The sequence below is a fragment of the Eucyclogobius newberryi genome, unplaced genomic scaffold, assembly GCF_026437365.1.
Source record: "Eucyclogobius newberryi isolate DKJ021-1_F unplaced genomic scaffold, fEucNew1.0.hap1 SCAF_21, whole genome shotgun sequence".
NCBI lineage: Eukaryota > Metazoa > Chordata > Actinopteri > Gobiiformes > Gobiidae > Eucyclogobius > Eucyclogobius newberryi.
In genome coordinates, this window is record NW_027315846.1 from 6,232,030 (window position 1) to 6,376,208 (window position 144,179).

Here is a 144,179-nt window from a genome sequence, read left to right on the forward strand (position 1 = left end):
GCACATGAGTATGACAGTATTGCACATGATTATGACAGTATTGCTCATGAGTATGACAGTATAGCACATAAGTATGACAGTATTAGACATGATTATTTCAGAATTGCACGAGTATGACAGTATTGCACTTAATTATTTCAGCATTGCACACGAGTATGACAGTATTGCACATGATTACTTCATTGCACATGATTATGAAAGTATTGCACATGATTATGAAAGTATTGCACATGAGTATGACAGTATTGCACATGAGTATGACAGTATTGCACATGAGTATTTCAGTATTGCACATGAGTATGACAGTATTGCACATGATTATGAAAGTATTGCACATGAGTATGACAGTATTGCACATGAGTATGACAGTATTGCACATGAGTATTTCAGTATTGCACATGAGTATGACAGTATTGCACTTAATTATTTCAGCATTGCACATGAGTATGACAATATTACACATGATAATTACAGTATTGCACATGAGTTTGACAGTATTGCACATGAGTATGACAGTATTGCACATGATTATTTCAGTATTGCACATGATTATGACAGTATTGCACATGAGTATGACAGTATTGCACATGATTATGACAGTATTGCACATGATTATTTCAGTATTGCACATGATTATGTCAGTATTGCACATGCGTATGTCAGTATTGTACATGAGTATGACAGTATTGGACATGATTATGACAGTATTGCACATGATTATCTCAGTATTGCACATGATTATGAAAACTAGTCATTTGAGTTGTAATTTCAAGCTGACATATGATCACAAAGACGTACAACCGTAGCCATACTTTCCATGTTTTTTGCTTTGTTGTGTTGTGTCGAGCTCTGAACTCGCTTCTTCTTCTTCTGTCAGGCCACAAACCTTTCGCCGTTACTCAAACCTCTCCGACAATCACGTCTCCGCATTTAAAGACAATGAAACCTGGACACATCCTCCTCTCGTCTCCCCCTCTCGTCTCCACCCCCCCGTCTCCTCTCTTGATGTGCGCTAATGTTGCTCGCATCTTTTATTTTCCACCGCATCCACGCCGCGTTCTTTCTTGTGTCGTTTGTTACGTGCCGTTTGTCAGGAGGATGGCGGGGGGAAAAGGTAAAAAGATATCCGCCTTCATCTCTAATCCCGTCTCGAGAAACGGGGAGCGCACATCTGAGCCGAAATTCATCAGCGGATTCAAAGAGACGCGGAGAAACAAAAGAGGAGGCTGTCATGAGCCACGCCTCATCAAATCTCACAATAAAGCGGCTGCTCAGAAGAGGCAGGACACGCAAAGGTTTGGAGCTTTGTTTAAAAATGTGATCAGGTTATGTGCTTATGGACGTGTGTCCGTTATGTACGTCGGCGCGAGTGAACGGGCCTCGTGTCTCGAAGCGTCTTCTAATCTAGATGCTGCACAGGGTTAGTATTTAGGCTAGTCTCGTAGGTTCAGGGATGTCACGATTATGAGGCTAATCGATAATCGTGATTATTCAGGGCGCAATATAATCGTAAAGTAGCAAAACAATGATAATCGTGACCTTTTTAGAAGCTGAATTGAGTCTTTTTAGTTCAATCTATCGTCCAAACAATAGACTATTAGACTAATTTTACCTTTTTTCATAGTTTTGGCCGGGGTGCGACTTATACTTATATACTTATACTCCGGAGCGACTTATATGTGATATTTTTTGTTATTTTCACACTCCAGTGCGACTTATATATGTTTTTTTTCTTCTCTATTATGCATTTTTTGGCTGGTGCGACTTATACTCCAGTGCGACTTATAGTCCGGAAAATACGGTACATGTAAATAACTTTTTCTATCTGGCTGTTATTGTCACATTTAACTTTATTTTGTCTTTAAGATGGTTCATTTTCGTAAAGCCGGTCACAAAGTTGAGGAACAGTGACGTGTCGGACCAACGGGAATGAAAGTAAATGAAAGATTTCCCTGTGGTTTGGTCTCAATAATCGCGAATAATCGTTAAATTGTGATGTTTTTTCTCACAATAATCGTAACATTAACATTTTATATCGTGACATCCGTAATACTAACCCTATAATTTCACGTTTTGGTAGTGGAAAGCTCAGTTTTTAGGGTGAAATGTGCCGTTTAGCTGTCAGATTGCAATTTTTTATGATCTGGTTTATGGTTAATACCGCTGTGAGCCCGACTTACATGAAACAAAAACTGGCGCCAAGTGTGACGTCTTCTCTGTTGGCGTAAGAAAACGAGAGTGAACCAGCATTCTGACTGTGGTGCTGTTATTCCACCACAAACACATGACACATATCATGCAAAATCGAGTTTAAATCATACCTGCAGCTGTAATTAGCTTCAGTCGCACGTTCCTCTGAACTTTAGCAAAAACTCCATTTCAAATTACCCAGATTTGTGACGTCAAAGGTTGAGATCCGGTGCTTCCTGTGCGGTTTTTAAGTCCATCAATCAAACCGAGATGATTGCAAATGTGTGCTTGGATTAGCACGTTGGGGCAAGCTAGCTTTTGTGTATTTTCTCACGGTGATACACTTTGCTGCGAGTAGACGGAGTGCTAACACCAATCCGGATGAGGGAATGCCTTACAGGTTTTCTATATATTCAGCATTTTAGTAAGTAAGTACATTTTATTTGTATAGCACCTTTCACAGACAGAAGTCACAAAGTGCTTCACAAAAACACAGAATAAAACAATAAAAACACAAAAAACTTACAGTGAACAATACACATACAACAATAAACAGTCAAATCAGTCCCTAAGGCAACATTTTAAAGTTTTAATACATTAGATGCCAAAGTAAAGGTGCTCAAGAGCATGTTCAGGTCAATGCCAACACAAATAATACATACTACGTGTCCTTTAAAAGCCATAATATGCAAATGTCAAGTTTCCAAAGTCAACTTCACAAATAACAGTGAGCTTCACCATTTGCGCACCTCATTTCATATTTATTTCAAAAACACAGGGTTGTTTGGGCTCCTGCCGTCCGTCGAAAACGATGACATCCTGAAAGCTCAGAACGTGACCGTAACCCACAGCAATAAACCGCCGTCGTAAATCACCGCGGCCCATATGCTGTACCTGTTGTGTCTGGGCACGCACCGTGTAGGCCCCGCCCCCGCTCGCCCTTCCTCATTCACACGTCCCGCACAGTGTAAAGGTATGCACCCGCCGCACCGACTTCACAGGGATTCCAGGTTTGGCTTTAATTAGCCGTTGACGGGGTCTTGGCAGAAAGAGCGCGGGTTTCTCATAGAGCACCATAAATCTGCGGCGGAGAGGACAGGGCCGCACCCCGGGGCCCTGCAGATAGCGGGACGTCTCGAGAGCTGCACCTATCCCTGTGCATGAGGGCTGACAGGGGCGAGCCATGTTACCCAAACACATGCTTGTATTTACACGAGGGACATGAGGAAACGCTTGCTGAAAGACGGTTTTGAAATAGTGTTGCATCATCGTGATTAAATCTGGTATGTTTACAGTTTAGAATGTCCGTAGAAAATACTGCAGTTTCTCTTTATATAAAAGGCTTAAGGGTAGTATAAGGAGGATTTTGTTTAATGATTATAATTGGGTGCAAAGCCTCATTTGTCCAAGAGTGGTCCATGGAAGAAAAGCTTTTAAAGGTACAGTCATCCGAAAAAAAACTCACATTTATGTTATTTTCTTCAATTTGTCTTTGTGACGTCGTTTAGCCATGAGCGGTTTAGAGTGCGGTGATAAAAAGGTATAAATACTCCATATACCAACATATTTACAAAGTACTAAATGTGCTTCAGGAGGCGGCTTCTTCTTCTTCTTCTCCAGCAGTAGAACGCAAACTGATTAAATGAGGCGAAATGTACGTGAATTTACGCGGCGTTCGTCAAAAACAGACCGCAGTGCGCTGGCGTTAGCGTTACAGGCAATCTCCAAGTAACCCACGCAGGTCCTGAGTGTACACCCGGCGTATCTGGTTTGAGTGACGACTGCGGCTACACATTTATCCTCAGTGTTTATTCAATTCTCCTAAAACATCCCAAGCACAAACTAATAAAAATCCAACTATATACATAAAAACCCTAAAAAACAAACACCAGATAGAATTAAAACCCATAAACTTTTAAAACACCCATTCTGAACCCTGTACATTTTCCTGTCTCGGTCCGGAACATTAAGAGGGGAGCTTGTTTCACTGGGGACCACTTTGCCGCCCAGACACAAGAACAGGAAGTGAGTTCAATAGTTTAAACACATTCACACATGGAGTTATACACACACCTCGATTCTGGAGCCCAGAAACTAGACTTCCTGTCTCTGCGAACACTAACATTGCTATTGATCGTCATCATGGTAATTTGTTATTGAAATAAATGAAAAAAAATTATAATATTAAGCCCTAACCCTTAACCTTAACCCTATTTCGTCTGGTTAAAGCTAGTTTATGCCATGGATCAGCATGTATTAGCAAGAGTGTAGCTAACTCATCCCAAAACAGACTAGACTGTGCAATCTATAAGTTTAAAATGTTTAAACCCGAAAAAAAATTCATTGAGTCAAAGCGGGAGTCGAACTCAGGACTTCATACATCTGAATCTGTGTCTCTAACCGCTGGGCAAACACGTTTTGTACAGAATTCGCTGCAAGACAGAAAATCTCTCCAGAATTGGGATGACGGTCTGGGTAAAACCACATGTCACATTCACTAAAACACTTAAACTACACCATCACGCACCTCAACACTTTTCTTTAACAGATATTGTACCATAAATATTGCACAAACACATACATTTCACAGTGTTTTTCCTCCAAAATGATCAGCCGCTTCCAGTTCAAATCTCACTGTGACTTGGAGTTCAAAATGGTAAAAGGAAAGACTTCTTCATACTTCATACATACTAAAAAAACAGCCAGTGAGTGTGGAGTGAATGAATAATCCAAGTGCTTTTGTGGTCATGAAAGACACTATATAAATCCACCATATACAGAATGAACTCCTCCCTCTTTGTGTGAAATGAGATCGCAATCTGAGCTCACTTTTTTACAACTAATGCATCCTCTGTTTAGATTAAAGCCAGTTTGAACCAGTTGCAGCTCGTGTCATTGGGTGTCACGCTCAGGGACATAACGACCTGCTCCAAAGAACAAACTCTGACTTAAAAGGTCATTAATCCAATCAGAATCAGAATCAGAAAAGGTTTATTGTCATTGTCACTGAACACAAACAAAAGAACTTGACTCGGGTAATTATAAATTAATGCTGTAATAATAATAAATCAATATAAAATCCACTTTTACAAACTTTTAACAATGTTATGAGGGTTTTTCCTGACTCAGACTTGTCTTTCAAATGATTCATGCATGTTTTAGATTTGAGTCTTGTGTGCTATAATTCCTTGTTTTCACCTACCCCCTGTCCCCACCCATATCTCTGTACTTAGTTGTGATTATTTTAAAATTTAAGACTCGGAATCATGCATAGACTTTGAAAAATATCACTATGAAGACGCCGGGCCTTCTCAGCTCTGCAGTTGTGAACAGGAAGTCAATGGTTTCTATTGTTAAATCAATAACACAGTTTACACGTAATAACATGATGTACGTTATAGTTTAATTCTTAGCATAATACGTCTACTCAAAGCAAAACGTCTAGCTGCACGTCAAATATCAAATAAGGACAAAACTAAGCAGCTGGACGTGTATTGTACAGTCTCTATTAGGCGCCAGAACAATTGCTTTCTTTCATATAACATCAAATGGCTTTGTCCCACCTTTTAGGAGCTCTTTGAATCCAGGCCAAAATGGTCCTGGTGCATTTTATCAGACTCACTAAAACACATGTGGTGTGAAGATTTCTATTTAGTGCAGGCGCTTTGCCAACAAAAAACTACCGCTAATGCACCATTAACGATTGCAATATGTTTCCACCAGATATGATGTACTTTCTATTTAGTGTAACATTTATATCAAGGACTAAATTACAAGTCGCTGTCTGCCAAGCCAATTATTCAAAGTCAATTTCCAAATATTGTCAGATATGTGCCTTTTCATTTAATCTGTGAAAACATATGAAAATTGGCGCTAATGGAGCAGAAAGTGAGCCGCTCCAGGTTCAGATTTAACTTGTATCTGATTTATTTCCCTAATAGGCAAATAAGTGAGAGTTCGGCAGCGCGGAGGCATAAAAGCGGTTAGCACTCTGAAACGCGCACACGCTAATCCTTCAGCGAGCTACAGCGACTCAAGTACTGCTTAACCATATTGTGTAAGAGGTAACTAAAGTACTGCTCCTTCTAAGAGCTCACAGCGACTGGTTAACTCCAGCTGTCACTCACTCAGAGAGTGGCAGAGGGAGGGAAAAGTGTATTTAATTGAGATTAGAGTTGTATTTGCGCCGACAATTGAGGACTGGACTGATATTATGATCGACATGCGCAAAATGAATGAAAATTAGACTGGACATTGGACTACCGTATAATAATAGAGAAGAAAAAAACATTTCTTCTTCTTGTATATTATACAAGTCGCACTGGAGTATGAAATGCGGTTGCAAGTGTGAAATAACAAATAATATCACATATAAGTCGCTCCGGACTATAAGTATATAAGTATAAGTATAAAATCCAAAATAAAAGTTCCATTTACTGTATTTTCCAGACTATACAGTAAATGGAACGTTTATTTTGGATTTGATGTGACTTAACCTTCTTTTTTTGGATGCCTCCTCTTGCTTAGTTTCTATTTTTATTGTTTACTTGTTTTTTTCTTTCTGGTCTCGCCCTGTTTGTTTTGGTTGTTTAATTTTTTTTTTAAAAAGAAAAAAAGGAGAACGAAAAATGTAGTTTTTTCACTTAAAATGTTTTAATTAAATTAATAAATGGCTACAATTGTTTATTATACATTTATTTTCACCATTTACTTTTTTGTACTTTTCAAGTTAAAAGACATGAGGAAGACTATGTGTTCACTAATGTTCATAAAGTGATTATTTGTTGCACAAAAAATGGTTATGGTGTAATGGTATTTGAAAATCCTGCCAAATATCTTTCTAACTTTGCGCTTAGAAAAGGTTTTGGAAGTATTACATGAAAAATCTAAGTATGTGAACCTGAGAGAAGACTGTTGAGCTGCATTTTACTGTGAACTGTGTTAGGGATCTCAGAAGTCTCAAAAATCAGAGACTAATCAATCATAAAAAACATCATAAAAAATAAACAAAAAATAATGACATAAACAGGACAAAATCTAACCTTTCTTGAGCAGTTTTAGAAAGATCTCAAGCTTATTTATAACCAACTTTCTCAGATTTTGTGTTAAATATTTGTTTAATCTAAATTGGGATCAAGCACGAGCCCATTCCTTATTCTCAAAACCCAGTTTGACTTTTTATTTCAGTACCGTAACACTCGACCTGCACTCGCCCCGGACAACGTGTTCCAACCTCATTTACGACCCTTCGATTACGACACGGAGACGTCCCGGACCTTTTCCTGGCGGCATTTCAACCGGCTGCCTCGGCTTCTTTCCCCCCGTGACTTTCATGCGGCGTTGGAATAAGGCAAAGCTGATTGTCACATTTTTATAACACTTCATCAATATCACAAGACGTGTCCTGCGCTCTTTATTCTGGCTCAATTTCACTGTACACAGCTTGTCAAGAACTTGTCGCTTTTCTTTCAGTTCACTTGTCACGGATGTCAAAAATCTTTCCACCGCAACCTCAAACATTTATACCTGCCGTCTGGCCCGTGCGCATTGTGTAACGGCGGCAGTGGCTTTCATGGGAAGGGAAAATATGAAAATATCACTAACACAAAGTGACACTACAATAATAATGCACAGATGAGAGGATACATTCTTTTTTCAATCTGTTTTTGTCGCAGCCGTTCCAGTTTTTGTCCCATCGTGGCATCTATTATAGCAGACGTATCATCCATTAGTAACTTAGCATTCAGTAATAAACTATATGGAGATATTTTTTCACGTTTTGTTCATTAGTTCACAATTAGTGTAACTCATAATGGCATTTCAATACAATACAAGCAAGATTACCATTCACTTTTTCAACTTTTTTGAACTCTGTATGACCCAGAGTCTGAGTGTTTAGAATAATCCTGTATGCAGCGATGGGCGGAGATGGGGGATAGGGGGAAACAGACATTTTCCGAGCACCCTGGTCTCAAATGCAGGGCAATAATAACCAAGTAAAAGGAGGGAAAGAACATAATAAGCTCAGAAAAGTTGAATTTGGCGACAATATGTGTTTTTAGAACGTTCCACTTGGCCCGTGCGGTTACTTGTGTAGCCACAGCCGCCCTGGGATTGATCGACACACATGTGGCTGCTGAGCAATCGCCTAAACTCGCAGACCACATTCATGCAGGAGAAGTGGGTTAAATGTCTTGTATAAATATACCACGACAGTACTGCACTATTCAGAGCTGAGATCCATCATCCAGCCTTCTCCAACCTTCCACCTCTCAGACTGCAGCCTCTGGAGCCTCAATCCGTATTTTATTCATTTATTAACCTTTATTTACTTGTTAAATACCCAGTGAGATCAAAACCACACACATATAAAACGATTAACACGTTTAAACAAGAGACATTAAGAAACTATATTTAAAAGCACAAGCAATTTTCAAAGGATTCTTGCACTTTTTTTTATAGCATTTTTTAAATAAATAGTGATGAGACAAACAAATGAATAACTGCAGGATATTTCAGTTTAATGCCATACTATGAAACATTTCAAGCAATAATGTAGAAAACCAAACCACCAGAATAATGACCTAGTGCACCTCAGTTAGATATTTTAGATCAACCTTCTTGAGTTTGTTTCATTAAACTGCATTACATTTGTGGTCAGTAGTTGTATTTGCATATGTCATAACGACAAACATCTGGATGGCGACCTCTCATGTGCACAATGTCCACTTGTTTACAGCATCTCCTCGTGCGGCTGCTGCGTGTGCGTCTCTGTAGTGTGAGATCATCTGCCTTAGATCCCGATAATTGCATTAAAGGTCAGACAGAGGAGGCTGTGCCGAGCGGCCAAATGAACAGCACTGACACGGATCAATGTGGCTCCGTCTGAAGCCAGGGCAGCGCTTCGCCGACAGGGCGAGGCTTCGGCGACAGGGCACCGCTTCGGTGACAGGGTGAAGCTTCGGCGACAGGGCACCGCTTCGGCAGCAGGGCGACGCTTCGGCGACAGGGCGGTGCTTCGGCGACGGGGTAACGCCTCGGCGACAAGGCAACGCCTCGGCGACAGGTACAGGGCGGCGCTTTGGCGACAGGGCGGTGCTTCGGCAGCAGGGCGACGCTTCGGCGACAGGGCGGTGCTTCGGCGACAGGGCAACGCCTCGGCGACAGGGGGATGCTTAAGCGATATGGCGACTCTTCAGCGGCAGGGCAACGCTTCAGCCACAGGTACAGGGCGACGCTTAAGCGACAGGGCGACGCTTCAGCGACAATGCAACGCTTCAGCGACAGGGCGACTATTCAGCGACAGAGCGACAAAGCAACAGGGCGACGTTTCGGCGACAGGGCAACACTTCAGCAACAGGGGCTTGGACTGAGGAGCCCAGGAGTGAGGGATTTGTAACATTATTTATTCAGGGACTCAAAGTTCACAATAGTCTGTAGTTTGGAAAGTGAACCCTTGAATTTGCAGGAGTGATTTGTTTGTTATGAAGTCAAGAATTGCTATGCTAACCTTAAATCTGTTTTTTAACTTGCCTTATTTGACATATCTTGCTTTTATTATTGTTCATAGTTGTATGTTGGGGCTCGTTCTCTCTTTTTCTCTCTCTTTCTCTCTCCTTTTCCCCCCCTTTTTTATGGTGTGGCGTAAAAACACATACTCTGAAGAGGCACAACTACAGTAGGTGGCGGTAAATGCACCGTTTCAGTTGACTGCCAACCGCCATTAATAGCACCGAATCACCAAAGCAAGTTCCTACCCTGTGAGTTTTGTTCACTGACAATTCTGATTCTGAAGTACGCCATTTATTTATTAGCATTATCCTGTCTTTGGCTTGTTTGTTCTCCAAAAAATGTTAAGGTCGGGGTGAGTTATGTTAATTACTCTGAGGTCTGCTTCATCCGAGTACATCCACCTCAAAGAAACAATGGAGGTGGACAGTTTATTAATGACAGAGCAATTTAACCGGGAGCTTTTGAGGTTCAATCCCAACTCCAACCACTATTGGTCCGACCAAGTTCATTAGGTCTTTTCTTAAGGAGCAACAAATACCATTCTTAGATCAGGAAGGTCATCAAGATACGGAAATGCGCTCACCAGACTGTGAATTGGGACGAGGGGGCCGTACCAACTCTCTCACATCTGGGTTACAGTTCCGAAGAAGTCGTCCCACCGCTCAGAAAACGGCGCCGAAATCTCTTCACACCAGTGACACATCTGGGGAAGGCGGCCGAAGTCCAGCCGAAACATGTCAAGGTACGACTCTCAAATACAGGTCTGACTGTCCTGAACTCATGCCACGGTTGTAGTGCTCTTGGGCAGGACACTTCACTTCCCTTGCACTGTCGACATACGGTATTTCTGAGGACGTCTGTATAGCCGTGTTTGTCAAAATGTCCACTACCAAACAAACGGATGACAACAATAAAACTTGCGAATGTTTGTAGAGATCACAAAAGGTCAAAAGCAGTGCACCGTTACACCAGAGGAAACGTCGGTGGAATAGTATAAGAACAAGGTAGTGACGCATTGTCCATTTACTTTACTGTGCAAAAACGGCAAGTACATCACCCATCACACTGTGGCCAAAAGCACGTGCCCTTCGCCTCCATCACAACCGCCGCCATCATTCACCAAACGACTCCCCGACTTCAAAACGGGCGCCTCCCGACTCCATAAACCGCGCCACAAACCTTGCAATATCCCCGTGTATGTTTTCCAGTCGCCGTCACCATTTGATTTTGTTATCGCCTTAAATCAGCTCAACAAAGTGTCTTTAAGAAGGACAATATGGCAGTTAGAAGAAGAAAAAAAAAAAGAATACAAGTCAAGCGGAAGGCATCTTGACAGGGGCATGACAGATTTGGTCGCCCCGCCAAGGAGGGAGAAATGCTGTGAGCGAAGGCAAACCTCATAAAAGGAGTGGCATGCAAAGGGAGATGGGCTCTGTCGCCTGCGGGGGACTAATGGCAACCGAGGAGCAGCAAAGCCTGAAATAAGGAGATACTAAAATTTATGAAAAGAATCAGCCATCCAGCCTGATTACCACACGCACGCACGTACGGGACGGAGAGCGGGAGAGGGGCGGTGCCGGGCGGCGGCGGCGGTGGGTAACAGGCAAAGTGATTTTTTTTTTTTTTTGTTAAAGGAGAGGTGCTCAGAGGTGCATCAAACGCGTCAGATTTCACAGCGGGACGAGATGTTCCACGGCTCAGACGAGTGACTTGAGAACGGGCGAGATCTGAACGGAGTTGGGACAAAGTCGATGGTGGCTGAGTGGCTGGATCGCTCGCCTTTCATCGACAGAGTCCCCGGTTTGCACGAAGGGGCCGTCGTGTGCGGCGACTGGATGTAGGTAGGTTTTTTATCGCCGGGTTCGCTGGTTCCACCCACAAGACCCATAACGGACACAATAAGCGGTCGCCCATTGCTGCTGAACGGTTGCCCCAGAGTAATAAAAGTATGGGTCAAATGCAAAGAAAATTAATTTCCGTATAAATCATGCTTTAACTAATCTACTGTCTTGGGATAAAATTGCTCAGAATGCAGTTATCTGGACAAAGACGAGACATTTTTGATCTGAAACTTCAAACTTTTCCAAGATCTATTTTCTTGCTCTTTTAACTTCACCATTTCGCCACATCTGCTTTGTCTGTGTGTGATCACAGGCAGCCCGGACAACAGCTGTATGTCTTATCATTTGAATTATTTAAGTATTTATCACGTTAGCCTTTTTTTTCTTCATTGTATAACCTACTAAATAGTTGATGCACAAGCTCATTCTGAGGCCAGCAGGGGGACACAAGGACTCCGTTTGCTGTGAATAGTAAAGCTGTTTTAATCAGGCTAAAAATATATATATTATGTTGAAGAAGGGTAGCAACAAGTTTTGCAATGAATCCATAAAATACTATTAATACATTATGGCTGATATCTGATTACAAAAATGGTGTAATCAAGTAATGAAGATTATTAAAATTAACTTCAGCTTGTTAGCTTGAGTGGGGAAGTTGCTCGCGGATTTTACCTTTACTTCTATTTCTCTAAAGCACGTTCATTTCATCAATCCATTTTCTCCTTTTTAGGCGCTGATGCACAATTATCTCTATGAATAACAGTTTTTGTGATTTCATGTATAATTTAAACGATGTGATTACAATTTTACCGTTATTTATGTCATAATCGAGCAACAGAAGCAACGACAAAGGAAATTAAACAAGAAATCTTAAGGAAACAACATTGTAAAAGAGTCAAAACTGTTCAAACTGTTGCAACACGCCACTAAGAAAACACATTAAACCCACAGTATCTTTGCCACGCTTATTTATTTGCTACTTTAAGTGTATCCAAACATATACAGAAAGCCCCGGACAACATGGCACCCACTTAACAGGCCCGCGTATCGACTCCAGATAAAAAGATTTATTTCAATTGGACTTTGGGCACGCGGCGGCCCGAGCTGCCTATTTGAAATGCCACTACATGCTGTTTCCCCCATCAGTCCATTAGCTCTGAACTGCACGACTCTATTTATCAAGTGGCCAGGACTCGGCGCTCACCTTCCACTCCCTCTCCGGTCCTATCCTGGCACGCCGATCGGCTGTTTGGCACGACAGCCTCTATAAATAAAGACAGGCCGGGACAAAAGAATGTGTTAATCACTAATTAGAAAGAGAGCGAGCGAGAGGGAGGCTTTTGCTACCAGTGTGTTGTGTGTGTGTGTGTGTTGTGTATGCGTGTGTGTATGTGTGTGTGTGTGTGTGTGTGTGTACGTGGGGGCGTGCACAATCAAACGCCTGTACTATTTCCAGACGCACACTTACAGCGCCATCAGGGCCCAACACTTGAAGTCGGATGGAGGAATCAAGGAGACAATGAGCGCTAATTTGAAGGTGCAATGAATAAGATGGATGACCCTAATCTGCGTGTGGGTGTTATTAGAGAGCTTGACTCACTGATGACTCCAACAGATGCTTTTATGGCGTCTTAGTCGAGTATTGGACTTCAGAGAAAACAACAAAAATAGAATAAAGGGATTTTCTCCCAAGGGCTTCGGTCTTCCGGGTGTGTGTTAAAGGACACGTGGCATGATGCAAAATTGTTGTGTTTTTTGGAGCGATTTAACCGTGTTATAACTTTCCTTCATCGAAAATGTGTTTTTGCTTCATTCATTCACACATTCATTCATTCATCTCGCAAAAGTCTCACAAAAACACTTTAACGGTATTTGCTATTGTAGAAAAAGCTTCAGTTGTAGTCATCTGGACTCAGTTAGAAAAAATAGACGTTTCGACTCTCATCCAAGAGTCATTTTCTCGATCAAAATTCTTTTTTATGACAATGACTCTTGGATGAGAGTCGAAACGTCTATTTTTTCTAACTGAGTCTAGATGACTACAACTGAAGCTTTTTCTACTATGGAACACGCCTGGACGAATGAGGGATTACACCGACATATTTGCTATTGTGACATTGTATTATAGAAACCTGGAGGAGCATAAATCAGACTCGGTTACAAGTAAAAAGGCGTGTGTGCTGTACTTTATTTTAAGTTCTAAAATGTAAAATAGATACTAAAGGGCATGTTTCACCGCCAATAACGATACAAACAATACAATGTAATGTAACTTTTCTACTGAAGAGTTCTCCACGGAGATTGTGTGCTTTTTTAAGAAATGTCCTATTGTGTATGGCAGGAAAGGTGATGCCACAAGTCAGACCTTTGGAGAGGCGAGACTAAAAATGCATGCGTTTCCATTAATTTATTGATTAAAAAAAAAAAAAAAATGTCCCTATACTGTATTTTAAGTGGAGTGCTGTACTGCAACAAGCCAAAGCAATAAAATATCTCTTAAGAAAAGCATGTGACATCCTTCCATCTATTCATGGGTCTGAAGTGACGTGACACACTCGTTGCTACTGCCATCTAGAGGACAAAAGCCACATGTTGCTCTGTGGGCCATGCCAACAAAAAGTCTCTAAACATAGGTTTCCTCTTTTTTGACATCCTCAAAGACCACGGTTGTCCAGAAATGTATTACTGTGATCAGGAGGGACCAGTAGACTTACAGAAATCACTCCAGACTGAGGATGTTCGTTTCAGGTGGGGTCAGCCCTATGTTCCCCGGGACCTGCACCGTGGCTGGATATGCTGCTATATGTCATGCTGTAAAACCATACATTTATGCACAACTATTGGGATGAGGAACTGTAAATGTGGTTGAACCAGTAGCCTTTTCTATAATTTGAGGAGATTCGGGGCCTTTTTAAATATGAAGTACCATAGTTAACATAGGTACCGGGGAATATAGGTACGCACCCGTTTCAGGTAGTTAGCAGCACATATTATACATATTAGAGCGTGGCTATGCCAATAAACGTTGAGGGCGAGTCCGGTGCAGAGGGCGTTGACAGTTGAATTGAACTGTTTATTATTATTTAATCAATTTGTAAGAGGCCTGAACGTGACATTTATTTCTTCTAATACTTGAAAAACTTCTTTTACTCCATTCAGATTATAGTAAAATCAGCTGTTATAGGTCCTTTAACTTGACATTTGTTGAGTTCTTGAGTAGTCGGTTTAAAGGTTTAAAAGGCAATCAAAAGGTTCAAAAGACAATCATCTGGACAATGTTTTAAAAGTTTCCATCAAAATTCTCCATCCGAGTTTATCATTTTGAGAACTACCGACAAAATCGCCCAACACACTTCCTTGGCTGAAATAAAACTGCTTAGGTTGCATTTATGTTTGGTAATTACAGAACCCCTACAAACCCAACTTTTACCTCTTTATAAACAAATAAAATCCCACACACCCACCTCCGGTTCACCTGCACAACTTTCCCCACGACCAGTTAAAACGGAAAAATAAACTCCTCGACGCGGTAAATAAGCCCCCGCCACCCAGTTAACAGAGGAGGATATTAGTGTCACCGCGAAAGTGTCTCCGCTCCTGAGCTGCCATTATAACTGTGCCACGGAAATATTGCCAAAGCCTCGCCTTCATCTCGAAAGAATGTTTTCATAATATCAAATAATAATGCTCTGTTTTGCCGCTGCTGTCGCCGGCTTCGTAATGGGGAGCGCCGGAGTGAGGGAGGAGAGGGAGAATAAAACTTTAAGAAGACTGCATTGGGATTTTAGCTGTGTCTATTAAAACTCACGTATAAAAGGCATAAAAACGGGGGGAGGAGGGCGGAGGAAGAAGAGGGAGGACGGCGCGGAGAAGAAAACCGTTTTGAAATAATAGGTTTGTGTGGTTCTTTTGCTCTCGGTCGGTTGGGCTTGACGGAGTGCCATCCCTCCACTGAGGCCTCGTCATTAAAGATGGCAGCCGACGGGACCCTCGGAGTCACTTTTTTTGCAGCCGGTCTCCACGGATCCAAACCCCTCGCTTCCTCAGCCCTCCCCAGCCCCGCCCGCTCACTGATGTTAAAAGAAATCTTTATTGTCACTCACATTCCCCATTCACTTTGTTCACCTGCACTGACAAGCCTCGGCCGTGTGTGAGAGAAAGGTGTAGGTAGAGAGCTGCATGTTGTGTACCGCGCATCCTCGCCCGCCGTAACCCCTCCCATCGACTCCGCCATGTGGGCACACGGGGCTCTAAATGCTCCCTCATTAGCCGAAAATCTGTTTGAAAGCGCCGAGTGAGAGGCTGGTATATAACGAAGAGGCGCGTGCTCCATCCCTCCGTCTCGCGCTGGTGACAGGTGGGAGGACTGGGGGGGGGGGCTGTTTGATTTCAGAATGAGGAGGGGGGGGGCTGTGGGGGGGACAGAGCGGAGGAACCTGGGAGGATGTGGGAGGTGGACCTGGGTGATGTGAGGAGAGGAGGGTGTCACCAGCTTTAGCGCGTCTCTCCACCCCGGATAAGCCTTCATGTGTCGCCTGCTCCCGCGCCGCGCCTCAGCCATGACAAGGGCCCTAAATAATTCATGACGCTCGGTGGCTGAGTTTGCCCCGGCGTCATTATACCTGATTGGCTCCTTAATGGGGTGAAGCATTTGAAGGTGCCGGACCAGTTCCAAGGAATGGCCTCCTGAAGAAGACGCAGAGTTTCTGATCTTTTTCAGTGTAATGGGGAGAACAAGACTAAAGTCCAGACACTCTGACTTTGAAATGAGGCTGCTGGAGTGGCCACGGCTGAGTTTTAATGATGGAGCTGCTTTAGAGGCACAGATCCTGCTAACGCGCTGCTGACAGTAAAGTGAGATACAGTGCACAGCACATGGATACTTGTCAATTCATTAGCAGCAGCCGCTATGTAAATGAACTCTTTGAGTTGTGTTGCACCACTGTCAACAGTTTAAGGAAATTCCTCTCTGAATACATTTGCTTTGAAGGCTTCTTCATGGCTTCATATTAAGTTACTTTGCTCTTAAAATGTAGTGAGAACGCCTTTGAAAGGCAAGTGTCAACAAAATAGGAGTGAAATAATTGCAGTAAGCGCTCCAAACGGGAACTCATGGAGGAGCTGTGATTGGCAGGCCGTCAAGTCGCCAAACTTCACAGTAATTGCTTTACTCCAGGTGAGGCAGTTGGAGTCTACTTGTTTATGGAGATGAGAGTGAAATCCTCTGGGTGAGGAGCACAATCAGGCTGCTGTCTGCGACCCCCGACGCTGGGGCTGATAACACTGCTCACGTGCTCTTGAGCAACGCACAAATTCAAACTTCTGGCTCTTCCTCTTATCTGTGCTGTGCCTTCTCGCTCCACAGGGCCAGATAAGAGTCCATACATAAGGCCTGATTATCTCCCAAATAAACAAATACGGACAGCCATGTCGATCATGCCACAGGAAAACTTCTACCTCCACGACTTATGGATGTGTTTACCTCCGAGTCTGAGCTCTGACTGTTTGCACCAGTTTGACAACACCAGGAACTTTAAATTGAATCTGCCGTTTGAAACGCACACATTGTGCTGCAATCAGACACGTCAAATTACAAAGTGCATCAGCTTTATCTCGCTTCATTTAAAAAACTATTTGAAAATGAATGAGATTACGAGGTCAGAGCCATCTTAATTCCATAAAAAAGTCAGGTGACTCTCATTTGCTTTGGGTTAATATACCCATGGGGAAGACAATTATGGAATAATTAAAATCACATTAATGAAGTATACAGTCTCCACCTTTGCAAGAGTCAACTGCATTAAGCTCTTAGTCTTCTGAGCGCGAGACAACAGACCCAACACAAGCCTCGGAAAAAATAGGCAAATTAGCATCCAATTAAAATGAAGTTGCATGTTTTTTCTCTCTTAAAGTATGTTTATCTCCACAACTAAGAAGCGAGAGTTAAATGAACAAAGTTGATCGCGAGTGCGTCTCTCTCAGAAACTAGCTGATTTTCAATTAACCTAATGACACCAGGGCTCGATACCATCTATTCAGCGCGGTTAGCACGGGGAGCGCGACGGGTAGCGCTTACAAACAGATCCGACAAACAGGAAAAGCAACAATACAACAAACGGAAGGGCAAGCGACATTTTGAGTCATGACAAATTGAATGGAAGCTTAAAACGAGCTCTACCGAAGTCAGATGTATTGACAACAAATAAATTCTCCTAACTCTTTCATCGCTCTGTTATTAATGGTGAGAGAACTATTTTCTTTCAATCTTTATATATTTAAATAACCAAATTGATAGCTGGAAAATTGGTTTGATCTTATTCTGACCAGTGCAGTCCAGAGTCCTTGGACATTACCGTATTTTCCAGACTATTTTTTCATGGTTTTGGCCGGGGTGAGACTTATATGTGATATTATTTGTTATTTTTACACTGGCAACTGCATTTCACATGTTGAATATTTTCACACTGACAACCACAAGAGGGCGCTCTAGGCTCTAAGCGACGCAGAAGAAGAATCTGCACTTCCTCTACCTCTGGAGTTTGTGGAGTTGTTTAGAAGTGACACAGAGGAAGAAGAATTCAATGGATTTAGTGATTTGGGGTAAAACTGATGCTTTGGTAAACTTGTTAGCATGTTCTTTATGCTATAGTTATCTGAATAACTGTTAAAATGTTACGTTAACATACCAGACAGGAAAAAAATCATGATCGGGCTACCCCAAATAAAATGTCTGTTTGCTGTAACCCGAGTCAACATTTTTTAAGTGGGTCGGACGATAGGCAAATTCTTATTTTTTTTACTTTGAAGGCAAAAAAAAAGATCAAAATTTTGCAATTTTTTGACTCTGAGTGACCATCAGGGGTCAGGCTTCAACAGTCAATGACGGAAAACATCTCGATCAACCCGATCGGGAGACTAAATCTTACGATTTTAAGATATTTCAATCGACCTTTTGTACGCGCTATCCTTTATTTTGGTAGCGAAGGCGAGCGGGGGGAACATGCGGGGGACACGGGCGCCGCCATGTTTGTTGTGATGACGCTACTGGGCGTGTGTCAATCCCAGAATGCATTGCGTAAGACACCCTGACAGAGCCTGGCATGTCCTATGGATACTTAAGTGGCGCCGACAGAGGGCGCACTATCCCTTAAAAGGCAATTTGTCGTCACCAACTCATGGTCTGTTTCGTTACAGACTCAGTGGTGGAGTGACTATGAAGACGCACATGCGTTGCGCAATACGTTATCTTTGCTGTAAGGATTACAAGCGTGATAAAAATATTCAACGCGGTGGTTAAGGGAAGTCCGCCGGGTCGGTCGGGTTACGGCAAACAGACATTACTTTGCTCAGCCTCATCAATAACACTGAGACTACTTTATGACACTGTCACAATAACCGTGAAGCAGGATAATCTCAGGATAATTCTAAATTTTAAATATCATTAAAAAACACAAGTTGAAACATATAATAGCAAAAAGAAACATGTATATAATGTTCCTTATTCGCTTTAGTGGAAGAAGTCCTCAATGTAGTTACTTCAGTAAAAGTACAAATACAGGAGCAAAAAATACTCAAGTAAAAGTGTGAGCAGTAAGGTAGAGAATCTATTTCGATAAAAGTTTTGAAGTACCCGGTTAGAAAGTTTAAATATTTCTCACAGATTTTGAAAAGTGTTAAAGTGTTAAATGTGGTGATTTTAATAAACGAATTGTGCTAATTAATGATCAACAGCAGCAAGGCAAAGCGATTTCTTAATTTTTCTTGTGAGTTTTCATGTGTGAATGTATTTTCAACACCTCAAACCATAAGAAAAGCACCAGTTACTTCTCCGTCCAGTCACAAAAGTGAATGGATAGGTAAAATATGTATATAAATAATACTCAAACACTGTTTATTTGGCCTCTACAGCTCAAATCTTATCCACATATATATACAAAGAACAATATGAGTAATATTCTTGTCATAATTTATTGACCAACCTGCCTAGTGAGTAAATTAGTGGCATTAATCGCTGCAGTACAATTTAAAGGGTTCTTTGTAACTGTCTTACTGTGAGTGGGCTTGCTTCTCCACAGATCTCACCTGACCCTTTTTCCTGAAAAGTTGAAGGCGACAGGTCATTTTCCTCACTCAACTCTAATCTGCTACAAAATGTTTTATAATTTCATTTTTTCAACTTGCTTCCATAGATTTAAATGGGACTTTATATGGGAAGCGCATATATTTAATGCTAAGCTTGATTTTAAAGTGCCTCTGACAAGTTGGACGACTCATTGAACTAAAATGCTGTTAAGATAAATGTGTTTAGAATTTTGCAAAAAAATTATAAAGACCATTATCTCAGAATAGCACATTTTTCAGGTTTTATGATTTCACTTCCTGTTTGTAATTGATGACATCACACTGGGAGATTACCCAGCAAACACTGGTAAAAATCTCATCTAATGGCACAATTTTTTTTATTTGACGAATACAAATATAGTAGAGTGACTTTATTTTGTTGAATTAATATTTAGAATTCTAAAAAAGTTGTTTATTTGTATAAATTATGTATAAACTATGACTGGAATGAATGGAATTTCTGTCATTTTCTACAGATTTTTCATTGTTTTCTCCACAAATACTTACTCGATTGGTGTAAAACTATAAATTATATGTACAACAGGTACAAATACACCAAATGAAGTCTAAATTAGAAAATTGCAAACACCTGTCATGGGCACTTGAAGTATTTACTAAAGAAATTGAATTTGTACGCCCATTTTCACATTTTTACTAAGATCTACGGTATTTTCCTTTAATACTAAAAAAGACATTAAAAAATTTCCCAGACATTTTTTACATTTTAAAATATTTTTTGTTAAATTTTGTCAACAAAATGAAGCAGGAAAATTAAACCTAGATCCGTCAATATTTTTTAGATATGCATGCTCCATAAAACGCCAGTAAACTACAAAACAAGTTTCAATTAGATATAGATGTTTACTTATTATGATGATGATGGACTCAGACTTGAACTTTAATAGCGACGTCAAATCAATAACATCAGCAGCTTTTTACCATCTAAAAACATTGCCAAAATCAAAAATATAGTGTCAAAACCAGATTTAGAGAGACTTATCCATGCGTTTGTCTCCAGTAGATTAGACTACTGTAACGGCCTGCTCACTGGTCTCTCCAAACGAGCTGTAAAACAGCTGCAGTACATCCAGAACGCTGCTGCTCGGGTCCTGACTAGAACCAGGAAGTATGATCACATTAGTCCTGTTCTCAGGTCTCTGCACTGGCTCCTGTGGCTCAGAGAATAGACTTTAAAGCAGCTCTGCTTGTGTACAAGTCTCTCCATGGCCTAGCACCAAAGTACATCTTGGATATGTTACCATCTCGGACTCTGAGGACCTCAGGGACCAGCCTCCTGCTGGTGCCCAGAGTCAGGACTAAACATGGACCGGCCTCCTGCTGGTGCCCAGAGTCAGGACTAAACATGGGGAATCTGCGTTTCAGTTTTATGCAGCTAAAATCTGGAACAGTCTTCCTGAAGATGTGAGACAGGCTTCTACTCTGACAATGTTCAAATCTAAGCTAAAAACAGTTTTGTTTAGCTGCGCATATGACTGAAAGGATTTTTTCTTTGCACTCTTCTCTTTTGTTTGTGATTTTATTAGTTTAGAAAATCAGTTGGATTGATAATTTTTTTTAGTTAATTTTATTGTACTTCTGTTTCTGTAATTTCTTTGTGATTTGAATGCATTCTTCCTGCTGTGTGAAGCACTTTGAATTGCCTTGTGTATGAAATGTGCTCTACAAATAAACTTGCCTTGCCTATTACACCTTAAGCAACATCACTCGTAAGTATGCATCGGTTTGGCCTTTACTCCTTCAAACCGACCAACTTTGACTCCTCGGCCTTCTTCACGGCGTGGAACAAAGTACATTTTCCATTGACAGCGGACGTCTCACTCCTCTCGGACGCAGAAATAACCGAGCTAACCTGCCGTGTCTGGTCCTTTTCACGGCGTTTGGCAGCTTGACTGGCGCCGCGCCGGTCTCACCTCCGGAGAAACGCGACCCGCCGCTCCCGCTGACCTTTCGCGCCGTCGCCGGGCTCATTTTGTGCTTCAGTGACCAGCGGCAGTCGGGATGTGTCACTTAATTCAGCCCCGGAGCAGATACAGGTTTGCGCTGCTCCGCGGGCCATCGACATAAAGGTAATACCTGAGAACGGGGCTTAATTCAGCAAAGAAAGTGAAATGAGAACGAAGCGGTTGTGGGGTCGAAGCGGCATCCGGCACGTTTCGAAATCTGACCGTCTTTTCTGATTGGACGGGAAAGGGGACATTCACACGTGCGCAAACGCCACATTAATATTAGGAATAAATCAAGGAGTAAACATGGATGAGGCCACGACTACACCAGGCCCAAACCAGGACAAAATATAAAGAAATCTAGATAAAAATGTGACGTATAGTTCAGAAAGCAAAACAATTCTTCTCGACAACCTTTTTTTTGTCTATTTACATGCCTGTTTCTAATCACAAAACTAAAAAAACAAACAAGTACAAAATGTAAACACTCCCAAATAATGCAGATTCAGACCAGGAACTAAAATATTGTTTCATGTTACATTATTGTGAATATTGTGAACACACCAAGCATGATAATCCTGTCAAACTAATAAATCATTCTAACATTTTACTTCATATGTAGATGCAAATGTGCAAAAAACACAATATATTTGAAGAAAAGTATCTGTAAAACTCAAATGCGAGTTCAAAATTGCAGAAATGTCCCCGTTGGATTTGACCAACTAGTAAACTCTTCTTCAATCAATCAATTAAAGTTCATTTGTAGATTGTTCTTCACTTACTTAACTGTTTTGTAATATTTTCAAATTTTTGAAAATATATTTAACACCTAACTTGATTGCAAAGATATATACACACACACATCGTATTTTCTGGACTATGAGGTGCACTTAAAAGCCTTTGATTTTCTCAAAAAACAGTGTGTGCCTTATATATGTATTAATTAATATATATTCGCAACTACCAAAAGATTATGAAGAAAAGCTGGCCACTTTCCACACATACTGCATTAATAAAGTAATGACTTATCCGATTGTTTTGTTTGGCTTAATGCGCTTTATAGTCTGGGGCGCCTTGTATATGAAAAACTATAGAAAATAGACCATTCATTGACAATGCGCCTTATACTCCAGTGCGCCTTATAGTGCTGAAAATACAATATGTAAAAAAACCACACATTTGGAGCTGAATTGTACTGTAATTTTGACTTAACGTGATTGATCTGCTTTATAACGATCGTTTTAGAGACTCTGAGATCTGCTCCGAGATCTGTTGCGATCTGAACCACGATACTCTTCAAAAACTGCCAATCGTCCACGACCTGGCTCGTAAATGCTGACAAAAACACCGCTTTAAACTCACAAATAAACAAAATTGTCTTTTTTTCCCTTCTTGTTTTATTGGGACCCTTATAAAGCCTTTAAATGCGCTTATAAAGTGAAAGACGAGTCAAGATTACACAAAGAGACGAGAAAATTAATTATCTTGAAGACTGTACGCCGGCTCGTCTCTTTTAAAAGCGTAGCCACTCGTTTAAGCTGCAAATGTGTTTGTTTGAATGTATTGCACTAAAGGGTTGACTCTGCACTAGTAAAAGCTGCTTTAACTGCGGCTGGTGTTTGAGGCACGACTCTTCACAGTCTCGTTTTATTACTGTCACTCTACGTCCAAATAAAGTCTCCGAAATGAAGTGCTTCAACGGGCCAAATATTCAAGGCCGTTCTGAATTCGAAGACGTCAGGAAATTCTCATCCCGTTTTCAGTTTAAGTCATGAAATTCATATCAAAAATCACATACCGTATTTTCCGGAGTATAAGTCGCACTGGAGTATAAGTCGCACCACCAAAAAATGCATAAAAGAGAAGAAAAAACATATATAAGTCGCACTGGAGTATGAAATGCGGTTGCAAGTGTAAAACTAACAAATAATATCACATATAAGTCGCTCCAGAGTATAAGTATAAGTGGATAAGTATAAGTATAAGTTGCACCCCGGCCAAAACTATGAAAAAAGTTGCGACTCATAGTCCGGAAAATACGGTAATACTTTTGGTTTACAGTTACAATTATACAAACGTAATACTTGAATGTTTGAACTATTCGCTTTGCAGTATTGTTATTGGGGCTTAAAACCTTCGTCTCCCAAATGTTTGGCTGGGTTACACTGTCGGAGGAGTGTGAGGGTGCCGCTAACCATTGAGTTGCCGGTTCGAACCTCGCGCGCTTTTGCTGTTTGATGAGGCTGCGTATTCTATATACTGTGTATTCTACGTCAAAATCTGGTCCAAACCGCGACTAAACCAAGACTAGAAGAGTAAATGCACCAGTTCTACATCACGATTGAACTAGTAAACCAGGGTAAGTGCCAGGGGTGAGTAATGTGTATGTTACAGAGGCAAAAACACAACTAAACAGATATATTTAAGGTAAAGCGCCCCCTACAGGTCGGACGACTCATTGAACTGAAATGCAGTTAAAAATGTTATCACAGAATAGCACATTATTTAGGTTTATAGTTTCACGTCCTGTTTGTAATTGATGACATCACGCTAGGAAATTACCCAGCAAACACTGGACAAAAAGTCATCTATTGTCACAATTTTTAAAAAAATTGACGAATAAAATTATATACGAACGCGACTTTGTTTTTGTTGAAATAATGTTTAGAGGGTGAAAAAAGTTGTTTCTTTATGTAAATTATGCATACACTTTGACTGGAATGTGTGTGATGTAATTTTCTACCGATCTTTCAACGTTTTCTCCACAAATACCCTCTCGATTGGTGTAAAACTATCATTTGTATGTACAACAGGTACGATTAGAAAAGTAAAAGACTGTCATAGGCACTTCAAATCTACTTTTAAGTTTGTGATTTATGAAAAGACAACGTGCATTTAATGTATATTTTTTTTTATGACAGATGCAAATATGCCAGCGATTATTTAGTGTGATGTCACTTCCTGATGTCATTTACTACCAATTTTTAAACGTTTTCTCCACAAATACCCTCTCGATTGGCGTCAAACTATACTTCATATGCACAACATGTACAAATACACCAAATAAAGTCAAAATTAGAACATTGCAAAAACCTGCCACGCATCAAACTCAAATCTGTCTGGTAAAGTGTCAGTTGTATGTGTTTGTTCAATGTCACAATTTTTTTTATTTGACAAATGAAAATATATGAGAGTGACTTTATTTTGTTGAATTCGTGTTTAGAACGTCTAAAAAGTAGTTTCTTTGTATGTAATTTATGCATAAACTTAGTCTGGAATGAGCGTCCCTAGTGTGATGTCACTTCCTGCTGTCATTTTCTACAGATTTTTCCGACTTTTCTCCACAAATACCGACTCAATTGATGTAAAACTATCATTCTTATGCAATAAAGTCAAAATTAGACAATCGCAAAAACCCGCCACGCGTCACTTTAACAAACAAACCTCTTCCGTCTCTTTAACCGTCCTCCGTCGCCACGTTCGCAACGGAGCCAGAGTTCAGGTGAGCAGGAGGTGGACAAACTTTTCCCTCTCTCTTCCCTGTGATGTTCAGACGCTCGGCAGAAGACCAGACTCGTAATGTGGCAAAGTGCTGCTCGCTGGGATTTGTCAAGGAACTTTACTTTGATTGTGTCCCCCTTTCTTCCTCTCCTTTCCTTCCTTCCTTACTCCTTCCTTCCTTCCTCACCTTCAAGCGCAATGGCAATCCCTCCTTCTCGCCCTCCCTTCTGCCCCACCCCTTTCCGCCTGCGCCTGCTGCCCTGTTTATGCTATCCCCCTTGTTTTGAAGTGACAGGCCGGGGATAGATATGCAATATTAAATAGCGGCCTTATGAATTTTTGACATCTAATTAGTTGCTTCCCCGTTAACATATCTTGGCTCGCGGGGGCATGGAGCGCTCCGCCGGGGCCTCTCTGAAGTACAGGGGCCCGCTGCCACCTCTAATGTATTCCCCTCTAATGTAAGTAGTAATCATAGCACTAAGGTTAATTAATGGTCCTCCAAAGCTTTGCCGTCCATAGAAAATCGAGACCGGAGCAGGAGCGGAACGCCAATTAGGCGCGTTTTTTCTCCCTGCCCGGCTCCGCTTCAAATGTTAATGGTCGGTTTTTGAGGGCCTCACAGAGACGCCGAAGAGGTGAAACTGTCGTAACGTTTTATGGACGGCACGCGGGACGGTGACAAATAATGCGGGAATCGTCGGAGGGGGCACAAAAAGCTCCGAAAGGTGAGTTAGGGAGGAATTGTGCCGAGCGAAATGATCATAATTTATCAGTGGGGGGGCCTGACGAGGGGTTGTCGATTGATGACATTGACGCGGGCAATTTTGAGGTCAGTGTGGGACCCGTGGAAAAATAATCGTGTTTTGGTTCGATTCTTTTACGGGCTGTCAGTCAGACGCCGCCGCCATTGTCCAAAATGTGGCAAACTTGGGAAATAGGTACGCTCACCCTCGATTTAGGGGTTTATAACGGATTTCCTGAACCGCTGAAACTTCAACATTACGTTCTATTGACTTGTGCCTCACGTACTCCTATAAACAAGTACTCGACTGCAGTTTTGGTGTTTGTCTTTTGCTCCTCTCTTGCTCTTTTTAAATCGAACAAACATGTCGCGCAAAGCTTCATAAACGAGATCTCGTTCTCTTCCACATGCTTAGGGCGCACGCAATCATTTATTCAGATATTGTTTCTCCACAACTCGCTTGGTTTAGTTCAAATGAGACGATTAAATCCAGATATATTGCCGTGTCTCGTAAAGAAGGATGACATCTTCTACAACGTGACGAACCCAGAACTTCCGAACAAACATGTCTGTCTTCGGAAATCCCAACGCACAGAACTGACACTGAAAGCATCCAGGAATCAATAAAAAGCAAACGTAAGAAACGACATCAGTTCCACTTTATAAGTCGTTTTTAGGAATGATTCAGGATTAGAAACTACCGATGGCGTGGCCCAGTGGCAGAGTAGCTAGCACTTAACGCTTCAGAGCAAGAAGGTTGAGGGTTGGACGGACTCGCGGAGTTTGGTTGAGTTTCGTCTCGATCACGGTGAAAATCCTCTACGTTCCAAAGCAATTTGAGGTCTGTAGATGTGTTTCAGAGCGCTCTCAAACCGAAAGGGTCAAATACAGAGAATTCATTTCCCTCATGAGGGATTAACGAACCTTAATTGAAGAGTTAGGATTGCAGTTCTAAAGCCTCGATCACTCTTAGCAAGCAATTTGTTCACGATGAAGCAAACCTTTGTGCCAAGGCTAATAAAAGTGTAGCTATCGCAAAGTGTCACCTCTACATTGCGGTAACGGCAATTCACCAACTCCAGCGGAAGTCGATATCGCGTTCCAAACACCCGTGCGCCCGCCCGCTTCCCTGTCACTCCTTTGCCAACATCCCTAAATATCCCACAATTCCCTCACTTGTCCTCGCACTGCCACCGCCGCCGCCGCCGCCGCGCCGGGCCCTCCGCCGCACGTCCAAGTGTGTTATTTTCCCCCCTCAACTGTGTCAACTTTCGCTGGGTAAATAAAGGTTAAAAGAAGCGCGCGGGAGCCTCTCGCTGTCACTCACCCGCCTCCCCCCTGTCCACATAATGATGCGGTGACCAAAGCCCGGGGTACTATGTTTCCGCGCGTGTGAAACCCAGGCAGTACTTTGAACTATAGATGTCACCGACTCCCTTCTCCCCCATTGAAGCCCCGTCCCTCCCCTCGCCTCCCCCCGTGCGCTCGCTCGCCTCCCCCGTCTCCCGTCCTTTGTTCGCCTTCGATTCCCCCGTAGGTGCGACGCCGCCGTACAATGGGGCAACCACCGAAACGGCCCAGGGTTTTTTTCTTTTAATAGTCAAACATATGTAAAAGGGACAGAGCGCGGCCGGGAAGTCATTGTCGCGGCGGGGGGAAACGAGGCGAAAGGGGGAAGGTGTCGTTTTGATGACAAAAGTACAAAAAAAACGTCCTGATGAGATAAAATTACGACACCATTCTTATATTTTTTTCTTTTATCTTCTATCGCGAGCTCCAAACTGCTCTAAATGTCAGCACGTAACATAGAGACGTGTCGGCGGAGGCGAAGCGCGCGTGTAAAAACGATTGTACACACGGTCATATGATTTAGATTGACAGGATTAGAATCAATAACGACCTTTGCCACCAGTCGGTTGCATGTCGATTACTACTACACAGAGTTACTCGTAAATAACATGGCTTTGCAGTATTGTGACTTATACACGTAGAGCGAGACCAGTTTACCTTTGAACTTGGGGTTTGAGTCGACTCAATAGATGTCGGGTCTGGCTCTCTTGCGCTCTCATTCTTGTATCTTGTAAGGATATAATGATATGGTGGGAAAAAAAAAAAATCATATACCCTGTATTTTCCGGACTATAAGTCGCACCAGCCAGAAAATGCATAATAGAGAAGAAAAAAACATATATAGGTTGCACTGGAGTATGAAATGCAGTTGCAAGTGTGAAAATAACAAATAATATCACATATAAGTTGCTCTGGAGTATAAGTATATAAGTATAAATATGAGTAAAAGTCGCACCCCGGGCAAAACTATGAAAAAAGGTGCGACTTATAGTCCAGAAAATACGGTATGTTTACTCCAAAAATAAGTCATGGATGTAGGATTTTTTTTTTTATATCTATATAGCTTTACACACCACATAGTTATTTAAGAGTTCATTTGCAGAAACAGATTAGTTCAACAACAATTTTTATTTTTCATTTAAATGCTTACAAATTACTCTTAGCAGTGTTTTCAAAAGTCAGAAAATCTACTCGATAATGTGTTTTTTCTCTCTCTCATGTGTTTTTGTCATTATTGGTCACTGTACGGATAGAAATACTGTAAACAACAGTAAACTATCCTCACGGCACATGAGCTTTGCCCCTCACAGTCCATTTCCTGGTTATTGCTTGTCGTGGCTCCTGATTGGTTGATCACAAAGGCCATTAATCACCACTATCTGAGCCGATCAGCGCATACATATCCTGCTTTCACTCAAAGCCCACTCCAGCTCTCCATAAGAGACACAGCACAATTTATTCAGTTGTTTAATATTGTATAATTGAGTTAAGCAGAAATATTAGGTTGATTTTATTTATTTATTCATTTATATTTTTTGGGTTCCTTGACATTCTTTCCATGCTTTTTTTCAGTATTTGTTTGTAAAATTGAGTTCCAAAAGCAGTTTTTTTGTAATGAATTCCTTTGCTTATAGTAGTAATATTATGATTGCAGGCAAATCAAATAATTGGTTTTATTTTTAAGGAGTTGAACGTTGTGTTTTTATGATTGATACACATTTGTAAGAAGAAAAAAAGGAAAAATAAACATTCATAGTCATTGTCAGAGAAAAAAAATTATCACAAACTTGCTTCAACAACATAAAACAATGAATATATTATAATCTATGCTAAAAAAAGAAGAGACATGTGCATCGAACAAGGTGTTGCAATAAATAGACTTAAATACAAAATATATGCAATACTGACAGAAGAATGTTAAATCATAAGTAATTATATAATTGATATATATATATATATATATATATATATATATATATATATATAACAGAAATGTAGTATTCTTGCTCTTTCCATTCCACATCGATACAATTACGCTGAATCCAAAGCCGCTCTCTTACATCACATCCATCGCAACCAAGTGGGCGGGGCCTTTTCGCGCGCCGTCCTCCAATCGCCACCTGTTTCCTGATCCCTCACCTCCTTCCCCGTCTCTTCGCCTTCTTCCTTCGCTCATGCGCCCTTTTTTTTTTTTTTTTGTCATCCTCCTCTCACTCTCCGTCTCTCTCTTTTTCAATTAGACTCAATTGACCTGACAGAATTGCCGGCAATTAAGTGATTTTTGTAATGGTCCTGGCTAATTTGGCTTGGCTTGTCAGCTGTATTTTATGTCGCCAACCCCCCACCTCGCGTGCTCTCGCTGGCACATAATAGCTTATAATTTCAAAATCTTTACCCTCCACTTCCCTTCTCAATAAATCGCAATTACAGGAAGTTGTTAGAGATGCCTAAACCGCTTCCCTCCTCCAACCCCACATCGTTTTACTTTGTGATATTTTTTTATATATTTTCGCACGCGTTTGACGGCGAGTGGGAGCGAGCGGAGCGACGGAAGGAATCTATTTGTTTGTAGAGCCTTAATGTAATCAGGCTTCATGTGTGTACACTGCCAGTCCAACTCCACTGGGCTGCAGCACTCGCAGAAGTTTACTCTCCACATATTCTCATTAAGAGGCTGATTCTCTGGCAGCTGGTCTTTGGACTGTTTTATTTTGTCTTGAATTGAGGATTTAAAGGATTTTTTTTTTTTTTTCCCTCCCCTCCTCATTGAAGGAGAGAGGAAGCAGCGATTTCGGCGGCTGTAGTTAGCGCACTTGAACGCAACATTATGCAACTTTTTTTTTGGAGTTACCTATAAGACCGAGTCCGTTCCAAGTTTGCGTTCGGCGGCTTTTTGAGTTAGCAAGCGGCGTCTTTCGCAAAGAAAGTGTTGGTCGGGCAAACTTTCTGAACAAGGATTTGGTAAACAGTTGGAAGATGTATGTTCAGTGATTCAGTCTGAACAAAGTGTATTCAGACGCCAAAACAGGAGGAATACAAAAACACAAACAAGAAGACAACAAGATTCTATTGTTGGTCCTCTAACTGCACCAAGTCACTTTTCTGGTGGAGGGTCCATCACCTGCCTGTTGTTTTGTATGAAATAATTACCATGGTATTAAACTTATTCATCTTGCATTTATTCAGTGTGTTTGTATTGCTCCTTGCTGTGAGCGAGCTTGTCTTTCCACAGATCTGGGGTCTGATTTAGTTTTTTAAATGCATGTAAAACTCTGGATTTTGTCCACACGTACTCCTTAAGTTAAACTTCACCTACATAGAAAAAATATTCATCTTAAAAAACCCTCTGTACGCACTCCAGCAGGTCATATTCTCCTCACAGATCACACCTGGAGCACAAATCTGCTCCTCCACTCCTCCATTTCATCATGTAAGGACAATGCAAAGTGATTATGAATGAGATTTACCTAAACATTAGCATAATGATGCCAGCTGCGGTTCGGGTGTGGCCCGGGTAACAGTGACAGTAACAGTGCCCAATGTACCATGTTGCACTGACCGCTGAGCACTGCAGCCGCAGGTCTGAGAGCAGCGGGTCTGTGGAAAGAATCTGCAAGAAGTCTCATCTTTACCGGAGCCTGCAGGGGCCTGGTGCGGCCTCCTGGTCATTTCTGTAAGTAACCTGCACAGGTCCTGAACTGATAGATACTTGCTTTGGATTAATTTCATCTCCAGCTTCTGCATTCCTGTGCATGTGCGTGCGGATGAGTTTGAAATGACAAAACATAATCATGAATACAAAACACCCTCCTAATTCCCCTCACAAGCTGATTACACGAGTAGTAAAGGGATCTAAATGCACTAGGGCTGGGTACTGCCAAGACCCTCGCGATATGGTACGTATCCCGATACAGGGGTCACGATACGATACGTATCCCGATACTTGTATATTCCGATACAATTTCCTCATTACGACACATAACCCGTTACATTTTTGACAAAAGGGTCTTAAAAATGTATCAAATGGGTCATGTTTTTCTCTGAATAAGAAAATGTATAAAATGTCATGTTTATCCACAAAGCACTTATTTATAAATCCATTCTGCTCTAATAACTTCATACAACCAACTGATCCAAATAGAAATATAAGGAACACATTCTAGTAAAGTATTGCATGTTTCTTGCCAAACAATTGGCCTGGTCTGAGCATGCTGCAGCAGCATCTTCTGCACCGATCAGCTTCTGATCAGGTCCACAGCTCCTTCTCACCTCGACCGAGAGGAGCAGCACAAACAGCATAATAAAATAACTATTCCACCTCGTTTAAAGCCTACGGGCCACAAAACAAAAACAAACAAAAAAAACGCAGCACAATGCCATGTCAAGATGTCTTTTTATAAATCACTTAATTATATTTGCAGTATGCACAATGTCACTACTTTCATTTTTAACCATCAAAACAATTGAATACATATTTAATTTTCTACTCCACACAGGTAACCACCTCAAAACTTTGGTAAAACTCTACTCTATAAAACATACAACAGTAAGACAATCCATCTATTTGACAACTTGCACCTTGATTTACAACAAACAGCTGTATCAGTGTCTCCACAGATCAGACTGGTACAGTGTGGCATCCAGTTTGACATTTATCCTGCTGATTTATTTAGTACAGTAGAGTTTTCTATGTCAATCTCCCATTTTATTCACTGTACATGATATCAATGAAAACCTGGAACATTCTCTTTTTTCTATATTAATAATTCCTTGTCAATATTGCATTATCGTTTGTACCTGCACTTCATTAACACGTAAATATGTCCACTCTGAGATCAGTCATGTTTAATCCGTAGTTATAGTTATATAGTCGTATAACTAGACGTACCTTTTCTGTAGTGAGTTCTATTTCGGTTTGACATCTGAACATAATTGTGGTGGCACGTCTCCAGAAAGCCGCTCCTGGGCACCTTCAATATTGGTGTTCTGCGTATTGCTTCATCAAACAAAAGGTCAGGCGACGAGTCTGAGGGGTCACGACTTGAACCTTTGCCAAACGCATTAGCAAACTGGCACCTACCCATCCCTCCACCTCCCCTCTCCATCCGTCAACCCTCTGCCATGCTTCAAGTCTCCTAATAAAATATGCAAATGGACTCCAAATGAAATACAATTTTTTTTGTTCCCCCTCCCTCTCCTTCTCTTCATTTTCAGCTTGAAGACCCTCCATCCATTCATCCGTTGACTGGATTTCCCTACAAGCAACCCTACTCCCTAGCCCCCGCTACCTCTCCAGCACTAATCATCTTTGTATGCAATAACTCTTAGCGTAGCATCTGCTAGCCTGCACAACACTTCGCTGATCTGCCCTCTTTGCCTGTCGCCGCCTCCATCTTGCGTGCACGCCTCCCCCCCACCACTGAACACAATCTACATGTATTAGGTGGTAATGACTTGGTGGTTAAAAGCAAATAGATGCCAAGGGACACAGCCGCTTTCCCTCCCCAATAATCCATGCGTACACCACCGCGCTATACGTACTCGCAACAACTCTGGCTACTCAAGATAAATGGCGCACAGTGAGTGAAGAAGTGAGCCCTATCAATCACGTTAAGCGCCCGGCATCTTTGTTGTCGCGGGAGTGTATGGTTGTCTTATGCAAAGCCCGTGGGACATGGTATGGGGAAGGAGGGAGGGAGGGTAAAAAGTAGCTGTCGACAAGAAGTGCCGATGCCAGAAGGGTGGAGGGGGGGGGGCTAGCTAACAAGAGAACGCGACAATAGACTGGAGTGTGCGCGGCGCTTATTAGCAAGATCACACACCCTTGGCACGGCGTCGACTGCTGGTGTATTGTTGTTTTTTTGTTGCAAAAGATTAAATAAAGAAAGTAAACTCAGGTGCTAACGCTAACCCAACTTTCCCCCCGTTTCAAACTTGGGAAAATTAATGTTGTTTTAGTCGAGTGCGGCATCAAGCGAAGCAAGTGATCGATGGGTATTTTGCCTCCTGATAATTCTATTTCCACTGCACAATCTCATTCCAGTAAGCATAGCAATGCAGGGCCCTAATGGCGGCGCGTGCTGTGCTTAACACAGTTTGAAATGAATAACCCGCTAACAGTCTCGTCGCCATTACAAGCAGGACTTAAATGATCATTTGGGAGGATGAAACCGCTGATAGTGTTTTTGAAATTATCGTAATATAATTTTCAGCGGGCCTAAATCATTCTAATGAGATGTGCCACTTAGCGACCGCGCCGGAGCTGGGGAAGACGCGGCGCGCTTCGGCGGTGTCAAACGGCCCGGCTGCAGAAATATGGACGCCCACTGCTGGAGTAAGTAGCCTTAATATGAGAACCTATGCATGAGGCTCTAAATAGCAAATCATTTAGTTGTTGTTGTTGTTGATTGAGGCATTTTATTTTCTACAGATTTGCATTTCGTGAGCTGCTTTAGCCAGTAAGCATATAATATAGGAAGAGAAAGGGACATTGCGTATATAACTTGTGTCTCAGTTGGTTCGGGCAGTTTTTTGCTTTCTTTTATACCAGAAGCTTGATGGTTTATATCAAAGTGAATCGATATTCCTTGGACTGGAGGCACTGCTCAGTCTGAAGCTCTGTTACTCCAAGTCGGACTTTGATCCTCGCTTTGTTTTAACACAATAACGAACTAACTTAGGAGGAACTGCACTACAAGAGCTGATTTGTGCTTAAACAAGTCTAAAATGAAAATCGCGATCAAGCTATAGCTGACATTTTATTCCAATAGTCTCCGTTTTGGTCGATAATCAAACACGCACAGGTATTGATCACAGGTTCCTGAAAATACGTTGTTTGAATCAATCGTGTCTTTTTTTTTCTTGTGTTTTTGGTCCAAATAAAAACAGATATAGATGCTATGCGCTTTCTCGTTTTAGCTTCTCACGTTCGAAAATACAGCGGGAAGTTTGTAGATGCTTGTTGATGACATCACGTGAAGGGTATCAATGCACAATCAACAGGAATGTGCGTACTTATGGGGACAAAAATTAGGTTGCCATGATGTAAATCCTTGATCATGACACCAACAACATGGTTTGAAGCTATGGTAGTGGTTAAATAACTTAAGGTCAGGCAAGTAACTATGGTTAAGGTTCGACGTCAATGCAACGTCCCCCAAAATCATCAACAAATGCGAGAACAGTTCCCCTCTTTCTCCACAACGGTGGATCGTTTTGTCCTCGCTGTTGATGGAAGCATTTTATTTTCTAAGGATCCCCTCACACGGCGCAAAACGGGCTCCGGGGAATGGCGGCGCTCGATGAAACGCGTTACATTCGGGCGCGTCAACAGATAAATAATTCACTGGGAAATGACAGCAGATGTTCCGGAGGCCGCGATTCAGTGGTGGTCTTCTGTGCAACTTTTGATCAGGAATTCAAAAAACAGGCCCACAGTGGCCGGCCGACAGAAGGCTGCATCTCACCCTCCGTCGTCGTTGTCGGCGGCGGCAGCAGCAGTGGCATCACACACTTTTCTGAGGACATATGTGTGCATGGGGGACACTTTGAGGAAAGAGGAGGCTGCCACAGTAACGGCTTTGGTTTAAATATGGAGGAGGATTGTAGTCGAACGAGGTGGAATGAGACGGGGGGATGTGTGTGTTCAGAAGGATAATTATAGAGACAAATAAAAGGTGATCCTGTTGGGAGGAAATAAAGGAGACGTATGCTTTTTTCCCCCCCAGTACTTGTAGGTATCTATTTTACATTGTGTCCATGGTAAACTGTAAAACGGATCTGAAATGGCTTTGCATTAGACATGGGACCACTAAAGAAATGCAGAATTGATGACCCCCCACCCTTTTTATGGTTGAATTTCACCGTAGCAAGCAGTGGATTTCCATTTACTTGCATGAGCGGGTTCAAGGGGTATGTGAAAATGTAGATGACTAACTACAATGCAATCTAAATACAAGACAACACTGTTATAAAATGGTTAAACGCTCATAAAGGTTGATTTTGCATAATATGTCCCCTTTAAGTTGATCTAGATCCAGCCTCAATGGAGCACATACATTTTTATTCTTGTTACTTTGGGGTTTTCTCATCATTATATCAGTCAAAGTTGTATTTTGAATGATTCATGTATTAATCCTGCATTGTCTTGTCATTATGAATCAAGTGCTCTAAAAATCCTGTTTTCACCTTCCCCTTATGCCCTCCCAATTCCCTGTAACTGCAGATATCTGACCAATTAAGACTTTTAAGTTAAGGCTTCTAAAATGTTTCAACGATAAAAACATGTAACGGACAATATGCGACGTGCAACAGTGAAATATCATCACCCATAACCCATTTTAGATCAATAATACGGTCAACAAATGTCTCCTTTGAGGAATAACGGGTACTTTTTTGACAAGCCTGTGTGCAACTGTTCTTCCATCCACAAAATACACATCACACAGTGCACCTTTAATGTTCTAAACTCGTTACATGGGGCAGTATTAACAGGCTTGATTCTTGTTAACATTTTAAAAAAGTGGTTTGCACCGGTTCAAACCTTGACATTATCTTTAATATTTCAACAACACGGATCACAAATTAGCCGACCTGTGTGTGACTTTCCCCCTTTTTACAATTGCATCAACTCATTAACTATAACACTTGGGATTTGTATTGAAAGATCTCACAATGACTTATTAAAATGACAATATAGAACTCTGCATAATTATTTGCTTTTTAAAACAATGGACAGACGGACATTATGTATTCATTGTCTCCTTAACGCGCCTCTTCTTTTCGTGCGTGTGAGTATTATTGGATGGTAAAGGGCTGGTTACAATGGAATTTAGTCGTACTTAACTGGCAATTGTGGGTCCCCCCTTTTATGAGTCCCTTCACCCAGACACCTTTTTCATACACGGCTGAAGCATTCATATTCCATCTGTTCCAGCGCTCACTCTTTGGGGACGCTGTCAATCTCCCGACTCTCGTGTGATGATGCGTTCGTCGAGATGGAGGGGGCTCGGCGGGGAAAAAAAGAGAAAGAGGGAAAGACAATGAAAGAAACGACGGAGGATGGAGAAGAGGAAGAATAGAGGGGTAGAGCTATCGGGACGTCTGATGCGGGTCCTGAGGAAGTGGCGCTTTGGAAGAGCGGGCATGCGAGACGAGTGGGCAAGCGGCGTGGCATGGAGTGGTGTGGAATTAGGATGGATGAATGGGAGGAATGAAGGAGTGATGGAAGGGAAGGGAAGTGGAGGATTGAAAAATAAATGAACTGAATTGAATGTGGTAAAACAGTATTTATCAATGTTTTGTTTTGTTGTTGTTTATGCCAAGATATTGCCAATTGAGACTATTATATTCTCTAGTTGTAGTGATTATTATGCCAAAATATTGTCGTTATTGATTTGTTCTTTTTTTTTATTTGGAGTTTGTGCCAAGGAAAATGTATTCATACAATCACATATTCTTAACAACACAATTTTTTTTTAAACCGAAAAAATCCTGTAGCCTGAAAAAATCCCGGTGCCCATTTGGAAACATCTGAAATACTGAAATACTAAATGTTTCTATTTTCAACTCCATTGAGCACTGAGAGTACTCCAGAGCATACCGTTTCTGAGTCGCACACTAAAGGGATTACTGGGACTTCATGTCACCGCGTCACTGTCCTGTCTATTGAAGGCTAAATGGTCCAAAATATCTTTAAAAAATGCGTTGGCTAATGACAAGGACAGTTGACAAGACAAAGGGGAATTTATTTGATTAACAATGACCAAAAGTGTTATTTTCAAAAATGTGTTTCCAGTTCATTGTGAGATGCCGGATGTGTGTCAGTCTGCGGTAGGACGAGCAGAAGGAGGAGGAGAGAGAGGAGTAAGGGGGAGGAGAGGAGGGGGCGGTGCATGGCCGAGAGGCAGCACACAGGCGACACATCTGCCACAGTATTAACTTTCTGCTCCGTGGGACCCGGGTGCCACTGAGAGCCGCTGAGGCCTGGTCATAGTCCTGGAACTCAGAGGGAGACAAAAGACCACAGCAGCACCGCTCAGAGCTGCCTCTGTTTGACAGTAAAGGCATAATACTTTCACACAGAACATAACATATTCATCTGATTAATGAATATTTCCATAAAGCTGTACTACAATCCTCTTAGTATTTCTAGTTGGAAGATAAAAGCTAAACTCAGTGCAACATTAACAGACAAATCAGAGAAACTCGTTTTGACACAATGGACAACTTGCTTGACTAATTGCTTGAGTTGTGAAGGGATTTGCTGAATTAATTTCCGACTGGACATCTTGAGCCTGGAGACCTGCTCAGGCCGATCCCTTGGTCCACTAAATTGGTGCTGATTCCCCACAGCTCTAATCCTCTGCAGCAGCGTGTGAGCAGCTAACCTCTGGTGTCATTATGGTCACTTTGACCTGAGCGGCTCCAGCTCTGACACAGAGGGAGTAGTTAATCCACAGTCTCCAGGGCGGATGGAGTCGGGCTGACCCCAGAGCCCGAGGCCCTTAGCTCAGTATCATGTACAGCGGCCTGAGGACGCAGCCCTGAGGGACCCCAGGTCAAGCTGCTCTCCAGCTGCGGAAGTGTGCTGGGTACAGTTGTTGTTGTTGTTGTTGATCAGAGTGGCGTCTCTCTCACCTCTGTCGACAGTGTCTGTGCTGCAGGGCATAAACGTCCATGAATTAATGAAGATGAGTGAGGTAATTAAATGCAGGCCCCAGATCCTGGGAGGGCGGCAGAGGGACAGGAGGTCCACATGGGGCCCTGGCCTGCATGCTCTGCCATTACCCTACTCCCCCTCCCCTGGTCCCAGACTGCGTGGCACTCAGATATGGCTTGATTGGCCTGCTGGGCATGGGCGAGGAGGCGGGTTGGTGAAGTTGGCACCCAGGGGAGGTGGAGGGAGAGACAGGATGGAGGGGGGTAGATTGAGCTCAGGCCTCACCTGTGGCCCCGGGGCCCCTCCCTGGATCCCTCCCCTGGCAGCCAGGTCATGCTGCGTGGTCCAAACACCCCCTGCCAGGGGAGGGGAGAGGAAAACAACAGCATGGAGGGAATGGCGCTATAGAAGGAAGGATGGAGGGGATAAGGGAGCGAACCATAGGGGCACTTCCAGGGATTATTGCCCCACGCTGGCCCGCTGGGGCGCAGCCTTGATGGACGTCTGACTGTCAGCACTTGCCCTTTTATAAGAACCAGCTACAGCAGCACAGGGTCAGCAGAGGAGCAAGCTTCACTGTGGACAGGCTAAACGGACTCATTTTCAAACAGTAATTAGTTATGTTTATTTGTATGGTGCAAGTAATAAATCAGTCGGAAAATGAAACAGATCAGTTTGTTTAAATGACACGATAAAGGAATTTAAACTGCACTCGGCTCCGAATCCCTTCTTTTGATTATGTAACATAGAAGCGATCATAATATCTACATGAACAGACGATTGAGATGTTTGCGAGTGCTACAGATCATAAGTTGTTTAGATCTTGTTGTAGTGAACTGCTGATGTAAACTAACAGATGGCTGCAGCGAGGCCTGAGGCGCCGTGCGGGGACAGTGCCGTGGGACAGAAGGTCTCTCCACCATTAGAGAACTCCACGGACACTCACCCCAGGGACGATCGCCTCTCCCATTTATTTGTCATCAGAGCGGCCTGGACTAATTAGACAGGCCCTAACTTTGGTCCTGCTCCATCAGACCTCCCCGTGTCCCCAGCCAACGCCAGAACACGTGTCTGTGCCGCGGCCTGGGGGACGTCTCTGCTGTGAGGTGGCAGGTAGAAGATGTTTTTTCGGTCCTGAAGGGAGCTGCACCGTGAGCGACCATTTAACACGGATCCATCTGGCCTCAACCCCTCACCCCCGCCTTTTCCCATGATGCCGTTTGTCGTCAGCGACCCTGAAGTTCGTTATGTAAACAAAAATTTGCCCTAATTAACAGAGGCAAAGGGTTGTCTTGGGAACTGGATGGGGGGGAGCTGATGGTAGGCAGGTGGCCCTTTGTCACTCACGAGGACAGCGGTATTATTGCATTTAAATACATATATTATCTGCCTTCCAGTACAATGACCACTGAGGTACAACTATTATGTGGAGAGTGGCTGACAGTGTCATAATTATTGCAATTTCATTCTTTTTGGACAATTATCAAAACCTGTTGTTACATTGCAGTTTTGTGAAATCCAGTACTTTTCTGGGCTGTACAGCGCTCCTGAAATTTACGAAGAAAACAGAAATTGTACAAATACCTGTCAATAAACCGCAGGTGTCCACGTTGTAACATAGATATTTACACATTATGTGACTGGCCGCCCGAAAAACCGCCGCAAGTCGGCCCGGACCAAACGGAGAAAAGCAGGGTTTTAGCTTCTATCTATGTCTATGTCTAGATTCACTTCCTCATTAGACTAATTTCTCCGTGAATACGAGTCTGATTGTGATAAAACACACAGCGTTTTGAAGCTTAAAACAAAGAGACTGTCCGCTGACGACTTCTTCTACCGTGTGTCAAACGCTTGCGCTTCCTGCTAGAGTGCCCCCTGGTGGCCGTTAGCCAGTAGAATCTATAAATTAGACACACCATTGTAATGACCGCAGGGTTCAAAGCGTGGGGAAAAGTAGCGGGTTAAAGTCCGAAAACTACAGTACTGTGACACCACACACACACCACACCAAGCATCTCTATAGAATATGCATCTGTAGCATACTATAAAAATGTCATTTTTTTCAGGCTTTATATAATATTTTGACACTTTGGCCTTTGTATTTTCTGTAGTAAAAGGCATGTATGTATGTGTCTGTAAGAAAAGCCTATGTCCAGACCATAGTTGTCATGAAATATGTGGAAGGCGCGAGGACAGTATCTGCAGGAGCACTGAGGAGTGAAGCTCATTGTATCCAGCTGAATCAGGGGTCTTTTATACAGAGGACTATGGAGCAGAATGACACATACTAGAGGACAATTAAGTGAATCATTCCATTGGTTGCATTTGGTGCATCTGGTGAGAAACACATTTTATTTTATTTTTTTATTGTATTGCATCAAAATGTTTGCTATTTAGATTATTACAATATATGTCTCTCAGAGTGTGTACTTTTGGCTAGCTATCAAGGCCAATACAGCAGTAAAGCCCCAGTTTGGACACCCACAGTGAAATGATCTGAACAAGTATGATAAAAGCGAATGGATTTTAAAAACACAGGGCTGTAAAGTGTTTTGAGGGAGATGGATTTCTGAAACATGCACAAATGAAACGAAACACAACTGTTTTTGATGAGGTTAAAACATTATGACATGATTAAAAGCTATAAAAAAATAAAAAAAAAACCATGTCTTTACACAATATGGTACCTTGAAAGATGCTTTGTTTGTTATGATGCACAGTCAACCAGATGCTTTTCCTCATTTAAATTCATTGTCATGAGTTTTAGTTAAACGTACCCCAACTTCAACACACATTACTCACATAATTTCTTCAGTATTTACTTCTGCTAACCGCTGCGATCATAACAAAACACCTGTAATTTAATGTTCCATGTAAAGAACGCGCACAAAGACGACAATTATGCAGTTGCGCAAAGTTGATTCTGATGAAACAAAGTCGGGAGGCAGGAAAAAAAACAGAGGAAAAACAGACAATAGAAGGGGTCTCAGCGGGGAGAGCAGGAATACCCTCTTTATCGACAGGGGAGTGGAGAAATGTACTGATTACAAAGAGATGGGGGGCCACGAGGAGAACAGGTGTGCTGCGGACCCCCTCCTGGGACCTCTCCAGCACCCGGGGGTCCGCAGAGGGAGGGACGGATGATGACGGGACGGGGTGTGGGGGGTGGAAGAGAGGGAGAGCGGGGCAAAGCTTAGCTCATTAGAGAGAGTTTGCTTCTGCTAACTCACCTGCCCCTTTGGTAGGCGGCTAATCATCGTACTGGGACCAGCCGCAGCCAGTTAGAGCCGTGGAGGAGATCGAGAGGGCCCCTGCTTCAGATTCTATCGCTCCGGTCTGCCAAGTCGAGGGCTACAAACGGAAGGAATCAAAGACCAAGTATCAGACGTGAATCAAAGCTGTGCTGTGGAACATTTCTGGAAGGTAGAAGTGGTAGAAGTCATTCAAAACAGTGACATACGTATTTGTTTACGTACTTCATCTTACGTCATCAGAGGTGGGTAGGGTAGCCAGAATTGGTACTCATGTAAGGGTTTACCGTAAAATAATATTACTATAAGTCACACCTTTTTGTCATACTTTTGGCTGGGGTGCGACTTATACTTATATTTATACTTTTATACTTATACTCCGGAGCGACTTATGTGATATTATTTGTTATTTTCACACTCGCAACCGCATTTCATACTCCAGTGCGACTTATATACGTTTTTTTCTTCTCTATTATGCATTTTTTGGCTGGTGCGACTTATACTCCGGTGCAACTTATAGTCCGGAAAATACGGTACTCAAATAGAGTAAGTCAAATAAGAGTAAAAAAGTGTTGGGTGAAACTGCTACTTGAGTAATGACGGATACTCTGCTGGCAAAATGTATTACGAATCAGATTTATTTATTATTTTAGTTAATCTTGTCCCTTGTAGAGGTACTATAAGTGGTAAGAGTAACCAGAACTTTTACTCAAGTAAGAGTACTGTAAGTAGAAACACAAGTGTGATGAAACTAATGAAAAGTACAATTTCTTAATGTATCTTATCCACTACTTAACATGATCTCAGGTCTCCATCTTTACTTAGCATTTTTTACCCACATACTCTCCATCCCTCCTGAAGTACATGTTGAAAAAACTGATGAAAAAATGATAATCCCATCCATCACAAGAAAAACGTTGGCCCCTGTGCATTTGACCCCATTCCTCGGAGTACCTAACTGGAGGATTACTCTATTTTGCATGGTTTAGGTCAGGGGTGTCCAAACTTGACAATGTCAAATTTGTTGAATAAATCATTCGAAATTTAGCATTTAACGTAATTGCGATGAGCCTCAACACCTTTAATTAGACCTAGAACATTAATAGTAGGTCGGTATAACATCAATATGCCTGAAATTTTCCAATTTCACAGTAAAAAGTACTACTTTTTGTTGTTTGGGCCAACATAGCAGGAAGCTGGAGGGCCTACAAAAATTGGTCTGAGGGCCGCATTTGGCCCCCGGGCCCTAGTTTGGACATGCCTGGTTTAGGTCGTCATCTGGACACCTTTTCTCTCTCGTCAGACCTTCACCGTCACATTTTGCCCTTGAGAGTCAAAAAAGGTCTCGATTTTCAAAAACAGCTATGACTTCCTTTGAAGACTTTTCCGACACGGATCTGGACGAATGACTGAACGCAACAGGGAGAACATGCAAACCCCTCGCGGCACGGGCCTATAGATCGAGCCCGGAGCGTTCTTCACGTGTAAAGCTAATTACACTACAGTTCATATACACAAACCTCTGGCCACTTCAAACTCTCCGATAGACAAATTTATCAGTCTAATTTGTCTTTTGGCCTTGAAGGAGTTCCGTACACACTGTTCTCATTTCAATCGCTTTCATGTCCGCGCGTTGACTGTGGAAAAATAAACCGCGCAATCACAGACCTTTCACTGGTTTCCATTTTATCCCTTCACTTATTGTGTGTCGAATGCTCATCCGCTATTTAAATGAGCTATCATTAATAAAAACGAGAAGAAAAAAATAAAACAAGGTAGCAGCTGCACAGTAAGTACTTCTGTCTGTAACGAGTCGCTGTTTGGGGGGGGGTTTGTCACAGGAGTTGAAAGAACGACCCAGGTTGAATTGCCGTAATTAAATCTCGCCTTTTTCTGCTTGCCAGTTAAAACCATTGTTCTCGAAATCAAATTAAGCAAACGTGCAAGAATCTGCAAAATTTCTCCAAACTTTTTTTTTTCTCTTTTTCCCCCCTCCCTCCTTCTTCTTCTTCCTCTGCCGGCGCGAGCGTTGCATCTCTCCATTTCGGATCTGGAGTGCCTGCTACCGTTGAGTTTAGCCTGACTAACATGATCGGATGAAAAGCTTCAATCGCCAAGGACGCAAAAGGAAACTCGACAATAGCGACGCCGAATCTAAGGGCTTTTCACAACTTCAACCGCCAAGGACGCAAATGAAGCTCATAATAGTGACGCCGAATCTAAGGACTCTTCACAAATTCAGGTGACAAAATCCGACAATAAAATACCAATGTCAGTGATGCGAGAAAAAAGACAAAAAACTAACATATGCAATGGGGAAAGGTCCTGTGGTATGTACTGTAATAGGTTTCCATTCATGTGAAGTCAGGAAAACTTTAAAGACCAATAGTTATCAAGTTGGCCCCAAGTTGTACGGCAGAATTCAAAATCAAGTGTCTTGAGGGGATTTCTTTAAAAGCAAAGAGTCCAATGCTTAAAGAGGAGAGAAGAATAGGGTCCAGAATGTAATGATGTCCTTCTTTTAAAAAAGGGACTCTGTTGAATATACAAAGTTTTCAAAGAGAAAATCCACTCACTTGCAACTCTATTTCCATTCATAAAATCCACAAGGTTTTGTCTGTACATTTGAATAGTTTGTGTTTGTATTTTAGAATTAGTGATAGGAATCTCAGTTGCTGTTTCGTGTTTCAAGGTCCAGACGTGTGCGTTTTGACACTAGACTGGACTATAATTTACACTGAATGCGCGAGATGAAATGTTACGGGGCAGAGTTCACCGTCTTAAACTCCATAGAGCTATACAGTATTTGTCTGGAATGCTCTGTGGTGTGGCATTATCTCTCTATAGAGCTTTACTCCTTTACGTGTATATATAATTTTATATTTAATACCTTGGAAAGCATGCTTTTTGGCCACCTCGCCACAGATCCGACCTGTCACTTTGTCCGCTGGTGCCCCTCGTCTCCTGAACATTCCAGGCAAAACAATAACATCTCCATGGAGATGATACTAACACTTCAGCAGGCGTAGCACACCTTTAGATCATGTTTTCTATAGAATTGTTATACCAAAATATCCAAATGTAACCCATTAAACCATAAACACAGAAAAAAATGTATGTACCGTATTTTCCGGACTATAAGTCGCACTGGAGTATAGGTCGCACCAGCCAAAAGATGCATAAGAGAGACGGAAAAAAAAACATGTATAAGTCGATCTGGAGTATAAGTCGCACCAGCCAAAAGATGCATAAAAGAGAAGAAAAAAAACATGTATAAGTCGCACTGGAGTATGAAATGCGGTTGCAATATAAGTACAAACTATGAAAAAAGGTGCAACTTAAAGTCCGGAAAATACGGTAATTCTTTTGAAATTTCGAAATTCGACGCTAAAAAAGTCGTAGAATCTCTCACAACTATTTGATTGGCAGCGTGCAAAAGACCGTACAAACAATGAACCGACCAAAGACTTGGGGGAAAAACCTGGCATCGCAGCTGCGACAAGGATCATTTCCGCTTCCCAATGATTAATTTGAATTTAATATCTTAAATCAAAACCTAATTAATTTAAATACAGTTTTGATGGTGTCCTGCTAGTTATACACATGCTGTTAATTAGATGTAGGCTAATGTTGTGTCCCCCCCAAACCCAACCCCGCCTCCCGCCCATCCCGCAACGTAATTAAAACAAAAGATCCTAACCCCGGTGAACTAGTGTCGGTGCGGCCCGCGACAGAAGGTGCGGTAATGGTGGGTGGGCGGGTGTAAGCATGATTGGTCGCTTCGGAGTTTGGAAGTGACAAGGAGAAAGATTCACGCGGTAAAGTGGCGGAAACTGAGCGACAACGCCGCCGCAATATGATTGGAGCGTGTGTTATTAATAAGTGAAGTATTAGTAGTGGTTATGGGCGGCGTTCTGAAGGATTTGTGACACGTTATTGTTTTCGGAATAAGACATGATAGCGTATACTGTATGTGGGTGTTATTTTCTTTAAGATAATACAGCAATTTAAGTGTGCTGTTTTTTGCTTTTAATCAGGTTTTTTATGTTAAGTTTTTTAATGGTTTGGTACATGAACAATGTGTAAATATTGAAAAGATTTACACAGCAATAAATCAATACAGAGATTAAGCGCCAAAGGGTAATCCAGAAGTTATTTTCTATTTTTTCTATTTTTATTTGACCAGTAATTATGGTTTTGTTACTGAATGTGTACAATTATTTTTTTTTAAATTTCCTTATACACAATACATGAAACCAGGTACAGTGGAACAAGCAAACTCCACAGAGATGGTCAGGGACTCGAACCCAGGAGCTTCTTTGAGCACAGCTTTGCCACTGTGCTGTTATTTTTATTTTTGCATTATTGTACATTTTGTTCATTGTAAACCGCAATATTTTTTTTTAAACAGTTCAGTAATATAGAAACAGGTCCATTGACTTCCTGTTCAGTCTTTTTAATTAGTTAGTTATTACAATGATCACAATAGACACAGTCGACAGCGCGTCATATTCATCAATTCAAAAGGAAACGATACATTTCCTGACAAATTAAGTGTATTTTAATTTAAATCAAGTCACAACTTGAGTCTTGAGTCTTGAGTCTTGATGGAGGTTGTTGACCTGGCGGAACCTCCGAAAAGTTAACGGATTGTTAATATCAAAATACAGCGGCGCTAGCATCATGGTAGCATATACCCCCCAGCAAACGTTAGCAATTTTTAATAACAATACACTTTTGGGCCATTTGTCCACTTTATTTTTCTCCATTTCTGTGTCTGTTTTTCGTACAATATAGTAATGTTTGCGCTTGTAGTTGTTGAACAGGGGTGGCAACTGAAGTCTGTCAGTGGGCGTTCCGTCGGAGGCTAACGGAGAAGTGGTCGGGGATAGGGGGGCAGATGAAACAGAGATTTTCAAGGCACTCAAACCTCAAACGCAGGACAATCCAATATTACTCCTGGTGGTGCGTTAATGAGGAAACATCTTTTAAGGTGCAAAAGAACTTACGTTAGGCTACCCCAAAATAAATTGTCTGTTTGCTGTAACCCGAGTCAACATTATTCAAGTGGGTCGGACGATAGGCAAATTCTTATTTTTTTTTACTTTGAAGGCAAAAAAAAAGATCCAAATTTTGCCATTTTTTGAGTCGGAGTGACCACCAGGGGTCAGGCTTCAACAGTCAATGACGGAAAACGTCTCTATCAACCCGATCGGGCGACTAAATCTCACGATTTTAAGATATTTCAATCAACCTTTCGTACGCCACTATCCTTTATTTTGGTAGCTAAGGCGAGCGGGGGGAACATGCGGGGGACACGGGCGCCGCCATGTTTGTTGTGATGACGCTGCTGGGCGTGTTTCAATCCCAGAATGCATTTACGTAAGTCAAATTTCACACCCTGACAGAGGCTGACATTACTATGGAGACATCAGTGGCGCCGACAAGGGCAAACCAACTCGTAAAAGGTAATATGACCACTCCTACGCGCGGTTTGTTTTGTTACAGGAGGACTGAAAATGAAGATGAGCATGCGGTGCGCAGTGCGTTATCAGTACTTTGAGATGAAAGACAAGTTTACCAGCGTGATAAAAATATTCAACACGGTGATTCAGGAAAGGCCGGTCGGTGAGTCGGCGAAATAATTGAAAAATAAAAGATTTTGACGTTTTTTCAGCAAAATGCTGATATTCTTTTTTCAATCGGCTAGTTTCATAGCGGGTCGGTCGGGTTACGGCAAATAGACATATTATTTTGCTCAGCCTTATTGAAATATCATCGATAAAACATATAAAACTAAACAAAATAAAATAAGTTTATAGCATGAAGCTCATCTGCAGGTCGAAAGCGTACTCAGACTATACGTTGGCTGATAATTGAAGTAAAGTTTGGAATTGGCAGAGTGTCCTGTTTGTGTCGCGCCGTAAACATGAGCCGGGAAAACTGCTCTGCAACCAATTAAAAGTTGAACGAGTCCATTATAGAAATTCCACTGTCTGTATCCAAGCAAAGCAGCAGAAATATCAGTTATTAATTGATATCCATTCAGCGTTACATTAATTTGTGCGCGAGGTAAGACAAAGCATATGTCGGTAAACCACAATTTATTCTGCTTCTGCTGCAAAGTTGGCGGCGGCGGGAGATGTCCAATTAACACGCAGGTAACGGCGCGGCGGAAATGTTTCTTCTCTTTGTTCTATTATTGTCAAAGTTTTGGAGATTTCTTTTTTTTTTTTTTTAAACCAAATGAGTTCAGGATGACCTTGGGATTTGAACAACAGTAAAATAACGGGATACTGACACGGCTACGTGCTATAACGTCCAACCAGCTACATCTGATGATCTGATCAGATTTCTGGACTTTTACAGTTATTTAAATGGCAAACAATAACCCAAAAAACTATGTGTAGTCAGGGGAATCATGATCAGAAAGAGTACGGATGATTTTGCTGTTTACATGTCATTTTAACAATATTTTAACAAAGAAATCTGACAAACATCCGATTTTGAATGCGCATGTGACGATTACCGAGCTGTAAGCTCAGTAGGTCGACATGAAAGGTAAATATTGTGTAAAAATTGTGTGGAGATGGCATTAAATTGATTAAATTGGGCTAAAAGTCCTCTTGTGCCGTCTGCTTAAGTGAAGTTACATAGTGCTCCTTTAACCAGGGGTGGGTAGCACTATGTAACAATTACCGTATTTTCCGGAGTATAAGTCGCACCAGCCAAAAAATGCGTAATAGAGAAGAAATAAACATATATAAGTCGCACTGGAGTATGAAATGCGGTTGCAAGTGTGAAAATAACAAATAATATCACATATATGTCGCTCCGGAGTATAAGTATACAAGTATAAATATAAGTATAAGTCGCACCCCGGCCAAAACTATGAAAAAGGGTGCAACTTATGGTCCGGAAAATACGGTAATTGAGTAATTTTAAATAAATAGTTTCTGAGTAGCTTATTATTTCACCTACTTGACTATGTATTTATTTATTTTCATGGAAGTAACAGTTTTCTAGCTGTTGGATGACGAAAGCTTCATGTCGATATTATTAAACAATAAAAACATTTGTCCTTCATATACATTTAATTTCCAATTCTTGTGGTCGATCCTTGTAAAATACCAGATTTTTTTTGCAGTTTTGTCCTTCAAATTGACATGAACTTGAAATGATAAACCTGCTGTTACGTCCAGACATTTACTCGTACTTCCACAAACACTTTTATGCTCTTGCAACTCAGTGTTTACATGTTTTAATAAGTCAGTTCTTCAAAGAATTCAGCGAGTGCGAAACCTGCTGTAAGGATTGTAAAAGGAATTCCCCGAACTCTGGTTTAATCACCTTTTCTCTAGTAATCTTCTTTCTTTAGTAAAATATAGTGTTGATTTGAAACGTTGTATGCTTTAAATTGTTTGGAACGCTGCATTGACACTCTTGCAAATATCCTAGCCGGATCCTTGTCTTTTCTGCCTTTATCCCCCAAATACATGACCTTTACCCCCCTACAAGGTCGATTCAATGGACTCTAAGTTCTAAGTTGACTTTGATGTAAATTCCCTGTATTTTTCTCATTTTCCATTTCCGCTTTGAGAGTTTTATCTGTGAAAAGTGCTATACAAATATAATGTATTTACTTACTAACTTACTTTACATGTGATAGTTTAAAACCAGGGGTGCCCCAACTTTAACACAAAATGAACACATATTATCGTGCCAAGGGCCAAACCTAATTTTGTGTTGCGTTATAAAAAAGTTTATTTGCAAAGAGATGACGATTAAATTGTCTTTAATTAACATGATTTTAGGGGATTACTTTATGTTGTTTCCTGTACAACCACTGACAACATTTTCAGCACAAAATGTAATCAAATAGACATTCCTTATACATCTCGGCGGACCAAATTAGACCCTATGAAGTACCAGTTTTGGCTCGCAGGCCTTATGTTTGGCACCCACGCTTTAAACTCTTGCGTCCTTATACTTGAGTAACATGACTTCGAGTACTCTTTTTGGCTCTACTTTACCACGTCTGCCTTTTAATACCACTGTCCATTATGTCCCACCGATGTGCCCATTAGAGCCACCGTAAATGCCCATCGAGCTCGTTGTAATTTAACCAAACTTACTAATTTCACTCCCAATGTTCAGCCCGTGAAAATTCAGCCATTTCGCCTCGTAGTGCTCCTCGTGCCTCAATTACGGGCGCGGCGTACAGTGTTCCAGCCTAATTCTGCCCTTTTGGATTCCGACTATAAAAAGCAGTCAATTTTTGCGGCGGATTCGGGGGCCAGTGATGAGAGTCCGGGTCAATGTGCTCACTTGGCACCCGGGGTTAATTTCCTTTGGTAATATCTCAGCCACTTATGCCCCTATTATCGCTAAGAGGGTCCCGCGGGCGGCGGTGAGTCAGGCCGGCCCCGGTGCTTCTTCAGGTGACGGAGAAAACAACACCACAATGTTCTGAGGAGACTCGAGAGGTCGTCCTGGAAATGTGTTCTTAAAGTTTTCAAATTTCAATTCAAATTTTTGTGATTAGGCGGAATATGTGCGACCCTAAAACCAATGTGAGTTCTCCTTGAAAATATTTTCTCATTTTCTACTTTCTTTCCCCCGTTTCGACGAACAAAATCATGTTTATTTCCAACTAGTTTATTAACAAGTAATCATTAATCTTTGCGTTAACTTCCTCAATTATGGTAAACAATTTGCATAGAAGTTGGAGGCCAAGATGTATTAATTCTATATCATATTTGTGCCTTGCTATAATTATTATTCATTTATTTTAAAGCCCAATAGTTTGATACTATTTTATATAAACTACACCTTAATAAGCCTTAATTTATTCGTTACGCTGCCCATGTCTTCCTCTTCCTGTGTTCCTTTTCTTGTCTTCCTCTGTTTGTGTTCCTCTGTCCATGTCTTCCTCTGCTCTCGTTCCTCTGTCCATGTCTTCCTCTGCTCTCGTTCCTCTGTCCATGTCTTCCTCTGCTTTCGTTCCTCTGTCCATGTCTTCCTCTGCTCTCGTTCCTCTGTCCATGTCTTCCTCTGCTCTCGTTCTTCTGTCCATGTCTTCCTCTGTTCTCGTTCTTCTGTCCATGTCTTCCTCTGCTCTCGTTCTTCTGTCCATGTCTTCCTCTGTTCTCGTTCTTCTGTCCATGTCTTCCTCTGCTCTCGTTCTTCTGTCCATGTCTTCCTCTGCTCTCGTTCTTCTGTCCATGTCTTCCTCTGTTCTCGTTCTTCTGTCCATGTCTTCCTCTGCTCTCGTTCTTCTGCCCGTGTCTTTCTCCTGCTCTTGTCCTTTCGCCTCTTCCTCCTCCCCTCTTGCTCCGGGCCTCCCCTCTTGCTCCGGGCCTCCCCTCTTGCTCCGGGCCTCCCCTCCTGCTCCGGGCCTCCCCTCCTGCTCCTGACTTTAGAGAACAGAAGCCGGCTTAGAGGGGCACCAGGAGACAAATCAATAAGGCATGATTTATTGATCACTAAAAATGATGGCACTCATTAGCCCCCCAAAGGGACCCCAGCGCTAAGCAGATGACAAAATGTCAGCACCCTTGGCCCACTCTCCATGGCCACAGCCCCCGACAAAAACACTGCCTTGGCCTGGCACTTATCCCTGAAGTACTGAACAACTGTAATCAAATGTACATTTAAAAGCATTTACAAATCTAAGGATGGGGTTGAAATCATGAATATATTTATTATATATATATATATATATATATATATATATATGTATATGTATATGTATATTATATATATAATATATATAGGAATCAATAGCATCTACAAAAAACTATATCAAACCAAAAGTCCCAGTTATTACATTAAGTCTTTAAAAGTAAAGGCGTGTGAATCATCATAGAACAAAATTGGACATTTCCTGAACAGTTTTAGCCTTTAATCCTTGTCCTGATCTTTATCAGAGCTATAAAAGACCACATAGAGACCAATATTCTATATTAATAGAATATTATATTATATTATAATATTTGGTTGGGCCTCCTTTAGTTTTTATTACAGCAAATATTTGCGGTGGCATAGTTTCAATAAGCCTCTGCAATATTCAAAGAGTTATTTCCACTCATTGTGTCATTATGTTTCAGTTGATCTTGTGTTGATGATGGAGAGTGACCGCTCTCCAGCTCGTCCCAAACACTCTCACTGGGGCTCACATCAGTTTCTGCTTCTCCTTAGGTGTTTTCTTTGCTCGACGCCAATGATTTGACCCTTCTCAAACACACTGGCATCTTTTCCATGACCACGGGATTTGTCTTTCCACATTGTTGTTCCAGAAATGAGAATCAGTTGGGTTTAAATGCTGTGTTGCAGCTGAAGGATGGTAACCCATGCAGCAGTTCTCCAGCAGGAGGCTTGGACCTGCTGTATTTGCTTGGTTGAATCCAGTACAGCCTTTTCCTTATCGCAAACGCACTAATGGTGAGACATCAAAAATACAAATTCTTACTTTGAAACATTTGTCATGAGTTTGTTTAGTGACATAGTGTGGAATATTATAGCCAAAAGTACAAGATTACCATGGAAACGAGCAGGAGGACACAAGTTTTTATTTGCTTGCTTTTCAGTGCAATAAAAACATCAAGAATGAGGAAAAAAAAGATGTGTATTTTACCGTATATTCCGGACTATAAGTTGCACTGGAGTATAAATCGTACTGTTGTGGAAAAATATAATCTGGCCCTTTGCTTTTCAATTTTCAAATTCTATCTTAATTTGATACAGTTCTAACACAGTCAACAGCCTGACACAACTCCTCTTGGCCTGGAAATGGACATGTCCGGACCTCCTGGAGTGACTAGGAAGTCCCACGTTCTGTCTCACATTAGGACAAAGCCAGCAAGACATGTGAATTGAATTACTGCAAATGTTATGTACTTATTATGTATGTATTATTATTATTATGTTATGTTATGTCTCCTTCCTGAAACCCCTGTTTCTTTGATGCCCCATTTGCTCCTTGGTTCCTTTGTACCTGAGAGACCAGTGACCGGGAACTTCTGTGTGGGTGTGGTCATGTGACCTTCTGTGATTTAAGGAAGGGGACAGACGTGGGACGGGAGGACTAGGGAGACACATTTTGGGGGAGCAGGCAAGAGACAGACGCGTGGACTCGGCCTTCCGTGAGAATGGCCGAGTCCACACGAGTTTCTTTCTGATTCAGCCACAAGATTAAACAGTTCACTTTTGAAACGAGACAACCTGCTTCTTTGTCTTATCGAGAGTTTTTGCCACCACAGCACCAGTCAAATAATGCATAATAGAGAAGAAAAAAACATATATAAGTCGCACTGGAGTATGAAATGCAGTTGCAAGTGTGAAAATAACAAATAATATCACATATAAGTCGCCCCGGAGTATAAGTATATAAGTATAAGTCGCACCCCGGCCAAAACTATGAAGAAAGGTGCAACTTATAGTCCGGAAAATACGGTACTTCGTTTTGTGGCAGAAAAGTTTAGTACGCTTTTTTTTTTTGGCAATGTACCGTCCACTTCAGCGTAACAAACCACTGCAGTTTTATTCGTTTCGCACGACTTGCAGCACTGTTACGTGTCCAGCGTAACGTCCCGCTCCGACAGACTTGGAAAGCGCTCACTCCAGACAACGCACGGCTCAAATGTGGCTCCGGCCGCGCCCCCTTTTCAACCGCTGTACTCCTCTGAAACGGAAGCGCGGCAGATGAGGGATTTTGACGAGGAGGGGGAGGGGCGCGGGGCGATCAAATGTGTTTTTAATTAATCCAAGACACTGCGGCGAAACTTTGCTTTAATTAACCACGGGGTCAGCGGAGCCCCTTCGTCTAACCGGGCCCATCTTTACGCCTTATGTTCTGGCAGTGATTGTTTTTTTTTGTGTGTGTTCTTTTTCTCCCCGCACCCCCCGCTGGCTGTATCCACGCACTCACGAGTTAACAGAGGTGCTTTTATTTCGCGTCTTAAAAGGGAAAAAAAGAGCTGCGGCGACGCCCGATCAATAACTACAAACAAAAACGGCAAATATTGGAGCGGGCGTAAATGAAAATGCCCCACACTGCGATGATTGCTTTGGCGCTCGGTGCGAATGGGATTTTCTGCCGTTCTTTTGATTCTCTCATGGACTTTATACAAAACGGTTTGATACGGAGGGTTGAATGGAAATCTGCTAACAAGGATCTGGTTGCGTAACTCCCGACAACACTTCTTACTGTATGTTTTCTGTGTTTTTATTGTGTCATTATCTGTTCTGTTTTGTTCTTTGCCTTTGAAAGAACGAGCTTCTCAAAGTGAGGCAGTAGGCTTGAAGTTGGGGATGAGAAGTAAGAATATTGCTAATTCCGATTGAAAATAAAGACAATAATAGTAGTTGGTCAAAATTGTCCACAGCTGGTTATTCGATTTTTACACTCGGTAAGTCACAGCTGCCCCGGGACTGAATAACGTTTGCATTAGCACGTTAGCAAGAATCACTCACACACTACATTTGTACAAAAGTGTGAGAGTGTCGTTCTCGGGTATAAAACATTGTTGATCGGTTTCGAGCTGGGATCGTACCTGCTTTGGGCAAACTTCAACTGTTCAGACCAGGGCTATTCTTAAGTTTAACACGCCACGACTAACAATATTTTGGGTTGCACAAAATATCCCACTTTTCAATAAATTTAGTGAATACATTAAAATAACTACTGATAGATTAGATGTTTGTGAAAAATAACATGCAAAATGCTTTGCCAACTTTGCTTTGCAAAATTGGCAATCCAGAACTGAACCAGGTTTAAACTTGGACTAGAACTAGAACCAACCAGATCTGAACCAGGACTGACCCTGAATCAAACCAGTTTGAAAGCTGAATTAAATTAGGACTAAACCAAGACCAAACCAGGTTTTAACTAGTGCTAACCCAGAATTAAACCAGTAAACATGATTATAGTTCTTTTTATTTGGAAGATGGGTCGTGGGCCGGATTAAATTGCTTGGAGGGCCTGATTTAGCCCTCGGGCCTTATGTTGAATAGCAGTGGTTTAGACTTGACTTGTCCTTGACTGATATGATCATTTTAAAGCAATTCGCAGCAATTCTTAGCCCTTCGAGCTAAAACAATCAACATGTGCAGTTAAACTTGAGTAAAAGCCTGAGCATGTACATATGCAGTTCTGTACATGTTAAACGTGTGTAAAAGCGACTCGTCACGGCCACACCCCCTGAGCGCCACACCCCCTGAGCGCCACACCCCCTGAGCGCGTACACGTGCAGACACCTCCAGCCGCGGCCCGTTCTCCGCTCACCCTGCACCGCTCTGCACAATCGCTCATGTCCAGCGCTTGTGTTTGCTCCTGTCTCCGTCGGGACAGGGGCGCAGGCTCAGGGGGGGGAGTGACTGGACGCTCCATCACCCGCGGGCGCTCTCCTCTCAGGATGATGCATGGAGCGCGGCAGGACACGGAGCCCAGACCTCTGAGGCCACAAACACACACAAACACACAAACACACACACAAACACACACAAACACACACACACGGAGTCAGAGCCGATGGACTTACGGGGTCTGAAGAGGCTGTGACCTACTGAGCGCAGGAGTCAAGGGGGTTTAAAACTTAAAACATCTACTGCATCTAACGTTTTATATTTGAATTCTTTGTTCTTGGACTGAAAAACCTTCTAGATTTTTATTTTTTCAACATAAAGAGGTTGTAGGTAAACTTCTTGCTCGGGCACACAATATTTCTCGTGTCTATAATAACTTTTTTACACATTTTAAACAAAAAAAGGCTGAAATGTAGTGACTGAAGGCTTCTGGACAGACAATATTTACGACTAAAGTGTACGGTCGATGAAAAAATCTACATTTATTTGAGTCTTTTTTGAACATTTTGATTTTTATAATGCCACTCTCTGTTTTATATAAGGTATTTTAAAGTCTATGAAGTCCGGGTAACAATTGTCAGTACGATTAAAAGTCGACTAGTCACTATTATTTGTAATAATACAGCTTTATCCTAAACTAAAGCCTTATTCCCACTATCCAAATATGTGTGGTTTAATGAATGAACGTGGGAGTTGTCAGTCTCTAGTGAACAAATAAAGAACTTTTTCAATTATAATTTTGCTTTTGTGTGTGTGTGGCTATAGTATTTTAGTATTTTGAAGGTTTTTTCTATCATGCAATTGAAAATATTGGCCATTATTGACATTACAAGACTCCTCATCATGGATATAATTACTTTAAACCTGATTCTAACTTACAAACTCTAACTGTTTAGTGCAAATCGCATCACAACAACATCAAACTCTTCTCAGCAGCAGCGGCAGTAGCTCAGTGGCAACAGTGTTCCTTTTCACGCCAACATTTGCTTTTACAAACTAGCTTTAATAATGTTTACAGTACGAACATCTGCCTTGTTTAAGCGAAGGATATTGAGTTGCAGGCTTCCCCGGGGCCGCTCGACCGCAGACTGTCATGACGTTTGCGCGCTCTCTTCATTGTGAAAAAACCCGTCGCGCTGGATGTTAAAAAACTTGGACACAAAGGCATAGTGTGCGCGTCCAAAATAGCGTAATGTCTTCCATCCTCCCGCCCCGGACCTCTGCCAGTGTTGTTCTGAGGGCCCTGCAACGTGTCCGCCGTCCGAGCATCATGGAAAAACTTACACGGGGCCGTTCTCGCTGGTAAATAAATAGCAGAGAGCGTGCAGTAGCGTTGGCCCTACAAATATTTAGTAATGGGCCTCCGTGGTTAGCTCTCCATCTGCCTATAATTCACTAAGCTTCTTCAAATAAATGCCCGAACGAGGAATTCCACTCCTGCCGCTTTTGTTCGATTGCCAAACTTATAAAAACGGAGGGAGAAAAAAACGAGTTTGCTGGCTTTATACGCAAGTTCTGGAGGTGTTTAGGCTAAATTATATCATATCTTAATGGGGTTTGTGTACGTGTGTGTGTGTGAGTCGGAGGAATGTTACAAGCCAAAAGGAAGTGGTTTCATCCCTTTAAAATCTACAGGCCGGAGTTGGTGAAAGCTTTATTAGTCCATTTATGTTTGGAGAAGTTATTACCACTCCTGGAGGATTTTGATTCTTTGTCATGTGGGTTTCAAACTGGGGTGCGAGGACGGCGGTCGGTGTTGCGAGGTTCTTTCCGGTGGTTGGCAGCTGTGAAAAAAAGAAATCAATTAAAACAAACACATTTCATTAAGAGAAAGCTTTATGAGTGATCTAAATTGTTGGCGCTGGTTTAGTTTAGTCCTGTTGGAATTTAAAGGTGCACTCAGTAACTTTTCACGTTCACTTGGTTGTACAGAAAGGTTATTGTTTTGCCGTGAATGTTCCACAGGGTTCTTATTGCTAAAATAATCAGCTTTTATAGTGCAAGGTTGTAGATCCACAGCAGCAAAACAAGGACTAAACTAGGACTAAACCAAAAACTAAACCTGGGATGAATCGGGACAAAATAAGGACTTAAATGAGCTCAGTTTAGGAAGAAATAATGTAATTGTCTTATTTAGCCCTAGACTTGGTTCAGTCCTTGTTTAAACTTGGATTAGTTCTGGTTTAGACCCTTCATGGCTCAGGCTTGAACAGGTTTGGTTTCTTTTAGTCATTTACATTCCCAGTTTTGTCTTAAGACTTGGTTCAGTCTTGGTTTAAGTCCACAAAGACGGCACTTGGAAAGCGATAGGTGTTAGTTTTTGACAAGTTTGCGAATCACTATCAAAGCCATCTTAATACTTCTTATTTTTTAATATACATAAAAGCAGTATGTGATTTAAGTACTTTTGTAATGAAACTAATGGCAAACATGTGAAATATAGCAGTATCACATTTGTGCGAGGTGTGAGCGAGACAGAATGCAGAAAGAGAAGTGGTTTTGGCCAAGTGTTGACCAGACGGAGTGCGGAGGGCCTTGATGCTCCCCTGTGAGGGTGTTAAGCCCGGGCCCGGGACGCCAGACGGGGGTCACTCCAGCCTCTCAGACTGGGCCAGGCCGACAGCTCTGAAGAATGTGCTCCATTGTCCCCGAGCTTCTAGCGTCTCTCGCAGCCGCAGTTCTGTTCAAATGCAATACACTGACCTCAACTTACCACTTCCAATATTAAAAACACAAAACAGCCTTTTTATCTTTGCACCATTTTGGGATTTTCTTACATTCTGTGGTCAGTTTTACAGTAGGAAATTTTGTATATCTGGTTAATATCCACTTTTGCTCCAATCTAACGCAGTATTTAAAGCTCGATATGTGACTTTGGACCCAGGAAAGTTGGTGTGATAGATTGTCTGTCCCACGGCTGAACCCTGAGATAGGACAGACTGCCTTGTGCTGTGGAACAACCTCCTGGACACCCTTAGACTGAAGCGACTTGTCCCCATACAAACATCTAGTGCTTACATGGAATAAACATTTGGTATAAATTGAACACGTTTTGGTTAATTTCTTGTTTATTACGTGTCTTTACGTTATTTTGTGTCAACAAGGTGCTCTTGAAAAAGGCCCTCACGGTATAAAGAATACACATTATGATACACACCAGATATTAAGACTAAAAATCAACGTTCTTCGATGAATGAACCCATCTGAGAGATCGACTCTACTGACCACCAGTCTACGACCCTTCCCTTCATCTATGTTCCAACCGTGGAGACCCTTGCACCCTTGCACCTCTTGTTTAACCTCGTTTAGCCCTGGTTTTGTCCCTAGATTAGACCTCTAGATCCAGCTCCTGGTTTAGCCTTGATCTAGCCTCGGCTTCTCGGGCCTCGCATCGTACATTCCATCACCAGAACTAGACCTCGCCCAAACCCCTCCAAAAACACCTGCATAATGTAAGTGCGAATGAAGCGACGGGGATTACGAGCCGGCTCAGGGCAGGGTGGCGCTGAGGAGGAGGGCAGGGGGGCGGTTCTTATGTAGAGACGGTCGACAGCATGTGATCGCCTCAGCCTCGCGACGGCAAAAAAAAACAAACAAGAGCTTTATTTTCTTTTCCCTCTCAACCCTCTGTCGTCCCCGGCGTCTTTGGGTGCTCAGATCATATGCAAAGCTGTTTTATGCTAATGCTGTGTGTACACTCTTTGGTAAGCAGCGTTTGGACTAGCATACACAAACTACATCACAGACTCCCTCTCCACCTGCCTGCCTGCCTCGTCTCCCCTCGGCAACCGGCGGCATCCTTTTCTCTGGCTGAAGGCGAGATGTACGAGGATGTGGGCGACGAGAAAGCGAGAGGAATCCACAGAACTTCTGCCCGCGCGGTTTGTCCATTTAGGGATTGCAATTAAAGTAGGGGAAGCCTTAAAGGATTACGCTGGCATTTATTGTATACTTTCCTCTCTGCCAATGATTCAAATAAAAGACAGAAACCCGACAATGTGTTCATCTGTCTGTGCTTATTTTCTCAAGAACAAAAAAAAAAAGAAAATACGGAGATTTACCAACATGCATAAATGTTGGTTTACTTCAGATTGCTTCCCATATTTGCACAGTGATGCACAAGTTACAGGTATATTGCAGTATTTGACTAAATACAGGGGACAACTCCACACAAACGACCGTATTTTCCGCACTATAAGTCACACCTTTTTTCATAGTTTTGGCCGGGGTGCGACTTGTACTTATATTTATACTCTGGAGCGACTTATATGTGATATTATTTGTTATTTTCACACTTGCAACCGCATTTCATAATCCACTGCGACTTATATATGTTTTTTTCTTCTCTATTATTCATTTTTTTGGTGCGACTTATAGTCCTGTGCGACTTATAGTCCGGAAAACACGGTAAACCTATCTTAGACCTAAACATTCAGTTTGGGCAGTTTTAGATGAACCAACAAAGATTAAACCTTTTCGCAAAACTGAGTGATGACTATTTTGAGAAATCCAGGCATAAAACATGTCCAAGAAGATTAAAACTAGACTGACTTAAATGTTTGGCTAGCAACTAAGCAGCTTCTTGAGGGCTTAGTTTGGTGAAGTTGGTGTAACGTCAATAAAAAAGACTTTTAAACGGCTCCGTCCCATGAGTGACGGAGCTAGAAGCACAGTCCTCCATTTTGGTTCAAGGCCGACATCAAAGATCTTTCATACATAACTTTGTTTTACGTTTTTTTCCAACCACTGAGGCTCTTGATCCAACAGGAACATCCATGTTATCAAAGGTTTGGCCCCTTTCCTCCATATGCAAGCACAGAGTAGAGTCAAGACCAGACCATGTTTTCATTCAGCGGTTTTGATGTTGGTGCCTCTCTTATTTTTTCCTTAATTCAAAAGGAAAAACTCACTGCCCTGCGACCGCCTTCACGTGGAGCCTGGTACGCATCCTCATCACACAATCTAACTTCATGTTCTTGTTATACCACGTTCTCCTGAGCATCCTTCTACCCAAACGTTCCCCATCCCTGTTCTGTATCATATAGTTACTTTCCCTACACGTCCGACCTCCGAAATCTCTTGGTCGCACACAGATGTTCACTAATCTCGGAGAAAACTAAGCAGAACACTTTCAAACGGCGCTCTAGTGTTACCAACGTGTGCTAGAGCAGTTGTCTGTCCAAACAGTCTAAACAGCGCTGGATTTCCATACGTTTGGTGGCTAACGTTAAATCGCCCGTTGAAACCGCATCGGAGCCAACTCATGGAACAGTCTCCGCCGTTTGAACGTTCTGTTTAGAAACCCTGGGAGACGCTATCGGCCCTTTAGACCTGCAGTTGTCTTACCGTCTCCTTGACCAAGATCTTAAAATCGACGTAATACAATGGGTTGGGGACCTTTATCTGAATCCGCATCTTCCGTGAATCGACTGTCAAGTTAACCAATCGTTGACGACTCCACTTTGACACTGGTGCGCACGTGTCTGTCAGCTCACACACACGCACACACACATGCACACACACACACACACACGCACACAGGGGGCAGGCGTGTGCGCGTTAAGGGGGTGGACATGTTTAGCGTTCGGAGACTGGGAGCAGCACTTAGCTCATTAATGTAAACACGCTGCTAAGCACAGGTTCTGCTGAGCTGCACCACCACCTCCCATAATCCTCCGGGAAGGGGACCGGCTCTCGTCTGCCGCGCTCTTCCCGCCTTCGCAGCCTCTTTTGTCAGTGTTTGTCGCCCGTGCCTTCCCCCTCAGGCTTTAGCTCCCTCCAGGCTTCAGAGCGCTCCCCCCGATCATCGCCGCTCCCGTCGTATGTGCGCTTACTGTCATCTCCCTCAACATCTGCCAACGCCCTCTCCACGCCACCGGGCCCCTGGAACCAAACACACACACTCACACACACACACACACACAACGAGACATTTTAGTTTTTCTGTGAAGTTGATATTTATAGTTTTGGTGTTGCTCATCTTGATTTGTTGTCCTTTGCGCTCGTTCCAATGGCTGAACTGCTTGGGCGAGGTTTACCCCATAAAAACCAAAGATATACAACTAATAAAAACATATTTGAGTACATTGAGGTACATTGTAGTCCGACTAATGAAGGGGAAAAGGAATATAGATGTTTAAAGATTAGAGAGCTATCCTTGTCTTGCACTCTTTACCGTATCTTATTGATCACATAGAGCTACAGAATCATTTTAGGACATCTTACCAACGCATTTTAGCTTGTGCCTCCTTCTGTGACAGTGGCAGAGCAGGTTCAACGCTTGCCAAATACTTTGAGGTCATTGCTTCCAACTTTGTTCAAGTGCACACTGCTTTTTGTCTCCACTAAACTATGTTAATGGTTAACATGGAACATACTGTAGTTCCAGTGCTGGTGCCTGACTTTCAGCTTCTCCTATAGTTCTAGTAACTGCCCTCAGACGGAAAAGGAAATATCCCATGCATTGTGTTGGATGAGAACCACACAGATGCAACGGCGAGGGACACTATTTGTTGTCCAATCAGGAAGGTTGTTTGATGATGTATTTGATATTCTGTCGCATAACAAAAAAGCTCTCAATTTTGAAACCACAATTAAACAGTAAAAAAACCAACACTTTTAGACAGATTAATGTGCTGTAATTAAGAAACAACTGCTCTGACGTAGATCAAGATCATTTTAAAACTAATCCAGAAAAGTCACATTTTTCCCCATTCATTTATATATATTTTTTTCAGTTTGCAGATAGCACGCTAATATGGGAAAGAATCAATCTAAAAGTGATGTGTCCATCCCGGAGACACCTGTCAAACACCTGTCATACTGGCAATGTTAAAAATAAATATGGGAAAGAGTGTCTGGAATGCTATGTATGTAGTCTGTAACTTCTTTGTGATTTTAATGCAGTTTTCCTGTTGTGTGAAGCACTTTGAATTGCCTTGTGTATGAAACGTGCTCTACAAATAAACTTGCCTTGCCTATAATATTGAGTGTCTAGCTTTTGTTGACAAGTGTAGCAACATGTATTTGCCTGTGGTAGTTTTAGAAGACAGTAAGTAGGAGGGGCTATCTAAAACATGTTCTCCGTTAGTGGTTCCAAAAAACATTTATTGGTTTTGGACAGTGTGGATTTTTCTAGCGACAGTGAAGTAAGCCCCCCCCCCGTCCTCCCTCGGCATTTACTCCTTCGACACCACTTTAAATACTCGCCCGATTTCCAAGTGTGAATATTCATGTCAATGTCATATAGGATTGGCCGGTGGATTACAGCTAATGACGGACTTAATCAAAAGCCTCTTTGCCCATTCACTGATCTTTGCTCTATATTGTCCTTGCCAATTCACCATCTCAGAATCTCTCAATTTGACGATTAACTTACACCTAAACACGTCATTTTGTATCATTTCAACTGCAATTTTAAGAGAAAGAGAAATTACTTCCGCCGATATAGACTTGTGTCCATTGAAGAAATTAATAATCGGTTTATAAATATGTTATTAAATAGGAGTTAAGCCGCATATATATTTCATGGTGGAGGAAGGGAGCGGGTCCCTCAGGCCGCGGGGCTTTACTCGTATCATTCATTTATAATTAATCTGCTCCACTTGGGACTGAGGATTTAAGACCTGCTACAGACAAGAGCTGCTCTGTTTCTACTCGGTGCAGCGCCGGAACACGGGAGGTCCTCAGCGCCAGAAATACTCGGAGAAACTAAAGATTTATTAGACATTGTGCTGCTGCAAACACGGAAATACAGTGTAATGCATCTAACGTGGCAGAGTCATATTTAACGGAAAAGCCAGAGAATCACAGATGAAAGGTGCGTCACAGAGTTAGTTTTGACAGACTGAAGATGTCAATGAAATGGTTGATTGACATTGGATAAATACATCAGTTTAGCACCGTTCGAATGCTCGGTCTCGTCTGACAGGGTTGGGCCTGGTTAGTACTGAACGCTATGGGGTCGTTATGTCCTTTGGCAAGACACTTCACCCATGTTTGCAGCCGCGGTCTACTCCGGGACCGGTGTGTAGTTTAACACAACCTGCGCAAGGAATGAACGTCAAGTGCATGAAATTTAAAGCAACTTTGAGGAGAAAAGCATTTACTAAAGATTGATCGTTCATCACTTCCTACCATGTATGTTTTAATTTGCTTTAACATGTCAATCTCCATGGAAACTAGAAGGTGACACCACCAGGACAAGTTACAGGTCACAGCAGCAAAGAGGCATTTTTTTGTTTGTTCTGATAGAAAAAAAAAATGGCATTTCCATGGAGACAAGCAGGTAGCGGACCCTCAACCAGAAAAGTCATGGCACCTTTAGGTTTCCCATGACCGTATTTTCCGGAGTATAAGTCACACCAGCCAAAAAATGATGCATAATAGAGAAGAAAAAAACATATATAAGTTGCACTGGAGTATGAAATGCAGTTGCAAGTGTGAAAATAACAAATAATATCACATATAAGTCGCTCCGGAGTATAAGTATAAATATATAAGTATAAAGTAGCACACCGGCCAAAACTATGAAAAAAGGTGCGACTTATAGTCCGGAAAATACGGTAATCTAAAACAGGCATAACTGGTCCTGAATCGAGCTCTGATGATCTGCTCCTGACAAGTTTTACCATGCAGTTCATTTTAAAAGGTGGGTCAAATGTAGAACACAAGTTCCCCATGAGACAAAAATACAAGATTTTGACATAATTAATTCATAAATAAACTACAGGATTCCATTCACTATTTTGGCCTCAATATGTATTTATATTGTAGCACTGCCTTTGGAATTTGACCTCTCATGAAGTGTAACTCACCAACACTTTTTTTTTTGTAAATACATGTCAATTTTATCTTGTGAGCTCTTGTAGAACGAGATCTTGACCCATTCTTGGTCAAATGCAGAGGAAACATATCCCCATAAGAGCATAATGCAAGTGTAACCTTTACCTATAATGTCAATCGTTGTAATAATCGTAATAATACAACCACACAACAGGCAGTGATAAAAAAAGAAAAGAAAATGTAAGTGAAAAGACATTACCCATAAATAACATACGCTCCATTTCCAGTCTTGATCCTCCACATTGTTCATTGCTCATTACTTTCTACGGTTCTTGAGCCGCGGCCAATCTCACTATGGAAGTGCAAAACATAACCATATGGGCCCACTGTAACCACGCCAACACAACGGCACCTAGCCCTTATTAAACGCCCCTATAGAAAATCTGGGAGTGTTTGAAGATCAGCCCCAGCCACAATCAAAATAAGGTAAGAGAGAAACGCGGTCGAAATTTGTAGTTTCTCAGCGCAAAACCCCGACCGTAACGTAACAATGGTTCATACGCGATGACACTTTTCCAATAACTGCGGAGCGCCCTGAAAAAAGTCTTTGTTTATGATGTTTTAAGGCTAAGGTGCAGTCATTAGAAAGTGCGGTTCCCAAAAACCTTAGCAACGCCGTACTGAAGTGGAGCATTGCAATCTCCAACACTACCTTGAAGAAGACCTACTACACATTAACCTCGAGCTGAACACTTAAAATCGACTGCAGTTGTGATCCCACGGAGGGAAATGTTGCTGTAACACATATAGTCGCCATTTAAAAGGAGCCTACATAAACTATCAAGATGTGGTTGAAAACTTAATAACGCACGATAAACGACGTGGCGCCATGACATTTTACAGCACTATGTAAAACAGCTGACAGTGTACTGGTGTGTTGCTTGTTGATTGGTCAATTCTTTCCTCCAATGGGCGGGGCCTGAACGGACATGTAAGAACGAATCTCCAGGTATGTTTTTCTTTTTTTTTTGGATGAAGAAACAGCGTTTTAACATTGTATGAAGCTCAAAAGAGTTGATTTTGCATACACGGTAATTACCCGAATGCGCTGGTCAATCTCGCCGCGCCAAAGACAATGAACCGAATCTTCAAACAGCTGAATTAAGACATGATTGAAAATGGAAATGAAGGGGAAATGAAAGCGCCAATCAAAGAAGCCATTAATTAAAGTGGACATAACGTGTGCTAATCAGAAATGTGATTGGTTTACGCCGTTATCTCCCGCCTGATTGTGTCCGCCGAGCTAAGGAAGCCATTGTCTTTGGGAGTCTTCTTCATCTCGCCTCACCTCGTCTTTCCCCCGACTCAGACTCTGCCAGCGCTGCCCGCCCGCCCGCTCTGTACCTGCTAAAGAGCCATGTAAGGTTAATTGGCGAACCAACATGAGAAAGTAATTAATGCGTTTGTCAGCGGAGTCTTTGGGAGGCCATCTCGCGCTGGTCGGGCCTTCCCTGGAAAAAAAAGATGGGTGCAGATACCTCATATCTGGGAGTGCCATTGTTTTTGGGGAGGGGAAGAAAGGGTGGAAACAAAGTCCACCCCAAGATTGAGATGGGACAAAAGAAGACAAAGCCATTTTGTGGATTTGTGGCAGTCTTTGAACCTAATTGGATTTTGGGAGTCAGTCAAACACGACTGGTGATAGACCACGTTTGCTAAAGGTGAAATGTGCTGCATTATTGTATTTTTTTACTTAGAACAGTGGAAGATTGTTTTATCTAAGTTATTAATGCATTAAGGCGCTTTTTGTTTCATTTTTTTGTATTCCCCCAACACAAACCTGGAAAGAACACAATTCTCCAATCTGCAACGAAATATGTTTATTATTTGATTTAATCAGTGGTAGTTTTAAAGGCAATTAAACCTGGCTCCGTCCAGATTTTGAAATTATTTTATATCTGACATTATGTGCAATCTTGGCACTTTTTACACCTGAAATTCCTCATTTAATTACAGTATGAAAACCTACACGATGAAGAACTTAACGTGTTTTTCTTTTTCTTGCATTTATGTCAGTAAAGTCGTTCCAACATGATATCTCATACTTATACTTCTCTTTCATATTCACTTGAAGTGTCTCGCCTTGAAAAAAGGTCTGAAATTGAGGACAAAAAGGAGCAGAAAGAATGTCTAGAAATGTTAGATTTGTCTGCTTCATTATACTAGCTATGATATGTATTTTTTAAGTTAAGGGTACTTTTCTCATGGCCACCCACTCGCTTTCCCTGTAATATGTGCCATTAAACACCTCTATCTCCATAAAGACAAAGGTTCTGCCAGGTCAGATCTGTGGAGAGGCGACCATGCGTGCTCCCAGTAAGAATGCAAGTTATTCACAGTTCTTGCTTAACAATTCGGTGAGAGATCCAGTCAAACATGTAGCTTGTGTAGTGCAAATACATGCAGAAAACGCACCGATAAGACATTAAATACTTTGTGGGCGAAATATAACCAAGGATACGAGACATTTGGTGCAATTTAAGGTGAACATCTACATTTTGTGTGATGTCGCAAAGCTGTAAAATCCGATCATCTCTTCCACGTCGGACCCAAACAATGCCTCGCGAAACAATACGTCTGAGATTTCGCCGCCATTTCGCCCCGAGGTGCAACCCGACCTGAAACGCCCGGTAATGCCATCAAATTACAAAAAAAAACTACACAGATTCGCGACACAGATTCCACAAAAGACGCTCGCAGAATTGTGTTCGATATAGTTAAGGCTGTAATTAAGGCTGAAACCGAGATTGGCAGCGCGACAAGAATTAAATTGGGAGACGAGCGAGAGACGGGGCGACGGGTTAAGACAAAGAACGGAGCGCGGAGTCTCTCAGGACGCGGCGTGTAATGGACTGAGCGCCGATGGACAGCTGAGGACGGTCGGTCTCACTGTCCCTTAAAGTGTTCCCCGCGGACCCATATAAATTTACACACTACAACGGGATTAGAGGCCCGACACGAGGAGGAGGGAGGAGCGAGGGGGAGAGCGAGAGACGAGAGGAGTGAGAGAACATCAATTTAGCCTCTCATAAACACACAGAAATAAAACATTCACTCCAACAGATGCATACACTCATGCATAATACATGAAGAGGCAACAACACAGCACGGTTCTGTGTCATTTAATTTGGGCACATGATGTAACAAGTAAAGGGAAAAATGCCCAAGGTTTGGCGCGGTTATTGCACTAAAAGCTGAAAAAAAAGGCGGCGAAATCAGATGCTAAATGAAAAAATATGCCCCTTAATGTATTCAGTATGGAAAGCGTCCCTCTTTAATAGGAATTATTCCTAGTTATTTGGTGGTCACAACTTTCAATATTAGAAACGCTTTGCCGAGGGCGTTTCTCAAATATTTACAGGAGTAAGTGAAGAAAAATGCCAATATATGTTACGTATAAGCTGTTAAATTAATTGTATGCATTGGTTTTCAACTATTTAAATACAGATTTGTTATATTCCCTTGATGTCCAGGCACTGATGTAAAGAAGGAGGTGGAGAGGTTGAGGTGGGTGATAGTTCTGTTGCTGCGGCGGAGGAAAAGTAAATGGTGCTGGTCCTATGTCCTGGTCTAGTCGAGGTTTAGCTCTGTGTTTGCACCGAGTTTAGTCCCAATTTTGGTACTTTGTGAGGTGCAAGTGTGAACTTACTATAATACAATGATGGACGGAACAAGAGTGCATCCATAGCGTATGAAAAAGCCCAATTTGGCTGGGCGATATTGCAAAAGAGATGAATTGCGGGTTTTTTTCCCCTGGTAATGATCGATCTTGACATTCGATTACTATTTTTTTGAACACATAACATAGTCAAATGTCTTCCTCTTAAGTCTAAACTGCTCCAAACCACATGCTTTTAGTGACAAAGTGTTAGACCTCTTGGTAAAAAGCAAACAAACAAACAAACAAGCTTACCACTGGTGATTAGCCGCGACTGAATCTCGCTCTTGATTGAAATCTGATAAATTGAGAATCCCCCCACCCCAGCCTTGCATTAGAAAGATTGTCCATGACACCAACAGACATAATACACTATAAAACAGTCAGAATTGTATTGCTCGCTCCATTTGAACGTAACTGGGTCTCCTCTTTGATTAGCCTAAACAATGCACGGTCTAATTAGCAGTGAAATATTATCCGCGGGTGTCTCGTTTGACGGGGAGGGGCGTGAGTTGGTCCGGTGCCAAGATAATATTTAGCATGCCGCCCCCCCCTCCGATCGGTGATCCCCGCCCGTCCTCGTGTGGCCCGCGGGTTTACTTACTCTCCCGACTTTGAGATGCGTCCGCCGTTTGGGTCGGACGCCGCTCGGAAAGATTTGCGAACCAGACGCGCCAATTTGTTCTTCTTTCAACCGCAACTTTCACTTTCTGCATGTTTTTTGTTTTTTGTTGCTCCTGTTCTTTCTGCACCCCACCGTACCTCACTCGCTCGCTCACCCGCCCTTCACTCCCCCTTCTCCACCACCCCCCCCTCCATCTTGTTCCCCTTCGCTCTCGTTTTTGATGTGTTTGCCTTCACGGCTTCTGAGCGCTCTCTAATTCCATCTGGCCACAACAGAGAAGGCGGGCGCGGTGAGAAAAAGCATTTCCATATGTGCAAATTAGGGACCCCGTGCTCTTACACACACGCATAGACAACCTGTGCGCGCCCCCCCTCCTCCCTCCGTCCCGCGCCGCCTCCCCCCTCCCCGACAAACCCGACTGCCAAGGCCGCTAATGGCGATCACGAGGAGGAGTTCTCTCTTCGCCGCTCGGCACCCGAGTCGCTGCGAGTTGCCTGTTTGTTCGACGTCCACAATTACAGCGCCAGGAAATGGAAGATAATGAATAATCCTCTGATGGCCTTCTTATTATTATTAGTATTAGTAATGTTATTGTCCTCCAAATTGCGAGTGCTGATTGTGACAATTATCTTAGATTGGAAAGAACTCCACCTGCAGCTTTAGTACCTGGGCTCCGGTTCCATCTGCAATGCCGCCGCAGAATTACAACTTCCCCCGTCGCAGCGGGTCGCCGAAAAACAAATGTTTGCACTTCATTTAGTTTGAAAGGGAAAAGCAAAGGAATGAGCGGAGAGGCACAATGTGACAATTAAAGACATCCATTCTGGCCATTGGGTAGTTGGAACGAATCTGCGGCTCCCCAACTGTGCTCTCTCAGTGGGCCTTTTGTTTTACTTTGTGCCAATTTGAAACCTGAATCCGCAGAGCAATTACAAATTTGGTGAGGGGAGAAAGAATCGAGGTTAAGTTATAAAGCCTTTTCGTAAAGAGATCGTGGTAGTTTTCGAGTTCTGTCCTGTGTTGTGTCTTGGCCGCATTCACGCTGGCCATCGGTTTGGTCCTGTTCGAGTCTTGCTTCGGTTATGTTCTTGGTCCCACTTTAGTCCCGTTTTCATGGTTCGATGTGTCCAAGTGTGACGTTTCTCGTAGGTCGAGCTGAAATGCGGTGAAATCTCAGGCAAACCACTAAATCGTTGCACTTGATCCGCTCTTTAAGCCACTAATGCGACCTGTCAGGAGCGGTACAGCGCCGTGAGAGCTTCTCTAGATCTTGGTCCAGGATGCAGAAAACCCACCCAGTCACAGAAAGACCGTGCAAACTCCACACAACTAGGCCATTGTTCCAGGAGGTGAACCGGGATCGTCTTGTCGTACGGTCAAGGAGCTATTCTATACTGTTTTACAGACATTTATGATATATTTTTATGGTTTGCAGCTGTTTAACGTTGACATCTTACGTTGACATGATGGTTACCGAGTATTTAATTGGTTCTGGTGGCAAGATGTTGAGTTTTGTGCCGAATAACAGACTTTTAATCAAAATCTGAGTACCTCAGATCTCTGTTTTATGTTTGTTTATAAGTATTTCTTTACCTTGCATCCTTGAAGAGCAGATGTCCCACATTTCCGGAACCACCGACGCACTCACCTTGCAACAGTTTTATTTTTCGTAAAGGGCAAAAGAAAAGAACACTTGGGTCTATTCTACAGCAACTTTTTCCAAATAAATGTAAATATGTAATAATAGAGACGTAATCGTGCAAAATAACTGTGTTTGAGCATATTTGGAGCACTTATTCACCCATATTTACTCAATTTAATCATTTACATGCACCTTCCCTGGGCCACCACCAATTAATCACGCATCACATTTGTAAATATGCGAGGTGGGTGACGTGCCTTGCCCAAGGACACAATAGCAGCACTACTGTATACCGTATTTTCCAGAGTATAAGTCGCACCAGTCAAAAAATGCATAAAAGAGAAGAAAAAAACATATATAAGTTGCACTGGAGTATAAGTTGCACCAGCCAAAAAATGCATGATGAACACTGGACTGGAGTACTGGAGAATGAAATGCGGTTGCAAGTGTGAAAATAACAAATAATATCACATATAAGTCGCTCCGGAGTATAAGTATAGAAGTATAAATATAAGTTTAAGTCGCACTCCGGCCAAAACTATGAAAACACAGTATATAAACTGGAATCGAACCGTCCGATGAGCAATAAAAGCTGCTGTTTTCCCACTTCAAATCGGCCGATCGACAATTCGAGACGGACGGCTTTAGCGCGGACTCCCTTATAGCTCTTTGTCTTCTCGTCGGCGACACAGACCATAGCGACGCCTCCATTTTGCTGCGGTAAGCTGGGATCATTCAATCAAAGGCTGTTTGCGAGGCGGGCGCAGACAGCTAACTAGATTGTGACATATTGAGAGATTCCACCTTGTGTGCGGCGCAGTCGATACAGTGGCCCTCCCATTACAGCCGGGCCTTAATGGCTCTGGGTGACATTGGAGCGCCATATTTACGTGAGAGTGTTTTGTTTTTTTGTATGTGTGTGTGTGTTTTTTTTTTTTGCACCTGGGTAAAGTCTCTGATCGAAAATAAATGCGTTTCAATTTGCCCGTCTGTTTGTCCCCTGAACGCGTAAACGAAAATGTTTATGTCCGTTTTTTTGCCGCTGATGGACAGAATGATCTCATATTTTCTGTCTGGGGGATTTAGTCGCTTGTCAATTCAACCTTTGGCAGCGGGGACGTTCAAAGCGATGGTGACAATAAAGATGGTTGTATTACGCATATTCTTCTAAAGTAGTAGTAGTATTGTGAAAAGTTTATGAGTCTTTGGTGCCATGGGGTGGGGGGGGGACTCCTACATTATTGATTTCTTTGGATAACGTGCGTTCGCTTGTGGGAGATGGACATTTGAGCATATTTTAAAGTCAAATATGAGAAAAGTTTTGTTATTGGGATTTTGTTTCATAGATTAAAGGACTTCCCTGACATTAGAGCTGGGTATTGTTTAGCACCTCACGATACAATACAAATCCTGATACAGCGAACTTGATACGATACGAATCCCGATACAGCAAACTTGATACGATACAAATCCCGATACAGTGAACTTGATACGATACGAATCGCGATACAACAAACTTTATACGAATCCTGATACAGCGAACTTGATACGATACGAATCCCGATACAGTGAACTTGATACGAATCCCGATACAGCAAACTTGATACGAATCCCGATACAGCGAACTTGATACGAATCCCGATACAGCGAACTTGATACGAATCCCGATACAGCGAACTTGATACGAATCCCGATACAGCGAACTTGATACGAATCCCGATACAGCGAACTTGATACGATACAAATCCCGATACAGTGAACTTGATACGATACAAATCCCGATACAGCAAACTTTATACGAATCCCGATACAGCGAACTTGATACGAATCCCGATACAGTGAACTTGATACGAATCCCGATACAGTGAACTTGATACGAATCCCGATACAGCGAACTTGATACGAATCCCGATACAGCGAACTTGATACGAATCCCGATACAGCGAACTTGATACGAATCCCGATACAGCGAACTTGATACGATACAAATCCCGATACAGTGAACTTGATACGATACAAATCCCGATACAGCAAACTTTATACGAATCCCGATACAGCGAACTTGATACGAATCCCGATACAGCGAACTTGATACGATACGAATCCCGATACAGCAAACTTGATACGAATCCCGATACAGCGAACTTGATACGATACGAATCCCGATACAGCGAACTTAATACGATACGAATCCCGATACAGCGAACTTGATACGATACGAATCCTGATTCACAATATCTCTTGAAACCGTTGTTAGAATCAGAATACAACTGTCCTATGATGAAGTCACATGTTCATCTCCTCAGACACGGCCTCGTTTCAGCAGTCTGTAGGTTCAAAAGTGTAACTCTGAGCATCTCTGAGTATCGATACACGTAGTCTATCACAATATATCACAATATCAATATATTGAGCACTGCCCTTCCTGGCACAGCCTCTTAAGGTGTATATATATTTATTACGTCATAAGGCGCTGGTACAGCTGGCAGCCCGGTGTAAACGCTCTCTCTTCTTTCTCACACTTATTGTGCTTTATCTCCTATATTTTGTAAATATAGTTAGTATATTTTTTCTATTTTACTGTACGATAGGGACACGCGCTGGAATAGTTTTTTAATTCAACTGTTTTTGACTTTTTTCGGCTGGATTTGAGCGTTTTTCGTTGCGTTCGTTGTGTTGTTGTGACGTGAGCTAGCTCCGAGCGAGCCCACCAGCCCCCCCCCCCCCGCGCCCTCCGGCCGCGCTAAAGTACGGCGTGTCGTCGGTACACGTTTATGTACACGTTTATATGAAAGAGGAACTTCACGAACGATCGGGACACGCACTGGAATCGCTTTAAATTAACTTGTTTTGACTTTATTCGGCTGGATTGAGTGTTTTCGTCATGTCGTTGCGATGTGTCTTGGCTCTGAGTCCCCCGGCTCCGGCCCCGCCCCCCGGCTCCGGCCCCGCCCCCCGGCCGGCGCCGTACCGCGTTTCCACAAAGGAGGAGCTCATGAAACTGCGGACAACAGTCGTCTTACCCGGAGATCGTCACGTTATCCCGTCGCAATACTGACCTAACCTAATACTGATGTGCAATTCTGTCATATGTGCAATTACTGTGAAATTCATGTGCAATTCATGTGCAATTACTGTGAAATTAATGTGCAATCTATGTGCTGTCGTGACACAAATTCATGTGCAATTACTGTCGGGATCACATGCAATGGTATTTATTTATTTATTTGTCTATGGGAGTTTTTATTTATTTATAGGAGATCTTCTACTGAAAGTGTTTTTCAGACTTCCTATAAGTGATCTGTTCTTCTGTATCTATCTCTGTATCTACCTGCGTTGCACCAATGAAATTTCCCCATGTGGGACAATAAAGGAATATCTTATCTTATCTTATAAAATAACTCTCTGTGTCTCTCTGTCTCTTTCAAGGCAGTTATTTTAAGCAATACTTTGAATTAATGCAAGTTGGACACGCTTAATTTCGTTCAACTCCATGGAGAAAGACAGAAACCGTTACAGAGTGCAGAAAAGTACATATTAATTTATTTGTGTTGGATCTATATCGTCATTATAAACCGCTCCTCATAATTTGTTGACAAAAAAATAAATCATGCATAATAAATATACTGTAAATATAGAAGTATTTCAAATAAATCAACTGGTACCACTTTATAATAATAAAAACAATAAAAACAAATGTATTTATTGATAATTATTCAGGATTAGTAACTGTAGTTACTAATCCTGAATAATTATCAATAAATACATTATATAATGTATTATTAAGGGGTTGAAGTTTTGGAGTATTAATTAAGTAGTTACTAAATCATTCCTAATAAACCATTTGTTCATGATGATTATGTGTTCATGCTTTCTCACGGCTATGGTTAGACAACGTATTTCCCCTCAGCTTTTCTCATCTGCGTTGGCGAGCTTCTACTGCACCCGTTTGCCTCGCATATGCTTTGAGCCTCCTTTGCGCGCCCTTCTACACCATTTGCCATAAGAGTACGCTTTATTGTGCACACATTCCCCTCCGATAACCGCCCCGCAACTAAACACGTAGATTGGCAAACTCCACAGCGTCTCTTGAGTAAATAACGCCGTGGAAAATTATTGACATGAACCCAAAGTATCTGATAATGATACGACACTAAACAATCAACATCAATCTAGGCTTTTTGGCCCCGCCGGCTCTCCTTTGCCAAACCCCCGGCGCGTCTTTGCCAGAGCCGAGCGCTTTGGCAGCGGTTTCGCCCGGGCTTGGAATAGAAGAGTCGCGAAAACAGCTGGCACCGAAACGCAACTCTCCACTTGACCTTTTTGCGTGTTCCAGAGGAGGAAACAAGACGGCCGACACTGGTTTGGGGGGTAATGGGCAGCTGTCAGTGCGCGGAAGAGAGAGAGACGTCCAAAAGAAGAATTAAAAAAAAAAAAAAAGAGAGAGAAAAGTGCGCGGCCGGGCATCGAGTGAGCAAAACTGTTTGTGTCGATTTTTGCACATGTGTGTGTCTTTATGTCACGTCCCCGCTCAGAGCCAGGACCAAAACAGCCTCCAGGGGCCGAAAAGAGAGGGAGAGGAGACGAGGGGGGGTGGAGGGGTGGATCCCGGGGCCCCTCTGACCCCTCCTGCGACTGCATGGGGCCCAGCTGTGAGGTCCTGGGCAGCTGCCAGCCAGAGGACATAGACACACAAACACATATGCCCTCCTCCTCCTCTTCTTCTACTCTCATCCCTCGGATCATTTGCAGTGATCTATCTCTTTATATTTGCGTATCGGCGGGGGCATATCCTCTCCGAATTTGATAGAGGGCAGTTGTGGTCCCGGGGAAAAAAAAGTCCCCCCTCTCGCTCTCTCCATCCATCCATCCGTCCATTCCTCCCTCGCTCGCTCTTCCTCTCCCACCGAAAGGGGAGAAATCAAATCAAATAAAATCCTTTGTTTCCGCCCAACAACAAAGCCAGGAGCCATATTCAACAATCACTCACTCCACTGGCTCACACAATTGCCGCGGCGATAACATCCGAAATGCAAAAGGGAAGAAAAAAAAGTCTGGCTACATAAAATATTCCCCCCCCCCCCATAATGTAAGACAACACGGCATCGCAAATCCTCGCTCAATGTTAAAATATGACCCTGAGTTGTGCATCATAATTTTTGCGTGCCAAGTAAAAGTGCCACGCCAAAGGGATATTAAACTGACAAAAGTGATGAAAAGACGGGACAAAAGCACTTTTCGATTCTAACTGTCCTCTTAATATGTGTGTAGCGGTCGGCGTCAGATATAATAAACATAACTTTGGATTTGTTTTCACGTTTTTCTCACCTGTACAGCGTTGGATAGTTCTTTTCCCCGTTTTGGTTGTTCATTGGTTGTGTCCTGGTTTGCTCATGGCTTTGTAGACTTGGTTTGGTCCTCTTCTAGTTCAGGTTTAATCTAGTTTTAGTCACCTGTAGTCGTTTGGGACTTCTCGATTCACTTGCGTTCTTATTTCTTTAGATTTAGTTGCGATTTGACTCGTTTTAGCCCTGATATAGATATAAGTTTGGTCCTCTTCTAGTCCCACTTAATTTTGATTTCTTTTTTAGTTTTGTTTGCGTGTGGACACTCTATGTTACAACTCAATTGACTTTCCGACCTCTTGCTATGACAATAAGTTGAATTACAAATGTAACGTTGTCTTGTGCTAGTCCAGAAGTGCTCCTTTGTGTTTTTAAAAGAATTATTCCAACCGTTCTAACCATCTGAACAACCAACTTTTGTAGCTTCTTTACAGCCCGATTACTCCATTGAATTAGCAGCTTAGAATCACTGCATCCTCTAGTTTTTTATATATTCAAGGGATATAAAATGTACTGTATGTTAAGGCTGGGAATCACATGCGATACACGTCTCACAATATGAAAATATCACGATTTTGCGATACACGAGATAATCGATGTATCGCTCATGATATTCTACGATATATATCACGATCTTTTAACAAACCCAATACATTTGAACAACATTTTTCTTTGTTAAGCCGCGATCTGCACAAAGTCGACATTAAATACACCCATTTTAATCATCAAAACAGTCAAAATGTCAAATGATTTGCATAAAAACAAGTTTCCTTTCTTTAAATGAGCAAGAAAACTGTAGTGCGGTCACAAAATGATGAAGGAAATGACATCATGGCGATTCCACGATATCACCAAATTTAGTATCACAACATATTGATATTTTGGCACACGCCTACTGTACGTACACATGATTATCCAGTTTTCAGCGCAACATATCAAGACTAAGGTGTCCAAAACATGGTATAATAATGCATCAAATTGTACCTTTAACAATGACATATTCTGCTTCTTTTCAGGTAAACCATCACGTACGTAAACAACCGGATTACGCACCGACGAGAGCAGGGATTTGAACCACCAACGTACGTATTACCGGACATTTTACCAACAGCGTCCAGTGTCCACACGTGATGACGACGCATAGACGGAGAGAGACACCTGCCATTTTCTTTGCTCTTAAGTGACATTTGCGATTGTGGGAGAAGAAAAATGCTCGCGTTTGAGTGTCGACGAGCGCGAACTAAACCGTGAATTACTCCTTAGGTGCTTTTAGCTCCTGGGTTGATTAGACGCAGAGGAATGTGTGGCCTTCGCCGGCTTTCAGGGCAGGTGCTCGACACGGCCCCTCCCACCGCCGCCGCCATTATATATGCGTTTTACATCGACTGCTAAAAGGGTTACTAAGGACATACAAACAAGAAGTTCTTTATCATTTCGAGCCGTCGCACAGGACTATAACGTTCTCGAGTCGTCGACGCTAAAATATTTATAATGAGAGACGCGGCGCCGGATCAATTATTAAACGGCTGGATGTTACTAAATGATCTTTGTTGTGGGTTGTCCGTCTTAGCGCTAACGTGCTGTTGAGTCGATGGGAATTGCAACTTTTGCCCTCTTTTGAGACGCTTTCCTGGCGAATTGTGTGTATTTTAAGCACGTTTTTATTCAAGTCGAGTCACAAAATCAAGTCTTTACAGATGTTGAGATGGCGTTATGGCAGAAAATTAAACTGAATTTTCTATAGATGTTAAAATACAGTAGGGGGGGCTAGCATTGCGGTCGCATCAAGCCCGAAACTACGGTTAGCTTACGGTTATTTTGGATATCTACCGTATTTTCCGGACTATAAGTTGCAACAGCCAAAAAATGCATAGTAGAGAAGAAAAAAACATATATAAGTCGCACTGGAGTATAAGTCGCACCAGCCAAAAAATACATAATAGAGAAGAAAAAAACATATATAAGTCGCACTGGAGTATAAGTCGCACCAGCCAAAAAATACATAATAGAGAAGAAAAAAACATATATAAGTCGCACTGGAGTATAAGTCGCACCAGCCAAAAAATACATAATAGAGAAGAAAAAAACATGTATAAGTCGCACTGGAGTATAAGTCGCACCAGCCAAAAAATGCATAATAGAGAAGAAAAAAAGATATTTAAGTTGCACTGGAGTATGAAATGCGGTTGCAAGTGTGAAAATAACAACTAACATCACATATAAGTCGCTCCGGAGTATAAGTATAAGTCGCACCCCGGCCAAAACGATGAAAAAACGTGCGACTTATAGTCCAGAAAATACGGTAAACAAAATTGTTGGACCACGTTATTCTTCTCCATGTATTTGCGTCTGTATTCGGTACAATAAAACTCTTAAAGTCTGTGTTTGCTGTTGTAGTTGTTGAGCAGCGGGTGACAGAGCAGCCCTTCCACATTGAAAGTAATGGATGGCTTCCCCCACACGGGTCCTTTAGCGCGGACAGCTAACCTCGTCCAGGCAGCAGCAGTAAAAACCATATGTTTCCCGATGCGACGGCGCCGGTGGTCGCTATGACACCTGCTTTGCATATTCATACGTAGGGGCCGCATAGGTATTCAGCTGTCACCGGTCCGAACGCACAATGGGAGCCGGATGGAGCTAACACGCTAAGGTTGCGCGCACCTCAATGTTATCGCGCCGCGCGGTTCATACCAGAACACTGCGGTGATTTCCCCGGAGGCTCCCGCATTGTTGAAAGTCTCGGGTGATTTGGAGATTTAAATTTGTCCGGGGAGATATTTTTATGTGTAAAAATATGTTTGACATTTACAAACCGACCGACTGACATGTAGCGTATGGCACATGTGTATAGCATGTAGTATACGCTCTGTACTATGTAGCGCCCAACATGTATTTGGTTCCAGCACATTTTAATTATATAAATACTATCTTTATTCAATTAAAGGTGTTTTTTTAATACTTTGTCTTCGCGGAGAGAGACGTTTAGTGACAAACTGCGTAACATTCTTGGCGAACCAATAACACCATCATACGTGAATGAAAATACAGAAAAATACTTTAAAGTACTCGACAGATTTGTTTTGCCAATCTTGTGTTAATATTCATTAAACTTGTCCTTGCACGTAAATGCTCAGGACTTCACACAGACTCAGAGGAATGGCTCTTGTAGCCGAGTCTAATAAGTGTTGTGCAAGTCACTGGGGAATGTGTCCTTGGTTTACGCGTGCTACTTTTTGTACTCAATAAAAGGTACTTGTAAATCCATATAGATCTGGGTAAAAAAAAAAAAAAAAAAAAAAATGAAAGCCTTAAATGCATGTTCTTAGCAATAGTTGTCACATGTAGCTTGATTACAGAGGAATGAATTAGATATTAAAATTAACATCACACAACATTTTGTATTTACTAATATTTCGTCAGTGTAGATCCTTGTTAGGCTACAGAAAACTAAGGATTATGGGTCAAAAAATGACTTGATTTGAAGTAATTTTGACACAACTGGCAACACGACTGGTAATCATGTTATTTTAAAGGTGCACTGTGTAACTTTTGCAGCTCAGATCCACGGCGAGCTGACCCCCAGAGTAAGAACGCATGTTTTTGAACGCATTTTTAATTTTTGTGATAAAACGTAAGTAACTGAACACGTGCAAGGTAAATACCGTGTTTTCCGGAGTATAAGTCATAGAGCTGGTCCAGTGTTCCACGACCGGGACGAAAACCACTCTGCTCCTCCTGAATCCAAGGTTCGACTATCGGTCGGATTCTCCTCTCCAGTACCTTGGAATAGACCTTACCCGGGAGGCTGAGGAGTGTGATCCCTCTGTAGTTTGGCACCAGCCAAAAAATGCATAATAGAGAAGAAAAAAACATATATAAGTCGCACTTGAGTATGAAATGCAGTTGCAAGTGTGAAAATAACTAATAATATCACATATAAGTCGCTCCGGAGTATAAGTATATAAGTATAAAGTATAAGTCGCACCCCGGGCCAAAACTATGAAAAAAGGTGCCACTTATAGTCCAGAAAATACGGTATGTATAACGTGATGCGACAAGTGCACTTCCTTGACGTGTAGTTTTGCCTGAAATGGAAAGCAAACATTGAAAAAAAACTTAAAACAAGTCAAACTATCAATACATCTCTTATTGAAAGGTGTCGTCAACAACATCACGCCGTTCCTGTCCGTTTAACGTCAAAAACGCACCGACCTTTGGCTCCAAAACTGCGCAGTAAACTCCTTCGACCTTGTTTTTTTCCCCCCAGTAAATGAACAGTGTTTTAGTCGCCCCCTACTCGCCCGCGCAGCCCCAGATGGACAATGCCACTCGCCCTCCTCGCGATTTCTCACGTTAAATTGGTCTGGATGAAGTGTGCGCGGTGAGGCACAGGGCGAGAGTTACCCTGGACCAGTCTGGGGGAGGGCCACGCGGGACTGGTCAGACCCAAAACCGTGTGCGTATGTGTGCGTATATGTGTTTGTGTGTGTGTGTTTGTGTTTGTGTGTGTGTGTACGGCCTATTATTATCAGTGTGTCCTCTGCGTTTTGTGAAGCCACCAGATGGGGCCCATTCACACCACTTGGAGTTCTGGAGACTCCCTACAGCCACTTCTTGTTATCTTTTGTCACCAATCAAGTGCCATTTCTTCCCCTCCACGTCTCCTCCCCCGCCTCTCCTCCCCCTCGTCCTCTCCTCCCTCTCCTCCCTCTGCCTTTTCTCTATTACACTTCTCATCTTGCTCCGTTTGAGGCCGCCACTGTGCACAAGCGAGCCGGCGGACGGAGAGAAGAACAGCTGGAACAGACACATTACACTTACTTTTCCGAGTTACGTGCATGTGTATTTTCAGCGTATGGACGTTGTAATAGTCGTCTCGGTTTGTACGGGTTGTGTGCAGTGCAGATCGGAATGCGTTTCGTGACATGGCAAGAGCGCCAGAGGAAGTATTTGTGACGTAATGTGGCTTTGAAGTATATTTAGAGGCCCAAATTAAGTAAATTGTGCAGCCGTCATTTATGTTGAAGTTAGCAAAGGTGGCAAAAAAGGAAAGTAAGTAAAGGTTAGATAAGATAAGATAATCCTTTATTGTCCACACATGGGGAAATTCCATTGTTGCAACGCAGGTAGATACAGAGGAAGATACAGAGGAAAAGAACAGATCACTTATAGGAAGTTTGAAAAACACTCTCAGTAGAAGATCTCCTATAAACAAAAAACTCCTATAGACAAAACCTCCCATTTCCCAACAAGGGATGGAGGGGAAAAATAATAAAGATAAAATAAATAAATAATAAATAAATACCATCGCATGTGATCACGACAGTAATTGCACACGAATTGCACATGAATTGCACAGTAGTTGCACATGAATCACGACAGTAATTGCACATGAATATGACAGTATTGCGAGTGTTCAGGACTAACAGTGTTCCATGTACAAATAAAAGTACGGCAGAAACGCCTTCACTTAAGTTAAAGTACAAAGTAAAGACACACAGCTGATGCAACTGTGATACATGTTTTAATACGATGAATTATGGGAATGATCCAAGTAGCCCTCCATACGGCTGATTTGCCTGTCCTAAAGTACAGTATTTCTCGTGTCTCTGTCTTTATACAGGCAGCTGTGATCACACACTCGCAGTCAGCAAGGCCGCGGTCAAACACAAATACTCAGTGTTTGTGCGTCTCTCCTCCTCTTTTCACCTCATGAGTTCACATCAGTCTCATGCTTGTCTCGGTATCTCTGCTCGAGGGTCGTGTGTGTGTCAGTCGGTACGGGAACAAAAGTCCTGTCCCTCTGACGAAAAAAATACATGTAACGAGCTGATTTTGATCATTTAGGGCAGGGGTGTCCAAACTTTTTTCACAGAGGGCCGCATTTTGAAACTTATACGGAGCAAAGGGCCACAGACAACCCAAAAATTAATCTTAATGCTTCTCCACACTTTTAATAAGACTTGGAACATTAATACTAGGTTGGTAAAAATTAACATGTTCCAATGTTTCATATTTTAATGTAAAAAGTACTTCTTTTTGTTGTTTGGGCCAATTTATCAGGAAGCCTGAGAGCCAACAAAAATTGGTCTGAAGGCCGCATTTGGCCCCCGAGCCACAGTTTGTACATGATTTAGATGTAAGATGTAAGAGAAAAAGTTGCCAGAAATGTTTATACTGAAGCAAATTATAATAACCAGCTACAACATTTTCCAAACGGTGAAAAGAGAAGACACGTATGTAAATCCAACTGGCCTTAGCTCTCACAAACCCTTTAGCACATCGCTAATTCTGCCATCTGAGTTCAACAACCTGTAAGCGAATAGGTACAAGTCTTGTCGGCCCTGGAAAGACGAATCCCGTGGTCATGGAGAAGATGTAAGTGTGTTTTAGAAGGGTCTATGTGAAGAATAATGACACAGTGACTGGAAATAACTCTTTTAACATTGCAAAAGCTTATGGAAACTATGCCACAGTGAATATTTGCTGCAATCGAAACTAAATGAGGTCCAACGATGTAAAATAAGGTATTAGTAGCTCTCATTCCAAATCGTCTTTCTGGCTCATTTTGGCTCTTTCTTTCAATCTCTTACATGTTTTCTAATTAGATGAAGACAGCGTGTAGCAATCGGCGTTGGGTAAAAAGTTGTGTACTTCAGCTTTCAGTAAGTACACGCCTATTTGCTGAAAGTGACAAAACTGGAGATTAAATGAAAATGGAGATTATAGGTTCGAATCCCACTCAGATCATCCGTACTGGGAGGATGTATGAAAGAGAGAACACAAAAAACAACCACCAGATTACAGTATGTTTGCGATATTCTGCTTGTTTTTAACCCTCGTAGTTTCACCGTGACACTCGCCACTTTACCACTCACGGGCGCCGCGTGAATCGCTCGCCGCGCGTCTTGTCCTCGCTCATCAGACCCCATTGTTTCACACGGACTAGAACAAAAACGCCGTGATTGGTCGCGATTGCGGTGAAACAGAGGAGATGCTCACTGCGATCTGAGAGAGCGATCGTCATTAAGGGTCCATCATCACCGCCGCCATTGTCCTGTGCGTCAACTACTGTTATGCACCTCATTCAAACTCTTAATGGGATTAAACGGGAGGGGACGAACACACAACTTTTATTTTTATTAATGATCTGAGTTGTGAATATCTGATTTGTTTTTCCCCTGTACATTTTGGAATAACACTGACATAAATATGAATGTAACTCCATATGTTTGACTTAAATGTTGTAAAAAAAAAATGTAAAAAAATGAAAGTAAGTAAAGGTTAGATAAGATAAGATAATCCTTTATTGTCCACACATGGGGAAATTCCATTGTTGCAACGCAGGTAGATACAGAGGTAGATACAGAGGAAAAGAACAGATCACTTATAGGAAGTTTGAAAAACACTCTCAATAGAAGATCTCCTATAACACTGACATAAATATGAATGTAACTCCATATGTTTGACTTAAATGTTGTAAAAAAAATGTGGAGAAAAATTACAGTTTTGCACTTATTTCATCTATATTTTACTATTTAATTTTTGTTTTATGTATTAGTGACTGCACAAGTAATTTCCCACTTGGATGAAGAAAGTTTTGTCAAAGTGAAACTCTAAAAATATAGCCATGACCGGAGTTGTTGCTGTTGTTGTTATTGTTGTTGTTAATTATCTATAATGTGCTGTCTTAAAGCACAAAAGAAAGTGCAAAAGTTTCCAAATTTCACTTGAAACTGTTGCTGATTTACTCCCGTGTTGCAGAACTCTTCACAACTCGACAGACAAACATAACGATTTCACGTGAGAAATTTCACTTACAACAGGATGAAGTTTGCATAATATGAAGAAAAAGTGTGTCAAGTGTTGTCAGCGGTTCAGACCTCGAGAAATTATTACACGCACTTGTTGGTTTCCTAGATATGAATCAATAAATATTAATGGTTACTTTTTTTATCAACTTAACAGCAACTTTTATCCACTGAAACCTGTAGTAAAAGTGAGTCATATATTTGAATAAATTAGTTTTTCAGACCTGTTTAAGTTACTCTAGATCAATAATGTGAAAATCTAAAATCATGCTCCACGCGTGTTGCAGATTATAACTATACAGCAGACAAAAGTTGTTTTGTTGATTTATTGATGCTGTACATTGTTTGCAGTTGAACTTTGTTAATTACTGATTGTTGATATTGCACGAGTTCAAATAAACTCAACAAATTCAAACAAAAACTGAGTAAAGAATTGTTAAAGGTAACTGTCTTATTTTAACCCCAGATGAGATGCTTTAATCATACATGGATAGTTGGTTAATATGTGATATTATAAACACATTAATATATAATTTTGTTTGTTATTTTCACACTGACAACCACAAGAGGGCGCTCTAGGCTCTAAGCGACGCAGAAGAAGACTCTGCACTTCCTCTACCTCTGGAGTTTGTGGAGTTGTTTAGAAGTGACACAGAGGAAGAAGAATTCAATGGATTTAGTGATTTGGGGTAAAACTGATGCTTTGGTAAACTTGTTAGCATGTTCTTTATGCTATAGTTATCTGAATAACTGTTCATATGTTACGTTAACATACCAGACACTTACCACAGTTCTGTCTGTGCCTAATGTAGCTGAAGGTGTTAGCGTTAGCATACGTACACCTATTCACCATGTTCTCTCATCTGTTATTATTTTAAACTGCATTTCAAGATGAAATGTCTGTTCTTGATCTTGGATTTTATCAAATATATTTCCCCAAATAATGCAACTTATATATGTTTTGCATTTTTTGGCTGGTGCCAAAAATATACTCCAGCGCTACCGAAAAATACAGTTTTTATTCTGGGTCAAAACAAACTTTACTTTATTGCAAGAGCACCACCAGAAAACCTCCAAAGTGCACCTTTAAGAACATCAAATCATTTCCAACACCAACCATTTATTGCTCTCACTTTCTTCACTCCTTCACAAAAATGGCATGCAGGCGCCGAAATGTCCAGTTGGGCGATTTGACTCCTTCTTTAGGGGTCCGTCTTCGCGGCAGCTTTCGGTAACACATGCATCGCTCGCCAAGAACAAGCCGACAAAGGATCACTGAGCCACATTCACAAATACCATGCAGGCCGCGAAAAAGAAAACCCCAACGAGGAGACGTTTAAAAACACGTGATGATCCGCGAAAGTTCGGGGGGGACCTGGGGCGCCGTCCAAACAAGCCGAAAGGTCTTGACGGGCGCGTCCACGGAGGTCGGACGAGGGTTGTCAGTCAGAAGTGCACTTGTTTACTGGACGGATGAAAAGGAGTGGAGGGGAGCGCGGAGTGGAGAAGGGGAGGGGAAGGTGGCTGCGTGCAAGGGGGGACTGGTGTGTCCAAAGCCTGGCATCCTGTTCGGCGGCGAGGTGTTAACCAAGTGCGAATCGCGGCATTCGATAGGACGATTGGCTCTCCTCCACCTCCTCCACCGATGCCACCCTCTTCTTCATCTGATGTGTCAAAGAGAGAAAGAGAGAGAGAGATAGGGAGGAAAAAGAAGGAGGTAGAGAGAAATAAAACATGGCTACGCAGGGGTCACCAGGGAGTAGGGCGCACCCGGAGGAGTCTGAAACTGTGCTACGGCGAGGAACAGATGCGGCGTACATTTGTATGCAGGATACGAAACGTTTGGAGATATCCCGGTACCTTCGGCGAGCGAGTGCCTCCTGGGTGCCAACGGCCGTGCGCGTGCCGAGTGTTTCATTTGTTTGTCTGAATTTAGGTCATTTCGGGTTCTTCTCTCGCTCGACGCCGCGACGCTGTTTAACGCAACGCGCCGCGATCCACTCCTCGTCTTAGCGCTGACCTGGATGTGGTTTCAGAAAAGGGGGGGGAGGGTGTCAGAGAACCAAATTTAGAAGTTACTGACTATTCTTTTTTTTCACCGAGCTTTGTGCAATGCGAGCGGTAAAGTAGAATCCAGAGACTTTTAGCTGGAGGACGGGTCAGAAGTGGTTTTTCAGAGTTTGCCTGTTTTACTACATTGTTGTGACCTGGTTTATGGATAAAAGCGCTGTACCTGATTTTTTTACCGTCTTAAAATGTGAAAAACTGAATTTGTTCGTGGTAAATTACCCAAATATTCACTGGGATGAGTTTGTGAGCAGTATTCAAAACTCTCTGAGGCCATCGCGGTAAAGCTAATGAACATTAGCATGCTAGCAGCGCACTTCTTACTTCGCAGAGATCAAAATGCTTAATAACGACTGTAGATGCTTTTTGACCCAAATAGATATTTTACAATATATATATATCTGTACAGGGGGAAACAGATTTTACTTTGTTACCCTTTAATATATCTGTAATTACTGGGTCTATGCACATGAAAGAAAAACTGCCACAAAGCTCAATATGTCGTTTTCGCAATAGCTTCAAGAAGTGGTGAAAGGCGTAATTGTTGTCAGTTTGCCACAAGATTGATATGTCAAGTTTGTGAAGCCGATCCCAAACAAATAAGCAAGCGGGTTCAACGTTTTTGGATCATACATTTGGATATTTCTCTCAAAAAAACGTGAATCCCAAAGTTTGCGTCAAACTTAAGGAGCGCCGCTGTTATGGGACGTTCTAGAAGGAGTTGTCCAAGTAAAAAATACATTACACATCCAAGTGGTGTTGAATAAGCAATATTTTTCCCTCTGGCCTGGTATCAATGATTCTAGCATAATCCTCAGATTGATAATGACTTTCAGATGGAAATCAACCATCTTGAATTTCAAAACATTGTCCAGATTTTCTACAATAGCTTCCTCCTGTATGAATGAGGGATCACACTAGCATAAACCTCAAACAGCCGTGCAAAAGAAGTCTGTGCAGGGAAAATAAACAGTTTGAAATATTATGGTAGCTGTATCCACACATACATCTAATACATTGGTCAAACGAAATTAGCAACTCTGTAATAGAATAAAAAAATGCAGTCAATGAAACAAAAACCAGAGTAAATGATACAGAAAACGTCTTTGAGTTACGCCGGCAGTTTTGGTTTTGTTTTGCATTATTTTTGCATATTTTATTTTACTTATCTTTTTTTTTTTAGCCAATATCACCCACCCTTAGTCTGTTTTTTTTTTTAATTTAATTCGCACAAGTATGCCATGATAACCTCTTTCTGTACAGTTCAGAGTTTTATAATGCTGGACATGCTTTTTGTGTCCGACCTTTGAACCTTCCGGGATGATTAGCTGGAGGCGTCTGGGGAGGTGGAAGTGGGAGGTGTTTGAACAGTGAAAGACATGTTGCCTTTGTCTTTGTTTATCTTTTTATTTTATTCTCCTTTTCTCTATTCCCTATTAAGAATAAGAGAAGTTCTGTCCATAGGAGTTTTGTTTATAAGAGTTTTTTTTTCTATTAAGAGTGTTATCTATTCTTTTCTTCTGTATCTACTTGCGTTGCAACACCAAAATTTCCCCATTGTGTGGACAAATAAAGGCTTATCTTATCTTTCCTCTGAAAGAAACGCGCCTTAACCAGTCGCCTGGATATCGCCAAGCGCCTTCAACGATCTCCGGCCCGAGCGCGACGACCGCGGCCCGTCTTGACCATGGAAGTGTCTTTGCTCCCGGGGCCCCGTCGTCATCGTCATCCCGTCTCACTCACTCCACTCTGCTGCTGCTGTCACTGGACACCGGCCTTCACCAAGGGCACCGTGGCAATGAGATCCACGGCCAGTGCCCCCCCAACCAACACCCCATACACCCCCCGTCCCGCGGCCCGGAGCCCAGACGAGCGTTCGGGGGCAGAGAGCGGATCGATGCGGGAGGCTGCGATATGCCATTACAGGTGAGGCCGGGCCCCTGTGCCATCCTAGCCTGCCCATTCAGCAATATGCGCACAGATTGGGGAGGCGGTAACACAAGACGGGTCATTTATTCATTCAAGTGTTTTGGAGGTCCTGGGAGGCTTTGGGGGATCGTTAGGGCATCCAGCCTCGGTCTACCACACCCGGGCTTGACATTGTCTGTGGCATGGTCAAATGAAATAGCATATCAAACTCGATAATGCCAAAATCCTCCTCGCGCTGCACTTTTGCGTTTATCAGCGCTGCCTCGTGTGTAATGCAGTGTACAACTGATGTTTCCTGTGAGAAGTAGTAATATTGTACCGTGGGGTTTCTTTGCAGACATGAATCCAAGCGTTTTTACTGAAAGGAATATAACTATCAAAGCATGGGGATGGACGGCTTATGAAGTTATACAGGGAGATTGACAATACCAACAAGTATTTCATCAGGGCTTATAATTTAAATCATAATTATTTCAATTGATTACTTCTAAACAGTCAAAATTAACCAGAATATTCCAAATATATCTTAATAGTAGCGTATTTTCAGGACTTTAAGTTGCACCTTTTTTCATAGTTGCAACTTATACTTATATTTATACTTTTATACTTATGTGTGATATTATTTGTTATTTTCACACTTGCAACGGCATTTCATACTCCAGTGCAAGTTATACAGTATATGCTTTTTTTCTTCTCTATTATGCATTTTTTGGCTGGTGCGACTTATACTCCGGTGCGACTTTTAGTCTGGAAAATACGGTAATATTTTTTGACACTTTTTCTTGTCACATTTTAAAAGCCTATATAGATAAGAAAAATGTCTTTTCTCTAGGGTTTGAGTGGCAGAACGAGCACACATACCACTCTGACTAGATTCAATTCGTAGTATTTTTGATTATAACATTTCTGTAATCGAATAGAGCAATGACTGAAAAGTCTTTCTGCAAACTCCATCGCTCTTTCCAAACTCGTTGACATGTTTCAGCTTTACTCTGCGTGCCATCTTCAGAACTGTGTGCTCTCTGGAGTAGTGTGTACGATGTAGTAAGTACAGTCTAAGTAACATGCTACTATGTCAAATATAACAACTTAAACTTTTGGCTGTATCAAAAGAAGACAAAATGAACATTGTTGGACCATTCATTCACTTTGCAGTCCTCCAATGGCGATTCATATAGTAAAAAATCCCCAGTAGCCACAAACGCCCTGGGGCAGGCTTCCAGAAAAGTGGCCTCCAATCTGAAAACACAACCAAACGCACAATTGAACAAGCTCAATCATTCACAAGTTCTTCAGGCCTTGGAAATGTAAGAGTTTTACCCGACAACGTTGTATACAAGCAGAATTTAACTCTCTCTAAACTTAATTAATGAACATAATTTAAGTTTTATTTCAATATTTGGCATTGGCAGTGAGACTTTACGTTTGATTGCAGCTGCTGCCAGGCCCGTCTCTACCTCCGCTCTGTCTCTACAATGCCTCCGCCTCTCTCTTTTCCTCTTCCCACCGGCGTTTCCAAAGATCAACCAAACAACGCCGCCGCGCCCGTCAGACGCCGCCGCCGCCGCGTCCTTTCAAGTTTGACTCGAATAATACCGGTAATGACGGGTGACACGGGAGCGGGTAGTTACCGGCGTCGAGGCTCTTAATGCCGGCGCTAATGGGCAAAAAATAGATCCCCTTTTTATCCAGAAGAAGGAGCGCGGTTAAGAGGCACTTGTGTTGGTCCCATCGACTTCTCTTGGCTAATGGCTGCGCTGCGTCGGCGAAAGCGGCAAAGGGATACTGTCCGATTTGAGCGGCGTTTTGGCTGTTTGGAGGTTAATACGGAGCTTCTGGGGGGACGGTAACGGAGCCGCGGCGAGACTTTAAAGACCGGTTTCTTTGTAATGCTGTTTCTGTAAAGTCGGGATGGAAAGTAGAGCAGGTGTCAGTGCGAGTCGAAGTAACTAAAAGGCACTTAAAACGGCCTGGCCAAGCAAGTACGCTGTCTTTAGAAACTTTGAACATTGCAAATTCAAATGTCGGTTGTCCAGTCGATGTCTCTATCGTGTTGTTTTTCAGTCTTATTCATCATTTTAGGTGTTGGAAATCACATCTGAGACAGGAGATTGAAAATAAAATGCAAATTGAAATAAACAGGTTAAATTGGCCTTGTGGATTTATCATGTGATGTCGTTATTTGTTTGCCAGACTGATTCTTCTTGTATTTTTTTAACAGAAGATCTTTGGTCATCCACAAAAAACAAACTAACAGGATGCTTTGCTCATTGATTCTGCACAATTGCACAATGTTTTTTTACAGTCCCTGTGTCATTTCTTTTTTCCTAGTGTTATTTGTTATGATACAGATGGGCCGCGCTTGTCCCTGATTGGCCAATCCACCCGTTTCTCACGCCCGTCTGAATCTTGGGAGAGGAAACCAGCGCAAACTCCAAATGTTGTTTTAATTGACCATTTAAAATACCTATTGCCAAATCTTGCAAACAGACCAGTTGGAATTGACACAAGTGTTCTAAGTCCAACATTTTTTGGGATGTAAATTTGAATAAAAAGAAGCAAACCAGTAACTAATATTATTATTGATGACTTGTTTGTTGCCCTTTTCCCAACGTAATTGTCAAGCTCCAGTCCGTAGCGTTTTAGCCATAAGATAAATAAATAAAGGTAAGGAAGAATACAAAAAATAATGCAAAAAAACTCTGAAAAACCTAGAAAACATACCGTATTTTCCGGACTATAAGTCGCACAGGCCAAAAAATGCATAATAGAGAAGAAAAAAACATATATAAGTTGCACTGGAGTATGAAATGCGGTTGCAAGTGTGAAAATAACAAATAATATCACATATAAGTATAAGTATAAGTCACACCCCGGCCAAAACTATGAAAAAAGGTGCGACTTATAGTCCGGAAAACACAGTATTTCCTTGCTCTGAGCAGGTTTGTACCTCCACAGAACTGACTCTTACATAGCCAGAAAGAGAGTCTCTTCTTGCTTCTTGTTTCCATGGAAATGTAGTTCCCTTGGCCATAATATTCCACAGTGTCGCATAAAACGGAGAATGTTCCCAAGTATCATTTCATGTGTTTTTTTCTACAAGCTGTAAATCCCAATTACAGAACAAATCGAAAAAGTAATCTCCGAGTGGTCTTCTGCCAGTCGGAGTTGTGCCGGTCCCTCCAGCGTGTCCTTGCGGGCCGGGAGCAGAGGACATGTGGCAGACCAGGTCAGCTTTCAGGGGCTAGTGGCTGGAACTTGAACTTGTAACGTTCTTTATTCGCAGAGAGGCCCTTGGGGAGGCTCAGATCCAACCCGGGGAGCTCCTTTTACTCTTCCGTCCCTTTCGACTACAGCGGGATACTCTCCTGCTCCTCCTCGAGTGGGACAGAGGAGGGAGGGAGGGAGGGGGAGAGAGGGGTGAGGTAGGGGTCAGCCAGCGGGTCAAACTCTGCACCGGACAGACTGATTTAAAGCAGCTGTAAAGGATAATGTATAATGCCGTAACTTATTGGGATTTGTGAAATGTCTTTGTGGCTGTAATGATTTAAATTGTGGCTTTTAAATGGATTCAGAAACTTTAAATCTTCAGTTTGTAGGAGTGATGGCGTGGGAAGGCAGAAATGTGTCTTAATACAAATAAATTAATATGGGAAATATATATAACAGCAATAAATAGACAAGAGTAAAGAAAAAAAGAGACCTAATTAAATTTAAAAAATACATGAAATAAACCAGAGAGATCACTAGCACATCAACATGTCAACATTAGCCTTGTTTACACATGTTCGTTTTGTTTAGTACCGTGGATTAAGACGGCAAAAACTAGAAAATAACCCTTTATTACCAAAACGCTGACTTGATTTTGTGTTAAACCGCCGTATTTCCAAAGACGGTAACTTTATTTGTTGAGCCGACAAACAAAAACCAGCAAAACAAAGCTAGCATAGCGCGTTAACATCAGCTGTTTCCTGTTTATCGACGCGCGGAACTCGCTCTGTCAAGACCCAATATATTATATGTGCAGTGTATTAAACTCATTAAACATGATTCAGACCCAATGCATTACATGAATAGATGTGAAAATGTGATGTAGAGGCGCAGAGAAGTTAAAAAATATGACAAAAAATTGGACGATAATCCGTACATAGGTTTTTGTTTAGGCTTAATGTTAACCACGTCTCACAGCGCCACAAACTTGGAATTACTAAATGTATTGTTTGTGAATTGTTGAAGTCGCCCTCATGATTATCGTATTTTCCGGACTATAAGTCGCACCGGGGTATAAGTCGCACCAGCCAAAAAATGCATAATAGAGAAAAAAAAAGCATATATTAGTCGCACTGGAGTATGAAATGCAGTTGCAAGAGTGAAAATAACAAATAATATCACATATAAGTCGCACCCCGGCCAAAACTATGAAAAAATACAGTAAAACGTTTAATTTGTTAACCAAACCGAGCCGAGGAACTCCAAAACAAACCAGGACCAGTCAAAACGTGCCCGTAATCTCCTCCCTTGCGTCAGCTTGTTTGAATGAAAAAAATCAATGTACATAAACAAACATAAGCAAGAATAGATATAAAACACAAACCTCAATCGGAATCCATGTTGGAACAGTCAATATTTGTAATGTGTTGAATTGTGTTTTGTCAAAAAAAGAAGAAAAAAAAGCTGAATAAATAAGCATAAAACTTCAATTTTTGCACTTCAAATATTAGACTTTTGACCCGATTATTCCTCGATTTCAACGCAATCCATTTTTAACAATATCACATCATCCCCACATCAGTCCTTCCCCTCATCATCATTTACATGCTCAAATCTGCATTTTTCATATAGATCCCACCTTAGTCTAATTTTAATATCACTGTTATTTCCCATGACACCTTTTGTTTTATTATACATTATGAATTTCTGCCTCTCCCCCCCCCTCCGCCCCTCCGCCTTCCCCTGCTCTAATCCCCGTGCCCGCAACGCGCTTATGAGCTGAAATATTTTATCAGGTGGAACCCTCAGTCAAACTTATCATTTTAATCTTATTTCAATAAAAAAAATAATCTTTCTCCTCGCCTGTTTGACGGGGGCTAATGGTTTTTCCGTTATCGTAAAAAGAAACTTTGAAGAGCGAGATAGACGGCCTACCCAAAAAATGCAACAAAAAATAAAAAAAAGCCCTCCTGCAAAACCCCCACCGCCCGCCGTCCGCCCGCCGCCCCCCCGCCGCCCGCCTCCCGGTGATTCATAAAGCGGCACGAGGAGAACAGGTAAAATATGACACTCCAGGACAATAGGCTGCCAACTAGATTCATGCGCGCGAGCATTTACATACCGCGCCTGGCCTTTGCGGCTCATCAGCGCGATGGTTTGAGGGGGGGGGAGGGGAGAAAAACAACAAAAAAACATTATTGTGATGCATTGTTTGTCCTTAAGATTCAAGTTACGCACTCCAGAGCTATTGTACGCGGTCGCCAGCGTTATCAAAATGTCACGGCTCTCATTATTTTAAGAGCGGCGATGAGGACACTCCACAACGTGTCGCCCGACGGAACGGCCGTTACATTATCGGCTGTGAAGGGCCCGTTATGTCTTTGTCCGGGGTTTAGCGTGAGAGGGATCCGAAGTGATAATGAAAAAGGAGTTATGTTCGACGAGCTGATCTTCAACACCAGTAAAAGCGTGTTGTTCAGGCTTTGCTGTCCAGTCTTTGCTCTGATCAGTGTTTACCGTATTTTCCGGATTATAAGTCGCACTAGCCAAAAAATACATAATAGAGAAGAAAAAAACATATATGAGTCGCACTGGAGTATAAGTCGCATTTTGGGGGGGAAATGTATTTGAAACAATCCACCTCGGACCTGGGGCGAACAGCAAGAGGTATGATATTATTGTTTTTTCGACGTGCTTTGCGGTTAATATTTGGGATGTTTTTGGTGCCGTTTAGATTTAGTATGATTTCGTATTTAGTCTGAAGTATGATGTCATAGTTCAAAATATTATGCATATAGTAGTACCGTATTTTCCGGAGTCGCACTGGAGTATAAGTCACATTTTTTGGGGGGGACTGTATTTGATAAAATCCAAGACCAAGAACAGACATTTTATCTTGAAATGCAATTTAAAATAATAACAGATGAGAGAACATGGTGAATAGGTGTACGTATGCTAACGCTAACACCTTCAGCTACATGAGGCACAGACAGAACTGTGGTAAGTGTCTGGTATGTTAACGTAACATATTAACAGTTATTCAGATAACTATAGCATAAAGAACATGCTAACAAGTTTACCAAAGCATCAGTTTTACCCCAAATCACTAAATCCATTGAATTCATCTTCCTCTGTGTCACTTCTAAACAACTCCACAAACTCCAGAGGAAGAGGAAGTGCAGATTCTTCTTCTGAGTCGCTTAGAGCCTAGAGCGCCCTCTTGTTGTTGTCAGTGTGAAAATAACCAATAATATCACGTATAAGTCGCTCTGGAGTAAAAGTCGCACCCCGGGCAAAACTATGAAAAAATTGTACTTCTTTGTGTTCTTGGGCGAGAAACATTATCTACCTTATGCATGCATGTGGAGGGCGGGTGAGGGAGTGGGGGTGATGGTGGAGGTTGTTGGCGCAGAGTGGGAGCCCGTTTCGGTCAGTCTGCCCCGGGACAGATGTGACTTACTGTGAGTTGTAGCAAAGTGAATGAATAATGCAATGTAAAGCCACGCCACGAGAGCACGTGTGGATATGGATGGGTATGAATCCAGTGCATTATTTGGGGCATTGGTCAGTTGTTTAAGTCGTGGCTGTTTAGACTGACATTCTAGCAGACATTTCTCACATTAAGGTCCTGAATGTGTCCAGTTGGACCCTTTATGCCGCTGACGTCAACAGACTGGCAGAGTTCGAAACCATATGGTAGAGACCCGTCCAGAGCATCTCCTGGACGAACCACAGGGGTCAGTTTGGATTCTCTCTGGCAGAGCAGTCATCTCTCTCTTGCACTAGAGGGAATGATTCTTTGTCTCAGTTTGTTCGCCCTTTAGTCTAGGTATTCTTTATACGTCCAGTGAATACAATGAGTGGCAAGAAGAGGAGAGACTTCCGACATCCGGTTCTTTCTCTCCAGTTTTTATTCTATTTATTAAGTTTTACACATACATAAATAAACACAGTGAAAGAAAAAACAAGAACAGAAAGAGAACAGTCAAAACAGTAGACATCCAGCAAATAATAAAGAAAAAGTAGAGAAAGCCATGCCACACAAAACCCCCGAAAATTGGCCCATTTCGTCCAAATTCTGTCCAATTTATCCAGTTTCAAATTAAGTTTGAATGTATTTTTTTCTATTTTACGAACGTCAAATACGATGTTAGTCCAGCCCTTGATTGTTGGTGCAGTTTGTGTCATATATGTTCGCTTGTGCTTCGGGAATAGCCACTGGTTGTGTCCATGGCAGGAACGATGTCATAAATGTGCATGAGTTTGCATGTTCTCCCTGTGTCTGGTGGGGCACTCTGATCATCCAGTCACAACAATCCTGTCCACGATTGGCTCACGACCTTTAGACGTACGGCAGAAGCTCATCGCTCGACGCTGCTTGAACGACGGGTCAAATGCAGATATAAAAAGCATTACCGTATTTTCCGGACTATAAGTCATAGTTTAGCCGGGGTGCGACTTATACTCCAGAGTCTCCAATGTCTGATCTTGTTCTTGGATTCTATCAAATAAATGTCCCCAAAAACTGTAATATACTTATATACTCCAGTGCGACTTATGTATGTTTTTTTCTTCTCTATTATGCATTTTTGGGCTGGTTTTGACTTATACTGCTCCTTATAGTCCAGAAAATACGGTAACAAACGGTTTAATCCAGCATACCTTCCCCTAAACATACATCGAATCCCCCAAACTGTGCGGCGCCGGTGCCTAAGTGTCCCGCCCATACGTTTATCCCGTCTTCCGTCACGTCTCTACCTTGTTGCATCATGTGTCTCGCATTAACACTGCGATGTGTCTTCTTCAGTCCCGGCTTTGTCATATCTCCCCCTCCCTCCCCCCCTTTCCTCTCCCCTCCTAATCTATGAAACAATACAAATTTAACAGACTGACAGCGCCGGAGGGAAAAAGAAACAACTGCATTTTTAATTTAACTTTCTTCCCCACACCTTTTCATCCGGTCTCTTCACCGACACAACATTCATCCATCTCTGATCCTCCCCCTAAACTTAGACTGACACCTCTCTTCTCTCCTCCTCTTTTTCTATTTTTTCTCCTTTTCTTTTTTTGAATATGTGTTTTGTGTTTATTATTAGCCGACTCGGTGCTCCATCATCCCGCGAAAATTCATATCTGCCCAACATAAGGAGAAGAAGTACCGACAAATCAATCTTTTGTGCTTGGGCAGATAAACACAAGACGCAATCAGAGGAGAAGAGGGGGAAAGAGAGACCAGGAGGGAGGGTGGAAGTGAAGGGGAGGAGAGGAGGAGGAAGTCGCCGGGCCCCAACCTCGTCCCGTGATGGATAGCGCGGGTAAAAGTGTCGGGACGGTATTATGTAAATTAAGAAGGCATCCTAGCATGGCCTTGATGATTATAGCGAGTTGTGAATGATGTTTGTACGTCCCTCGGCGCCGGCGTCTTCCTCTCGTTATTCCTCACTCGCCTGCCCCGATCCAAGCCTCCGGGGGGCGACTTTGGTGTCTGACCCCCCGGACGCGACGTTCTCCTGCCACCCATCGTCGAAGCTTCCCCCCCTGGGAGACAAGTCACCGCACCATCGCCGCCAACACACACATAAAAAAAGCACTGAAAAACAACAACGAGACATCTGTTTCATTTACTTAACAAATTATCTGTCAGGAAGGGTGCCCCCGGTGGCTCTAATAGGCGGTGCGGGGTGGACGGGGGATGAACGTGGAGTGAAGGAGAAGGGGGAGGTTGAAGGGTCGAGGGCGTCGCACTATTATGGCAGCGCGACAACTCCGTCTGCACTTGTCCTCTGGAGGTGTTGTGTGCGAACGAGCGCCGAGGCAAAAGTGCCACGGAGCAAACTTGTGAAAAGTAAGTTCACTTTGCAGTCGGGTTTTCAAGGTTTTAAAGGAGACGTGTTATGCAGAATGGACTTTTAGGAGCTTCGGAGCGTGTTATACTGGTTTTCCATCATCACCTGTAGTAGTATTTTGAGTGATTTATGTATGTTTAAAGGAGGCGTATTATGTGAAACTGACTTTTTATGATCGTTTGAACATGTTCTAGCGGTGTTCCCTCATCCTTATTCAAAGTTGTGTTTTTGAGTGATTGATTGACGTTTTGAGTTTGTGTAATTGCCCTAAAGTCGAGGCTTGAGCGCTCTGAAAATTCCAGTTTTCACTTACCAAAAAAAAAACTGGGTTCAAAAATGTCACATTTCATAACGACCTGAAATAAGTGCAGTTTCAATAAGTCAATGGTTTCATTTTGAGATGAATATTATGGTTTACAATGAATAAAATGTAAAATAAGGATCGACCCATGTTGTGCTTTATTACTAAACACCCCCAAAACATATATCTTTCTTCTTTAGGTACCGTATTTTCCAGACTATAAGTCGCACCAGCCAAAAAATGCATAATAGAAAAGAAAAAAACATATATAAGTCGCACTGGAGTATGAAATGCGGTTGCAAGTGTGAAAATAACAATTAGTATAACATATAAGTCGCTCAGGAGTATAAGTATATAAATATAAGTATAAGTCACACCCCGGCCAAAACTATGAAAAAAGGTGCAACTTATAGTCCGGAAAATACGGTAATCTTTATTGTCTTGCTCTGAACAAGTGATTAAGCTCAGTTCTTTTTGAACTGCAAGTCAACAGACCCGTTTCTACAAATAATATTGTTTAAAATCAACTAAATGTTAAATAATCTACTTGTTTCATAATTTATAAGAACAAAAATCATACTATGTTGTCTTTAAATTGTAGTCCAGCTTTAAAATAGTAATCCTAACATTTCTGAAATGTCATTTGTGTCTTAATAAAATCAAATCCACATTTTGCAAGCCAGGAAATCTCCTCAATTGCCGTACTTTGGGCCGCTCCCTCCTCCAACGCTCACGTATTTAAGAAATCGATATGCAACGTTATTTTCCGGCATTATAACATTTCGTGAAAATTGATACAGTTTTGTCATCCACATACAGCGGGCTAATTTCACTTTTATGAGTTGTTAGTCTAGTTTTAATGTTGTTTCCTCATCACAATAAATACGCAAAGTTGTATTTTGTTTGATGAGTATATCTCTCCGTAAACCAGCGCGGTTCCGTCTCCTTCAGAACTGCAAAGGCTTCACAACGTCAGCAAGTTTAAGTCTAATCCACAAAGTTGTACAACAGGAAACTCCAGTAGTTTAATACAGGGCCTTTAAAGAATATGTCGAGCTTGCAACGGTTTGAGCTGTTTTTGTTTTTCCTCTCCATCCTCACACCGGGGCCTGGTCAGACACACACCTCTAACAAGGCTGGCGGCGGCGCCTCTGTGGTTCAGCAGGTGTGAAACTCCCAGGGCAGTGTTTGTGCGCAACATAACTCCGGACACTGAAGCTATCTCATTTTAAGCCCTGTTTTCACCCCCAGAATGCCTGAATTATGTTCCAAATATGAAAAAAACCTTATTTGAATGGTAATATTGAGTTCAACAGGACCCCAAAATGAGGGTGTGTTCAAATGAGGAAACACCAGAACGGGTAATTATCCTTTGAAATGAGAGCAATATACTGACATTTTACTGATGTTACATGTTTATTGCTCGTGCCCAGATTGAACCAAGTCCAAACTTATATGTGATATAATTTGTTGTTTTCACACTTTCACACGCCAGTGCAACTTATATATGTTTTTCTTCTCTATTATGCATTTTTTTGCAGGTGCGACTTATACTCCGGAAAATACGGTAAATCTACACCTTGTATATGAAGTCCATTAGAATGTATTTGGTCCTTTTTGTCCTGGTGTTGCGTATTTTGATTTTGACACGATTTGCCTCTTGTTACAGTTGTATAAGCCACATTTTTACACAGATTTTTTAACCACAAATTAACTACAATTATTCATAAGAACCTAATTAAATAGCTAAATAACTTATTGGCCATATTGTTTGTACTAATTGGGCGTCAAGGAAACATTTGGGACAATTTTCTTCAGAGTGAAAAAAAAGCGTAAGTGTTGATGTCTAGAATTCTAGCCGATAGATTATAAGTTGAAATGTCTGGGAAAACTGAGCATATCAACTATAAAAACACACCTGATGACATCACAAGGTGGAACTGGGTGTTTTCAGCTCTGGAGAAAACTCAAAAAACACAGCTGCAGGTATTTTTATTTTTTTTAACAGATAACTACAGATAATACAAGTTTACATTTGGTTAGGATCTTGAAAGCGAAGATACAGATGAGAACATTTCTGTGACGTTACGCGTGATGTTACTCGGTTTCGTTGTCGGCCCGACGAGTGGCTGATATGAATCGATCAATAGTGCAAGTACACACAGTAAAGCAGTCGTAATTGATGGGATGGACATAACGTATTTTCTGGACGATAAGTCACACTTTTTAAATGGTTTTGGCCGGGGTGCGACTTATATGTGATATTATTTGTTATTTTTAATCGACAACCACAAGAGAGGTTCTAAGCGACGCAGAAGAAGAATCTGCACTTCCTCTTCCTCTGGAGTTTGTGGAGTTGTTTAGAAGTGACACAGAGGAAGAAGAATTCAGTGGATTTAGTGATTTGGGGTAAAACTGATGCTTTGGTAAACTTGTTAGCATGTTCTTTATGCTATAGTTATCTGAATAACTGTTCATATGTTACGTTAACATACCAGACACTTACCACAGTTCTGTCTGTGCCTCATGTAGCTGAAGGTGTTAGCGTTAGCATACGTACACCTATTCACCATGTTCTCTCATGTTATTATTTTAAACTGCATTTCAAGATGAAATGTCTGTTCTTGGTCTTGGATTTTGTCAACTAAATTTCCCCAAAAACTGCAACTTATACTCCAGTGCAACTTATATGTGTTTTTTTCTTCTCTATTATGCTTTTTTTGGCTGGTGTGACGTATAGTCAACAACACAAAAAAAGTGTCACATGGTACTGAAAAGGCTGACATACAATAATCATCTTAATCCTATGTGTTTTTCCTGCTTTATTTTCATCAATGAACAACTCTCTCTATCCAACGCAGTGAAGCAGGTTTGTAGTTGAACCATTTTACAACAGATTGATAAATGCCTTGACCGCTTTCCGTACTCTTTCCGTCCATTAGTTTGAACGTAATTACATGTAGTACACTCAAAAAATACTGCGGCGTTGGTGGAAGTACATCGGGTCATCACTATCACCACGGAGCTGTCTGAAATGAGCAACTGATTTAAGAAAAGTTAGAAGTTTAAAGGTAAAATACCAAAGTTGTATTATATGGCCAACAAAATGTCAAGTAAATCCGTTTTTTTTCTCGTCTGCTTTGTTCCGTCTACATTTTGAGTTGATTTTAATGCCATTTCCGTTGGGCAGCAATTTAAAAATGACACCATTTCACAAAGGACATGTCGTGATTATGAATTACACAGTGCCGTTACTCTCTTGACAGTTCAGGTTAAAAGTTTGAATGGCTCCAAAACCTTCACGCCAACCGTTACGTGCCGCGAAGCTTCTGTATAAATTCCGGTAAAAGTATTGAAAACGCCGCCGTCATCGGAGTAAGTCTCGTCAAGTCACTTACCCGCAGTGAAAACAGTTGACCTTTTCCTTGCAAGATATTTCTCTCCACCTCCCGCGCGCCGTACATAACCTCTTCTCACTTCCTTTCAATACCCCGCCACTGAATTGACATCGCCGCTCGGAATCCGACACACGTCGTCGCGTCGCGCCGCATTGTGCCGCCGCCGCAGAACCGTGTCAGGCCAGGGCCATTGTGAGTCGAAGGCAGATGTCAGCGAGGCACCGGCGGTATATTTCAGCGCCCCTGATCGCGTTGCTTTCTGACAGTAATGGTTCTTATGATAATGTCCTCGGCGAGCCACACGCGGGCCCCCCCGACGCCGCTCGCACACCGCTCACACGCGGCGTCTAATTTAACACCGGAGAGGACCGGGCCGAACCCGCTCCGGCGCATATTGGAAATTTAAATTTTGAGATTCTCCATTGCTGTCACTGACACGGCTTTAACTAAACATTTGGGGTTTGAAGCGCCGTGACTCTCAGGACCACTAACATGGATTCACAGTGAGAATAATGTCACGGTATTATCCAAATGGAAGTATTTCAACACTGTATGAATTATAAATCGGGAGGACTGGCGGACCCGACCAATGGGCCGATGGTAAAGTCGACTTCCTGGAGTTAAATAAGTAATCCATCGAATTAAATGCCTAATATCCTTCCTTGTGTGAAAGAATACTGTGAAATCCGTCATTTGGTGTTTATTTCCGGGTCTCTTATGCAGGGGACTTTGGCATTTTTCACAATGTTAAAGATATAGTGCCCGAATATAGAACTGAACAAAGGTAAACGCTCTGCTGACTGTCCCCTCGGGTGCGTTCACGGCTGCACACGGCACTTCAAAACGGTGACAAAACTAGCGCGATTTGCCCGGGATTCGTTTTACCTACGGGGCCGCGGGTAAATTGTAATGATTCCGAATGTCGTTTGTGGTTTCGGTGCCGTGCGGATCATCCATATCTTTAATTCTCAGAGGTCCTCCAGTGATTTTAGCTCGGCGTCTGTGATTTGGACAGTTTTTTAGTCCGTACGTTGAAGCTTATACTGATTTACTTAAGTTATTATTCATTCGCCAAAGACTTGACTCATGGAAGAACCTCAATGTCGTGACAGCCAAAGATCTACTTGATCGTTGGCTGCCACGACTTTGAGGAGGCTCTATTGGGAAAGTTTTGGTACGTCGGTCTGGATGAAAGGATCGTGAATGATCAAAAGAGACCCAATGCGTCTGTTTCGTAAGAATTATGATCACGCGGACGTCATTCGGATCGCAACGACTTCTCACGCTACAGTACGCGCTACGTAACGCTAAAAACAAACCGAAATAGTGGATGAATTTTAAAGTTCTTGCCATATTTCAATGCGCTTACCATTCCACCAATTCCAGAATGAAGTCGGTAAAAACAAGTGGATTTCTCACATTGCTTATCAGAATCAGAATCAGAAAAAGGTTTATTGCCGTTGTCAATGAACAGAATTGACGATAGGAACTTTCTTTGGTGATTCGGTGCAACATAAAACAATGAACAATGATAAAACAACCTAATAACCGATATAAGTCAAAAAGAAAAAGTATTTAAATCTGCTATAGGATAAAAACCTGTGCAAATCATCACAGAAACGACACAAATCCTGCCCAAATATGGCTGAACTGGCTGGAACGAGTCCATGTCATCTGGGGGTCTCATATATCAAACTGTACGTGAAATTAACTTAACTTAATTAACTAAAGCTCTAGTGGTTTTCAAGGGTGTTTCCACTGTTTCCGCTATTTGAAAGTCGATTGAAATTTTAAAATGACATCCAGACGGCAACCAAATTGTCCAGATAATAATCTTTGATGCTTTTTTTTTTACCACTAAAGGTTGAAACTAAACCTGAACTGGACAAGGACAAGAAAACAGGACCCAAATGGAGCCTATTTGATCTTTGAAACCCTTATGTTTTTGGAATAAGTACATCTACCAAATCTTTCTGGAACGATCTTCCGCTCTCCCTGCGGTCACTGGACTCAGTTGTTGCTTTTAAGGGTCAGCTTCAAACCTTTTTATTTAGTCAAGCCTTTTAATAGCATTTGTTTTAGCGGCTGATTTGACTGTATATTGTTGTATAAGTATTGCTCACTGTAATTTTTTGTGTTTTTATCATTTTATTCTGTGTTTTGTGAAGCACTTTGTGACTTCTGTCTGTGAAAGGTGCCATACAAATAACATTTACTTACTTACTTACTTCCAAAAGTTGATTCGCATATAACCTCAACAACATCAACTTAAAAAAGAAATGCCCGAAATACAAATCAAAGAAGTTCAGTTCAAGGTTTTGTCTTTCGTACTTTCTTTTTTCTAGTATATATTTTACTTCTCAACCCTGTATATACCTCAACTTTTATGTGTATTATTTGACCCTTTGTTTTTTCTAAGTGCTCAGCGTCAACATCCATCATCTGCCCTTGCAACAACCTCCAGCCTTGTTTTTTATTCTTCTTGTTGCCAGAAAGGGAAGTATGCGATCATTAATTAAGACTCTAAGTGCAGCAGAATATGGCGAATCCATCAGCGGTCCATCTCGGGAGAAAACCTTCTGTCTTTAACATGTTTTTTTTTTTTCTCCTTGCGCTCGCTAATGTTCCTCAGCCCAATCAGACGTGACTAAATGACATATGTGCTGAAAGATATGCATCATTATGTGTAACGCACTGTCCCATTTAAGCTCCGCGCTGTGTTAAATATTGAAGGGCTAAACGGCACGGCACAAAGAGCTAATGAGATCTGGATCAAAGGCCTTTTGAGCTGTGTTGTCCTGGAAGTTGGTTAAGGTGAGTGGAGGAACACAACTGATGAAATCGACTGTTGTTGACAATTAATAATGCAGAAAAAGGGCTCAATTTGAAATGGGAACACACACGTTTGAAAGCATGTTGAATTCAGTCGTTTCTTAAAGAGTTCTCCGATCGATTCTTGATAAACCAGAACTGCCGTTGGCCTTTAAAGTGTGGGTGAAATGCAAAAGACACATTTCTCTACACGTAAGCCATCAAACCCTACGTACGGTATTGTATTCATGGCTTAAGTTGTTCCCTTCACTCAAATAATTCAAGTTAATTAAAATGTTCATGTAAAAAAATGTTTTATTCGATTTAAATGTCAACAACAGTGCCCAGAAAGTTGCTTAACGTATGTTGTAAGTGTACTTAATAGATACTACAAGAACAGGGGTGGGCAATTATTTTCCACCCAGGGCCATATTTGAATCCAGGCAAGTAGCGGAATATATATCACTTTTCTGTCAGCTATATAGGCTATTGAATCTATTATTTAATTCATTTCATGTCATCTTTATAAGGATACAAGTGCAGACAGATGCCTAAGTGTCTGGTATGTTAACATAACATATGAACAGTTATTCAGATAACTATAGCATAAAGAACATGCTAACAAGTTTAGCAAAGCATCAGTTTTACCCCAAATCACTAAATCCATTGAATTCTTCTTCCTCTGTGTCACTTCTAAACAACTCCACAAACTCCAGAGGAAGAGGAAGTGCTGATTCTTCTTCTGCGTCGCTTAGAGCCTAGAGCGCCCTCTTGCGGTTGCCAGTGTGAAAATAATGAATAATATCACATATAAGTCGCTGTCGGCCAAAAGTATGAAAAAAGATGCGACTTATAGTCCGGTAAATACAGTTCTCTTTCACCATGACGGTTCCTAATCTTCGTGTAAATCATAAAACACACGGTCGTTAACAAAGACGTGTCCACTAAAGGCATCTCCTCTCGCCTCGGTCCAGCCTGCTTCGTCCTCTTATCTCCCTCCTCGGTCCTCCAGACCCCGCCCACCCCGCCCACCCCACCCAGAGGTGAAATAAGATTGTCACTCTGATGTGCCCGCTGCCTCTTGATGAGCTCGGGAATAAATATGCAAAAAAAGAGAGATCTCCACGGCACATCGAAACGAGAGACGCAGAGAGAGAGAGAGAGAGAGAGTGGGGCGAAAAAGGAAAGAGGAGACGGGGAAAAAAAGGCAATCAAGGCTAGCCACGCTGGCCGGCCGGACTATAAATCTCTGTCTGTTTCAATCGTCGCTGTGGCCGAATGGGTGTAAAATTCGAGCTGGGATGTCATCAATTTCTGTTAGCCGCTATGTCCCTCTCCGCGCCGGTCGGCAGGCCGCGGTGATGGATTGATTTTGTCACTTGTGCTCAGTTCACAGTATGTTAACATGGAAGGGCAGGGATGGGTTATGGAGAGCGGGTTATTAGCGGCTAGCTTGTGACTGGACTTTTGGTGCGTCTCATCTGAGGGGCTGCTGTCTCTGTCACTCCGCCTTACACTCAATATACTGCCCGGCCCATTCATCACAGCTCATTCTCGGGCACATCTGCATCCACTTTATCTGCGCCGCACCTCCACCTCTCTCCTCCCTTATCGCGCCGTTTCGCCGTCGCCTCGGCCCGCTGCCAAAAACATGTCAGCAACTCGGCTTCCTGTTTCTTTATCTGTAAATGTATGACTGCGGGCGCGCTGCTTTTGCCGTCGTAGTAGTCGTATAATAGTAGTAATACCGACTTCCTCCATTTCCCAAATTGTATAAATGACTCCGCAGAGACTTCCTGCCGAGCGTCACCTGTCTGTTATTGTCCGCCAATCGCAGCTGCTACTTTTGTCTGTCTTGGAGTCATTTGTGAAAGTCTTTGTGCCCTAATCATCTGTCTTTTTTTAAGCTAAGTGCCCCGACCGCGTAATCTGCCCCATCTGCAGAAAGCCAAAAGTCCCATGCACCTCGCTCATTTTTGTCAATTTGTTTAGTTTGCTTTGGCGTTTCCACATTACTTTCTACTTTGAGTCACTATTTTGAGTACAAAGATGTAAAATCCTTCATTATCGTCCCTTTATTGAAGCCCACCAATAGAAAACTATGGGCCTTAAAGGTGTTGTACCTGATTTTTACAGTTTTAAAGACATTACTACTTCATTTTCAATTATTTGCAGCCGTCCAAAGTTATTCCTCACTAGCCTAATGCCTTCCTAACATCAAAATTATTCACTCGGCTGAGTTTATAACCGGGTGAGTTTTGCCATCACGGTAACGCTAACACAGCTAGTATGCTAACAGTGCACTTCCTGGTCTTTAGAGAATAAAATGCTCTATAATTAGACACAGAACACACTCAGTGGCCACTAACAACTACTTTTACAACATATATGTACTGGAGCAAAACAAAATGTGCCCAACAACAAAAATCCTGTACAGGCTCTTTTAAGTGGGTCAGTCCTATGTTCCCCGGTACCTATATTCCCCAGGACCTGCACCGTGCTGGATATGCTGCTATATGTCATGCTGTAAAACCATACATTAATGCAAAACTATTGGGGATGAGGAACTATATATGTGGTTGAACCAGTAGCTTATTCTATTATTTGAGGAGATTTGAGACAACAGGCCTAGACTCGACAACACGCATGGAATGGATGCACCGGGGAATACTGGGACCTTTTTAAATATGAGGTATCGTAGTTCACCTGTTCATAGAAAGGGGGGAACATAGGTACTGGGGAACATAGGTACTGGGGAACATAGGGACCGGGGAACATAGGTACCGGGGAACATAGGTACTGGGAACATAGGTACTGGGGAACATAGGTACAGGGGAACATAGATACAAGGGAACATAGGTACTGGGGAACATAGGTACCGGGGAACATAGGTACTGGGGAACATAGATACCTGGGAACAAAGTACTGGGAACATAGGTACAGGGGAACATAGGTACAGGGGAACATAGGTACAGGGGAACATAGATACAGGGGAACATAGGTACAGGGGAACATAGGTACAGGGGAACATAGGTACCTGGGAACATTGGTACCGGAAACATAAGTACCGGAAACATAGGTACCGGAAACATAGGTACCGGAAACATAGGTACCGGCAACATAGGTACACACCCTTCTCTAAGTAGAGATGAACGTATACAGTTATGTAGTTTAAAATCCCATATTTACTATTTCAAAACAATCAATTAATCAATCAATCAATCAATATCACTTTATTTGTCACTGAGGAAGAATTCCAGCACATTGAGTAGTTAAATACTATAATAATAGAAAAGCTGAAACAAGAGAACTGGTAGAAATCAGAAAAAAAAGTCTATTGGCATTTTTAGTAAACCAGTAACTTGCTTCCGCGATATGGTACATCCATCCATCCATCCATTTACTGCCGCTTATCCGGGGCCGGGTCGCGGGGGCAGCAGTCTGAGCAGGGACTCCCAGACTTCCTTCTCCCCAGACACTTCCTCCAACTCCTTCGGGGGGATCCCGAGGCGTTCCCAGGCCAGCCGGGAGACATAGTCTCTCCAGCGTGTCCTGGGTCTTCCCCGTACATACACCGTATATGGTACATAAAACATTGAATATTTACAATAGTACAATATAAACTCTGATAAAATAAGGCATGCATAAACAATAAGACGTTACAAAAATACTGTGAGTAGATGGTGTTATGATGATTTGGTATTTGTCTCAACAGATAAAATCGTATTTTAGAACTATATGTCAAACTTCTACATGGAAAGCAGGGGTTTAGCCGCGACTGCTAGCTATTACAGAACGGGATAAAGGCTTTATCTTCGCTGCGACTGCCCTTAGTAAATACGCTGTTAAGAATAAATCACATTATCGACCATGTGACTTTAGGCAAATCCAGTTAAATCACGTTGTCGCTAGCATTTGAAACCCTGCATTATGTGTGTTGTTCGGTTGTGTTACTTAAAGCCCAGAGATGATATAATCTTATCTGACACAATATCACAGTCTGACAGACGCAGAGCTGATCCGCGCCGCTGTGGTCTGCTGGGAGCTGGAGTTTGTCACACTTGCGCGATGATTATACGCTTCCTCTGACTTTGACAGGCGCGTTGTTAGCTTTAATGTTAGCTTTAATCAGCTTTTACGCTACGTGTTAAAGCAGGAAGTGAGCGGCAAACAGGCGAGCTAAGGGATGAGCTAATAGGCGAGCTAAGAGATGAGCTAATGGACAAGTTAAGAGATGAGCTAACTGACAAGCTAAGAGACGAGCTAAGAAAGAGACGAGCAAAGAGACAAGCTAGCAGAGGAGCTAAGAGACGCGCTAACGGACGAGCGGACTCAAGTCTCAGCATGGAGCTTTTATTGTCTTTGTACTCTGCATTATTTACTTTTTTCCGTTCATAATTGTGTGTACTATTCTAAGGTCGGACATGAAAAATACATAAGAACAATTTTACGGTTTTAGAATGTCATATTTCATACTACCAGAAGATGTTCAGCCATTTTTCTCTATTCGGAATGGATTTCGGAGTGATGAAAAATTCATACTTTAGGCACTATATTCGTATAAATTGTATCTGATGAAGGTATATGTACAAAATATGTAGTAAAAAATGGGAAGATGACACGCGTGGAATGATTTTTTTGAAATTACAATGTTGAACGGGATTATTATTATAGTTTTTATAGAATAATGAGATGAAATTTGCAAGATAATATGTTTCTTTTTGTTGTTTGTGTGTTTTTTTGTGGGAAACCTTTTCTTATTTGTATAGAGCTGTAGAAAGTTGAATAATTAAAACACAACTCCTTTGAACAAACCTTGTTTATGTGGGCAATTTGACATCATACATTACATTGTACATGGTCATTACGTAATACAAAAGCTTTCGACTGTGTGCCCACCCCAAATTCATGTTTACAGCTGCACGACATTCAAAGTAGTTCACACGAGAAACATATTCATACCATTTACAGATCAGCCGTGATACATACGTTCAACAACCTGATTTAAATTGATTACCGAGGCCCACACAAGCCTATTTATGACACGTGGTTACACGTAATATCAACATCGACGCCTATGAACGACTTGAAAAATTGTGTTTACCCTTAATTGACGCTCATTTTTTATTGACTTTGTGGTTTATTTGCGAAAAAAGGTTGTTTAGGACTGTTATGCTTTTTGTCAGTGGTTTCAAGCGGCCCTAAATATTGTCGCTTATTCTAATGTTTTCGCTTGCCGAGTTGTGCGACGGTTGCGGAGACGTCGGCGAGCAGCTGTCTCCCGTCGCTCTGGATGCTGTCGGGGCGGTGTGAGGAGACTCTTCGCTCAGTCACGCTTTGAAGGTTTTACGAGTACTTATGGAAAGTATAAATTTCTGGGGCCGCGCCGAGCTGCAACCAAACGGTGCTTGACGGCGGCGGCGGTGTAGCGGCCGCAGCAGTTAGCCTGACAGCAAATTGATTAGAATAATTCAAATGTGATGAATAAGTTTCATCATGTAAGCATAGTCCAGTGACTGCTCCATTCGTTAGGGCCGCCGGGGTTTATGATGGGCCCGTGCGCCGGGGAGAGACAGCGCGTTACAAGCAAACGTCTTTGTTGCAAATGGAAATGGGGGGCCCCCGCACACGCTCTCCCCGACAATCGTCATGAAGGAGTGCGGCTGTTACTGAGTGTCACTGTTCTTCAGGATTTGTGTCCACACATTAAAGTCAATGGGGACGATACTCAGCGTTAAGAGTGGAGAGGAGGGGATGGGGGGGGACGACGACGGCCCTGCCGCGGAGAGACGAGGATTTATACTGATGGTGATCGCGCGAGAGGGCAAAGGTCATGTGTTCTGACGAATACTACAAATAAACGAGTGTTGTCCCTTTTTATTGCCCAATCTGAGGCATTTACTGAATTTGCATCGGTCTCGGAAACGTGAAAAATATTGTACTTGCCGCGATCGCCAAACCAGAGGTGGGACCAAGCTCTTTGTTTTGTCTCGAGTCAAGTCTTTCAAGTCATTATACAACAAAATACCTCATATTTTTTGCAATTTGTATGATTTTTGTTAATGATTATAAAAAAAGGCCTGGTCATATCTACGTATCAACTCTAGGGAGAAAACTGATTGGAGCATCAAGTTCATATCCAGGACTCCAAGTCAAGTCCTAAGTCTAGTCTCAAGTCATCGAAACAGTGACCGAAGTCTAGTATTAAGTCATCAAAACAGTGCCTCAAGTCTAGTCTCAAGTCATCAAAACAGTGCCTCAAGTCTAGTCTTAAGTCATCAAAACAGTGCCTCAAGTCTAGTCTTAAGTCATCAAAATAGTGCATCAAGTCTTGTCTCAAGTCATGAAAACAGTGCCTCAAGTCTAGTCTTAAGTCATCAAAATAGTGCATCAAGTCTAATCTTAAGTCATCAAAACAGTGCCTCAAGTCTAGTCTTAAGTCATCAAAACAGTGTCTCAAGTCTAGTCTTAAGTCATCAAAATAGTGCATCAAGTCTAGTCTTAAGTCATCAAAACAGTGCATCAAGTCTAGTCTTAAGTCATCAAAATAGTGCATCAAGTCTAGTCTTAAGTCATCAAAACAGTGCCTCAAGTCTAGTCTTAAGTCACCAAAACAGTGCCTCAAGTCTTGTCTCAAGTCATCAAAATAGTGCATCAAGTCTAGTCTTAAGTCATCAAAATAGTGCATCAAGTCTAGTCTTAAGTCATCAAAACAGTGCCTCAAGTCTAGTCTTAAGTCATCAAAATAGTGCATCAAGTCTAGTCTTAAGTCATCAAAACAGTGCCTCAAGTCTAGTCTCAAGTCATCAAAATAGTGCATCAAGTCTAGTCTTAAGTCATCAAAATAGTGCATCAAGTCTAGTCTTAAGTCTTACTAAAGTCTTAAGTCCCGACCTGCGAGTCCTCTGAGTTGCACCAGTCCATTTAAATATGACACTAAAGTCAATTGGCCTTGATGTTTCTGTTTCCTCAGGTTTATGAGAAGTCAATCTTCTGTCCTCACAAACGTCGGGCTCACATTTAAACTAAGACATACATTTTACGGAATAAAAGAAAGAAAATGTCTACCATATTAGATGCAGTTCGTCCAAATTTGTGTTGACGTACAAGTGAAGTGAAGTGTAAGATTGCTCAAAAACATCTTAATTTCGACGCAATTTGGCTTCAGACTGAAATCGGGGAATGCGTTTGCCTGTTGAATGATCATTACTTCAAGTGCACGATGGAAGTTTTTAGGTGATGAATTCGCCGCCCGCTGACGTTCCTGCTTGACCTGGAACGTGGTCAAGCAGTCACATCGTCATTGAGAAGAGCAGACGGCCGACCCGAACAGAAAAAGTCGCGCGGCGCATTTTTCGCAGTAGAAAAACAATCCGACGACAACAAACTGAAGACAATGCGCTGAATAACTCCGCTGGGCCGTCCCTCGGTCCTGACTGGGTTTTGCGGTTTTTCGCAAAGTGCTCCGTTATTAAGATTTCATCCGAGTTGAACGCACAGTTAAAAGTCAACGGTTCTTTTGGACATTTGAACACCCGTCGCACACATCGTCTGATAAATTGTTGAACGTTTTTTCCCTTAGAACAACAGAGCGGCGCGGCTAAAGTGCTCCATTAAATAAATAATACACATAATACCGGTTGCGTCCGGGGCCGTGCGAGTGTAAAATCCTCACAAATGCGGTTTAGATTAAAAGCGAGTGTTTTTTAAAGGCTACTTCACTAAACACTGTACATCCGTCTGAGCTCTTATCCGCGCCGGGCTGAAGAAGCACATTCCCGGCAACTTTTAAAGTAATAATCAGTGACATTTTCGCGCAAATAAAATGTCAGTGTTGCTGCTTTTCTGTCGGTGATTGCTATTACACAGCGGGAAGTCAACCTATAGCCAGTTCATGAAAGCTTTTACATCTGCCGGTGTAAACAGCTCCCCGTCCGCTCCAGCGAGAAAAGAACAAATCCTTCGGCGCTCGGGAGACTAGCCACTTTACATACGAGCCCCCGTCCATTTACGCTGCCATGGAGCCGTGTGGCATTTGGAAATGTAAAGCTGTGCACCTTTTGACCAAACACAACAATGTCCTTTTACTGGAGGGAAAAAATGGGCTGGTTTTTTTTAACTGGTTTGTAAATCGTTCACAGAATGGCCAAACCAGTCAAAGGCGCTCCATGTAAACGTGTGCGCTCCATGTCTCTATGAAGATGCTCTCGCTTTGGCTTGATTGGTCCACTTTATGGTACAAGTCTTATCTATATCCATGGAGTTCAAATTACAGGTCGGATCTGTGTAGTGGGGACCCCGAGCACAGTGTTTGTAGCAATAAAAATACCTGTAAATGAATAAACACAAGATGAAACGTTAAATGCTTTATTGTGGAATATTGGGTTTCATTGTCCTTTCATAAGCAACATTTTAAGGACTTTTTCGCAATTTAACGATATAATAGTTGGTTTTAAATTGTGAATTGCGACGGTAACAGTGCTGATTTCTCATCATTCTGAAACGTATGGATGTTTTGTCATTTTTAACTGTCTGTAAGTGTTATGAACTGTTGCCTGGACAACGAAGGCCCTGTAAACTGGGTGGATCAGGAGCAGAGGGTCCTGGAAGAGTTTGAAATCGAGAAGTAGAATCCTAATGTCATGTAGGACTCGGCAATTAAACACATTTTTAATCAAGGTCGAGATTCAGTAAGAAAGAAATTGTCTTTATTTTTAGTTTAATGGCATGGTTTTAAATTCTATCTCGTTTATGTTCAGGAAATGTAATATGTTGAATTGTTCTATTTATTGTCATATTACAGTTTAATAAGACAAAAATCCAAAATCTTGATCGATCATCATGAGAAAGAAAAAAAAAATTATAAGATAAGATAAGATAATCCTTTATTGTCCACATATGGGAAAATTTCGGTGTTTCAACGCAGTAGATACAGGGGGAAAGGACAGATAACTTATAGGAAGTTTAAAAAATAGAAATCTTAATAGAAGAACTCTTATAAACAAAACAAAAAACTCTTATTAACAAAACTCCTCTCATATCTTAATAGGGAATGGAGGAAAAAAAAATAATAATAAAATAAAAAGGTTAAAATAAAATAAAATAATAATAAAATAAAGTAAATAATAATACAATAAAGTAAAGTAAAAAAATAAATTAATCAGCCCTTGTCATGTCATCACATGCGAACGACAACGACGAAGTAAACTAAGCTAAACTGTTTTAAATCCATGTTAAAAAGAGTAGCACTGGAGTGAGGTCGTGACCCGTGGCCCGAGCTTCTCCGTCAGACCCCTTTGTCCCGCTGCACCTGACACGCACCAGTCGCCATCACACACATCTGCATTCAACGCAATTTGTCAGCGGCGGAATCGGGCCCCGCCATTGGCCGTTGCTCGGCAACTGACACGTCTCACAGATTATTTCCCATGATAAATTAGCTCGACTGTTACTATGCCAACATAATTTGTTACTTAATTAAACTGATTCGGATCACAATTGGCTGGAGGAGGGGTTGGGGCCAGGAAGTGAGATGAGACAGAAAATCCACTGAGGAATGACTGTTATTAGATAGCCTGAGATATTGAAATGGTCAGGCTTGGCAGACAAGGGCAACAAAAGGAGGAAGCAACAAAAACCCTCAAGTAAAAAAAGAAAAAGAAGACGAATAAGAAGAAAGAAACACATACACACACGGACCCATCTGGAATTAACGGCTTGGCACTTTCAGAGGTGATTCCTTTCCCCCCTCTCTGTGTGCGCTCTTAAGAGAAATGCATTTCCCTGACAACAAATGCGCTTTTTCTCTGCTCTACTTTTATTCAAATGAGCTGCCGCCAGGTCAGGCTTCTCAGGTGGCTCGATGCATTAGAAATCTTCCTCCGATACACAAGGCCTTCTCGAACAAAACAAGAGGTCACGCCGAACTCGCCGTTTACGCCGCGCGTCGCCGAGAGGCCGGAGATGGGCGGCTAATTCCTCCGACAATCACCTTTAATGTGCAGTTTGCTTTAAATGCTTTTCCCCCAAGTGGTCCCGGACAATTGCGGAGCGCGGCGTGCGTGAGCGAGCGAGCGCCGGGCTTTTTGACCACTAAGCGAGGAAAAGAAAGAATGGCAGAACAATTTGGGCACCGGAGCGGGACCAAAGGGAAAGGAGCGGCGAGCATGTAATCTCCTAATTTGGAGCATCACGGCGTCCGATCCAAGCGTTCAGCCTCACCCATAACGTTGGGCGTACTCGTATTTCCATAACTTCCTGACAAAACCGTTTTGTCCTGCCTGATTGGGCCTATTTGCATGGGACACCTTTTCTGCATATAGATTGATGGGTTTAATCAGCGAATCAGGGAAAAGGAGCAGACATCAATCACTGTCAAAGCGCTCTGTCTTGCCTTCAGTTGCTGCAGAAGGAGTAGTACGTTTCCCCCCCCCCCCCCCCCACGCGCTTTTTCGGTCAGTCCGTGGATCTGCGTCCGCGGCGGTACAAGCGATTCCACCGGTTCCACTCAAATTCATCTGAGAGCGAGAAGAACCGAGGCGAGAACTCCTTCAACAGTTACAGGATGTTTGAATCTACTGCACAAACGTGTACAAGGGAAAAGGTTTGACCACGACTGCCGAATGTCCACGCTGCAACTAATACTGTATTTTCCGGGCTATAAGTCGCACCTTTTTACATAGTTTTGGCGACTTATACTCCAGAGCGATTCATATGTGATAATATTCGTCATTTTCACACTGTCAACAGCATTTCACATGTTGATTATTTTCAACCACAAGAGGGCGCTCTAGGCTCTAAGCGACGCAGAAGAAGAATCTGCACTTCCTCTACCTCTGGAGTTTGTGGAGTTGTTTAGAAGTGACACAGAGGAAGAAGAATTCAATGGATTTAGTGATTTGGGGTAAAACTGATGCTTTGGTAAACTTGTTAGCATGTTCTTTATGCTATAGTTATCTGAATAACTGTTCATATGTTACGTTAACATACCAGACACTTACCACAGTTCTGTCTGTGCCTCATGTAGCTGAAGGTGTTAGCGTTAGCATACGTACACCTATTCACCATCTTGGATTTTATCAAATACATTTCCCCCTAAAATGCGATTTATACTCCAGTGCGACTTATATATGTTTTTTCTTCTCTATTATGCATTTTTTGGCTTGTGCGACCTATAGTCCGGAAAATACAGTAACAATTTAGCTGATCTGTTAATCTAGCTGTTATTCTTTTGATTCATCGATTAGTCGGTTGGATTGCAAATTTCCCGCAAATTTGAGATGTTTATTAAATTCGACCTGGATATTTTTCCACGAGCTGCTTCAGGACGTCCAAATAAAACACTAAAAATCCCACGTTTCTTGTGTCATTTTGAGGAAATTCTGCTCCCAGTGGTAAAACAACAGCCTGTACATAGGTGTGGACTAAGGACTTTAATTATATACGTTGTTTCGGGACTCAAAAAAGTAAAAACGATAATTTTCTTGACTATTCTTGCCGTACTCCACGCCATCGTCCGTCTCGATCCTGAATACTGTCCTAAAACTATGCAGATTGATAAATAAGCGGCGTTTTCAAGAGAAGCCGGTTAAAGTTGCCTCTTCTGTGTATAACAGACAGCTGACCCGTAGTCCTGCCGGTGATCGACTTCACAGAGGGCGTCCATCACGGCTGACACCACTGAACTCTGTGTAAAAAAGAAAAAGAAAGGAAAATGACACCCCAAACTTCACTGCAGCTCAGCTCAACCTGCCAGTTCCTCCGTCTGTCTGCTCGTCCGTCCAAATGTCCATCCGATGTTTTACTGGTGACACTCTCCAGTCAAGAATTCCAGCTTTTCCTCTGAGCGTAACCTCCATTTGAACCAGGAACCGCCGACAACGGACCAGGACGATTGAGTGAAGCGCGGCGAATTACAGCATAAAGCTCTTATTTTGGATGTTTTGTGTGAAAAAGTAAAAAAAAAAAAAGTCAAATAGACAAATGTTCCGTTTTGTTCACATCACATTAAACACAGAATTAACATTTCACTATGAACCGATGAGAGAAAACTGTGTTGAAACCTATGTATACTTCAAGAAGCATCGAGTCAAGTCACAGGGTTAAGTCAGAGTACATTTTACTTTTAGTACACGTCAAGTACTGTATTTTCTGGAGTATAAGTTTGTTTTTTTGTGTAAATTGTGCTAAACTTTGACCGGAATGAGTAGTGTGATGTCACTTCCTGTCATTTTATACAGATTTTTCAACATTTTCTCCACAAATACCTATTCAATTAGTGTAAAACTATAATTTATATGCACAACAGGTATAAACACACCAAATAAAGTCAAAATTAGAAAATCATAAAAACCTGTCACGGGCCCTTTAACCAACAAAATGTAATATCATATTCTTCCACCGCTGCTGAAGTATATAACACATCCTCCTGCATGAATTTCACCTCGCAATACAACTTCTACTGCGCGTATTATTCCTACGACACTGAACACAGATGTCGGATAATATTCCATGCCTTTTTTGGGGGGTGTGGGACGTGCAAACCCCGTGCGTGAGTCATCAAAAGCGTCAGTGTAGTTCCTGTTCCCCCTCGTATTCCTGCACTCGGACGGATCAAACGCAGACAGAGCCCCCTCCCCGCCCTGTCATCCACACCTCATGTATATATGTGCGTGTTATGCTAGTTTATGCGTGTGTGTGTGTGTGTGTGTGTGTGTGTGTGTGTGTGTGGATCGACTGAGGAATCTGAGCGGCCCCATCGCTGGACGTCCCGGGGCCCCTCGGGGACAGCGCGGCGGCCACGGAGGAGCGTCCCGTCCCGGCCGCATCTACATCAATAGAAGACGGTCGGCTCATTGAGAAACTCCCCTGATGTAGAGTGATGCGTCTGGGCCGTGCGAGCGCAGAGGCGGGCCAAAGTGTGTCTTCTCGTCGGTTTATTGGGCGAAGGACGTCGATGGATTGAGCCATTTTTACAATACTAATATTTTCAACGATGATAATAATAAGAAACGTATATTTTCTTTAAATAATCGAACGCAATTCTCAACAAAACATAATTTTTTTTTTTTTTTTGTGGTCTTGATTCAAAAACAAGTCTAAACTATGTTCAAATAGCAGCTCATTTTTGTAATTTTGGTACTCGCTTTATGGGAGAAATGACAGTAACAGTGTATAAAAGGTTATTTAAAGGTTGCAGAGTGGTTAGTAATCCTGACATACAACAAGAAGGGTTTGGGTTCCAGTCCCGGGCCCCTTTGTGTTTGCAGATTCTTCTTGTGTCTGGGTGTGATTCCCGTGTCTTCAAATTCAATGTATAAAAATTCTCAGCTTTACACGTAAGAGATGCTTTTAAAAGTATTATTTTGTGTATATAGGGTACGTCATACCTTCTGCTTTGCTTTTGAAGTCTGAAATAATACTTTTTAAAACATCTTTTAAGTATACGGTTTTGTAAAGCCGGGAGTTTGAAATAGAGATTTTTTTTTACATTTAATTTCTTGCACTGAATTTAAATAACAGCATCTGTATTTTAACAAACTTAATTTCCAAAGATTATATTCTTTAACAAAATATTTTAATCATGTTTTTATGCACTGAATTTTTATGTAAGACACAATTAATATTTGTACTGAAGTTATAAAAAAAAAAATCAAATGCATCGAACGTAATTCAAATGTAAAAAAAAAAGAAAAAAAAATCACATAAATTCGTAGTAAAAGTAAAAAATTTGCAATAAAAGCACAAAATAAAGAATTAATTAATAAAGAAAAATATCTGCTTTAACTTACTTGTTATTTACATGTTTTTTTTATAATAATATAGTTGTTAAGTAAATTGAATACACACTTGGCTTGTAGTTTTCACAGACTTTTACAGTTCGCATAAAAACAACAAAACAATTCCAACTAACTTCAACAAAATCCCTCTACACCAAACTTCCTCACACGCCAAACTTCCCTCCCTTCGCGTCGGCCACGGTTCGGACCCCGCTTGGCCGCCGTCCCGCTCACCACAGCGCGCCGCCTGCCAGGTTACAGCTCCCCTAAAAAAATCACAGCTCCGCGCGGTGCCAGCGGAACAGAACGCGGGCGACACTCTCGTACTGGGCGACCCGCTCGGGAACGTCGGGAACGGGACTCCACAATGGTTCCTCTGTCCCGCGTTTTTACAGTCCAGACTCGGGGGTCACGTCTGCACAATGCATCCTGGGAACAAAAACCAAAAGACCGTGAATGATGTTTTTTTTTTCTTCGCTTTTCTCTCGACCGCAGATCCTCAGGTGTTGAATTATGGAACAAAAACACTTTTAGGTTGAAAATCTATCCCGATCATTTACTTATTTATGTCGTTGGAGATCCGGGGACAAAGTGAAATCTACGGAAAGGGCTGAGCAAATACACACTTTTGCCAATTAGAGCAGAAGCTAACCGCTCGGTAAATATTTAAGTAGGAAATGCATACCAAATACATGAGCGGACCGGGAGTAGTCCTGTCTGTTAAAGTACAACGAAATATTTATATATCAGTGTAAAGATTCTATGTGTTTGCCATTTTTTTTTAAACGTTTCTGGTCAGCCACTTGCTTTGTCTCCGAACATGCTATTACCGTATTTTCCGGACTATAAGTCGCAACAGCCATAAAATGCATAATAGAGAAGAAAAAAACATATATAAGTCGCACTGGAGTATAAGTCGCATTTTTGGGGGGAATTTATTTGATCAAGAACAGACATTTCATCTTGAAATGCAGTTTAAAATAATAACAGATGAGAGAACATGGTGAAAAGGTGTACGTATGCTAACGCTAACACCTTCAGCTACATGAGGCACAGACAGAACTGTGGTAAGTGTCTGGTATGTTAACGTAACATATTAACAGTTATTCAGATAACTATAGCATAAAGAACATGCTAACAAGTTTACCAAAGCATCAGTTTTACCCCAAATCACTAAATCCATTGAATTCTTCTTCCTCTGTGTCACTTCTAAACAACTCCACAAACTCCAGAGGTAGAGGAAGTGCAGATTCTTCTTCTGCGTCGCTTAGAGCCTAGAGCGCCCTCTTGTGGTTGTTGATGTGAAAATAACGAATGATATCACATATAAGTCGCTCTGGAGTCGCACCCCGGCCAAAACTATGAAAACAAGGTGCAACGTATAGTCCGGAAAATACGGTACTTTGCTTGGAATGTTCCACAGTATAGCATTAAACGCGCCTCTATGGAGACGAGCAGGTGTCAGAATTAGAGTTATGTGAATGTAGTTTTAACTCCAAAAAAACCACACCTTTTTCACAGTTTTTTTACTTTGATCCGAGTTTGAATTCTGACTTGTGTCTTATTGCTCCTGTGTTTTTAATATGATCTACTTTACGACTGCTCCTTGTCTATTCTATGTTTTATGTATACAGCATTTGGTCAAGTTTTAGTTTTGTATGTATGTGGTATTTTTGCCGTTTAGTTTAGTTTATTGGTCGATAGAATCTCAGTCGATCGCGTTTTTAATTCGGATTAAAGGGATTTCTGCGATTCACAGAAAGGTGAATCGCAGAAAGGAGAAGCCTGGAGGGAGTTAGTTTGAGATTTTGGAGTGATTTGTGTGTTTAATCTGTACAAACACTGCCTAGTAGTTTTCAGCATAAATATTTGTAATTCTGTAAACTCCTGTGATCTAGCACTTTGGGTCGGATTCATGAGCAGAATTAGTTTTATTCATCCCTGAGTGGAAATGAAAGAAACGTTAAATATTAGTACCAATACAATAAATATGTCTTTAAAATATATCAGCTAAAATACCAGGTAAAAAATGAATTAATTTAAATCTTGCGAAATTGACTTTTAGGAGTATTGAACCACAGTTCTTTTCCCTCTTCGTAAAACCATTTGAAGTAACATTAGAGTGATTTGAACACGTTTGAGTGGTCTTCATTCTCCTGTTTCACAAACCTCCAGATTCCCCACAAATACACGCCCACAATATGCCGCTTGCCTTCGTGATCTGCAGCCATATTCAGTCATTTTATACATTTGCACACAAAATTAATTAAAAAAAAACTCCCAAAAAATAGATACAATACAATTTTTCTTAGTTTTTTCTTGAAACATTTTTGACTTCTATATTGAAAATGTTTAGTAATTTCCTTAAAAAAGAGGAAAAAGTCTTTGTTCAGTTATTTTTTTTAAACTAGTGAATCCTTTTAAATGAACTGAACTATCTCATATGTGCAACTGTAGTTCTCAACATGGCAACCGAATACATTTCTCCCCCATAACGTCCAGCCCTACGGTAACAAACCGTATGGAGGTCACGGACTTTCTATCCTTAAGCGCGGCTCTAATGCGTTCTACCAAATCATCCGGCGAGGAGACCCCGGGGGGCTTATAGGATCACTGGGCAGCGGCGATTCAAGCTACATTAGTGCCGAGGCGGGAGACGGACGAGTACAAAGTGGACAAGAAAGGAAGGAGAGAGCGAAGTCTGTGATGTCATGATCAGTGAGAATTAACCACTGAAGGACACTTGTGGGAGAAGGGAACCGCGGCGACGGGGCGAGGGTCGGACGGGGCGAGCGTGGCCCGCAGCCGCCGGCGCTTTCATCCGCAAACTTACCCGAGGTTTGAATGAAAAGGTTTAGCCTAAAGCGGATGTTCTCCGAATCTGGTGTGTAGGTCGGTCTCGGTTTAGTTGGGGTGCGGACCTATGTTCCCCAGTACCTGTGTTCCCCGGTACCTATGTTCCCCAGTACCTGTGTTCCCCGGTACCTATGTTCCCCAGTACCTGTGTTCCCCGGTACCTATGTTCCCCAGTACCTGTGTTCCCCGGTACCTATGTTCCCCAGTACCTATGTTCCCCTGTACTTGTGTTCCCCGGAACTTGTGTTCCCCGGTACCTATGTTCCCTGGTACCTATGTTTCCCGGTACTTGTGTTCCCCGGTACCTATGTTCCCCAGTACCTGTGTTCCCCGGTACCTATGTTCCCCAGTACCTGTGTTCCCCGGTACCTATGTTCCCCAGTACCTATGTTCCCCTGTACTTATGTTCCCCGGTACCTATGTTCCATGGTACCTATGTTCCTCTGTAGCTATGTTCCTCGGTACCTATGTTCCCCTGTACTTATATTCCCTGGTACCTATGTTCCTCTGTACCCATGTTCCTCGGTACCTATGTTCCCCTGTACTTGTGTTCCCCGGAACTTGTGTTCCCTGGTACCTATGTTTCCCGGTACTTGTGTTCCCCGGTACCTATGTTCCCCGGTACCTATGTTTCCCGGTACTTGTGTTCCCCGGTACCTATGTTCCCTAGTACCTATGTTTCCCGGTACTTGTGTTCCCCGGTACCTATGTTCCCCGGTACCTATGTTCCCCGGTTCCTATGTTCCCCAGTGCCTATGTTCCCCGGTGCCTATGTTCCCCTATATTTCGAACATATATATTTGGGTATTTATATCGATAGTATTTGCACTGCAGTATTGACACCAGCCTTTGTACTCGAGTCAGTATAAATACATCAAAAACTTCAATACGATACTACGCTAATTGGAACCAGGGTTTGAAAGACTTTGATCTGAGTTTATGTTTTTATATCAGAGTTTGCAAACAATTTGAAATGAAAAACTGAAAAGAGTAATTCTGGAGGTTTTTGCAGCAGTTTTTGTGTATATATATTTGGGTATTTATATATAAATTTATTTTATTTAAATAAAATAAATTAAATAAATTAAATAAATTTATTAATTTAATTAATTAATACAAATAAAACAAATATTGTAGTTTTGTCATGATCTTGGAATTAAACCCATATGTTTTTTTCTGGTACTCAGTAACAAACTGTAACTCAGCATTTTACATTTTATTCATTGTAAACGGCTAAATCAATATTAGACAGTTTAAAATTGGGATTATTGACTTCCTGTTCAAAACTGCAGAACTGAGACAATCCCACCCCCTCGTCGTAGCAGTTCAAAGTTTTTTTACTTCATTTTTTTTGGTTCTTTTTACTGGCTACACTGCATGTTCGACTTACTCGTACTTCTGAGCACTCAAGCCTCAAATCCAGGACAGTACGGGATCACTCAAACATGCACCAGTTACTCCAAATACTACTTTAAGTGAGGAGTTCATGATTAGAGAACAGCATTATCATTTTACCTTTGTCGAGAAAAAGAACCGTTATCATAATACGGACGACTTAGATGTTTTGCGTGTGTTTTCTGCACGTCGGCGACTCACAGCGCAGCATTTTATCTCAGTTTGGAAATACGTGCGCTGACAACTCGCTTTGACAGTCTCGGTGTAGCGATTGTGAAATGCAGGTTCAAGCGGCGACCCGGCGTCCACAGGAAGCGCTCTCTTAACCACATCACTGGCGACAGCTGTGGCCTGGAACGCGGGGCCGTTGACTAATAATGTCCTACATACTCGTCCACGGTAACACCTTTTTCCTCGCCGCCCGACTGTGTGCGATCCGACTTATCTGACGCCATGGAAACATCCTTTCGCGTCTCACTTTCGCCACCGTCATCAGATTTGCTTTCGCACCTTCGGGGCCCATTTAACTATAACCACCCACTCAGCAATGTCAGCCCTAATCAACAGCTAAACCTCTGCTCCCACCGCGCTCTCGGGCGCCGAACGCACCGCCGGTCGGACCATTTCTCACCGGCTAATGCCACAAAGAGGATGTTAGCCAACGGCCGCGCGGATACGTATCGGCCCTGTGGTCTGAGTAACCACACACACACACACGCACACACACGCTCTTACAGTTCCTTCAAGTCCTACAATCGTTGATGCGTTGCAATATTTTCAGCGTTCGAGCTAGAGATGTGGTCATGATATTGTCAATCAGAACAGAAATGTGTTAAAACATGTCTTTAAATGTATCGGTTGAGGTTTAATTCGTCAGACAAATGTGAAATGTCTGTCAAGTTGACCACAAAAGTGCAGATATATCACTGTGTACAGTTTACTGTGTAACTTTTGTTCATTTTTTTGTTTTTAATCAGCTCTGTATGTCTTCTATAATCATGTTTTGCAAATTTTCTTCAAAACATCTATCTACATTTTGGTATGATTCCATCGCTCATAATCATGGTTTAGTCCCACTTTAGTCCTGGTTTAGTCCACAGATCACTCATGATCATGGTTTAGTCCCACTTTAGTCCTGGTTTAGTCAACAGATCACTCATAATCATGGTTTAGTCCCACTTTAGTCCTGGTTTAGTCCACAGATCACTCATAATAATGGTTTAGTCCCACTTTAGAACTGGTTTAGTCCCCAAATCACTGGTAATAATGGTTTAGTCCCAATTTAGTCCTAGTTTAGTCCCTAAATCACTCATAATCATGGTTTAGTCCCACTTTAGCCCTTTTTAATCCCCAAATCACTCATAATAATGGTTTGGTCCCACTTTAGTCCTGGTTTAGTCCACAGATAAGATAAGATAAGATATTCCTTTATTGTCCCACATGTGGAAATTTCATTGGTGCAACGCAGGTAGATACAGAGGTAGATACAGAAGAACAGATCACTTATAGGAAGTCTGAAAAACACTTTCAGTAGAAGATCTCCTATAAATAAATAAAAACTCCCATAGACAAATAAATAAATACATAAATACCATTGCATGTGATCACGACAGTAATTGCACATGAATATGTGTCACGACAGCACATAGATTGCACATGAATTCCAACAGCAATTGCACATATGACAGAATTGCACATCAGTATTAGGTTAGGTCAGTATTGCGAGTGTTCAGTATTAACAGTTTTTGTTATAAAGTCTGACAGCAGCAGGAAGGAAAGACCTACGGAACCTTTCCCTCACACAGCGAGGGTGGATCAGTCTCTCACTGAAGCTGTTCTCCAGAGAGGACAGAGTGTCCTGCAGGGGGCGACACTCATGGTCCAGCATAGATGTGAATCTAGCCAGGACCCTCCTGTTCCCCACCTCCTGCACCGAGTCCAGAGCACAGCCCAGGACGGAGCTGGACTTCTTGATGACTCTGTCCAGCTTCCTCCTCTCCCTCTCTGTGATGCTGCTGCTCCAGCAGGCCACACCGTACAGGAGCTGATGCCACCACAGAGTCGTAGAAGGTCTTCAGGAGTGGCCCTGTCACTCCAAAAGACCTGAGTCTCCTCAGGAGGTAGAGCCGACTCTGGCTCTTCCTGTACAGTGCGTCTGTGTTATGAGTCCAGTCCAGTTTGTGGTTCAGATGAACACCCAGGTACTTGTATGAGTCCACTCTCTCAATGTCCCGTCCCTGGATGTTCACTGGTGAGGGGGCAGTGGGGTGGCGTCTGCGGAAATCCACCACCATCTCCTTGGTCTTCCCCGCGTTGATGAGGAGGTGGTTCCGCTGACACCAGTCCACAAAGTCCTGCGCCAGTCCTCTGTACTCCGCGTCATCGTTGTCCGTGATGAGTCCGATGATGGCAGAGTCGTCAGAGAACTTCTGCAGGACACAGCTGTCCGTGTCATGTCTGAAGTCTGCAGTGTAAAGGGTGAAGAGAAAGGGCGCGAGGACAGTCCCCTGGGGCGCCCCCACACTGCAGGTCCGAGTGTCAGACACACAGTTCCGGGCTCTTACAAACTGGGGTCGGTCTGTGAGGTAGTCCAGGATCCACTCTGCCAGGTCATACTCCACACCAGCCGTCTCCAGCTTGTCCCTCAGGAGCAGCGGCTGGATGGTGTTGAAGCTGGAAAGATCGAAGAACAGAATCCTCACAGAGCTGCCAGGCTTTTCCAGGTGAGAGAGAGAGCGGTGCAGCAGGGAGATGACGGCGTCCTCCACTCCGATGCCAGACCGATATGCAAACTGCAGCGGGTCCATGGCTGAGCTCACGGTGGAGCGGAGGTGGTCCAGGATCAGCCGCTCCAGTGTCTTCATCAGGTGGGACGCGAGAGCCACTGGCCTGAAGCTGTTGAGGTCTTTGGGGCGCAGTGTCTTAGGCACAGGTACCAGACAGGAGGTCTTCCAGACCTGTGGTACCACCCTCAGCTTCAGGCTCATGTTGAAGACATGCTCCATAACTCCACACAGTTCATCTGCGCAGGACTTAAGGAGCCTGGGGCTGATGCCATCAGGTCCTGCTGCCTTCCTCACTTTAATCCTCTTCAGCTCACTCCTCACCTGTGCTGCTGTGACAGTCAGTGGTTGGCAGGGGGACCGTGTGCTGGGGGGATGGGTGAATCCATGCGAAGTGGGGAGCTGATGGTCCGGGGCAGATAAGCGAAGAGGAACAGATGCAGGGCATTGTCCAGCTGTGGAAGAGGGAGCATGCAGCTGTGCAGGGGGAGGGGCGGGTGACCGATCAAACCTCAAGAAGTGAGCATTTAAATCATTCACCCACTGTAGATCCCCCTCTGTCTGGGCAGGGGGGATTTTGAAGCCCGAGATGGTTTTCAGGCTCCTCCACACTCCCTGAATGTTCTTTTGCTGCAGCTGCTCCTCCATCCTCCTTTTGTAGCCGGCCTCAGCCTGCCTGATCTTCCTCCTCAGCTCCTTCTGCACAGTCCTCAGCTCCTCCTTGTTCCCTGACCTGAAGGCTCTCTTCTTCTCCTTCAGCAGAGCCTTCAGTTCACGGTTAATCCATGGCTTGTTGTTTGGAAAACACCGCACCGTCCGGGAGGGAACAATGTTCTCAAAACAGAAGTTGATGTAGTCCGTGATGCACTCTGTGATGGTATTGATGTCCTCCCCATGTGGGTCATAAAGCTCAGTCCAGACAGTGGTGCTGAAGCAGTCCCTCAGAGCCTCCTCGCTCTCAGCAGACCACATCCTCACCTCACGGGACACCACAGGCTGCCTGCGCACGATGGGTTCATACACAGGCCTCAGATGTACAAGGTTGTGGTCCGAGCTGCCCAGGGGAGGGAGGGGGGAAGAGGAATAAGCCTCCTTGGTGTTGGCAAAAAACAAGTCCAATGTTCTATTCTCTCTATCGTGCAGTAAAATAGAAAAAATATACTAACTATATTTACAAAACATAGGAGATATTTACAAAATATAGGAGATAAAGCACAATAAGTGTGAGAAAGAAGAGAGAACTCATAATCTCATAAACTCATAATCATGGTTTAGTCCCACTTTAGTCCTGGTTTAGTCCACAGATCACTCATAATAATGGTTTAGTCCCACTTTAGTCCTGGTTTAGTCCACAGATCACTCATAATAATGGTTTAGTCCCACTTTAGAACTGGTTTAGTCCCCAAATCACTGGCAATAATGGTTTAGTCCCAATTAAGTCCTAGTTTAGTCCCTAAATCACTCATAATCATGGTTTAGTCCCACTTTAGCCCTTTTTTAATCCCCAAATCACTCATAATAATGGTTTAGTCCCACTTTAGTCCTGGTTTAGTCCACAGATCACTCACAATAATGGTTTAATCCCACTTTAGTCCTGGTTTAGTCCACAGATCACTCATAATAATGGTTTAGTCCCACTTTAGTCCTGGTTTAGTCCACAAATCACTCATAATAATGGTTTAGTCCCACTTTAGAACTGGTTTAGTCCCCAAATCACTGGCAATAATGGTTTAGTCCCAATTTAGTCCTAGTTTAGTCCCTAAATCACTCATAATCATGGTTTAGTCCCACTTTAGCCCTTTTGTAATCCCCAAATCACTCATAATAATGGTTTAGTCCCACTTTAGTCCTGGTTTAGTCCACAGATCACTCATAATAATGGTTTAGTCCCACTTTAGTGCCAGTTTAGTCGACAAATCACTCATAATCATGGTTTAGTCCCACTTTAGTCCTGGTTTAGTCCACAGATCACTCATAATCATGGTTTAGTCCCACTTTAGTCCTGGTTTAGTCCACAGATCACTCATAATAATGTTTTAGTCCCACTTTAGTTCTGGTTTAGTCCACAGATCACTCATAATAATGTTTTAGTCCCACTTTAGTTCTGGTTTAGTCCACAGATCACTCATAATAATGGTTTAGTCCCACTTTAGTTCTGGTTTAGTCCACAGATCACTCATAATAATGGTTTAGTCCCACTTTAGTGCTGGTTTAGTCCACAGATCACTCATAATCATGGTTTAGTCCCACTTTAGAACTGGTTTAGTCCACAGATCACTCAAAATCATGGTTTAGTCCCACTTTAGTCCTGGTTTGGTGCACAGTTCGCGGCTAGAGAACTGCTGTTAAGATAGTTCAGTTCAGTTCGAGGAGCAGAAAGCCTCAAGAAAAAACAACAAGACAAAGTTATACTGTCTTCATGTTCGATTCCATCAATATTATACATTACCAGAATGTGAGGTACATTACCAATAATGTTAAGGCACAACAAAGTCTACTTTAACCGTAATTACTGTTCGAATCGAGTCGTCCTTGAAAGTACATGTATCCATGGCTTTCAATGCACTGTCGGCTGAATGGTAAACATGACGCTTCAAGTGCAACGCGACGTTCTCCTCTCGACGGGGAAAATAATGAACCTATTGAGCGCTCACGGTGTTGACGTTGTTTTGTTTTAACGGCAGACGGGTGCTATACACGGGCGCAGAGGGACACCGGGGTGGAGACGCTGAAAAGAAGAGGCATTTGTGTCCAGAGTGGTGTTGACGGTCTTTCGTGTGAGCAGCTCTCAAAAGCCATTCACACCTGCGTCGCCCGGCTCATTGTTGCCGTCGGAAACATGTTTGAGTGTCGTGATTGCGCGGCCTTGCCCTTGAGGAGGCTGAATAGCTGTTTGCTTGATTACTTCAGAAGTCACCCATTCAATAGCCTCGGCTTTTGTTTTTTTTTTCACTTGAAACTGTGCGCGACGCGCCGGCATCCGAGCTCACGGTCATGTTTCGCGCTAGCTCATTAAGAGCACGCGAGGAGGACAGGGGGGGGAAGGTTCCATGGAAGAGGAGGCTTTTGTCCAGTCAAGGTTTCGTGGGAGGCGTGAGGGAGGTAAAAATGCGTTTGCGATGCTCGTCCCGCCTCCTCCTGTCACAGCAAACATTAACGTGGAGCTTCTGCGTTGGCTTGGACCACATCTGGAGGGTTTTAAAGTTTAAAGTGTGGTTCATCATTGTTGCTAAACTCTGGGAACTGCCGGACTGGGAACTTAGAACACCCCACAAGAGGATTGTAGGAACACTTATTTAGTCGTTTGTTTGTGACAGTTTTTTCTGTTTTGTGAGGTTCAGATTTTAAAGATCGTAACTCATCCATTGCAATGAAATCCTACCACATCAAAGCGGTTTCCCTAAGACCAGAGTTAATGTGTTCGTGTGTTCGTGTGTTCGTGTGTTCATGTGTGTTCGTGTGTTCGTGTATTCGTGTGTTCATGTGTTCATGTGTTCATGTGTGCTCATGTGTTCATGTGTTCATGTGTGCTCATGTGTTCATGTGTTCATGTGTGTTCATGTGTGTTCATGTGTTCATGTGTGCTCATGTGCTCATGTGTTCATGTGTTCATGTGTGCTCATGTGTTCATGTGCTCATGTGTTCATGTGATCATGTGTTCATGTGTTAATGTGTTCATGTGTTCATGTGTGCTCATGTGTTCATGTGCTCATGTGTTCATGTGATCATGTGTTCATGTGTTCATGCGTGTTCATGTGTTCATGTGTGTTCATGTGTTCATGTGTTCATGTGCTCATGTGTTCATGTGTTCATGTGTTCATGTGTTCATTTGTGCTCATGTGTTCATGTGTTCATGTGTGTTCATGTGTTCATGTGTTCATGTGTGCTCATGTGTTCATGTGTGTTCATGTGTTCATGTGTTCATGTGTGCTCATGTGTTCATGTGCTCATGTGTTCATGTGTGTTCATGTGCTCATGTGTTCATGTGTTCATGTGTGTTCATGTGTTCATGTGCTCATGTGTTCATGTGTTCATGTGTTCATGTGTGCTCATGTGTTCATGTGCTCATGTGTTCATGTGTGTTCATGTGTTCATGTGTGTTCATGTGCTCATGTGTTCATGTGTTCATGTGTGTTCATGTGCTCATGTGCTCATGTGTTCATGTGTTCATGTGTGTTCATGTGTTCATGTGTTCATGTGTGCTCATGTGTTCATGTGTTCATGTGTTCATGTGTTCATGTGTGTTCATGTGTTCATGTGTGTTCATGTGCTCATGTGCTCATGTGCTCATGTGTTCATGTGTTCATGTGTGTTCATGTGTTCATGTGCTCATGTGTTCATGTGTTCATGTGTTCATGTGTGCTCATGTGTTCATGTGCTCATGTGTTCATGTGTGTTCATGTGTTCATGTGTTCATGTGTGTTCATGTGCTCATGTGTTCATGTGTTCATGTGTGTTCATGTGCTCATGTGCTCATGTGTTCATGTGTGCTCATGTGTTCATGTGTTCATCTGTGCTCATGTGTTCATGTGTTCATGTGCTCACGTGTTCATGTGTTCATGTGTTCATGTGCTCATGTGTTCATGTGTTCATGTGTTCATGTGTGTTCATGTGCTCATGTGTTCATGTGTTCATGTGTGTTCATGTGCTCATGTGCTCATGTGTTCATGTGTGCTCATGTGTTCATGTGTTCATGTGTGCTCATGTGTTCATGTGTTCATGTGCTCACGTGTTCATGTGTTCATGTGTTCATGTGCTCATGTGCTCATGTGTTCATGTGTTCATGTGTGCTCATGTGTTCATGTGTTCATGTGTGCTCATGTGTTCATGTGTTCATGTGCTCACGTGTTCATGTGTTCATGTGTTCATGTGCTCATGTGTTCATGTGTTCATGTGTTCATGTGCTCATGTGTTCATGTGCTCATGTGTTCATGTGTTCATGTGTTCATGTGTGCTCATGTGCTCATGTGTTCATGTGTGTTCATGTGTTTATGTGTTTATGTGTTCATGAAATATGATGTTATTCATTTAAACTGTGTGTGGTCATATGTATACTGTAGTCAGAATCAAATAAATGGAAAAACATAATGCGTTAAATATATTTGGTTAATAATAAGTAGGTAAGTTGTAAGAAAGTCTTTAGAAGTGTTAATAATATTAACACTTCTAAAGACTTTCTTACAACTTACTTACTTACTTACTTACTTGCTTACTTGCTCACTTGATTACTTACTTACTTACTTACTTACTTACTCACTTGCTTACTTGCTTACTTGCTTACTAACTTACTTACTCACTTGCTTACTTGCTTACTTGCTTACTTGCCTGCTCACTTACTTACTTACCTACTTTCTATCCGCTTCTTCCCACATCATTCCCATCAGCTTCAGATCCTTCAGAACAATTATTTTCCAGGTTTTCTCTGTCTCGCTTCTCTTCTTCTGGTCAAACTGGTAAATGGTCACATGTTCTACATTTAAGGGTCTCAAATCGCTCACATAAATACATACATACTGACCTTCAGATCAGAAGACGAGCACTGGTTTTTGTCCATGCACACGGTGTGGCCAAACCAGTCTAATCTGCCTTGATTTATGATTTCACAAACTTTTTTCTGCTTAGTTAAGGCACAAATGTCTTTATTTCTGATCTTATCTCTCCATGTTATTCTTCTCAGAAAGTTTTGCCCAAATGCAGCCAAACTTTTCGCTTTTCATCCACTTTTCTTTCACACAGTTGCTGGTTTTTGCTTGCCCCTTTACGCACGTCACCGTAAACATCATCACAACAAAGACTATGGAGAGGAACAGTTTTAGTGTTTTGCTTAATTCATTTTAATGTAACTTTAAATTATGTGTTTTCCAGCTTTTCAATAATCATTTGAGGAAAACAAAGTCAGTAATGAGCCCTTGTAGGTGAGTAATGGCGCATATTGAGAATGATGACTATTCAAACATGCACAAATAGCTCTAAACAGGTAAACGAGCAACACAAATATGGTTAAAAATTCTTAAACGCTGATTTTGTATTATATGTCTCCGTTAACCAATTCAGATCTCACCAAGAACAAACCCAGAATGAAGAAAAAAAACGAGTATCGACACAATTAGCCACAAAAACATAACCAAACCACTGATGATCTGTAATATTTCTGTAAATACATTATCTCTACGTTGTATCTACAGTTGTGGTCACTAATTGTGGACAAAGCTACACCTCGTAAACAGACCGATCCGTCATTCACAAGCCTCGGCCGGGACTAAAAGGTGATAAAAACAAGCACTCCGCCGTCGGACATCTTCAACGTGACCGCGAGCACCCGTGCGCCTCGTCCCCGCGCCTCTCGTTTTACACCTGTATTTATAGCTCCTCCATATGTTAGAAACCCACGGACGTGCGATGTGCTCCGAACGCACACGCGCGCAACAGTGTCGTCTGAGCGGGGCGCGGCAGTTCGCACCCTCGGATCTGTCTGAAACTGGGGGGGAGGACATTTTGGGCATGCAGCGTTCATACCTTCATTAGCAGGTACACAACGGGCGACGTGTGAGACCTCGCCGCTCGGTCCAAGGCTCCCGGAATAAATCTGCAGGTAGCGCCGATTATAACAGGGAGGCGCGAAGAACAGTTGGCGGCGGTGTTAGCAGATATACCTGAGCTTATCCCAGTCTCTAAATTTGATTTACACAGAGTGAGGCTGAGCAAACACGCAGTAATCGGAGTGACAGATGATAATATTCAAAATACGAAGCATTATTACGGTCCATCTGTCCAACACTTGTCACGTCGGAGGAATACTTTACAGAGGAATGGATGTTTTAAGTGCTAGCATCGTTCTTCCGCGAGAGGACGAGCAGCGTGCACTCACTTTCAACTTTGAGCTTTCAGATTAGGATTTGTACAAATGTTACTGTCATCCGAAGCATCGTTGTTGTGGTAAAGTGGTGGCCAAATGTTGTTGAGTGTAGATATGGTTGTGAGAAATTGAACGTTGATCGTATGTAGCACGTTTTACCGCGGTTGCCAGTCTGCCAGATCGCTACCAATCGCGATGTTACACCACATTCAGGAGATTTGGGTGAAGAATGTTCCATTTTCACTGGGTTTTCATCAGAAATATCCAAGTATACGGTCCACTTTGCTACAGATGGGGCCTTCACACTTTGTCGTTATTTGCTCCTAAATTGAGCCCTTTTTTTGGTGGTTTTCTAGTCCTTTTTAGTCCAGGTTTAGTTTTGGGTTTGGTCCTGGTTTAGTTCCAATTTTGATGCGGTGAATGTGCGGGTGTGATCGCATCCTGACTCCAACTGTGCACAAAAGAATAACTGGCTTCGATATTGTACCGTTCCTTCATTACATCTCTGACTTTCCGGAAACAACACTGCGTTAATAAATGAACGACGAGTGAGACATCGTGCGGGAGTTTTTCTTAAGTTTTCCGCTAAATGCTTTTCCTCCTACGCCCAGTCGGGTGTGCAGGGTCCAGTGGCAATCAACAACAAAAAGCCAAGTAAATCCTCAGATACTTATAGTCAGATTTGTATTTTAGCATCATATCTTGACATGTTTTGGCTGCACTGTCATGTAATGTTGCTCTGATGTGTCCGACCAGTTGATTTTAACCGATTGCAGATAAACAGAACACACTTTTTTGAAATTGTAACTCAGGTAAGAGAGAGTTAGTAGGCCTCTCATCCCAGTTTAAAGTCCTCTGAGCACGTTTCTGGACATCGATGGCCTCTCAGATCCAACATTGGTATCTGGTTGCTCTCTGTGCCTGACCATAACTGTCCCAATCCATAAGAAGTTTCCTGCAGTGTTTGGAAATGGCAGACTGGTGCTGTTGTCGTCTTGCTTCCATGTTCACATTATGTCCATTGTTCTTTTGTCGCATTACCATTGTGACAACCAACAGATTTCATACGTGACGTTGCATTTCCGTTCTTGGTCGATTTTAGCCTTTGCAAGCGCTGACAACTGTAATGATTGATTGGTGGTTTGACCGGAGTTGTGTTTTTTTCATTGTCCGACTATAGCAGGGGTGGGCAATTATTTTCCTCCGAGGGCCATATCCGAATCCAGGCAAGTAGCGGAGGGCCGAAAAATGTGTCGAAAAATTGTCAAAAAATTTAAATATCAAATAAAATATCACTTTTCTGTCAAATATAGGCTACTGAATCTATTATTCAATTAATTTCACCTCATATTTATTAAGGACAAGTGCAGACAGAATTCTTTTTTTTTTTTTTTTTTTTAAATATGACTTTGCATGTTTGGCGGGCCGGATTATAAAGACAAACGGGCCGCAGTTTACCCACCCCTGGACTATAGGAATCTTAAAAACGATTAAAACGTGAAGACCTAATGAACCTGATCAGACTATAAAGACATTTTACAAGATGTCAAAGTCCTGCAGTGCTTTGCAACGCAAAACATGCACGTGGAGCTCGCAATTTCTCATTTAGCCTAAAGTTAAACCCATGGAGATTTTACGACGCTTCGATGCTGAACGTAACATTCTTTCAGGAGTATTCAGACACTAAAGTATGGAAGTCATTTATTCTCCCGTAGTGACCCAACAGCCCATTGGTTTGCTTTTATATATCGTTGTGGCAAATCCACCTCTAGCGTCGTTTAGCAGCCGGTTATACAAACGTGGCAGATTTCGCTAAAAACTGTTCAAACCTGAGATCTATTGGCAAAATCTTCAAGTTACACTCTGATCAAACCAAGCTCAAGCTCTGGAGAAGGGTCCCCGCTCCTGGAAGGTTCTCCAAGCGACATTGAGGAATGAGCCGGCTGCAGAACAAGAAAGTAACTTAACCTTAAGACGTCTTTATACGAGATGAAGGTATCGGACTTTAACCTCATATAAAGAACCTTTTATTTAACACGAACAGCGTGATCCAGAACAGCAGCGACCAAACGCACCCCGCAGTTAAAATGTTGGCTAAACTTTGCGCCGATACGCCTCCACATGTGTTCCGTTTTCCTCTGGGAGAACGAGGCCCACACGTCGCAGCTTAAATATTTCAGCGGCCGCGTGCATGTCGCCGACGTCCACGGACTCCCCACTGCTGCCTGCTAATGAATATTAAGAGGGACATTTTCCTACGGGTGAGTCCCCTTTATTTATTCCCTTTATTGTTACCGAGTCTGTTCTCGTTCCCGGACTTGTTTCCGTTAATTGAATCGGCGTTTGGTCGGCTTGCGCGGCGCTTGCATCATTAAGCCGCGCTGACCCGGCTGAGACAGATGCGGAGGAAATGACGAATGCGGCGTGCAAGACAATAAGTGAGGCGGGCGAGGTAACGGATGTGGCCAGATGTTGGTTCGGAACGAGACTATTGATGGCGCGTGCTTGAATTTAACAAACTCCTGTGTGTTTCCTCCTCCGGATCAACTCACAGTTTAATAGCGTTGGCGGTGCTTTAAGATCTTTCATCCCCTTTTTTTTTTCGTCCTGATGAATTGGGGAGCGGCAAAACATTTCTCATCAGGTCGCGTTTTTTAAAAGAATTACTGGCCCCAGAGCAATTAAGCCACGGCGTACAAACAGAGGCAGCTGCTGTGGGTGCAGATTATTCTATCAATGTCAAACTTCAATGACGCTTGTCATCTGATAAGGTTTGGTTTTAATAAATGAGGGTGGCGTTCGGCGAGCGGGCCGCTGAACGCTGCAGTTTAACCCCCTGTTTGCTCGGCACAGCAGGAGTCACGCCCACGACTCCTCCATCAGCGGCTCCAGCTCCTGGTCACACCATGTAGCTACATTCATCACGCAGAGGACACAGGGCTGGCTTTAGTTAGTGTGGAGGACTCCAAAGGGCTTTTGTTTGATTTTACCCCAGCGCTTCCTTATTCTTATTTGCGATTCATCAAAGCGAGATGTTTGCACTTTATAATGCCACAGTTAAAACGTCACCTTAGTTGATCTGTGCTGGTGGAAGGCTTTGTTGCTAGTTTTGTTTTTAGTCTGACAGTGTTTCAGTGGTTAAATTGTGTGTATAGAAGAGTCTATGAATAATGACAACGCGGCAGCACTTTGAGAGCTGTGAGAAGTACAATATTGCAATTGTTCTGCAAAAGTAGAATATTAAATAACGGCAAAATGAACTGCTTGAAAATGAAATGAACCGAAGCATTTAGTGTAATCTCAATGGTAATTAAATGTAATCATAATACATTTTGTTTCGAGGCGCCTTTCGAAGCCCTCCAGGTCACCGTACAGAACAGATTTAAAAAAGTTCAGAATAGCATTAAAAAAGTACATAAATAGTGCCAATAGTAAATGGGTAAGTTTAAGTTGGGTTAGGCGACGCAACAGGTGAGTTTCCAGGCGGGATTCAAACTAAGGTAGAGAATCCGTGGCACGGGGGTCCGCTGTCAGGACGTTCCCGAGATGAGGGCAGAGCGAGTGAAGACCCCCCAGGCGAGATGGAGGTGTGCGAAGGAGGAGCGCAGTGAGCGGGGAGGAAGTGTCTGGGTGGAGCAAATGTGACGGGCGCGAGGTTACGGCGGGGCTTTGAAGACGAGCGCGAGGGTTTTTGAAGTTAAAGTTAAGATGGACGTGGGGCCGGTGGGGGTCCTCTGAGGATGGGGGCGTGAACCTCGACGTTTTTTGATGCATTGTTGAAATATTGTCTGAAAATTGCCGTCAAGATAATGCAAAAACTAAAAACCGCAACGTTATTTTCCATATGTTTACATTCCTAATAATTCCCAATCAAATTAAGGGTAAAATTCAGCTTATTTTCTCATTTCTGGTTGACAAAAAACTAAGTTCAGAGCTGGTCCAGATGACGTGGACGTTAATGAGCGATATCGCCTGAATATTGCCGTTAAGAAAATGCGAAAACGACATTTTGCAACGTTATTTCCAATATGATTACATCCCTAATCATTCCCAATCAAACGAGGGGTAAAATCCTGCTTATTTGCTCATTTCCACTTGACATTAAGAAGAACAAAAAACCCCGAGATATTCGTATTTATCAATATCACCCACTACTACACAATGCAAATCTATTGTTATTACTATTATGACTACATAAATACATGTATTACCACTCTGTTCCCTTTTCAATTCTCCTGAACAAGTTTTAATCATAAACTGGGCAAAAATGCTTTAAATTTGAACTCTTTTCCCTCCGTCTGGTTCACAAACATTACACAGACTCATCCCACTATGACTATTCACGCCCCTGATGGCCCCTTAGCTCCTTTATGAACCAATATTAAGACTTCTGCATCTGTATCGTGTGTTTTATGAAGCCGGCGTAGACATATCCTTCCCTTTCAGCCAGAGCTTAACCTGTTCCTATATTGTGACCGTTAAAACACATCCTCTTCCTCCCGCCGCACTGTGTGATGATTATTGAGGCCTGCGAGCTGCTAGAATTTAATTTCTCCACATAAATCTCCACAATAGGAAAAGGAAATTAAAGTTGCCATTACTGTCGGCGGTATTATCGTATCCTCACTTAACCTGCCACTCAGGAGAGATGAAACATTTAGTCTGGGGGACGCCTCCTGTGCTCATAACGCCGTATCGACCGCGATCGCCTTTGTGCGCGTGCGGGTTGAATCAATAGACAGGCTGTGACATTTCTGTGCTTCACTTTCAGCCGGTGGACGGAATGTAGGCGGGAAAGTGGCGCTGGCGGGACGTGGCAACAATTGAGCCGGAGGACAGGTCAGAAATGTGGAATTTGCTGGTTTAACTGTGAAAATGCTGATGTTTTGTTCTGGTTTGTGGTTTGTTCAGTCCAACATTTTTAGAATAGGTCCAGAAAGTGTTCAATTCAACGCCAAAGATGTGGTTGATAGACGATTAATCTGATGAGTTAGTGGAAACAGTCCTCAATAAATAATGAAAAGGTTCAATATTTGTTTGGGTTTTAGAATGATGGGAAAGTAGCGCCGTGCTGGCCGGTGGCGGAGTGGTTAAGGCGTAGCACACGTACGCCGGGCTCTAGGTGCAGCCGGCCGCAGTGTCGTGGGTTGGGATCACGACTCTGACATTTGCTGCATGTCCTCCCGTCTCTCTCATCCCCAATTTCACACTTTGCTCTCCTGTCTAATGAAGCCTGCGGGCCAAAGAATATTTAAAAATAAAACATTTTTTTTTAAAAAGAGAGAAATTAGTACCACTGCCAAGAGAAAACCAAATATAGTATTACATTTTTTAATTATCATTTTCAATTTATAAACAGACAACATTTACCCCTACAACAATCTAATAAAACTTGTATGCATTTATACACACATGTACATATATATGCACAAATACATACATACAAACAGTATATACATACATACATACCTGCATACCAGGGACATCAAGATTATTCAGTTAAATAATAAAATATATACTTCGTCCCATTCAAAAAATATAATAAAATATTATATCTTTTGAATGGGAAAAGTGTTAAAATGTACACAATAAACACAAAGTGTAAATCCATGAAGAAAGCGTCTGAAACTATAAAATCGTCACATTCTAGAACGTAAACACAACCTAAATTTAAGTTAGCAGGAGTGCAATAGGTCAAGATCTTCATCCATTGATCAAAGCTTACATTTTAATCACCTTTGCCTTTCTGAACAGGTTTGATCAATGGTTTTATTCGCATTCGCTTCTATTGTTTGTTTTGATCATTTCTTTGCGTGTATTTTTAACGTTCATGTTTAGAGGGTATTCTTTATCAATACAGTACAGGAGGCATTTCAGTCAACGTAATCCAAGCTTTGAATGAACAAATACCTATGGACACGTTTTTTTCCTCAAATTGATTGGGCGTTTCGATGAGTTCCTCGTCTTTTCTTCTTTCTATTTCTTCTTTTTTTCCCATTCTTCAATAAAAAACAAAGATCAAACTGGTTCGTATTAATGAACATAATCATCACAGACTTTTAATCGTTGCTATTTACCACAAAAATACCACAAACTTGATTATAAGACACGGCTAAATGTTGATCTGGATTCCGTTGCCCAGCTCTGCATTTAAGTTTGAAACAATGCAACCAAAAGAATAGGATTTAGAAAAATACAAATCACAAAATAACGAGCATTAACTGACGAGGTGACGGCCGGTCGAACACACACAAGGAATGAAAGAAAAAAAACAATTATACTAGTCCTGACCAGGAGTGTCTCATTATTTCATAGGCAATAACCTGAATGATAGAGTAATAAAGAGGCGTTTATTTGTGCAGAAGGGGGAGTGCGGGCGGAGGGACGAGCGTAAGACGGATGTGTTGGGATAGACACGTCTAATTAGCCTGATCCGAGCGGTGGCGAGATGCGAGCTAAACTGATCCAGCCGGGCACCTCCTCCTCGCACGCCCCCCTCGTCCGGAGAAAAGGTTAACACCGTCCTGACTCGGGTATGGGCCCAGTTCATCCACGGAGTACCGTTTAAGGCCAGAATAATCAGGCTGATTTGACTGAAACGACCACAAACTTGCATTTATGTGGTTATTTAAAAGTTGAAATGTTCCAGGCAACTTCTGGGTTCCAAAAATATATAATGTGATCAAGGTTTTGACTTATGGATCACAGCCATGTCCCGTTTGTAACCTTATTATTATACATAATTAGGCTACATTTAAGATAAGATAAGATAATCCTTTATTGTCCACACATGGGGAAATGTCATTGTTACAACGCAGTAGATACAGAGGAAAAGGACAGATAACTTATAGAAAGTTTCAAAAAAACACTCTTAATAGAAGAACTCTTATAAACAAAACAAAAAACTAAATTTTAACATATTAACAAAAATTAACAAACAAAAAAAATTAACAAAACTCCTCTCATATCTTAATAGGGAATGAAGGAAAAAAAAAAAGATTTTTTTTTTTTTTTTTTAAATGAAAATGAAATTTAAATGAAATAAAGCAAAAATAGCTAGCATAAGACTACATAATACTAATGGTAAGTAAACACTCTTATTTACATCAGTTATATGCACATGAATATTGAGTATTTACTTGGAATACTGCGGAATTTGCCGTGTGTGAAACTATATTTTTGAATTATTGTTTAATTTTAAACCTCCCGAACTGATTCTTTTAACAAAACCAAATTGTGCTTATCAGTTTATGTGAACGGGGCCCATTTTTCAGTAAAGTGATAACCCGTGAAGAGCTCGGGGTAGAACTGCTGCTCGTCTACATCAAGATGTTTCCTCGAGTTCTGACATTGTCCCGCAGAGGGAAGTGTCTGGGGAGACGCTGAGACCCTGAGACGTCGAGGTTCCACCAGTTTTCAGTAATATATTTGTCATTTTGCTTCTGATTTAGAACTTTGTCATTTTAAGCAAGAGTCTGTTATGCACTTGATATAAAGACTGGGATTGTGTCGTCAGAATTTTCAGTTCCCAAATATTTAACTTCAAATGTATTTAGATTAAACAGCGTATTTATATTCACCAGCAGTGACCCCGCGACCTGTCAGGCTTTTTTTTACTTTTTATCAGGGATTCCACAATATTGAATTTTAGTGTTGACTGTGAGAAAAAAAACATCACGATTGTTCAAGTTTTTTGACATATTCTTTAACAAAAAAAAAGGGAAATCTTTAATTTTCTTTCATTCTAATACATTACTGTTTCAATAATATGTCTCAAACTTTATGAAATCCAACTTTCTGAATGCTAAAGTCAAGTTATTATGATAAAAACAGCCACGCATAAAAACACTTTACATTGAGGTGTAATTTTTTGAAGCACAAAATGAATTATTGAATTTCGAATGACTAAAAACGCAACAATTAATCTACGATTTTTCTTCTCTATGACATTTGGCACATCTGCAGCAAACATGGATTTCCCCAATCACCTTATTTTTTTGAAACAGAGAAAAAGAAGCTTGACCAGAGAGAGAGAGCAGACACAATATAAATACAGCAGAAATACAGAAAATATATGAAAAATCAAATCAAATCATGACTAAAGCATCTGAAACTATCAAATCCTCAAATTCTAGAACGTAAACACAACCTAAATTTAAGTTAGCAGAAGAAGTGCAATAGGTCAAGATCTTCATCCATTGATCATGGCCTAAAGAACCCAAAAAAACGTCCCATTTTGTCCACAGTCTGTCATATTGTGAGTCCAAATTAAATTTTTTCCATTTTCCATATGTCGATTATAATATTAGTCCAGTCCTTGACCGTCAATGCATTTTGTGTCATCAATTTTTCTGTGAGGGCCGTTTTTGAGGATGCTCCAGCGATAATAAGTGTCCACGGTCGGTTGTTTCCCAATAACGTCCAAACCACGGCTCAATATCCTGCAAAATAACCCCAATCAATCTCACCTCCCTCTTTCCTCCCGTGCGTTCTTCTTCTTTCATCCGTCCGTAACATCTCTAGCACGTGTCGGGGTTTTTGTCCGCGTCGACACATATCTACATCCCCGGCCAGATGCCATAACGTCCTCCCACAGCCTCGCGCGGCGCATCCATTAAACATGTACGAGCCTCGGATTTATCGCCGGCGCGTACACGACCCGCAGGTTCATTAGCACGGCCCCGGCATCCTTACGTGTTTGACCTGGCACAAACAATCCTCTCCGCCGACATAATTAATATGACTGATGTAGTGACCGGGAAAGATAACAAGCAAATTAGTGTCAACCTTAAAGGCAGGAAGCAGGGAAAGGGAACGTCTTACCTTTGGCTTCGGACGCATTTACATATGTTTACGTGTTGTGTTTCTGACCCGTAGCGTAGCCGAGGCGCGTTTGACCTCCCCCTCAAAGCCTTTCGTCGGAACCTCTCCAACCGCCTTTGATTCTTCCGACTTCTTTAGCCGGGCGCGGGAACACATTTTAAATTAAACATAACCGCGTGTCCAAAGGTCCGCGGGGGATTGCGTCGTGAAAGGAAAGAGAATATGAAAACACGCGGCGGGCGAGGTGGCTATTTCTCTTTTTTCTTCTTCTTCTTCTTCATGGAGAGAGAGGTTTCGGGGAGCGGCTTTTCAATGGTGTTTAGACTCTCTCTCTCCCCCGTTTTTTTTTGGCCCGATAAAAGCCGGCGCCGGCCCGACCATCCGGAGTCGTTTGCCGGAGATGGCGGCGCGATGGCTAATTCTGCCTCCTTTCAAATGCTAATGGCCGCCACTCTTGCCACCTCGCCGGCAACTTCCCTTTCATTGCTCAACATCGTCGTGACAATAAAGAGGTGGAGAGCGGAGCGTGGATGGGCGCGGGCGGGTTTACCTATGTGTGTGTGTGTGTGTGTGTGTGAGGGAGAAAGAGTGCTGGATAATGAATGAGCGGAGAGCCACAAAGGGGAGTTCAAAGGTGATTACTTCTTTACTAAAATACTGAGCGGCCAAGAGGAAGATACGGGAGGAATTGGAAGCGGGGCGGTAAAAAGAAGAATGTAATCGCGCGCCGTTTTGGACTCGCGGACAGCTTGAAGTCCGTGTGACAGGTTTACGTGTTTTTCAAATTGTGACGTTGTTTGGTGAGTTAGATGATTAGCATTGTTAGCACAGTCAAGTGGCAGTTTGGAAATGACAGGAAGTAGAGCTGAGTTCTACAATGGAATACCTCCACCTCTGTGATGTCATCAAAAAGCGCCATTTCACCAAAGATACAGAGAAAATTTGCATAAAACTTACATCTTTTAATGACAGTTCAAACCACTGCTATTCAACCCAAGGCCCGGGGGCTAGATCCGGCCCGCCAAAATGATCGGATCCGGCCCACGACCCCTCTCCCAAATATATATATATATTTTTTTTCTTGCTTTTTAGTTTAGTTCTGGGTTGGTTCTGCTTTAAACTTGGTTTGGTGTTGGCTTAGTCCTTATTTAATTTTGATTTATACCTGGTTTGGGCCTGATTTAGACCTGGTATGATAGGGTTAGTCTTGGTTTCGACCTGGTTAGTAGCCTATCCAGATCAGAAGCAACGGATCCCAGAGAAGTTGATTAGCCCTGGTTTAAACAATTATTATATTAAAAAAAAACATCCTTTCAGGTGTAATTATTCATCAAATCATAACTATTGTGTAATCTAAATGGACTTTGAGTCTTGTTTACAATCTGGTTGCTAAGTAACAGTTGTGGAATTACCTCTATGTAACACAAAAATTGCCATATTTTAGTCAAATAGGCAACATGTTTGTTCCTGAAAAGTGTAGTTTAATACGGCGTATGGACTTTTAAAACTATTTTCAGACAGTACGGCCTTTTTCACACTAAACTTTTGTGTTGTTGATGCCTCTTGGCCAGAACTCCGTAGAAAGTAAAAGATCTCTGAGTCTCAGTGGGACTTTTCAGGTTAAATCAAGATTAGATAAAAATGGCATGAATAATAACGTTAATTATAACTAAATGTACAATAAATTCAGTCTCTCTCTCTGCTCGTGGCCCTCAGTGAAGTCCACCAGCTTGAACTGTAACATCTCGACCTCATAGCGGCTTCCTCACACCTGGAACGTGCAAATGTGTTAATATATTCACATATACACGTCGGCGTCTCGCGGTTAATTATATCTCCGGTCCATATCTCCGTCGACGTTAGCACCTACCATTAGCACCCTCTCTGGCCCTATAGCACCTTCCTCCTCCCCGCCTCGCCACCTTCCTCGCCACCCTCAGGGCACTTTGTCGCTCTCCGCCACTATCGCCCCCTCCACATCGCGGATTAAGCGCTAACTAACCCTCCTTTAATTAACTCCTGATTAGGTATTAATATCGGGCGTGAGTTGCAGGCTTCCAGTTGTTGCTTTAATAAGTGGATTAGCGTTAGCCTCTAGTTGCTCTCTCTCTCTCTCTCTCACACGCTCTTTCTCCGGCTAAAGAGATATCCCATCCTCTTTTCCTCTCACTCCTTCTCTCCTTCTTTATCCCTCCCTCTTGGCTGTCCCTGGCAAGTGTTCAAAAAGCTCAGGATTTCACCGCTAACAAGTTTGTTCTTGCGGTTAGAGTGGAGGGATGTGTGCGAAGCGCTCTTCGGTTCAGGCAGCATTACATGTAACACGAGCTGACTTTCACACCGTTGATGAAGGCCCTATGCTGCCCGGGGTATTATTAGATGTACACGGTGCATTACAGCCCCATGGTCAGCGGTGCACCCGGAGACGCAGGGTAACAGGATCGGAATGGGCGAGTTTGTATAGATATCGATGAGATGTCGTTTGGATTTTAGATGAAAGGCCATTTCTGCGTGAGCCTTCGGTCATTCGGGCGGGTTCCATTGCACAACAAACAAGGGGGGGTGGCGCTAATGGGCGTAAGGCTATTCACGCTGAAAAAAAAACGTTGGTCCAGTTGACAGAATTCAGTTTCAGAACTTGCTTTGGCGGTAAGGTGCAACATAGAATAATGGCTGATAATATGGAAATATCATGGGTGAGAATAAAACGGGCTTAATTGCTAAGTATATGCAGCAATATTAGAACAATAGTGCAAACTGGCAGTGCAAATATATTTTTTATGTATTTTGGAGGTGACATGTGTAATAAAGTGTTAATGAGTCGAACAGCAGAGAGGAAAAGACTGTTCCTTGAGAGGTTCTGGCCCGAATGGGGAGTGGCTCAAATAGTCCATGTCCAGGGTGAGAAGGGTCGACTGTGATTCGACCTGAAGACAAGTAACTGTGCCCCCGCTAGAGCTGCCACAATATGTGTTCTCCAAATTACACGATAATTTCCACTTACAGCTACGTAGGTGCTGTATGTTGACTAATTCTGCCTCTAAGTCTAGAAAAGGGTTCCATGTAAGCCACCGAACTGATCTATCTCCACCAGGCTAACACACATGCATGTGTTCTAGCTTTACTTTAGCACCTGTAACACCTGTAACACCTGTAACACCTGTAACACCTGTAACACCTGTAACACCCGTATGGCGTGGGGGGAAACTACGTTAATTCAAGCAACTTTTAAGATATTTCTGCACACTTTCTTTTAAAGCGCGACTGTGTCATGTTATGTCATAAGTGAACTTTGCCAGACGTTGTTGACATGGTAACATAACTGCTCAAAAGTAAATTGAATGTTCTTTTGATATTCAAATACAACATTGTGGTAGCACGTAGCGCACAACTACCCTTAGCATTCGTGGATGTTCATGCAAATGTGGGCCGTTGGATAATATTATTCTTGATCACGTCTTTGTGTCTACATTTGATACAATACATGGGTATCTCCTGAAGTGTGCTCTGGGATTTGTCACTCGGGCGATAGAGCGGCTCTTCTATCTTAAAGTGAAGTGAAAGTGTATTTTCGCCTGTGCGGGTGTTCAAACCTGTAGAAACTGTGGAAACCGACTGTATTTATTGTAGAAACGCAAACTAAGATACGTTTAATCAGACAATGTGATTTTCACGTCCTGCGGTGATGTCCTCTGGATAATTCGGTTTCCCTTATACCACAAATAAGAAACATTTCACTGTTACAAAGCAAAATTAAGTACCATGTTTTCCAGACTATAAGTATAGGAGTATAAGTCGCACCAGCCAAAAAAATGCATAATAGAGAAGAAAAAAACATATATAAGTCGCACTGGAGTATGAAATGCAGTTGCAAGTGTGAAAATAACAAATAATACCACATATAAGTCGCTCCGGAGTATAAGTATATACGTTTAAATATAAGTATAAGTCGCACCCCGGCCAAAACTATGAAAAAAGGTGCAACTTATAGTCCGGAAAATACGGTATAAACACATGCACCACAGCAGGCTGCAGACCCTCCAACACATAAGTCATGCATTCATACCGTGGAATAGAAAGTCTTAGAAATAGCACACATGGAAGTATGACGGACAGACATGGCTTGGACATTTTCCTTGTAATATCGGGCAGGTGCTAATAAGGATTTACAGGAAAGAAAATGCATTTAGCGGCGTGTTAAAGTCAGCCACCTGCATCACTTAGCGGGTCCAGAGAGCCGCTTTCTGGGAGCGCACTCGGCTTAATGAGAGCATACTTGAGAGAGGCACTCGGAGCCAGCATCAAAACCGACCACAACAAACGGCCGCGTGTTTATTCAAGTATTTACAGCTGGACGGTCACAGCTAAGAAAGAGCTTTATGTGCGCGCTAACGGTGGGGGATCAAATTAATCCAATGTGTGAGGCGTAAGAAGTGAGAAGTGGACTGGAAATTGGACTTGAATCTACACTTTCTTCCCCTTTCGGCGTGTTTGAGTGCAAAATGTGCCTTTTTTATGCAGGTTTTTTAGTGTTTTTTTTGTGAGAAATAGGAATTATTACAGTTTTTTGACAAGGTAACACTTACATAAAGCATTTACAAACGCATTAATCATGAGTTAATTATGAACTAATCGTTATTAATCAAGTAACAAGCAGACTTTTCTTGATTTACGAACATTTGCTGCTACTTTATTAATAATAACTCATCATAATAATCTTTTTAAGCCTTACTAATGATTAACTGAGATTATGAATAGTTTCTTCATTATGTACACAACGTTATTTCTCATAAGTAGTTTATCAAAAAGGTATTACTATCTTTATTGCTCTTTATACCAGTGTCTTAGATTAAATCAGTTTATTTTTGCATACAAGAAAAACAACATTTAGAAACTAAACCGCCTCTAAAACCTGCTGCTAGCTCAACAACAGGTACATTTGTTACGTTAGTTTATATTACAGTCGACATTTGTTTGAATTAACATTTCTTTTGATTGTATTTTAAAAGAATCAAGTGTAAAAACTGATTTAAGAGTTAGTTTGTTTTTCTTGTTGTTTTTGTCCTGGTGAATCGGTGTGAACATCGGAAGAATAAAATGTTTTAAAAGTTGTCAAAGCAAAAAAAAGTGTTACCCATTATTCATTCATTTTCTCCTCTCGGCGCTGAGCTACTTTGGTTCCCACAACTGCCATGGGGCAGACAGAGGATTTATAACACTGCCATTCTGTGCCTTTGGCCTTTACTACAATTTCATATCACTCTCTCAAAGACACAAGCTCAGATGCCAGAAAATATTTGTTATTTTATTTCATTTATTTCATTTTATTCATTTCATTCATTTCATTCATTTCATTCATTTCATTCATTTCATTCATTTTATTCATTTTATTTATTTTATTCATTAATTATATTTATTCTATTCATTATTTTGAAATACAAACATTTAACAAAAAACAACATAAAACAGGTACAAAGAGAAAAGAGACAAAAGAACCAAAGACAAACTACAAAACAAATGACCTAATTAGCCAAAAGTCAATTAAATATTTCCAATTTTAAGTCTGAAAATGTTCTCAGAAACCTCATTTTGTTATACACATTGATTCCTCTGTATGATGATAATATAGCCCCAGGATTTATAAAACATCCATACCTTATTATTAGCGTTACCTTAATTAATATAAATCAATACATATATAAAA

General features: G+C 42.0%; 1 long non-coding RNA gene across 1 annotated transcript; it reads left to right on the forward strand.

Annotated features, from left to right (window-relative positions):
- The first annotated feature begins 33,371 nt into the window (after positions 1-33,371).
- On the forward strand, positions 33,372-36,255 carry LOC140370357 (uncharacterized). Its single transcript, XR_011928359.1, has 2 exons — positions 33,372-33,558; positions 36,160-36,255. It is a non-coding gene; the product is annotated as an uncharacterized lncRNA (long non-coding RNA).
- The last annotated feature ends 107,924 nt before the right edge of the window (positions 36,256-144,179 follow it).